The sequence below is a fragment of the Zootoca vivipara genome, chromosome 7 (genome assembly GCF_965207765.1).
Source record: "Zootoca vivipara chromosome 7, rZooViv2.hap1.1, whole genome shotgun sequence".
Classification (NCBI taxonomy): domain Eukaryota; kingdom Metazoa; phylum Chordata; class Lepidosauria; order Squamata; family Lacertidae; genus Zootoca; species Zootoca vivipara.
In genome coordinates this window covers 93,918,412-94,033,690 of record NC_142590.1, presented here as the reverse complement: position 1 = coordinate 94,033,690, position 115,279 = coordinate 93,918,412, and the positions used below count along the sequence as shown (strand labels likewise).

Below are 115,279 nucleotides of genomic sequence, written 5' to 3'. Positions count from 1 at the left end.
AGAGGGCGTCAAGAGTGGCTTGGCAGCCAGTGGATTTGTTTCCCAGGGAGGTGTGCACACAGATTCTTTTATGACTCCTTGGGCTTGTCCACATTGGAATGTTACTTCACTGTGAATCCGCATTTGAGCACTGCTTAGCTCTTAATCCCTTTCTGCCTCCCCGTTCGAATCAGACTGGAATAGTCCAGACCTGTGCGTATTAGAATTTGCATATGAGGAATTTGCAACTTTAGTCTTCCCCCATCAATACCAATAGGAGTTGCCTTTTGTGTTCCTCCCTGCCTTCTAATTTGTTGGTTCTATTATGCCAAATAAGCATTGGCAGTTTCTTTAAAAAAGAAATAAAAAACCACCTGCCCAAGAAGTGTGCAAAAGCAGTCGGGTGGCTAGAAATTTGCTCATGCAGATTTCTGGTTTTGTGCAAATTTGAGGGATCAAATCAATTAATCAAATACTGTATGTATGTATGTATGTATGTATGTATGTATGTATGTATGTATGTATTCACTGCCTGAAAAGGAGCAAAACTGCTTAGGAAGAAGCAGTGAGCATTGAAAGCGAAGTAGCAAAAAGTGGCCATTGATCTACCCATTCAAAAATAGCCAAACAAATTGCATGTGACCCTGAGTGGAGTTGGTCGAGAGCTTATCAGATTATTCCCACATCAGGCAAACCTAAATTCCTACCTAGGGGGGAAATGTCGAGATTTGTGTCATTTCCCTCATTGCAAGAAGTGAAGTTACAAGGAACCAGGCAGAGGGCCTTGTCTGATGTCCAAGAGATACTAAATAACTACTGTATAAGACTTTCCGTAGACGTCTGAAGGCAGCCCTGTACAGTATCTGCATTCCTTTAATATGTTCTGTTCTGTTGTGTTTTTCTATACCTTGTTGGAAGCTTCCCAGAGGAGCTGGGGCGGCCCAGTCAGATGGGTGGGGTACAAAATATTATTGTTATTATTAATATATATAATAAATGTAATAATATATGGAAATTAAATGGGAACTCTAATTAAATGGGAACCCAAACAGATGCAAGCACACAACAAGCTCCAGTGTGGACAAGCCCTTTGGTCACCTCTAGGAATATGGGATCGGGAGACTTTCAATACAGCGAAGGCCAGTTTGATGACCAAAGGCAAGGCTGGGATTGCATGCAAATTGCAAGCCATGGCCCTTCTTACAAACTTCCCTCTGCCTTCTCGGTGGCAAAAATGTCTACTTGTTTCCAGCCAAAGCAGATGCAGGAATCTCTGAAGAGAGAAAAGGGATCCTTCCTGGTTGCCACTTCGCTCTCTCGACAGCCTCCACCTGAGGGGGTACCTGCCATCCAAGGTGTGTTTGAAGGAGAACCCAGCGCCTTATGAGCTCATCCATCCCACTGTCAAACAGCTCTTACCCTCAGGAAGTTATTCCTAATGTTTAGTCGGAATCTCCCTTCTTGTCATTTGAATCCATTATTTTGGGTTCTGCCCTCTGGAGCAGCAGAAAACAAGCTTGCTCCATCTTCTGTGTGACAGCCTTTTAGATATTTCATAGTGGCTCTCATATCACCTCACCATCTTCTCTTCTCAGCCATTCTTCACAAGGCATTGTTTCCAGATACTTGATTGTCTTGGTCACCCTTCTTCTCAAGATTATTACTGAACTGTGTTGCCCAGAACTGGACACAGGACTCCAGGTGAGGTCTGACCAACTTTTGATGGTAAGAGCTGTTCAACAGGAGAACGGACTCCCTCGGAAGGTGGTGGCCTCTCCTTCCTTGGAGGTTTTTAAGCAGAGCTTGGGTGGCCACTCGTAAGGGATTCTTTAGCTGTGGTTCCTGCATTGGACCAGATGAGCCTACAATTCTATGCTTCTGTGAAATTAGAACAGCTTAAAGGCTTCAACCAATCTTAATCTGGCCTGGTTATTGCATGCTTTACACCCTTATATTCCAGTAAAAGGAAGGACAGCGAACACCCTCCTACTTTCCAATGTTTTGCACTGGAAATAAGAATGCCTAACCGAAGAAAATGTAAAGCTCACACTTAGTAATGAGTTTCATTGGGCATTTTGTGGACCTTCTAAGACCATGGCAGAACTCTCTCCTGACCTCTACACTCTGTACTTTAACATAGGATTGGACAAATTCACAGCAGATGTGGCTATCAGTGGCCACCAGCCACAATGGCTGTTCTCTGCCCTCCACTTTTGGAGACAGCAGTGCTTATGAATGTCAGTTGCTGGAGACAACAGGAGGAAGAGAGGGCTCTTGTGCTCAGATCCTGCTTGAGCAGGGCCAGCCATACGGCCAGGCTGGGTGGCGCAGGGCGCCAAGGCACAGGGCCGCCAGGGGGCGCTGTGCAGCTGCGCCTGCCCGCCCGCCATGCAGCAGCACTTGCGGCAGCCACGCTACGCGCTGAGCCCGCCCACCCGCCATGCTGGGAAAGGGGGGGGCGCCGGAGGGATCCGTTGCACCACGGCACCAGGGTGCCAGATATGCTGAAGTCGGCCCTGTGCTTGAGGGATCTTGTCGGCCACTGTGAGAACTGAATGGTGGACTAGATGAGCTATTGACCTGATCCCTTAGGCCCCTCTGATGTTCTTAGGAACGAAAAGAAGGAAAAATGAACCTAGCTGGGAAGCGAAATGGTCCACACTGTGAGAGGATTGAATTGGTTGTGTGAACCGCAGCTCAGAGAGAGCTTGCTTTCTGGAAGAGCCAGACTGTCTGTTTTCCTGGCGCTACTGGAAGGACTTTTTAAAATTTTGTTTTCCTGGAGTGAGAACTGAACTTCTCGGGCGCCTTGAGCCGCTTGGAAGTGGCAAGTTTCTTTTGCCAGCAGCCTGAGCGGTTGCTCTCCAGTGGAGCCATGAGCCCAGGGTGGCTGCCTCCTTCCCCTTTGTCCGCTTCTGGTTCAGCGTTGCCACCCGGGAAACTGCAAATGTGATAAAAACTCATGCATTTTAACAGGCTCTCGCTCGCGCTCCCCGCTCTGTGGAATAAAAGCTGACAGGTGCAGTTGAGTTAATCAGGGCGGATAATAGAGGGAAAGAAAGAAATCTCGGGCCAAATTGATGGAGGCAAAGAAAGAGAGAGAAAATCATGCGACCGAAGTTGAGAAAGATCCAGCTAAATTGTGATGGAACTTAAAAGGACAGCTCTCTCCTGCCAGGAAAAAAAAACCCAGCCAGGGCTGTGCCCTTCGGGAAGGAAAAGGAAGCTTGTCCCTGAAGCTGGGATCCTTTGAGAATATTGTCAGCGAGTGGTTGCAGCTGTCTATGCGTGACCTTAGCCACTGTTCTGTAGCTTCTTGAGAAATACTCCTGTTTGATGCTTCCCCCCCCCCAAAAAAAACCCACCCTCCGTCAGATTTGGAGAGGAAAGCCGTGGTCAAGCTGAAGTGTGCACAGTTCAGAAAGCCACTGCACATGTGCAGATTGCAGCTTCCCGGAATAGGCATTTAGGGGAATGGGGGGTGTAACAGGCGCTGGGAATCAAATCAAGTAATGTGCCTGGGGTGAAGACACCCCCTCCCCATCTCTGGGGTGCACCGCACTGCGCAAATGCAACTGGGAATGTTTGTGCAGTGTTGGACAGGTGACCTTGCTGTGTTTTAAGCTGCTAATGTGTACACATGGCCTCTCTCTCACTCCTCCTATCCGCTGCTCCTATCAACTAGACCCTTCCACTGAAAGAAATGCCTCACAGAAGACCAGGCCATCAGATATGCTAAAAAAAATTTAATTTTTTAAAAATGTGCATTTAATGCAGTCAAGGTCCATTACAGCGGCCGATGGGAAAATCTGCCGGCATTATTGCGGTTTTATCACGGATAAATCAAGGAGTCAGTTAGCATTCAGGTCTCCCCACGCCGACAGATTCATAACTCCAGCCTTCTATCTAATTGCACCCTGAAGTGTGGAAATTACTGAAGAGTAAAATGCAAATCGGTGGTAACCTTTCCGGAGTTCACTACTGGAACTGCCATCTGGGAGGGGGGGAGAAGGGGGCTCTCACACACAGGCCGGCACTGGGAGTTTTCGACTCCCCCCCCCCCAACACACACCCTCATTATTTTAATTGCTAATAGAGCTGAGAAGTGATCCCTTTCCAAGGTCCTCATTACAGGAGAGTTAAAAAGCTCCTCTGTTATTGCAGATTAACACTATTATATAGAAAAAGGGAGGGAGGGGAAAGAGAAAGAAACACAGCAGCGTTTTTATTGGGCAAACGAATGGTGAAAATATTGGAAAAGAGCTTTAGAAATGCAGCAAGAAAAGAAAATAAAACTTTGGGTTTAGCAGGTCAGTCTGAAGGACACCCTGAGTTGCTTGCAATTATTGGGGTCCTGTGCCAGGGAGGGTTAGAATCAAAGAAAAGAGGTCACTGAACCAGTCAGGCAAACAGTGGTGCCTCGCTTAACAAATGCCCTGCTTAACGAAATTTCCGCTTAACGAAAGGATTTTTTGAACGGAGGTTGCCTCGCAAGACGAATTCGTTTTATGAAAAATTCATCTAGCAAATCGCGGTTTCCCATAGGAATGCATTGAAATTCAATTAATGCGTTCTTATGGGCAAAAAAAAAAAAAAATCCAAAAAAAATCAATGCATTCCTTGGGGTTTGCTAGACGAATTTTTCGTTATAAGAAAAGACCCGTGGAACGAATTAAATTCGTCTAGCGAGGCACCACTGAATTTCTTTGTAAGACTATGGCCTTAAGCTGGCCATGTACATGCCCTCATCAGCACCCCAAAAGAATGAAGTCCCCTGCAAAAGCTCGTCCCTGAAGCTTTCTTCCGCCCAGGGCCCAACCCCCCAGCTCCGAGGTAGGAGGACAATGACCTGGGATGGATGTGTGAGCTCAGCTGAGCTGGAAGCTGGAGATACAGGGAGCTGCTTGCTCTGTGCTGGATCCAAAGCTTGGACTAATGGTGAAACAAGATAGGTGTTGTTGTTGTTGTTGTTGAGTCGTTTAGTCGTGTCCGACTCTTCATGACCCCATGGACCATAGCACGCCAGGCACTCCTGTCTTCCACTGCCTCCCGCAGTTTGGTCAAACCCATGTTGGTAGCTTCGAGAACACTGTCCAACCATCTCGTCCTCTGTCATCCCCTTCTCCTTGTGCCCTCCATCTTTCCCAACATCAGGGTCTTTTTCCAGGGAGTCTTCTCTTCTCATGAGGTGGCCAAAGTCTTGGAGCCTCAGCTTCAGGATCTGTCCTTCCAGTGAGCACTCAGGGCTGATTTCCTTCAGAATGGATAGGTTTGATCTTCTTGCAGTCCATGGGACTCTCAAGAGTCTCCTCCAGCACCAAAATTCAAAAGCCTCAATTCTTCGGCGATCAGCCTTCTTTATGGTCCAGCTCTCACTTCCATACATCACTACTGGGAAAACCATAACTTTAGCTATACGGACCTTTGTCGGCAAGGGGTGTTAGAGATGTGTAAATAAAACCGTATATCCTAAGGACACCACAGTCTCCCTTGACCTCCATTCCAAGGAAACCAAACTTGGGGGGGCTGTAACATTTGGAAGAAGAAGGATTGTCTTCCAGGCAGACTGAAATTGGGGGACCTCATTATGGACAATAGGTTGATGTTAATTCAGTAGAACTGAGGGTTCTTAAAACAACTGGCTGGGAGAACTTCAAGAGAGGGCTCTTGCAGTAAAATAGCCTGGCTTTTTTATATAGTGTGGCATGCAAGTCCCCAGAGAAAAAGAAAGGGCAACCGTCTGATAGCATTTTCATTATACTTGGGGGATGTTTTGTTTCTAGTTTAGTTGCTCTCAAGAGTCTATATATGTCTGGGAAAAGCTCCATAAAATAATGGGGTCTGCTGTTGTTATAATTATTTACCCCCCGCCAATCATTTTTAACAAAATGATTGTTAACCATGTTTATAAACATTGATAAAAATTAAACTAAATACAGAGATAAGATCTGCTTAAAATATACAAATAATTACGATAAAAAGAAGAATTGCACCAGCCATTTCATTAAAAGCAGTCAGTTCCCAAAAGCCAGTTGGAGAAAAAAGGTCTTCGCTTGCTAGTGGAAGGACCAGGAAGGAGCCATTAGAAACAACCAATAGTCAAAATTTCAGATTCCTCAGAATTAGGGATGGCTTTTTGTACTGAATATAATCTGTGTATGCTTATTGTTTTTATGGTTATGTGCTAGTATGCACCTAGGTTTATGATAAATGAACAACAACAAAAATAACAGAAATAGCAATGGTTCTCACCTCCCCTAATACCCCCTCCCCCCATTTTCCTGACTGTGGAATGCTCTGCCAAAAGAGTCCAGCAGTTGCTTTTGTTTTAAATCTTTAAATCAGGGGTCCCCCAAACTAAGGCCCGGGGGCTGGATGTGGCCCAATCACCTTCTCAATCCGGCCCATGGACGGTCCAAGAATCAGCATGTTTTTACATGAGTAGAATGTGTCCTTTTATTTAGAATGGATCTCCAGTGGCGGATCTTCATGCTGGCACCCATTCCAGGGCTGTGGCGTGCCTCCTGGAGGGGCAAAGCACGCATTCCGGGGGCGGGCCGCGCATTTTGGGGGCAGGGTGCCCGCAATGGCGCCCCTTGGAGGCTGCCACTCAGGGCGGCCCGCCCCTACCGCCCCTATTTTCCTTTGCCCCTGCTGGGTTATTTGTGGGGCATAGGAATTTGTTCATATTTTTTTTCAAAATATAGTCCGGCCGGCCCCCCACAAGGTTTGAGTGACAGTGGACCGGCCCCCTGCTGAAAAAGTTTGCTGGCCCCTGCTTTAAATGCCTGCTGAAAACTTTTCTCTTCTGCCAAGCCTGCGCAGGGAATGAAGAACACATTTCTCCACAATGCAGTAGTTATATTCCTCATCCCAATGCTAGCGATATCCAATGAGTTTGATGGAGATCTATCTCTGCATAAATGAAATCTGGGTTTGTTGGGCAGATGACAAGCGACTAGGAAACACTCTGGTTTCTAATTTTAACTCTTTGAATGTTCTGTGGCTTCCTACACCGCTCTGATATTTCCCCTCGCCCTCATGAATTAGTGGCCTAGAAATGTTTCTATTCTATAAATGAAATAAGTGCTTTAAAAGTCAACCTGCCTCCCCCCCGCTTCCTGCCCCCCCCTCCTGGTTCTTCTCTATGAACTCAGCCGTGCCAAGTCCTGGCAAAGGTCTCTGCCCCGTCCGTGGAGGGAGACCCTTGTTCTTTCTGCCGCAGCAGCAGCTGCTCTCCTCCGGCTGCCGTTCTGTTTTTCTGCTTCCTGAGCTGGCAGTTTTTATTTATGGCTCCGCTCCCTTTGATTTAAAACTCCGCAAAGTGTGACAATCAAAATTAAAGATTTCTCCAGAAAGCCAGCCTGGGGGGAAATCACCGCCGAAGCCATGGGAGATTTCCCAGCGGTGGCTTTCAAATTAAACGGGAAAAAGAATTTCTTTAATTTGGTGGCGACGCCGTTGCGATGCAGCTCAGTGGGCGCGTCATTACCAGCGCAGAAAAAGCGCCCGCGATCCGCTGCCTTTCAGAAATTACCATTTTAACTGCCGGCCGTCGCCCCTCTGGCCCACGGCATGGCGTGGGATTTCTGATGGGGAGTGTGGCCCCTCTCTCTGTGGGACGAGGGATGCAATCTCTGAGCTCTCCTAGGCTGTCCTCTCCATGCCTAAACTACTCTCTCCCTTTAGCCTTTGCCAACCTGGTGCTCTCGAAAACTTTTGGACTACAAGGCCCGTGAGCTCCAGGCGACTGATTCTGCAAAGTGGGAACTGATTTTGTATCTCTGCTATTTTCTGGGTTATATTTCATTGTATTATTTTTTAATATTTTTATTTATTGGTCACCATAGTTTAGAATAATACAATTGTAGAGTTGGAAGGGACCCCAAGGATCATGTAGTCCAGCCCCTCCAGTGTAGAATCACAGCTGAAGAATCCCTGACAGGTGGCCACCAAATCTCTGCTTAAAAACTTCTACAAAGGAGAGTCCACCACCTTCTGAGGGAGTCGTTTCCACTGTCAAAGAGCTCTTACTGTCAGAAAGTTCTTCCTAATCTTTGAATTATGGTGCTGGAGGAGACTCTTGAGAGTCCCATGGACTGCAAGAAGATCAAACCTATCCATTCTGAAGGAAATCAGCCCTGAGTGCTCCCTGGAAGGACAGGTCGTGAAGCTGAGGCTCCAATACTTTGGCCACCTCATGAGAAGAGAGAAATCCCTGGAAAAGACCCTGATGTTGGGAAAGATGGAGGGCACTAGGAGAAGGGGACGTCAGAGGACAAGATGGTTGGACAGTGTTCTCGAAGCTACAAACATGAGTTTGACCAAACTGCGGGAGGCAGCGGAAGACAGGAGTGCCTGGCGTGCTCTGGTCCATGGGGTCATGATGAGTCGGACACGACTAAACGACTAAACAACAACAACAATCTTCAGTCAGAATCTCCCTTCTTGTAACGTGAATCCATTGGCTCAGGTCCTCCTCTCTGGAGCAGCAGAAACCAAGCTTGCTTCGTCTTCCATGTTTGTGGCAGCCCTCCAGATATTAGATGAAAACTATACTATCGCCTGTCATTCTCTCTTCTCCAGCTAAACATAACCAGCTCCTTCAACCGTTCCTCACAAGGCTTGGTCTCCAAGGTTGCCCCCCTCTGCACACCTTCCAGCTTGCCAAAATCTCCCTGCCCTGAAATGGACACAGGACTCCAGGTGTGGTCTGAGCAAGGCAGAATAGAAGGATATTACAACTCTCCTTGATCTGGACACTAGACCTCTTCTGATGCTGCCATATTCGATAAGACTGTAGCCAAGCCTCTTACCCATAGCTAGGGGTGGGACAGAGTGTACAGGATTTAGGATCTGAGCCAGGGCAACTGCAACACACAAACATTCTCCAAATCTTAGTTCTATGCTCAAGGGTGGGGTGGGGGGTGGGGAACCCTGATCCTATTCTGCCCCCAAATCAGGGATCTTCCCTTCCTCTTCTTCCTCCTCCTGCCAAATTCTGTGCCTTGTGCTGCTGCATGGATATTCCCAAGATCTCCCTGGCCTCCCTCCAGCTGCCAGCTGCCCCAAAGCACCACCTGTCCCCACAGGCCTTTTGCCCTCTTCTCCTCCTCCTCCTCCTGGGCATGGCAGGATGAGGCCGGCCCGGTGCTGAGCTGTGGGACACTGCTGCTTGGCTGTGGTCTCTGCTTCTTCTCTGAGTGAGCCCAGAGCTGACACTTGCCTCCCCCCTTCACCTGCCCCCATCTCCCCCCCCACCCTCCTTTTAAGATGAAGCAATGAAATTATTTTTCTACTTGAGCAGTTTTCAATTTAGATTAAGAAAAATCTGTGCTCCGTTAGCGGCGCTGCAGTAAATCACGGGCAAGCGACACTCGGAGCCTGACAGGCCGATCGCTTATCGGATGCAAACCTTTTTTCAAGTTGACAGACTCCGAGTGTGACATTGAGCGAGGGCAGAGGCAGGCAGCAGGCGGGGTGGGGAGGGGGAGGGAGGGAGGGCAGGGGCATTTGGGGGAGATCAAGCGGGGGCCATGCAGGGTTTCCTGTACGAAACCCAGGGAAATGTGGTGTGGATGAAGAACGTCAGAAGAACTCAAGACTCGCTGGCTGAGGCTAAAGGAGGCTCATTCTGGCCTCTGGCCGTTAACTAATCTATGGCAGACTGTTATTATTATTTCATCATTATGCTATCTATTATTATTACTATTTTATTATGTTTGTATTACTGTATTATGCTCAGTAAAATATGTTCCTGCACCCTGGGATCTTTTGATAAAGGGCAGTGTCAGAGGTTATTACGGCTACTCCTGAGTAACGACTCTCCACAAACTTGTCTTTCAAAGTCTTTATTGGTGCACATTATTTACAGTGTGATGAGCTGTCGGTTTCATGTCCGCTATTCCGTGTCAGAATCCGGCACTGCCCCTTTCCGCCCCTTGGACCAACATAAGAGCCTGGGGACAGCGAATCTCCTCCCTTTTCTCCTCCTCCTTAATTCCGCTGCCGGGGGGGGGGGGAAAGGGTCTACACTCCGTCTTTTCCCTCTCCCCCCTTTCCGCCTCTCTCTCTTCCCGCCTGTGGAGCAGGAGCTCTTCCCTGCTGCCGGAGCCCTGGCTCTCCCTCTCTGCTTCCTGACTAGCCCCTTCAGACCCTGCGCTTCCATGGCTGCTTAGGGAGGAGCTGCTCCTGATAGGGGGAGGTTCTCTATACTCTCTCCCCCTTACAGGCAGTATATAAATCATCATCGTCATCGTCATCATAACTTCAGAAGAGTCCTGCTGGATGAGGCCAATGGCCCACCTAGTCCAGCGTCCTGCTCTCACAATGGTGGACCATTTGCCCCCATGGGAATCTCAGAAGCAGACTGGATTACTGCAATGCACTCTAGGTTGGGCGTCCCTTGCATTTGATTTGGAAACGGCAGTTAATGCAGAATGCTGCAGCACAATTGCTGACTGCAGTGAGACCTTGTCATCCTTCAACTCCTGGGCTCAGAAATCTGCCCTGGTTGCTGATTGGCCACTGGGCCAAGTTCAAGGTGTCGCTATTAGTGTATAAAGCCTTTAACAACTTGAGACCCGTTGACCTACGAAGTTGCCTTGGCGCCACGTGGGCCCACTCACTCAACCACTTCGATTGGTAGAATTTTACAAGTGCCACATAAATACCTGCTCCACATTTGTAAGAACTTGGCGCCTAAACTTTGGAGCTCCCTGCCTATTGAGATGAAGCAGGTGCCTTTACTATACTCTGTTCAGTACCTGCTGAAAACAAGACAAGATGCTTAGGAAGTTGAGGCCATTTTAAATCTTGTTTTTAGTATTTCAAGTTTTTGCATGTTTTTAAGTACGGTCGTGAATTTCCTCCCAGTCTTATTTTTTTATCTTCTTGTAAACCGCTTTGAGGCTATTTACAATCAAGCAGCGTATAATTTTTGTAAAATAAGTAAATAAAATAAATAGTGGCACCCAAAAACAAGAGCATCCTCCCCTCTTGTGCTTCCCATAAAACACCCCCACCCCCACCCCTGCTTAAATCATTGGTGCAATTAACCTTCTGCATTTGGATGGGTTAGGCCAGTGATTGGCAACCTTTTGAGCTTCGTGTGTCAAAATTCGCCAAAAAACTGAGCATAACTCGGGTGGTGTGTCACTTTGAGACAAAAACCATAATTTTGCGATATTCATAGTTTAAATACGGTACCAAAAATGTATAATTGTAATATATAACTGTATTTAATAAACCAAAAACTAATTATTTAAACAAAACAAAACAAAAACCCTTTATTTATCATAAAGTGCCCAGAGTTGTTGAGCTTTTTTGGGGGGGGGGGAGCTGCTGACCAAAGTTTTGGAGGTTTTTTTGGGGGGTGCAAAAGTTGCTTTGCTTTTTTGGGGGGGTGCCCCAAAGCTGCTGTGCTTTTTGGGGGGGGAAAGAGAACAGAAATAAATGACGAATAATACCTTCGCTGGAACTAACACGCAGCACCAACATAGTCTGCCAAAGCGCCAAAAAAAAACCCCAGCACAGAACGGGTTAAAAAACAAACACGGTTACACCCAATCATAGTCTGCCAAAGCGCCAGAAAAAACAGCAGAGAAAGGGTTTAAAAAACCAATCTCTGGCTACCAGCAGCAACAACAACAAAAGGATCCGGGTTTTAACAGCGGAGACAAGCTCTAGCGGAAACAAGCTGTAGGAGGAGTGGGGGAACAAATGGGGGGCGGAAACAACAGCAGCGTGAATGGGCCGATGGGGCGCGTGCCAGCAGTGAGGGCTCTGTGTGTCACATCTGACACGCGTGTCATAGGCTCGCCATTGCTGGGTTAGGCCAAGGGGGATAGTGCCAAGGAAATGAATGGATTTGCCTGCTATCAAAAGCTACCAGATGGTGGGAGCAATGAACCTCATCTCTCCCCCCACCTCCCCCTCTCCTCTCTCCCGTCTCTCGCACACAGATCTCCTCTCTTCTTGACCCCCTTGCAATCTCATCCACACCAATTAAGCGATGAACCCTAACAGGCTGTACCTTTTGGCAAGTTGAAGGCAGAAAAGCTGCAGCAACAGAGACACCTCCCTCCACCGTGGGGGGGGGGAGCATAGCAGGGATCACATTCACAGCAGAACAGCCAGAACCTAAGTAAACGCTGCAAGCCTAATATGTGTAAAAGGATTTCACAGCGTTAAACCTGGAATGCTTGTTCCCTACTTATAGGTCCGCAAGCAAAATGGCTAGAGAGGCTGGTTTTTAATTTTATTTGTCTTAAGAACAAAAGGTGTCAATCCAGGGAACTGATGCAGCCCTGGGGGGATCTGGCATGCAAAAAAAGAGAGAGCCCACTTCAAACTCAGAGGTTGCCAGAACTACTGAGCAGGCAAGTGTAGGAAGAGCCTTCCAGCAGCTCCTAAGCTGTTAGAGGTAATGTTGCAGGTAGAAGAGCAGAAGAGGGATTGCTGCCTGCGATGCTAAACGCTCTTTTCTTCATTTCCCCATCCAAACACAATTCAAAGTGCTGGTTATTATGGCTTTGTTTTCAGCTATTTTAGGTGTAAACCGCCTTGAGTCCCCGTCAGAGAAAAGAATAGATTCTGTGGTTTGCCCAAAGGTCTGAAATGTGTCCCTTCTGCAGCTTGGTCCAAACAGACAGATATTGGGAGAGCGCCAGCTGGAATACAGAAACATAGGATTGTATAGTTGGAAGGGATCATGGGGGAACATCTAGTCCAACCCCCTGCAATGCAGGATTTTTATGTCCAACGTGGGGCTTGAACCCACGACCCTGAGATGAAGAGTCTTATGCTCTGCTTAAGCAGGCCAACACTGACAGGTTGGGAGGCAAGAGCATGCAAAACCCATGAATGTGGATGCTTCAATACCAGTTGCTGGGAAGCACAAGAAGGGAGATTGCTGCTCTGTCTTGTTCGGCTTGCCGGTTTCCAAATGAGTCATCTGGGGAGAACAGGATGCTGGACTAGATGGGCCATTGGCCTCATCCAGAAGACTCTCCTTATATAGAATAGAATAGAATAGAATAGATCTTTATTGTCATTGTCCCCTTGTGGGAACAACAAAAAATTTCGGTTGCTATAAATTAAAATACTAATAAGCGCAATACAATACAGAACAATATAACAAAAAAATAAAATGACTTCAGAGTCCAGAGTTTCCATTTAAGGCCAAGATTGCTCTAGGATTGCTTATGAGGAACGGCTTAGGGAGCTGGGTATGTTTAGTCTGGAGAAGAGAAGGTTAAGGGGTGATATGATAGCCATGTTCAAATATATGAAAGGATGTCATATGGAGGAGGGAGAAAGATTGTTTTCTGCTGCTCCAGAGAAGCGGACACGGAGCAATGGATTCAAACTTCAAGAAAGAAGATTCCACCTAAACATTAGGAAGAACTTCCTGACAGTAAGAGCTGTTCGGCAGTGGACTTTGCTACCAAAGAGTGTGGTGGAGTCTCCTTCTTTGGAGGTCTTTAAGCAGAGGCTTGACAGCCATCTGTCAGGAATGCTTTGATGGTGTTTCCTGCTTGGCAGGGGGTTGGACTGGATGGCCCTTGTGGTCTCTTCCAACTCTATGATTCTATGATTCTAGGAAAGAAACATGTGTTGTTACATGGTGGGGTATCGCCGCGCCCCTGCGCCTCCAAAGCCGCGCGCCTCCAGCTACAAAATCCAGGTAGAGAGCCCGCTCAGCACAGGGGTGGGGGTGCCAAGTGCCCCCCAGAGTGGAACCCAGGGCGGACCACCCCCATCACCCCCCATTGCAATGCCCCTGCCTTTCCCAAGAAATGCAGCTTCCGTACCACACACATAAGCCATAAGTCAATGGCACAGCAATAGAAGGCAAGCAGCAACTTTTGTGGAAGACGATTTTCCCTTAAAATTCTCAAAAAATAATTTTTCTCATGTTCTTATGTCCTCCTCGGACGCCTGAGAACCGCTGTACAAAAGACTTGCATCCTTGCAGGACGAAGAGGCTACCAGGAAGAAGCCAAATTTGTTTTCTTTTGCTTTTGAAAGGCAAATGCCTGTGTCCAATGCCGTGCACTGCTGGTTCCTGGCCAGCGCTGAGCGCCTCTCTAAAGAGACCGAGCACTAGGCTCTCTACACATATGCACACAGACTCTTCGCCCCAAAGGCGATTTGCTGAGATCCTCCTTTGTGCGGCTCTTATCTGCTGCAAACCAGACTGGGTCATCAGCGCCATGTGCTCAGATGCAGAGCAAACCCGGTGGCTCGCCTGCCTTGGTGCGTGGCGCTTGCCCTCATTAATCCTATTGGGGCTTAGAGAGATCCCATTACTTCCAGTACTGAGGCTCGCAGGCTATGGAGAGATGCCCCCAAGGAGGCTTCACTTGCCCAAGGCTTGCCAGGAATGAGGGCACGCTGGGACAAAAGGAGGGTTAGAAGAATGAGGGGCTGCCTGATAGCAAGGCTTGTGAAACTTAGAGTGGTGTGGAGAGAGTAAATTCAGGGCCGGCTCTATGGCCAGGCTGGGTGGCACAGGGTGCCACGGCGCCGGCCCGCCAGGGGGGGGCACCACGCAGCCACGCCTGCCCGCCCGCCGCTCCACCGCACAGCAAGCCCGCCCGCCCGCCGCGCAGCAGCACCCTCAGCGACCGCGCTGCACGCTGAGCCCGCCACGCTGGAAAATGGGGCAGGGGGGGCAGGGGGGCGGAGGGATCCGTCGCACCACGGCGCCAGGGTGCCAAAGGTGCTTAAGACGGCCCTGAGTATATTGGACCAAGCAATGCTCTTGTTTGCTTTCCTTCCACCCGCCTCCCCCTTCCCAGATTTCCGGGAAGCTCTTGGGCTTTTGGCATGGCTGCTGAATGATCAGGCAATGGCCAAAGGTTCCCTTTCCCTTTCATAGGTTGGTGGACCATCAGCTCCCATCTTTTTTCTGGATAGGCCTGGTCTAGTCATGATGGCTATTATTGTTTATTAAATTTCATCCGAATATCACAAGGTGGTTTACTCAGCTTCGTGCCTGTGTAGCTTTGAAACTGATTCCTGTAATATGCTTTAGGTTGGGCTGCCTCTGGAAATTCCTGCAAGGCTGTAGCAGTAGTAGAAGGAGAACTCTTGGCTACAGGAGTTGAAGTTCAACAGGTGAAGTACTCACAGGCATACGGATGTATGCCTGCAGAAAGATCCTGCTATCGTCTTTATGGCTCTCAGGCACAGAAGAAAAGCAGTCAGTCTTGACTAACCTCCCTGGGCCTGCTCTATCTCCTAGAATCATCGAATCATAGAGTTGGAAGAGACCACAAGGGCCATCCAGTCCAACCCCCTGCCAAGCAGGAAACACCATCAAAGCATTCTTCACATATACCTGTCAAGTCTCCGCTTAAAGACCTCCAAAGAAGGAGACTCCACCACACTCCTTGGCAGCAAATTCCACTGTCAAACAGCTCTTACTGTCAGGAAGTTCTTCCTAATGTTTAGGTGGAAGCTTCTATCTTGTAGCTTGAATCCATTGCTCCATGTCCGCTTCTCTGGAGCAGCAGAAAACAACCTTTCTCCCTCCTCCATATGACATCCTTTTATATATTTGAACATGGCTATCATATCACCCCTTAACCTTCTCTTCTCCAGGCTAAACATACCCAGCTCCCTAAGCCGTTCCTCATAAGGCATCGTTTACAGGCCTTTGACCATCCTGGCTTGTAGCTATAGACACGCCTCTCCTTCTCCATGAATTAGTCCAATCCATTTTTAAAGTCATCCACCTTGGGGGCCATTGCCGCCTCCTGTGGGAAGGAGTTCCACAGTTCAACTATGCAGTGCGTTAAGAAGTACTTTATCTGTCCTGAATCTTCCAGCTTCATGAGATGGCCAGCCAACCAACCAACCAACTTGTCTGACTGTCTGTCTGTCCTGAAGATTCCTGCCCTGCCCTTCAACTAATCTCCCAGGGCAGCCATATTCATTTGCTCCAAGGAGTCTGGCTGCGAATTCTACCTCTGGAGCCACCAGCCTTTCTGCCTTGGAAATGCTGCCTCTGTGGCAGCACAAGGCGGGTGGGTGGGACTACGCAGCCCCTGCAATCTGGCAAAGCACCGCAGGTGGGAAGCGCTGGCGATGAAGGACCATTCCCCCCCCCTCCTCCCTCTTCCAGGCCTCCTTAGCTCATTTATTGTTGCAGCTCGGAAGCGGAGCTGTCACCGCCTAAACCTCACTCATCCATTTAACCTTGGAGGAAGAAACACATTTGTGCTGGATAACGCGCATCAGATGGTGGCAAAGGGAGAGGCGCGCCCCATGCCTGATGGATGGGCTACATGGGCCTCGGCTGACCTGAGCTTGTACATTGTTATCTGCGTTCTCCCAGGAAGCTTTTCATCATGCCCAAAGGGAGAGGCAGTGCGGCAGCCAGAAGCAGCTTTGTGGGGCAGCAGCTGCGAACTCAAGGTGTGTGCACTCAGGTGCATGTACCCACATGCGCTGGGCAGGGCAGCATTAGCCAAAAAGTGCCAGGGAGACAAAGAGTGCAAAGAGGAGGAAAGGTCCTCTGTAGGACTATTGATGTCGGTCCCCATTTTTTGCCCTGGAAGCTAAGTCCTGATAAAAAGGTCTAGAAACCAAGCTTTTATGGGGAACAGTTCGGGGAGCTGGGTCTGTTTAGCCTGGAGAGGAGGCAGCTAAACATTAGGAAGAACTTTCTGAAGGTTGAGACCTGTTGGACTGCAGAACGGACCACCTTGGGAAATGGTGGACTTTCCGTTGCTGGAGGTTTTAAAGCAGAGGTTGGATGGCCACCTGCCAGAGATTCTTTGTTGTGACTTCTGCATTGCAGGGGGTTGGACTAGATGCCATTTTGGGGTCCCTCCTAACTCTACAGTTCTAGGATTCTATATTCGTAATAGAGGCGCTCCCTCAGACTGCTGTGTTCTCTTCTGACCAGCTGAAGTTTTGTGCAAAATCAGTGCGGAAAGTTAACTAGTGTTTTTCAGGGCTGTGTGCTGGGGTGGCCTAATTGAGACAGTACAAAGGGTCCTGATTAGAGCAAAATGGGACTATTCTGGTCCTCCTCCTGAGCAGAAAAGTGCCCTTTTCCAAAGTTGGCCTTCTTCATGCTCCCTTTCTCAAAATAGTTGCTCAGTGCTCTTTTCCAAAGTGAGCATTCTCCATCCTCCTTTACTCAGAATATCTGGCCTGGGTGCTCTTTTCCAATTATTATGTTATGAGTTTGTGGGTTACCTGGACTCCTATTCTAATGCCTGGGTGCCAGACACTAGATTTGGCATGTTCAAATCAAGCCTGCCTGGCTTAGCTTGTTTAGGAGAATGCCTGGGGTGGGTCATTCAGAAGAACATTGCAAGGGGTTGGACTTGATGACCCTCAAGGCCCCTTCCAACTCTACAATTAGCGTATTATTATTTTAACAAAAGGAAAGTGATGAGCAATTAGGAATCTCATCAGAGAGGAGGGGAGGCTCCTTCAGCTCAGGGGTGGTGAGAAGACAAAAGGCCAGAGTTTCAGAGAGAGAGTTTAGGATTGAGTTGTTGCAGAAAGGTTGCAGTCTGTAAAAGTCAGCAAGCTGGAAAGAACGTCAGAGCCACATTCGATTTCCATTTGAATCTTAGGCTGTGTCTATGGGGAAAGGGAGACCCTTGTGGGTTGTCAATGCTGTGAGACCCTCTATGGGAGGCTCAGGTTGCATATATGCATAAATAAACCATATGCAGTGGTACTGAAAGGAGAGGTTTGCCAATTGTGTTATTGAGCTAGATCTGATCCTATAGTTTGCATTGCCTGCATTGTATAATTCTGAGTATATGGCTTAGCCACCCCTCCCCCCAAATATTGCTCTCTTTGCCTCTCTGTGTGCCAAAGTGTAATGTAACAGTGAAACAGCTTGCTATCAAGGGTAAGAGCTGGCCTTGTCTGGAACACAGAGAAAGGCTTATCAGCGGATGAGCTTGACGCTCATCTTACTCAAGGCTGAGTGAGGATGCTACTGGGGTAGCATGAGTCAGCATGTGTTTATGCACAGGACCGGACACGGATCTTCCTTATATGTACTTGTGACCCCCTTTGTGTTTATGAGAAGGACAGGATACGGATTTTCCTAATATGGATTTGTAACTTGTGACCCCCTTGCATGCGCACATTTACAGAGGAGGGGGAAAGGAGCCCAAGAAGTGTATAAGAAGCTTTGCAAATTTGTGTTTCTTTACTCTTGTCGTGGAGCTGACCACCAAGAGTCTCTTAAATTTAAGAATTAAATTCTTTCTCTGGATTCAACCCCCAGTGTCATTATTGGCTGTCTCTGTCCCTGCCTGGGCGCAACTTAAAGGACCCTTGGAAGCTAATAAGGCTACAGTACCTTGATTCTCAAACAATCTGTCCCAGAAGTCCGTTCCAAAACCAAAGTGTTCCAAAACCAAGGCACACTTTCCCATAGAAAGTAATGCAAAACAGATTAATCTGTTCCAGACTTTTAAAAACAACCCCTAAAACAGCAATTTAACATGAATTTTACTATCTAATGAGACCATTGATCCATCAAATGAAAGCAATAATCAATGTACTGTACTATAAAATAAATAAGACAGTATTGAAGATGATAAAAAGAACAATTACAATTTTTTCTTACCTGCACTGGTGATAGTCATTGTTTGGATGGGGAGGCTTTTATCCATTTCTTCAGTCACACAATCAATCAATCAATCAATCAATCATAAAACAAAAAACAAGCCACAGACAAAAAAAATGAAAAAGCCACACAAACAAAAATGCAAAAAAGAGCAAAAACAAAAGCGCCAATATCACCTCAGATAACTGCAATCAGAAATGGAAGGCTTTAATTATGGTGGACTTCTGAATGACCCACCCCAGGCATTCTCCTAAACAATTAAAGATGAGCAATTAAATAGTCCTGAGATGGTATGTTTGATGTTGTTGGGGCCAGTAATGGTGTCCGGGTGTATGTGGCAGCAAAGCTGGCATCTGGGTTTATTGTAGGCTCTGGTACCAGTGTCCATGTTAAGTCTGGTGGTTGTATTATTGTGGGTGAGGAGTTGTTTAAGATTGGGTGGCTGTCTGTAGGCAATAAAAGGTCTTCCTCCCAGAGCTTGAGAAAGAGAGCTGTCATTGTCCAGGAGAGGCTGTAGATCTCTGATGATGCGTTGTACTGTTTTAACTTGGGAGCTGTATGTGATAACTAGTGGTGTTCTGTTATTTTCTTTTTTGGGTCTGTCTTGCAGCAAGTTCTCTCTGGGTAACACTCTGGCTCTGTTGATCTGTTGTTTAACTTCATCGGGTGGATATTTTAGTTCTAAAAAGGTTTGCTGTAGATCTCTTAGATGAGATTCTCTGTCTGTAGAGTTGGAACAGATGTGGCTGTAATGTAGGGCCTGGGTATATACAATGGATTGTTTGGTATGTTTGGGATGGTAGCTAGAAGTATGTAGATATGTTTGTCCGTCTGTTGGTTTTCGGTATAGGGTGGTGCCGATATGCCCATCCTGTATTTTTATAGTAGTGTCCAAAAAATGTATTTCTTGCATAGATTGGTTCATTGTTAGGTTGATGGTGGGGTGAGATTCATTGAATGTCTGGTGGAAGGTGTCCAGGGTCTGTTGACCATGTGTCCAGATAATAAAAATATCGTCAATGTATCGCAGGTACAAGAGAGGTTTGATAAAGGTCAAAAGAGAGAGGACAGCACACGGAGGAATCTGTGCAAACAAACAGGAATTGAGTGGGGGTTGTTCCTGCCGGCGAGGAAGGCGCTGCCACGATTTGCTAAGGCGCCTGCCTGCCTCTCCGCTCTGCCGCACGTCTTTGCGCATAGGAGAAAATCCCTACCAAGGGACTTTTCCATCGAAGCGCAAAACCCGCCCGGTTTGTGCGCGCTGGGCAGGCGATGTCCAAACACACGGCGCGCCCGTGGCCTCTCCAAACATCGCTCCTGCTGCTGCTCCTGCTGCAGATCTGCTGCCTTTGCTCATGCTAATTTTACTCTTCAATTATAAGCGGCTCGCCTTTTCTCGTTTTAATAAAAACGAAAGCATCCGGAAACGCCGCTGCGCCCGGGAAAACGGCAGATCTGACATAATTAAAAAGTGGCTTCGATCAGGCTGTTTTCTTAATGGTTTGTCATATCAAGCTGCAGCTCCCAGAGAGAGAGAGAGTGCCCCCCCCCCGCCCCACTCCGACTCCCAGCCCCCTGAGGCATCATTTACATTTCTTAATAACCCCTCATTAATATTCATGACGTGGGGAGGGCCACGACGGCTGAGTGCACACCACTAATTCAATTTCGCCGAGCCTCCGTGTGTTTAGCTAATCACCGGGGGACCTGGGTGGCTCAGTTCAATTATTTATTCGGAATGAGATCTGGAGGCATCGGCATTGCAAAAGGACCCGAGGAATGCAATGCAGAAAAAAGGGGGATTCTCCCTCCGTCTCATCCCTGCCTTGGCTGTCCCTGCAGTTATCTCGTCTGGTCCCAGGAAGGGCTGGAGAGAAAAGCCTCTGTTTCCATGCCGGCAGTTTTGTGGTAAGAACTGGGGAGTCCTCTCCGACCGTCTCTACAGTCCTTTGGACGCAACTCGCAGCTGCAAGCTGTTGCCAATGTCCAGGTAACCAACAGCTGGCTATAGGGGGTGGCCAAGTGGCTTAGGATGGTGCACAGTCCTCCCCTTTGTGGGAATGTTAGGGATGTGGATTAGGATATATTCCTATCCAAGCTTGTATTATCAAACTTCCAATATCAGCAGAGTGACATTCCCCTTTTGTGCACGGCAAAACGTGAGCGTTTAGGTTTGTTAAAACCTCTACAACAATATTATACTTCCTGGTATATCCCCTTTATCCCTCTTAAAAGAAGTACACAACACAATAGTCTTAAAATAAGAGTTTACTCACATGACATCCTGAGTTGACAGCATAATCTCAGAAAGGCAGGCTTGCTTAGAAAAGTTACATTTATGTACATGTGGAGACTACTTAGTAAAGTAAGGCTCCATTTGGTCTCTCTCTTGGCAGGAAGCCGAGAGAGACTCTAACGCTAAGATGTTGCTTCTCTGAAGTGTGTGGTCCAAGAGAGGGAAATGGCTACTGGCCAGTGAATTTATCTGCCACCTTTCCCATCTCATTTGCATGTGTGGAGGAACAGGAAACTGACCTGGTCAGGTGTTCCTCCATGTGGTCCTCCATGTGGACACTCTGGGAACTGTTGTGACTTGTCTGCCCCAGTATTCCACCCCACACCCTTGAGGATGAGAAAAGGAAAACAAAAGGAGAGCCTGCTGGGTCAGGCCAATGGCTTGTCCAATCCAGCATCCTTCTGTTCTCACAGTGGCCAGCCTGATGCCTGTGGGAAACCAGCAAGCAGGATCGGAGCACAAGAGCAACACTCTCTCCCCTGTGGTTTCCAGCAACTGGCAATGCCTGCAAACATGACATGAAGGCTGGCAAAATCAACTTTGCCGTGTGGGAATGCCTTGCAGAGGACCACAGTGCCTGAAGACAGGCCCTGCTTCCATAGCAGTGACCAGAGGAGGAATGACCGCTGGGAGGAGCGCAGAGAGAAGAAGCGCCCTGGTGCATCTGCAGCAACAAAACCGGACACCTTCCTCTTCCCCAGCTGAAACTAAACATGTCTCTCCCATACCAGTCTCTACAGCCACAGCAGGCGATGCAACCTTACACCAATGTGACTTCTCCCTTGAAGGAGCACTCCTCCATTGTCTCCCGGGACAGATGGATGCCAGCTGTACAAGTCATCATCATCTTCATCATCATCATCATTTTATTTGTACTGGTATGCTGCCTTTCCATAGTTAAAACAATGCTCAAGGCGGCTTACAACATGACAAGATTTACATAATTACCAACATAACAGATGTCATAAACAATAAATAAAACACATCAAAAAGTACACAACCAAATGGAAAAACAATTTCCACATGAATCATAAAATCTAAAACTAAGAATACAGCATTAATATCAATCGAAATTTAAAATGACTTTGTTATCTTTTAATTTTTTATCTTTTTAAAATGACATAGATAAAAAATAAAAGCAATTTGAAAACAAGAAGAAAACAAAAATGGAGCTCTCTCTGCCCAGCAGCAACAGCAGCAGCAGTCCTTTCTGGAGCCAGCCAGGCCCCGCCCTAAGCAAGTGGAGACCCCTTTTGGGTCCTAGCAGATCAGAAGCATTGCTGCCTCCAGCTGTGGGAGCAGAGCAGAGCTATCCTGGCCAGTTGCCATTGACAGCCCTCTCCTCCTCCATGAATTCGTCCAATCCTCTTTGAAAGCCATCCAAGTTGGTGGTCATCACTGCCTCTTGTGGGAGGGAGTTCCATAGTTTAACTGCATGAAGGAGGACTTCCTTTTATCTGTTCTGAATCTCCCAGGCCCTAACCACTGCACCACACTGGCTTCCTCTCAAGCTCTAGAATATGGGTGATCCCAGAATATAGAAGCAGGATAAGCACCCCAGAAAATGGGGGTGGGGGAGTGAGACTGCTATAGGGCGATCCTGGGAGGGAATATATGCCTTTTGAGTTGCAAGGGCAGCTTTTGAATGATGTTCTGCTTCAATCCAGGCTAGCTAATTTTGGGCTTCATTGGAAGCTGTTTCCAGGCAGCTGTTTCTGGGCCTCTCTTTCCTGGCATGCATTTCAGCATTACATGGGGGGGAGCCTCTCAGTACCGAGCCCCCCCCCGCCAATTCCAGCGCCATGGCTGCCCCTGCACTGCTTCCACGCTCTCACTGGGGATTGTCAGAGGCCCTGACAAACAGCTTCGCGGCTGCTTCATAATGCCGTCAATGATGCCGTCAATGATGGAGTTGTGGAGGCAACGTCAGGGAGAGGAGCCAGGGGTTGGGGGCTCTTGTCATAACTTTATTTGTGGGAGACGAGCGCTTTGTCGGGGGTTTGATGGATGGGCCAGAAGCAGCCTGTGAGGCGCATCCCCTGCGTGGCTCGTCATCGGCACAGCGGAACAACCTTGCAGCTGAAAAATGAGCTGGGGGTGAGAGAGAAAGAAGACAATGGCGGCAGTTGCTGGTTTGTTTGCCCAAAGGAAAGCAGCGTTTGCACATCCAACTTATCTAAATTGGGATAACATGATCCTATCTCTATCGATCTATCGATCTATCGATCTATTGATCTAATCTATCTATATCTCTATCTATCATCTATACCAGTGGTTACCAAACTTTTTCAGGTCGATGGCCTCTCAGTTGCATAGACTCCCCCTTAGTGAGTCTCACCCCACCCTATAAAAAGAATAGTTAACAACCCACTCTGAGGAATAAAATTCAAAATGGCAACAATTGCACATTTATTCGAAATCCAATTAAAATGAGTTCAATTAATTCAACAAAACGGATGGACTCGATCCAGCGATACTAGCTTTTCAAAGTCTGTTGGTCATTTACAGCTTCAGTGCCCCTGGCCTCTTAGCATGCCCCCCCCAGGCACCCAACTGCCTCCCATCGGGTGTTATCACCCACTTTGGGAACCACGGGGCTAAACCAAAACCACCTCACATCCAACTGTAACCAAGCCCAAGTCCAAAGTGTTAAGGCCCCAGGAGATCTTGCTTCTGGGTCTCCAGCTTCCACCTTTGCTTCCAGCCCAACTCTCTCACACCTTTCGGGCTAGCTAGGGGAGGGGAGGAAAGGCCCACCCATGAGGGCCCCATCCCTTAGTTGTGGCTCCTGCAACCTTAGCTCATTATTTTGGGTTGCTGATGAGGACCCTAAAGTGGCCAGCTAAGGTCACTGCCTTAGAAAGAAATTTGTCTGACCAGTTCAGCAAAGTCCTCCATTAGATTCCCACCCCCACTGGGCATGGAACCCTAAGAACTGGAAGGAGCTCAGGGCACTATTCAGAATGACTGTTCTTACATTTGCACTTCCCTCTGTGCTATATCAGGCTCTAGGTGTTTAAAAAATGATTTAATGAGAGCAGACATGTGGTTGCTTGGTGCCCCCTCCCATCACCTCCTTTTTACCTGAGGCTCCAGTTCCACCCTAGCTACCAGCCAGCCTGCCTGCAACCTGCTCCCAGCCGCCCCTTCTGTTTTCTCCAGCTTCTCCTCGTCTTCGTTTGCTTTCTGTATTTGCCTTTGATTCAATATTTTGTCCCCATGCTCCATCTCCCTTTATTGGATAACACTGCTCTGTTATTGAATCCTCCCTCGCAATCGTGGGGGAGAGAATTTAGTTTCCCAGGCAGCAATAAAGCCGGATTGGAGTCTTCGGAGGCCAGGAAACGGCACCACGGTTCGGAGGTGTGCGAGAGAGGAGCCCCAGGGGCTTCTGGGAAAGCCAGACCTCAGCCAGGTCTTGTCTGTTTTCCTCAAGTTAGCAAATTGAGAGAGCACCAAAGAGCCATCGGAGACAGCCTCAGCGATAACTTGTTTGAGGATTCCAACCCACACCCAATCTATTGATTGTAGCCATCATCAAAAATATTTATATATCGCTTAATATGCAAAATCCCTAAGCGGTTTACATAAAACACAGCAAGATGATTTTTTTTAAAAAAATGCATATGCAACAATTAAAACCGGAAAGGCAAAGAAAAGCTGTCAATAAAAAAATCATTTAAATATCAATAAATAAAGCCGAACAATGTGGTGATTTGTGTATATTCAGGAGGTGTCAGAGTTCCCCACATTCCTTCCATGTGCTCAACACACACCAATATACCCCCCCCTCTGTGGCTGAAGATAACTGCAAATGCCCCCCCCCCCAAAAGCCTGGCTTGTGCGAAGCCTCCACCTAAAGAGGACCTGCAAGGGCCCAGGTGGGCTCCTGGTGATGAGATGCTGGGCAATGCTGTGCGTTGGGGTGGCTTTGCCCGGTCCAGGCAGCAGATTCGAGGCTAGATTCTGTAGACACAGCAGGCTGTTATCTGGCGCTGCCAATGGTTGCATACAAATTTAACAAATATAACACACGACTAAACAGCAAACAATAATAACAATGATAAAGGACTTCAGCCTTGATGGATCCATAGTAATGGTCTCCCTCGGGAGGTTCTCTCCTTCCTTGGAGGTTCTTAAGTGGAGGTTGGATGGCCATCTGTCATGGATGCTTTTGCTGAGATTCCTGCATTGCAGGGGGTTGGACTAGATGACCCTCGGGTCCCTTCCAACTCTAAGATTCTATGAACTAGAGGAGCTATCGCAGAAACATCCACTCAGGTGGGTCAATTGATTCTTTTGCTTGTGATGTTACATCTGCTGGGCTTTCAGTTCTGTTTGTGCAGTACAGCCTGGGACCTTGGTTCTCCAATGCCTTGGTACTCAACTTGGAACCCAAACACTGCAAACCCAGAAGTAAGTGTTCTGGTTTGTGAACTTTTTTCAGAAGCCAAACGTGCTCCGTTTTGAGTGCCACACTTCTTTTTTTATTGTTATGCTCAGCTCTGTCTCTTTTTGCTACTTATTTTGTCTTATATATGTGGCTTTTTGTTTTGTTTTTGTGACTGTGTGGAAGACAGTTCAGTTCAGCTAATGATTATGATTGTGTGACTGCAGTACATTGTTTATTGCTTTCATTTTATGGAGCAAGGGTCTCGTTAGATAGGAAAAAATCATGTTAAATTGCTGTTTTAGGGGTTGTTTTGAAAAGTCCGGAACAGATTAATCCGTTTTGCATTACCCATACCGTACTTTCCATGGGAAAGCGTGCCTTGGTTTTGGAACGCTTTGGTTTTGGAACGGACTTCTGGGACAGATTAATTTTGAGCACCAAGGTACCACTGGAACTCTTTCCCTTTTTACTCTTGTGCAATGACTAGGCGGCCATTCTAAGATAAGAAGAAGATAAGAAGAAGATCAGGGCCAAGGGCCCATCAAGTCCAGCCTCCTTTTCTCAAAAGTGGGCAACCAGATAGATGCCCATTGTGGGAAATCCGCAAGCAGGATCCGAGCACAAGAGCCCTCTTCCTTCCCGTGGTTTCCAGCAACTGGGACTTGGAAGCAATAGCCGTGAATAGGACTTGGGTCTGAGCGCATCATGCGTAGGCTTGTGCTGTCAAGTGTTTATTCTCTGTTTATTTATGCACAAATTATTGTGTCTTCTTGCTTAGCGCTAGTCATCACGCTTCCCAGTAACTCTTCAACATTCCCATGAATACACTGATTTCTGCAGCGCAACTGCACTCGCGTCCCTTGGTCACAGCTGGCTCTATCTGGATGCTCAATAAAAAGAAGGATGCAATAATTATGTGCCATTTATCTCTTCTTTAGAGCAGAGATTTGTGGAGTTAATTTCATCCTGACTGGTTCATCCTCAGCTACACTGAAACGACTGGGGTGCTGGCTGAAGGCTTCTGTCAAAAAATTATATATGTTTTTAATTTCGGGCCTATCTTTCAAGCAAACTCCCACAGAGATAACTGTGCACACTCTGCTGTTAATGATACAGGAGTTTGTTTGTTTGCTCGTTTTCCTAAAGGGGGTGGGAGAAAAAGACATACTACACTATGTTTTGCAGGATTCCGTGCAATTAGCTTTCCTTTCCAATTTGTGCTGGCAGTTTTTGCTTTTCACTACTTCAGATCTCCTGCAAATGAAACACATTGATCACATCTTTGGTTTAACCGAGGAGTTTTTCTCCTCTTTCCTTGAGCAATGAGGGGGCTCTCAGGGTATCGGTTTGCAGAATCATTTTCCAGCAGAGCAGAAAATACATAGCACACTTTTGCAAGAAATACCGGTAGTAGTGGGGTTTATTGGCAAATATGGAGAAGGTGGATAGGAAAAAGTTTTTCCTCCCTCTCTCATAACATTAGAACTTGTGGACATTCAGTGAAGCTGAATGTGGGAAGAGTCAGGTTGGATAAAACAATGACTTTCTTCACGCAGCATGTAGTTAAAACGGTGGAAATCACTCCAACAACACAGTTCTTTTTGAAAATTCAGGTAGGTAGCCGTGTTGGTCTGACGCAATCGAAATAAATTAAAAAATTATCCAGTAGCACCTTAAAAAGGTAAAGGGACCCCTGACCATTAGGTACAGTCATTTATTTGGATGCCGCCCTTCCATACTTAAAAACCACGCTGTAGGCAGCTGACAACATGAAAACACACACGCTTAATTACGCCCGTAAACAGAAGTAGCCATAAACAATAAATAAAACGCCAACAGGCACACAACAGATTTCCATATACATCATAAGAAGATCTAAAACAAGGATAGAAAAGATTAAAATCAACAGCAGCAGCCTCCCTCCACCCAACGAAACCACCTAAACAATACGCAGGCCAAGGAAATAATCATAATCTTAAGGATTGGGGCGAAAAAAAGCCTGGGAGCCTCCTCTCTAACCGCTGTGCCACATTGCCGCCCTCGAAAGAAGGGCGGGGGAAAGGAATGCCGCGAACCTCGAGCAAGCGCTCCGATTCCCAGCCCCGCCGCTAGGGGCGCTAGAGGCAATAGCCGCCGCCGCTGCAGCTGCAGCTCCTCCTTCGACCGAGCGAGGCCCCCACGTGCGGCGCGCGCGCTTTACGGCAGCGCCTCTTCCCCCTCCCCTTCCGGGCGCTTGACGGCAGCTTCGCGGCCTTTCGCGACAGTCCGGAAGAAGAAGCGGCCGCGCAGGGGGCCAGGAAGAGAAGCGCCGGTTCTGCCGCGGGGAAGGGGCGCCGCCGGCATGGACGTCGGGGAGCTGCTCAGCTACCAGGTCAGCGGGGGGGGGGGCGAGCCGGGGAGGGATCCCCACCACCTCCGTCACCTGGGGGAGGAGGCGCCTGAGGGGTCTCCATGGTTACCGGCGGCTGGGGGAGGGCGCTGCATCCTGTGTTGTTGTTGTTTGTTGTTGTTACGGGGTGCGGGAGGGGCCTTCAGCCCTCCAGATGTTTTGAGACTACAATTCCCATCATCCCTGACCACTGGTCCTGCTAGCTAGGGATCATGGGAGTTGTAGGCCAAAAAACATCTGGAGGGCCGAGTTTGAGGAAGCCTGCCTTTTAGAACAACCTCACGCAATGCAAAAATGTGATAATAATAAAGCACAACTTTAAAATAAGCAACCTACGTCAAGTAAAAAGTGACATTCAACTATCATTCAACTAGTATAAAATAATACTCTGTAAAAATACAGAGCAAGAAGCACAAAGCACATGATAAAAGGAAAGCGAGCCAGTCACCCCCTCCTTCCACAATCACATCTCACAGGTGAACTGTGGAGTCAGAAGGGGCCACGAGGGTCATCCAGCCCAGCCCCTGACAGCGCAGGAATCTTTCGCTTCAGGTGGGGCTCGAACCTGCGACCCTGAGATGAAGAGCCTCATTATTGGGTCTAGGGAAAATTCTTCGGTGGTTCATGTTTTTGTTTCTATTATGTATTTTGTGTTTTTATGTTGGAACCTCCCTGAGACCTCTTGGTATGGGGCAGTATACAAATTTAATTAATCATAAGAATAAGAATTCTCTGCCAGCTGAGCTATCGCCTAGAAAAATGCACAGACTGCAGCGAATATTTGACTATTTGGTTTCGGAAGTCAATGGACAGAGCTCTGCTGCTCAGAAAAGCTGCCCCTTCTCCCCTCTGTTGCCCTGTTTACTCTGCTTGATTAACTTTACATGATGTTCTTTTTATTTTCATCTCATTCTTCCAACGGTATATAAGTCTCTTAATAAGTAATAAACTTTGGAGAAAGAGAGACTATCTGTGGCTTGTTGTATAGAAGCACCAACTTTGTGTGCAGAAGTTCCTGGGTTCAGTGCTCAGCATCTCCCCGTTGAAAGGATCACAAGTGTCCTCAGGACTAGAATCATAGAATCATAGAGTTGGAAGAGACCACAAGGGCCATCCAGCCAAACCCCCTGCCAAGCAGGAAACACCATCAAAGCATTCCTGACAGATGGCTGTCAAGCCTCCGCTTGAAGACCTCCAAAGAAGGAGACTCCACCACACTCCTTGGTAGCAAATTCCACTGTCGAACAGCTCTTACTGTCAGGAAGTTCTTCCTGATGTTTAGGTGGAATCTTCTTTCTTGAAGTTTGAATCCATTGCTCCGTGTCCGCTGTCACCCCTTAACCTTCTCTTCTCCAGGCTAAACATACCCAGCTCCCTAAGCCATTCCTCATAAGGCATCGTTTCCAGGCCTTTGACCATTTTGGTTGCCCTCTTCTGGACACGTTCCAGCTTGTCAGTATCCTTCCTGAACTGTGGTGCCCAGAACTGGACACAGTACTCCAGGTGAGGTCTGACCAGAGCAGAATACAGTGGTACTATTACTTCCCTTGATCTAGATGCTATACTCCTATTGATGCAGCCCAGAATTGCATTGGCTTTTTTAGCTGCTGCATCACACTGCTGACTCATGTCAAGTTTGTGGTCTACCAAGACTCCTAGATCCTTTTCACATGTACTGCTCTCAAGCCAGGTGTCTCCCATCCTGTATTTGTGCCTTTCATTTTTTTATTTTTTTTGCCCAAGTGTAGTGACTAGGAAGGACTCACATGGGGCCTTGGGTTGCTGCTGCCAGTTTTTTCTTCCTGTCTCACCATAATACTAGAACCCAATGATGCCCTCCATCCATTGAATCCCATTGGCTGGGAAGTCGTAGTTGAGGAAGTACTGTTTCCTCCATGTGCCACTTGCCGTAGGAGCTTCTCAAGTGGCTTCTGGTTGGCCACACTGGGGAGCAGGATGGTGCTGCACTGAATGGCCTGCCTTCGTCTGATCCACCTTCAGGTCTTGTGTTCTGTGAGGAAGCCTCATGTGGCCTCTCTGGGTTCCAGTTCCAGCTTTGGGGAAGAAAATGGGGAAAGACAAGTAACTCGAGGGAGAAAGGGATCCACGAGTGGCTGAAGGTGGCTGGAGAAACAAAGTCTCCATGCTCCCTTGGGGAGCAGCGAGATGTTTCTCTTGCACCTGGATTGTACATGTTTTGATTGCAGGGACTTGGCCTCTGCCGCCTTTCCAGAGAGTGGCTTCACCATCACACAGGTGTGTGCTTGAATTCATATCTTGCACCAAGCTAAGCGACCTTCAGAAGTGATTTCTCTGTTTTTTGAAAATTCTATTTTTGGTTTCGTTGTTTGATTTTTAATAGTTACAGGACGTATTAAGATTTTTTTTTTCACTTCTGGGAAAAAAGGAAGCCGTTAGGGCTGCTGTAGCTGAGAATGATGATGCCTCTAGCTAACATTTTTAAAAATTCTTTCTAACACTTTGTCACTTTCGTGTTCTTGAAATGCGGGTGGTGGAAGGTGGCTGCACAATTGTTGGCAATCACATATTCTGTGTTGTTTGCCTAACACCTTTACTCGTGTGGCCTTTGTCTGGTGGTAGGCATGGGGCATTTTGCATTCATTCTAATGCCCACCTCATAAATATCAATCACTTAAGGTGCCATGGAGACCTGTGCTGGTGCGCGGTTCCCAGCATTCCTCACCAGGCTGGCTGGGGCTGGTGGGAGTTGGAGGTCCAAGACCCATCTGGAAGGCCTCCGGTTCCCTTGTTGAATGAAGCAGAACATGCAAAAGAGAGAAGGTTGTACCAGTATTGTAGCAGGAAAACTGTAGGAGGCAGACCTGGGAGGTGCATTTGAAATAAATAGCTCTGCAACAGTTTCTAGTCATGCTTGGAGATGCAATTATATCCATGGAAAGCTAAAAGGAGATGCAGCTTTGCTTCTATTTAACAGTTGAATAATTTCTCAAGACTGAAGGTATTTGAAATGGGTTAAATTAAAGTTGCACCTCATTTGCTTTTCCAGTTTCTGTGTAACAAAAATTGGTGATTTTGAGAACCAATTTGATGCTACGTCTCGCCCCTTTTATTTTTTTGATGTTCTTCCCCCACCTGGGTCCCTGCTAGGTGAGTTTTAGGGACTCTCCCTTCCTCTTCTCACAAGGACCACCTGCAGAGGTTCTCTATCTTTGCTTTATGCTGCCGCAAGGCCCATAACATTTGGGAACAGCTGAGCCTGCAGCATTTTGTCTTTCTTGGGATCCATGGAGTGCAGCACTATCCAGAACAGGTTGGCTCCTGTCCACCCACAGCCTGGCTTGGATTTAGCTGCAGTTTATCGGCTCTTGGGCAGCCCACTGCCAAAGCCAGACCCTGATCGCCACTTCCACTGCCAGACCTGTGGAGATACAAAGGAGAAATAGTGCTGTGTGTCATCAGCATATTGATGACATTGCAAAACAAATATTCAGGTGACCCTACTTAGCCGTTTCATATAGATCAGGGGTCCCCAGACTACGGCCTGGGGGCCGGATGCGGCCCAAATGGCCTGCCAATCCGGCCCGCGACGACGCCCGCCACTGCCGCTCGCTCTTATGGCACGCAGCGCGGCAGCGCTCTTCCGGGTCGGGAAAAAAGCGCCGAAAAACCTTTGTGCGCATGCGTATGGGCCTCTCCCGACCCGGAAGAGGTCATTTCTGGTGCACTTCCGGGTTGGGGGAGGCCCATACGCATGCGCACAATGGATTTTCGGCGCTTTTTCCACCCTGGAAGCGCGCCGCCGCGCCAGTAAGCGCCCGTGCGCATGCGCACGGGCGCGCACTCCCCCACCCGCCGGCCCGCACAGGCGCGCGCTGCCCCCGTCCTCCGGCCCGCCGTGCGATCGGCACGGTGGGAACCGGCCCAAACGCCGGTAAGTCTGGGGACCCCTGATATAGATGTTAAGTGGCTTGGGGAGTATGATCAGCTGCTGTAGAATTCCATATTGGAACACACACCCCCCCACAAGCACCACTTTCATCCAAATGCAATTAGAACCGCTCCAAAGTGGTCCCCTCACCCACAACTAAGGCAGCTGAGTTGATTCAGTAGTCCCAAGGCAACTTATATAAAAGAATGAAATCCATCTAATCTCTTCTAACAGAGCAATTAAATCCAGAGCAGCTGTCTGCCCTTTTTTTTGTATTGGGCCCAACACTTTTCAGGCTGTGGGGAGCAGCTGCTTGTGCTGCGAAAGAGGAAGCTCTGTTACCGAATCTTAAGTTGCCTCCAGCCCCCCCTTCTAAAAGCTCTCTTTGCTGCAGTACCCAGGGGGCCTAGCATTTCTGCTCTGCCAGCCTGAGCAGCCCCTAGAGGAAAAGTTCTTTGGGAGGTGCCCAGAAAATGACGCCTGATCCCAGTCGTTGCACCTTGAGGATGATGAGGAATAGCTCCTGGGGGCCCTGTAGTTGGAAGGGACTCTGTCTTACGACTCTTAGATCACATGCTGTTTTGCTGAAAAGTTGTTGTCCCCCTGTTGTGTGGCCTTGACCAATCTGATCATCTCGGTGTCCAGTCTGTAATGGGAATAACACTTATGATGTCAAGCAAATTAAGTTGCCCTGGAAAAGACCCTGATGTTGGGAAAGATTGAGGGCACTAGGAGAAGGGGACGACAGAGGACAAGATGGTTGGACAGTGTTCTCAATGCTACGAACATGAGTCTGACCAAACTGCGGGAGGCAGTGGAAGACAGGAGTGCCTGGCGTCACGAAGAGTCGGTCACGATTAAACAACAACAACAATTATTCCCTTCCTTCCCCAGTTCTAAAAATGCAGCCCTGTTATATCTGGGATGGGGAACCTGGAGCCCTCTAGATGTTTTTGGATTCCAAGTCCCAGCATGACAGGACGTTGGGAGTCCTAGTTCAGCGGCATCTGGACATCTCCCCCCCCCCTGCCCCCAGTGTTCCACACCCCTTTGCATTATAGCCATGCCTTTATAATGATTTCCTCTGTGTGTCACTTCACTACCACCCTTGATGAGGCATTTGTGGAACTAAAATCTGTATCTTAAGTGCATTTCACTGAGCTCTCTTCATGTGGCAAATGGAATTTATTTCCAGGCCGCCTGCATGGGTGTTTGAAATGTGAGAACAGTTATCAGAAAGGTTGGCTGTGCATGTGATATCCTCTAGAAACGTGGCAGTGGGTTGGTGCTTTCTGTTCCCGTTAATCGATAGGGTCTTAGTGACGCCCTTTCTTCTGTGGCAATCCGTAGTCTGCCTTCTGCTGTAGCCTTTTCAACTCTAGAGCTGGTGGCATTAAAAGGGTGCAAATATGAGCAGTGCTTATCGTCGTGATACCCACAAAAATGTGAAAAGCATTTTAAAGAGCCTTTTGGGGAAATGGCTCCATTGACGGGCAGCAGGCCAACAACTGCCCCATGGTGTGATTTTTTTTGCTGGCTGGCATCCTGGGCAACCTGTTCTATTGCTCAGGGATAGTTTTCTAGGAAGCTGTGGCCAACTGTTGGTTTTCCCTCCCCTTGCCAGAATAACCCCGCAAGGGCAGCCGAATGCAGACTCGCTAAATTTGACTGATGTTTTTATAACAGTGTTCTGATCCATTTATTTGCGCAGGGCCCAGAGTTTCATGCTCCAACAAGCCTATTCTTCATCTGACAATTCAGTGGGAAGCCAAAAAGCAGTTAAGGCATTAGCCGGAGTCATTACAGAGGGACATTCTCATTTAAGGGAGGTTCAGCTAGATTGATTTCCTCAGAGTCTAGCAGTTGGAGATGTCTTGGGAGCAGCTTCTGTTGGTAACCTTGCTGTTGTTTCGGCCGCAATCACACTCGTGAAGATGCTTTATCTTCTTCACAGCAGTGGCAGCGGCTGGGAGTAGATGGGTGTGAGTATGCTTTTAGAGTATAATGGGAAGTGCTCACCCTGTGTGGTTCCTTTTGCATAGGCTTGTTGGGGGCAATACCGTCTTTGCTTCAGAATCATAGAGTTGTACAGTTGGAGGAGACCCCAAAGGATTGTCTAGTGACTCTAGTCCAACCCCGTGCAATGCAGGATCACACCTAAAGATTCCCTGGCAGATGGCCACCCAGCATCTCTTTAAAAACCTTCAATGAAGGAGAGTCGATCACCTTCCAAGAGAGTCCATTCCACTGTCTAACAGCTCTTAACTATCATAAAATTCTTCCTGATGTTTAGTCCAGTTTCCTTTCTTGTAACTTGAATCTCTTGGTTCGACCCCTACCCTTCAAAGCAGGAGAAAACAAACTTGCTCCATCTTTCATGCAACAGCCCTTGAGATATTTGAAGATGGGGTTCATTCCACCTCTCAGTCTTCTCCTCTCCAGGCTAAACATGCCCAACTACTTCAGCCGAAAAGCCCTGGCACCTTCCTGATGTTTTGGGCTGCAGCTCTCACCAGTTCCAGCATTCTGTGGCCACACTGGCTGGGACCGACAGCAGTGTTAGTTCAAAACATCTGGGTGGCGCCAGGTAGGCAAAGGATGCTTTGGGGTTTCCCTCTAGGAACTGCAAGGACACTTCTCAATTCCTGGCAGCTTCACTTGTGAGTATACTTTGGATTTCCTAGAAACATTTCTGAGTTGCCTTTCTCTGGCTGATCTTTGCCACCATCCTTTCTCCCCCTGTCCAGTGTTTGGATCTTCACAGGTTCTTGATATAATTCCCTCTCCCCAACATCTCGGCGTCCCCAATCTGACTCCTGTACATCCCTCACGTTGTACAAATTCTTCATCTTGCTTCTAATCCCAAGTGAAAACATTCATTTTTCTCCTGTCGTTGTTTCTCCAGTTTTCATGGGTTTCGTTATTATTTATTACCCTCTTATTTAATTCTAAGTATTTTTGATGCAATTTGCATGTGGCACAGAAGACATTAGAAAATGTAATGCTGTGCTGTATTTCATCGAGCTCCGCTTGTTTCAACAGCTCGTCTGGAAAAGAAGATTGATTTTGCTCATATTTTTTCTTCCCGGTTTTAGAAATGAAAGGCTCCCGCAGTGAAAGGAGAGGGGGGCCTGCATCTATTCAGGCATATTTCAAATCCCTGCAACATTTCCCCCCTTATTTCCCCCCCACACCAAGCTTCACATTTCCCCGTGAGATGAGGCTTCTGCAAGCAAGGTTGGGGGAAATAAACATTCATTTCCTTATTTGTTTGCCTGTTTTCAAAGCAGAGTCTGGGTATTACTTAGGAGTCAGCCTCTGCCCATTTTCCTCTCCCTCCCGCTTCTCAGACCCCCTCAGGCATTGGCCTGCGCTTGGCTGACCCACCTGCCAGCCGCTTTCAATGAAATGGCCCCATCACATCAGAACGCTGTCATTCATCCCCCAGGGAGTTGTGTGAGGCTTGGTTTACTTGCCTGTTATCCCTTCTGAGGATGAATCCTGTTCACTCCCACTTGGTGCTGCTGCCATGCATGACCTGTGGGGATTACGGAAGCTGAGGCTGTGAGTAGGGAGGCTTGCGGCCACCTTCTTCGTACCAGACTCCGCAAGATATTTGATGATTCCAGGGAGGTGTAAAAACACGCCTGAAGGAAGAAGGTCTAAGAAGGCAGAGGTTCTCAAAGGGTGTGGCAGCAGAGGAAGGCATGGGGGGCAGGGAGATTCCAGGACAACCAAACATTTACACATCTCAGTGTAGTATAGTACAGTATAGTATTAAAATATTATTATTATTTTGCAGAATATAGATAGGTGCCTTTTCAAAATGAGAGCAAGAGCATCAAGTGATACCGAGGACAATCCTAGTTGCGTTTTCCAATGCATTTCTTACCAATAAAAAATTCGGTGTGGCGTAGGCAAATTTTTGTTCTGAAAGTGTGGCCCAGAGAAAAAAGTTTGAGGACCACTGGTCTAAGGTTTGGATTCTCCCCCTTCTGGTAAGATTCGTGGTCATTTATTTGTTTAGTGGAACAATTGTTTTTGAAGTGGGGTACAATAGAAAACAGAGTTTTTATGTATGCATGCCTTTCGGATGCTGCTGCTGCTGCTGTTTGTCTTGCATTTGGATGGCAAGGCCCCCTGGAGGGTTGAGTCACATAAATCAGTTTGAGCCCAGACCTCCAAGTGGGGATCCCGCAGCCCCGCCTCCATGGACTTCCGATGCCATTGAAAGAGTTCTTTGGAAACAAAGACTCTGGGCTATCTGTGTTGAGGCAATTGTTGAACACATTATCTTAAAGTGGCAGTTAATGGCGTGCATGCCCTTGTTTCCTCTGTTTTTCCGAGCTTGAGGCAATGTTTGCCTGCATTGAGTGTGCTTATGATCTTTATTCCATGGAGTCAAGGGAGAAGATGGAGATTTGTTTGCACTCTCTGGACCCGAGGACAGAATGCTGTGTCTGCACCACTGTCTGTAGCTGGCAGTGAGCTATTTGTTGGCACCAGGTGTGGGTCAGGGGAGGAGCCATGCGTGGTTTTGCTGACATTGCCAGTAGCCCGATTAAATGGAAGCCAGCTTTGTATTACTGTGTTCCCAGTCTGAGGCCAGTTAATTCTGGTGCAGAGGCTTGGAGAGTTTGCTTCCAGGTGTAATGTGCTTGCTCCAGGCAAGGCTTTTGGTCCCAACACGGAAATGGATTGGTGGTTGTGCAGAAGTGCCATTTGGACAGCTCCCTTGGCCTTTCGTGATTGTGTTGCAGAGGTCCTTAGGAACACGGCTCCCCCCCTTTTCTGATCCAGCTTGACTAATTGCTTTCCCATTTTGATTGTCCTGGATTTCTCTTCTCTAAACATTTAATCTATGTTGTGCTCCATCAAATAGTGGCTCTGCCTTCGTGCCAGGTTTGGCTTGGGCGATGCTGGGCACCGTGCCTCTTAATTTGGCACCAAACATTTGGTCAGGGGAGGGAGGGAAGGAGGGCCCCGCCTGCAACAATTGCACTGAGTACAGCACCTGTCGGTTTGCAAAGAGCTCAGGAACCCATAAACTTTTACACAGCGCAGCAAAACAGTTGCAGATGGCCTAAACTGATGATTAAATATTGCTGCTGTTTTGCCCAGAAAGGCTGTGCCCATACCCCATGTGTCTGGTTTCTGATTACTTCGGGTAATTAAGGGGTCGCAGCCAAGTCCAGCTATTTCCAAGGGTTCCTCTTCCAATCCATCTCGGGAGAGCAGAGGGGAAAGCAATTGTCACGATTGCCAAAAGCTGATTTGTGCTGCTGCAGTCAGTCGATTCCCAGTTGCCACTTTTGGGCCTTGGAACAGAATGCCTGCGTGATGCTTGAGGACAGCTGAGAGAGGCAAGACAAGGATGGATTGTGGGCTCTGCCTGCCGCTGCTGCTGCTGCCGCTGCTGCCACCGGTGCAAAAGCGATTGAGATTGCTCTGGTAGGCAACAGGCTATAAATCTACCTGTAGCGAACCCACTAGATGCCGGGGCAGCCTGTTTGACAAGGCTCAGCCTACTTGCAAGCCCCTTCCCTCACAGCCTTCCCGTGTTTCCCACAGTTGAGAGGCCATTTTCTAGTGGGATTCCTTGGGAGAGTCCTGCAGAAGCCACAGGACATTGAGTACTGGCTAGAAGATAAAAATGGACAACGGGGGACCAGTGTGAACTAACCAGCTTGAGACCCTGACAGAGTTACAGCTGATAGTGTCCTGCAGGATTATTAGTGGCAATATTTTGTTGCAGTTCCTACTTTAGTATATCAGGAACCCATAGATCTGCTCTGTATTTTAATTTCCTATTGTCTGTGTTCATCCTGGCAGCAGTGGTCTAGGCCATTTCCTAAACACCAACTTTTTTTTTTAACATTTCCATCAGCTGTGGGCTTCCATGAACGGTTATAGCAGGAACCCCCAAACTGCAGCCCTCCAGATGTTTTGGCCTACAGCTCCCAGGATCCCTAGCTAACAGGACCAGTAGTCAGGGAAGATGGGAATTGTAGTCCAAAACATCTGGAGGGCCCAAGTTTGGGGATGCCTGGGTTATAGTCTGTGGGTTATATAGTGACTCTGAGAAACATTCAGCTTAGTTGAGGCTCACCCTCCTAACCTGTAAAAAGGCCAACTGCAAGTGTGTGTTTTTGCCCCCACTGGAAGTGAGCGGTGCTGGAATAGGATCCGGTGGCTCTTGCAGCCGAAGGCATTTGTTGAGAGAGCTGCTGTCAAAAGCTCTCTTTTTGCTGTCTTGGCAAATAAAACAAGAATGGAGCACACATACTCACACACACCCCTTCAGCTTCCTGCAAAATGCCAGGCAGGGAGATCTTGAGAGTCGCCTGGTTCTTTAATGTGTTTCACATTCCGCAAAGTGGATGCTTGTCTGCTCTCTCATGTCTCCTGATGCAACAGGAAAAGCTGTCTTGACAGACGTTGATGTGGAGTGTCTGGTCTGTAGGAATTCTGGTGCTGCTGCTCTGCCAGTCTGCTTATTGCCTCCATTATGGCCCAGATGGCCAAAGCAGAACTTCCAAGCAGTGGTGCTGGGTGGACCAAAGGTGGCTGCTCCTGCTTCTCTGTGGCAGTTTGCTCCCTCTGCATTTGCTCCCTTGTTATTCTTCCTTGCGTTGCTTTCCAAAATGGAACAAATGGGAAGATGGCGTAATGAGGGACCACTTTTTTCAGCTGACCTTCTCACCTTTTCCTGTAGCTCCAAGGTTTGTCAGAAAGTTTGGGCTTGCTGGGCTTGCCAGAAGACAGTGGAACAGTTGCCACAGTAAACGCAGTGAGTCAAAGTGGAGAACCCTCATTGCGAAATGGCCTGGCCAGCATCCTGGCGGAGCTGCATCTTGGACTAGCTGCCATTTCCAATCTGCCCCACTAATAATAATAATAAAAATAATAATAATAATTTATTATTTATACCCCGAGAAGGGGACGACAGAGGACAAGATGGTTGGACAGTGTTCTCGAAGCTACGAACATGAGTTTGACCAAACTGCGGGAGGCAGTGCAAGACAGGAGTGCCTGGCGTCACGAAGAGTCGGTCATCTGGCTGGGTCTCCGCAGCCACTCTGGGTGGCTTCCAACAGAAGAATAAAACACAATAATATATTAAACATTAAAAGCCTCCCTGAACAGGGCTGCCTTCAGATGTCTTCTAAAAGTCTGGTAGTTGTTTTCCTCTTTGACATCTGTTGAGAGGGCGTTCCACAGGGCAGGTGCCACCACCAAGAAGGCCCTCTGCCTAGTTCCCTGCAATGGCTTCTCGCAACGAGGGAACCGCCAGAAGGCCCTTGTAATGCTTGTAAAGGGCATTGTAATGCTTTGTCCAGGGTACAACTACGGTAGTACAGGGGCAGGCGAGGCCAGATCTTCCTTCTGTAGGAGCCGGCTGAAGGGGCTCCTAGCTGCTTATACCATCTCCGCATCTAAAGTTAATCCTGGATCCAGGAGTACCCTCGAGCCGTGTATTTGTTCGTTCAGAATAAGTACAACCCCCTTCCAAATAGTTTGTGTCTCTTTCCCCAGATTAGTAGAATTTGCAACCGGTCTGGTCTGGTCTGGTCTGGTCAGGATTATGCATTTTATACTCTATTACACTGCCTATCAGCAAAGCAATCATTAAAAAAAGTCAATAAAATGGTCTAAAAGCAACAATTGGGGTGGGGGTGGGGTGGTTAAGAGGAAATGAGCAGTGCCTGATGGAACTTTATTTAAAAGCACAGAACCATAGAATTGTAGAGTTGGAAGGTACCCCAAAGGGTCATCTAGTCCAAGCCCTTGCAATGCGGAAATCACATCAGTTCCAGAATAAGCCTTCTGGAAAATGCTGAGCAGCACACTCCTATTTTATACCATTTTGCTGTATTTTTTATGAAAATGGCAGTCTATGCAGATTTATTTATATAGCTAAATATTATTATCTTGAATTGTGCTCATGGGGCAGTGGGGAGCCATTGCAGGCCCCGGGGCACCTTGAGGCTTTTGGCCCACACTCTTTCCGCCAGCCTGCCCTCATTCTGGAGAATGGGCAGGTTCGTCCCTTTGGCGTTTATGGCGGTGAGAATCCTAGTCGCTCCATGCAGAGCTGTATGCAATGCATGCAATTTCTTTTCTCTGTGCTCACTTGTTAGCTAGTATGAATGTACCCTTTAGAAATGCCCATGAATTTTCTTCTGCAAGGCAGCTTAATTTCCTAAAACGAAAGGGGGGGGATGTGTTTAGCTCTTGCTCTACCTGACACTGCTTATTGCTTTTGAGATGCACTAGAGAAAAGCAGGATTGAAAGCAGGCTGGCTTAACACAGGTGTTAGAAAAAAGATTAAGAGGTTGGAAAGATATCGCTGGAGATTTGAGGCTCGCTTCCTGAAGTCTCTCTAAATTGACAGCTAATAGGTAGTTCTTCTTGATGGCTCTTTCCAGCTATATTCAACAGGCGGAGATCCACGCACAAAGGGAGCCCTTTCACTTACAAAGATTCATTTCACCTTTCTTTTAACAAATGATTTCTGAGCTCCACGGTAACAAGGTTATTTTGCTTTTGCACCATGCAAAGCAGGCACTTTGCTTTTATTAAGCAGACTTTATTAATTCATTTCCAGATCCTTCTCTCCCCCCCCCCCAAACTTCTTATCCTCCATTTCTAATCACAGCAAGTTGCTGATGAAGGGCTGGCAGTCGCTAGAGCTAAGCTCCTCCATTCTCTCTTCTACTGGAAGGAGCTAGGGAAGACGGCCTTCTCCGAAAAGAACTGATTTGGGGAGCCAGTGCTGTCAACAGGCCCCCGCCTGGTCACCTGCTGCAAGTTGCAGCTGCAGCAGATCACCCAAAGAAGCATTTGTGAGGCTTTCAAAGAGCTTGCTTTTTCAAAAAGCCATTGAAATGCCACAGTATGTATAGATATGTTCTGCGTTGGTGCTGTGTCTAGGAGAGCACAACCCTTTCCTGGACACCCCCTCCCCAGCTGAAAAATTGGGTGGCTGTCCCAGGCTCTCACAGAATTGCCCGTCTCTAATAGCCTGCTGGGTGCTTTAAAAGTTTATTAATTAGAAATGTGCGGAACTTCTTTTGGGGGGAGCTAGAAACAGTCTGTTAAAGGGGTTTCCAGAAGAACCTCAACCTGTGATGCTCAGGATGAAAGCTCTCTTCCTCCTCTTTTTAAGAATATTAAAAGGAGGATTCCAGAGTCTGTTCTCCCCCCCTCCCCATGATCTCTCATAGCAACCAGCCGGGTGCTTCTGGGAGGCCCAGGGGGGGGCAGCACAGAGAAATAGCATCTTTCCCCCCCTGTTTCTCCCCAACATTCCCTGGCATTCAGAGGTGTATTGCCCTTGAATATGGAAGGTTTGTTCTTTGAGACAGTTTTGGTGACCTGATCACTCATCTCCCTGTTGCAGTATTGATGGCTGTTTTACTTTGACATGGTTTGGCTTCCTGTTGATGATCATTTGATCCTTCCTTGACCTGGTGCCCTTCAGAAGTTTCAGATTGCACCGCCACCCACATCACTCCCAACATGCACGGCCGTATGATGCGGAGTCTGATGGTAGTTGTAGGTCAAAACATCTGGAGGGCACCAGGTTGGGGAAGGTTGTCGTAGAGTTCTTGGAAGTGGAAGACTCCTCCCATGCGCCTTGGGATCTGGACATGGTAGTTTTTGTCTAGGAATCCAGTGACGTTTGGGTGCCAGTGGGTTGGCAGCGTTAATAATTACACTCGAGGCACTTTCATAATTTATCCTAATGACTCCGTTACTGCATATTAGAGGAGATTTCTCCCCCTGCCTTCCCCAATTGAGGTCGAAGCAGATCGTAACTGCCGATAATGACATCGATTGCAGGCTCAGAGGAAATGGAGTTGGCTTTGTAGTGGAGTTTTAATTTAGCAATTGTTCTGGTGATGTAGCCCTCTTCTATGGTACATTACTTTGTGTCCAACCAAACTGTGTGCTCCCCTAGCCCCTCATTACGGCTGCAGTCTCATTGCTTTTTAATTAAAAAAAAATGGAGGGAGAAAAACAAGAACCGGCAGCCTTAGATTGCACGCTGCCTTGATAGGCAGAGTCGAAAGCAAATGCTTGTAGCCATTTCAGAACTTTAAACTTGCAATTTCAAGCTGGGTGCGAGAGACGTTCCTTCTCAAGGAAACCGAACTTAGCGGGGCATTTTTCCTGCCAGAATGTTTCTTCGCCCCTTAAGTGGAGCTGAATGAGGGCGGAATTACATGTTGCTCCCATTAAGTGCATATTTCCAGACTTCTGTTTGCATGCAGGGGAAGAGAGGCGTTTAGCTGGCAGCAGGCGGTGCTTGCTTGCCCTTTCCTACACCTTCCTATTTTTGCTGCTAAGCCCCTCCTCCCTCCCACAGGACCTTTTGCTCTCCAGCTGGACTCTTCCTTCCCCTCTAGACCAGTGTTTCTCAACCAGTGTGCCTCCAGATGTTTTGGGACTACAACTCCCATCATTCCTGACCACTGGTCTTGCTAGCTAGGGATGATGGGAGTTGTAGTCCCAAAACATCTGGAGGCACACTGGTTGAGAAACACTGCTCTAGACTAATGTGCCCCTCCAGTCTTGGCACATCTCCTTTTTGGGCACCGTAAACTGAACCGTGTCTGTTTTCCTTGTAGGCCAAGAGCGTCTCTAATCATGAAGGCAGTGCTGGGTTGCAAGCAGTGCTTCCCCTCACTTCCAAACAGCTGTGGTTTCCGGGACTGAATGTGGGGTGTCCCCCCCCTGCAGCTGCAATGTATGTGCCTTGATCTGCTCTGCTTCATGCCAATCCCTGCCCCCGGCAGGGGGCCGGTCCACTGTCCCTCAGACCTTGTGGGGGGCTGGACTATATTTTGGGGGGGAAATAATCAACAAATTCCTATGCCCCACAAATAACCCAGAGATGCATTTTAAATAAAAGGACACATTCTACTCATGTGAAAACACGCTGATTCCTGGACCGTCCGCGGGCCGGATTGAGAAGGCGATTGGGCCGCATCCGGCCCCCGGGCCTCAGGTTGCCTACCCTTGGTCTAGTGGAAGGGCAGCTCATGTGAGAGTGCAGGAGAGAGTGGGATCAGCATATCATCATCATCATCATCATCATCATCATCCTTGTTTGTTTGTGCACTGCCTTTCCATAGTTAAACCATACTCGATGTGAAAAAAACCATAATTACAAAAATATAACGGAAGTAATCATAAGCAGTAAGTAAAATAAGCGCTCAATAAGCGCTCAGTAAAAAGACACAATCTCCACATGTCATGTTAAGGCCTAACAATAGAGATGCAAGAAATCAGTACCAATAGCAGCAAAGGGTAAGCATCTCCAAAATTAAATCTTGACCCCAACCAAAAACCCCTGAATGAAACCCCACCCCAAGAGTCTCTGGGCACCGTGAGCCAGGAGGTCCTGTGAGGCTCACAGCAAACATGGTCTCTGGCCTGTTCAGCAGCCTCAGCCTTTGTAGCTGGATTGCCCAGGCAACTCGACTTTTGTGTGTCAGTTCCATTTGATTCTCCAGTCCCAGCAATTCCCACCTCTACCTGTATGGAACTGCAACGGGTGCTTTTGTTGGTTACTTTTTAAATTACTTCTACAAATGTTCACATACATTTCTAAAATTGATTGTGATGACATTGCAGCAATATATAAATACTGTACATTTAAACATTAAGTAAACATTAAGAAATCTGGGTGCCTGCTTACTAGAGGAAGGAACTCTCGTATGTATCTGGACTTTAGAAAGCGTGCCAATGTGTCAAGAGCAACCCTTAAAAGAAATAACCATTTGTTTCTATTACTTTTGCCTGTGTGAGGGAAAGGGGTGGAGGTGGGGTCTCTTGGATCATTATATATATATATATTTCCCTGTCCGCAGCCAAACAGAGGGACAAAACGGCCTCGTGAAGATGAGGAAGATGACCTCAAAGTGCGGCACAAGCAGGGTGGTGCGCGGGAGCGTGGCCGTCACCGGGAAGAGGAGGCACCTGTGATGGAGGAGACAGAGGACGAGAGGAAGAAGGTCCTTCATATCATTGAGAAGGGCGAGGAGGAAGAGGAAGAGGTACTTTTCTCACGAGGGGGCTGTGCTGCACCTCTGCCTCTCTTGAATTCAGTGTACAATGGTTTGTGGTCTGCAGCAGCATGGGATGAATTTCCATGATAGCGGAGAGGGATCATTTTGTAGAATTGTAGAGTTGGAAGGAAACCCAATGCAGGAATTTGTGCCCTTCAGTTTTCAGCTTCGTAAATACCAACTGTTTTCGCGGATGCTGAATTTCCTCTTTGGTTGAACAGTGCTTTGTGCATATGTGGACAGAACAAGGCTTGGGGGTTGAGGAAAGACACATAGCTGCCAAGTTTTCCCTTTTCTCGCGAGGAAGCCTATTCAGCATAAGGGAAAATCCCTTAAAAAAAGGGATAACTTGGCAGCTATGGAAAGACATTTAGCAAGCTTGCTTCTGTGTAAGGGTGGGGGTGGGGAGACTGCACAACTTAGAACCAGTTCACAGCAGTTGGGTTGTGAGAGCCAAGGAAATCACACAGACTCGTACAATGCGTTAATTTGTGTGTTTGGCCAGGAGGAACCTCTGGACGAAAGCTCCGTGAAGAAGATGATCCTGACTTTTGAGAAGAGGTCTTACAAGAACCAGGAACTCCGGATCAAGTTCCCTGATAACCCAGAGAAGTAAGTCTTGTAATGATTTGGCTTTTTTTCTTTTTTTGCTTCATCCAACATGCTCAGGTTACTAACTCGAGTTCCCTGTTAACAAAAGGTCCGGCCGAGAGAGACTTCAGCTGGTGGATAAATCTTCGTTGCTTTTTAATGCAGAGAAACCTATTTTGCAGAATGAGAGCTGGGCAGTCACAGGCTTTAAACTGAGACCTCTTTATACTTTGGAAATAAGCCTTCAAAGTCAGGCAGCTCCTTGGTTCAGAAACAATGCTCTCAGCAATTTCACGCGGATCCAGTGGCTTGTGAATTCGATAGGTCAGCTTCTGTTCTTGCACATGATCTGGCAAGCTGTTATTCTGTGCAAATCTGTACAGCGAGGCTCTGCCCTGCTGTCGCTTGGTGTCAAGAAAACAGACCTGACCAGAGGGATGCGCTTTGCTTTACATTCTCATCATGCCAGATATAGCTCAGAAACAGCGTTTGAAAGTAGCAGGAGGGGCTTCACTGAAGCTCAAGTAGCATTTAAGAAAGCCATATAAGGCAGAAGGTGGCATGAGCTAGTACAGAAACCGGCTGAGCATCAGGGCAAAACATTATGGCTTTATTTTGAAGTATTGGTAGTTAGGCAGATGGCTGTACAACCTCCAAGGAAGGAGAGCCCACCACCTTCCGAGGGAGTCCGTTCCACTGTTGGAACAGCTCTTGCCATCAGGAATTTCTTCCTAAGGTTTAGTTGGAATCCCCTTTCCTGTATGCCATTTGAATCCAGTGGATTGGGTACCGAAAACAAGCTTGCTCCTTATTCCTCCTGGAATGCTTTTGAGCTCATGCTTGCTTACAGCTCAGTTTTCTCTCTGTCCATCTCCTCTCAGTCAATTATTCTTTTATTTCCCCTTTAAAGAATTTATGTAGTGTTTCTGAGCGTTCAAATATCTTTGCCTACTTCAATATCTTCTTGTAATCCTAAAACAACCTTAAATGGCAAGTCAATTATTATCACCCCCATATTAAGGATGGGAGAGGGGGAAACTGAGGCTGCAAGAGCTGTTTCCCCAAGCCCACCTACCTAGTGACCTAGCAGAGGTGAGATTTGAATCCGGGATTTCCTGATATGCAGCTTGGTCTCTTACCTACCCCTTAGATGCCCCAGCATCTCCTGTGCTCCAGGGTCCATGTCTTTTTGCATCCCGCATCTCCACTCCAGCCTCTGCCAAGCCTGCTACACTCCTCGTAAGCTCAGCTGAGGGTGACTTTTGCTGCCTGCCAGGTGTTCACCTGCACCAGGTTCCTGTCATTTTTAAAGAATGTACTCAGGACTTTCCAGGTTGCCTGAACGGCACTTCCAGCTGCAACTGACTATTAGCTCATGAAAGCCATTGGACGCTGCACCCAGGGAGCTTTGGGGTGAAGGAAGGAGGAGCTCTCCATGTTGGGCGGGGTGCATGTGGCAGGAATAGGTTTTGATGCTCTGCTGGAGACCTTTTTGAGTGGCAGTTTCTTTTGGACCAAGAGCTGTTTTCCCTTCTTCGGGGCTCTTGCATCGCTAGCTCTCCGTTCCCACAGCTGCTGTCACCGTTCATCAGCCCTGCCGGTTATCTTGGCCGTCTGCTACCCTGCTTAGCCTCTGCTGCCACTTGCTCTTTCTTAGTTCCAGAGCCCAGTGAAAATCTCTCGCGGCCCATCAGGCCGTGTTTGTGTCCCCCGAGAGCACTCAGGCGGCGGCAGGGGGCGCTGAGGCTGAGCTGCCGCTCCCTGCTTCGGCTGTTCCTCCCAGCTGGTGAATTGCAAGCAGTCGATCCATGCCGGATCCCCCAGGGCACCCTGAGCCTTTCTGGAGGGCAGAGTTTCCTTCAAGTGTGGAGAAAAAGCTGCTTAGCAGAACGCCTTGGACTGAATTGATAGGGTCCCAGTGGGCGAGTTAAAGGCAGTGTGGAAAAACAAAACGAAACCCCCCTTTGCTTCGTGGGCAGAATCACAATAATGTATCTGGTTCAAATTTAGTCTCTGCCAGCGGTGTGCTTGCAAGCCTTACTTGCTGAATTTCAAACAGCACTTTTTGTTTGGCGAGTATAATGGCACCAAAGCACACAGGGAAGATTGATGGGGTTTTTTCTGTTTTTGTTTTTTTAAAATGTTGTTGAAATACTACATGGAAAAATAATCACATTTTAACTGGACACTATGCAAGGCGGACACTATGCAAAGGACGCAGGTGATGCTGTGGGTTAAACCACTGAGCCTAGGGCTTGCTGATCAGAAGGTCGGCGGTTCGAATCCCCGTGACAGGGTGAGCTCCCGTTGCTTGGTCCCAGCTCCTGCCAACCTAGCAGTTCGAAAGCACGTCAAAATGCAAGTAGATAAATAGGTACCGCTCCTGCAGGAAGGTAAACGGCATTTCTGTGCGCTGCTCTGGTTCGCCAGAAACGGCTTAGTCATGCTGGCCACATGACCCAGAAGCTGTACGCCTGCTCCCTCAGCCAGTAGAGCTAGATGAGCGCCGCAACCCCAGAGTCAGTCACGACTGGACCTAATGGTCAGGGGTCCCTTTACCTTTTATGCAAGGGTGTCAGTGTCCCCAAAATAGCAGGCTTGGACTTCGCTGTCCTGTCTGTGGTAGAAGGCAGTTCTGAAGACATGCAGTGAGAGGAGGGCCCTTTCTCTTGTTTGTGCACAAACATCTCCTGCGGATCAATATCATAATAGCCCAAAGGGTTGGACCTGCCAGCATCCACACAAAAGAGCTGGGCTGAGCCATTCGGATTGCCAGTTCCCAACCCCATGGTATCTGAAGCCACTCTCTTAGGAATGCTCAGGATGAGCTGAATATGTACCATCATTTTTGGTGGGTGTTTTTACAGCTCTAAGTATGCAGTCTTGTGAAAGAACAACATAACATTTTTTCTAGGTCCCAGCAAAATGAAAACCCAGCAAAATCTTCCTCCAAACTCTGCTTTTTGCAATATTGAAATGGCCTTTGAGAAGTTCTGTGCCCTGTCTCCTTTACTTTCCAATTGAAGTTAATAGAACATGCACTGCATGTAGCTTACTGATCAGTCGTCGCCGCCGCCGCTGTCGTCAGCAGCAGTAGCACCAGTGTTCTCTGTTCAGCGCCCTGGCACCTGGCGCCCTGATATGGGCAGTTATGCTGATGTGCGCAGTTTTGGCTGATCAGGTCTTCGCCACAGTCCTGTAGCTTTCAATTTCACAAAATGCCTGGATCCTTCTTGCATGCTTTCTCTTCTAAATGACAGAGTTATAAATTAAATTTTGGGGATTGCTGGAACACAGAAGAGCCCACGAGGCATTCTGGTGGCTGTGGGGGTGGAGTGGGGGGGGGGGAGAATGCCAGGGTCTGCATAAACAGGATCTACTGGGTTTGGGATTTGGGGGGGGGTGTCTTTGGCCTTGATAGGAAGGGAACTCCTGCAGGCGAGATGGTGGCAGTGGGGGCGCCCGGCATACGTCTGGCTCCACTTGTCACTGCCTCGGTGAGAGCACCATTCAGCTGCTTACAGTCTAGAATGTAAGTCTGAGCAGGGTAAGGTCTGGAGAAATGAAGGAAGGCAAGGGTCAGGAAAATGGGTGAAGGTTGAGAGGGAGACAAGGAAAGCAAGGAAGCTGCAGAAGGGGAAAGGTGGAACAGGGAGGAGAAAAGCACCAGATATCTGCCAAGTTCTAATGTGCAAGAGTAGGGTCCGGCCACAAAACTAGTAAGAGCCAGTTAAGGAGTAACATAACAGCTAAATGCTAGAGTGAAAAAAACAATTCCAGATAAGGTACAAGGAGGGTTCTGATATGTACAGTAAGAGAAAAAAAAGGGTTGAGTAAGTGTTTCTAAGGATTGTGGTTGGGTGAGAGATGGGGCAATGGGCCTGGCAGAAGGTGTTTGGGACGAAGATGAAACTGGACTAGATGCACAATGGGTCGGCCTCCCCTCAGCCCCTTCCTGCTTCCTTCTTTGCTTTGGGGCTTCCTATGGCCAGTGAGATGGAGCGTGGACCTTTGGTGGCCCTGCTGAACGTTGCCCTGCTTCCTCCTGCAGGTTCATGGAGTCTGAGCTGGATCTCAACGACATCATCCAGGAGATGCACGTCATCGCGACCATGCCGGACCTGTACCACCTGCTGGTGGAGCTCAACGCCGTGCACTCCCTCCTTGGACTGCTTGGCCACGACAACACCGATATCCTTTCTGTGGTGGATGAGCCAGACTCCGCCATCAGTACCCCCCCCCCCCCGCAGTTCTGGTTTCTTGCCGCTGCCCCTCTCTGTATATTACCACTCACAGCACAGTTGGGATTTTTGTGAGAGTCTGAAGCCAGGCATGCATGCTTAGAGCAGCACACTGTGGCATTGTCACTCGGCTTCAAAGCCAGCAGGAGGGCCTTGGGCTAGAGGGGGCGTGAGCTGCGCTGATGGGATTGATGTTGCAGAGGTCAGTCTTGGCAGGGGAGGAACCCAGTTTGGGAAAAGCAACAGAAGTAAAAGCAGACCACGTCTACGGAGACCTGTACGCACGTGCAGGTGAGACTGGGAATAGTAGTTCAAGGCTGGAGAGAGCACAGTGTTTCCCAGAAGGTGCAGACACATGCTGGCAGCTACTAGGAGCCACGGGAGAGAGTTGAGTGCAAGGCGGGGACCAAAGGTGGACAAAGGACCCCAGAAGGAGAACGGTGTGTCCCTCACCAGAAGTACTTACCCCCCCATCCCACACCAAATGAAAGCATACCTGTTTTAGAGCTTGGTCTGCTAGACACAGAAGTACCGTGGCAAAATGACTGCAAATGAGCAGGCAGGCTAAACACACACACACACACACACCTTGTTTATAAGGATTTTCCAAAGTCCTGAATCATTTAAGGATGACCCTGTTGCAGTGGGAATGTTTTAATCGCAAGTTGGGCAGTGTGTGTCCAAAAGGTACAGACCAGATTCCTCCGTGAAAATGTATGTGCTTTTGTGGAAAGCATTTCCCATGAACTGCAGCTTTCCAGCCTGTGACTGTTTCTCACCTGGCATTCAGAGCAATACAAACTTTTTGCTCCTGGGTTTAATGGGATTCTGTATTAGGCTTTTTGCTGCTTGCTTACCTCTACAGAGAACAAAGTTCTGTAGATCAAACCCCGCTGCTCATCTTCTCCCTGGTCTGGAGTGGAAAAATTGCGAAGTCAATTGTCTTTGGTCCCGCTGGCTAGAGTGGCGAGTAGGCCAGTCACAGGAGACGGGGCATTCTTGGTGGTGGTGCCTGTGCTCAAAGAACTCCCCTTTCCCCGTTGCTTAACAATAACATCAAATCACCCCACAGGATAAACGTGTAGGTAAAGGCTAAATACATCTTTATTTGTCCAGACTTACGGATTTTGGAGGAAAATGCTTTTTCGGTGGCGCTAGAGATGTTTGTGTCAGTTGCACTCTGTTCAGACTTGTGGGTTTGTGGTTTTAATTGTGTCTTACTGTTGTGCTGCTTCACTTGATTCAGTTTACGTTAGCCACCCTGTGCTCCAGTTGCAGGAAGAGCAGGTTACCAAAACAACGATGAGTCTTAAAGCCCAATGAGTGCAGGAAAGCAGGAAAGGCCTGCTGTGCCTAGCCATCTCTGTCACCTTAGTGGATAAATGGACATAAATCTGACATCAGGAACCACAAGACAGAGAAACCAGTAGGAGAACACTTCAATCTCCCAGGATATTCTATACAAGATCTCAAAGCAGCTGTTTTATTACAGAAAAATTTCAGGCCACCTGGGATGAACAAAGACATTGGATTCTTATCTCATTATGCATGATCAAGCTTTCTTTAGCACCTCAGCCCTTGCTTTTCCCCCGCAGGACCAATTGCAGTCATCATCAGTCGTTAACAGCCATCTACAGGTTTACCACTCCCACCAGCCCATCACCCATTCCCACCCACCACCCACCCTCTGTATATACATAAGGGTCTGACTTCTGTTTCAAGTGTATCTGAAGAAGTGTGCATGCACACGAAAGCTCATACCAAAATAAAAACTTAGTTGGTCTTTAAGGTGCTACTGAAGGAATTTTTTTATTTTGCTTCGACTCAGACCAACACGGCTACCTACCTGTCACCTTAGTTCGTGGCAGTGCAAAGCTTTGGCCAGAGATGGGCAGCTTGAGAGTGGCATTTTGTACCCAAAGGTCAGCATGGATTTGTCATTCTCGGGGGGAAACACCAAGAGTGGGGGGTTTGGCTGGGACTTGGTGGTCTTGCTTGCAGTGACCTTTAAGAGGAAGGAATGCAGAGTGTTGTGTCTCTCCAGCCCTGAGAAGCTAACGCCTGGGAGTGACGGCCACTGCTGACGACTTGTCAGAATATCCATCGCTCATCCCTGCATTGAACAAAGTGGGGTCATCCTGTATCTGTCATTTAGATTGGGGGCAGAGGCTCGGCTGGTGACCTGCAGCCCCCCTGGGGAAGGCGCAGTTGCCAAGAGCTGCTGGAGCTTCTCTGAAATGTTGGAATGCAAAGCAGTAGAGGGCAAACCGAATCCTTAGACTTGAAATGCTGCTTTTTAGCAGAAAGGAGAATGCAAGGATCATTTGAAGAGACGTACCTGGGCAAATGCGCCTTTGTGTAAAGCGAGACCAGAGAGATGTTTTGAAGGCCTCTCCCCCCCCCCCCCGCCACTAAAGGAGTGCTAAACTGAGCTGGCTCTTCACACTTGATTTAAGGTTGGTGCTTTGGCAGGAGGAGGACGGAGAGGCGAGGTGGATAAAATCCCCAGCGATAAAATTAATTTGTGGACAAGGCAGCTCCTCTGCTGAACCAGAGCCAGGGATGCGAGGAAGCGGTAATGCTCAGGTGGTGGCTTAAATTAGCAAAGGCTGAGAGCCTCCTGGGAAGAGAAGCTGCTTCCTTCTCCAGACCTCTTCAGCCCAGCTGGCAACATCTGCAGCAAGTTGATTCTGAAAAAGCTGCCTCTTAGTGGAGAGGGATTGCAGACTTGAAACAGGCCTTGTGTGAGCTGGAAATTTTATTTTGCAGCGATGGCAACTGGAATGCAGAAGAGAGCTCTCTCTCTCTCTGTGTGTGTGTGTGTGTGTGTAGCCAAGCTGAGGCATGGCTGACAGAGACAAATCCTGCTTTCCTTATCCCCTCCTTTTCTCCCCCTTTGGCCTTTCCAAGATGAATTAACGGCACAGGGACTTCAGCTTCTTCTTGATTCTCTACCTGCAGAGCTGTGCACAGAGATATTTATCCTGCTGCATCCCTCAAGGGCCGCAGTTTACAATGATAAGTTAAGCCCGCACCTTGATAAATCTTGACACTAAGCCGCACTCTCTGATCCACCCAGATAAGGACTGCAAGCTAAATATCCCTTCTCCCCTCGTACTTGCCCCCATTCACTAGAAAGCCAGCTTTCAGATGCTTGTCTTAACAAAAGTGAGGGAGGTGTGCAAGAGTGGAAGAGAGTTTGTTACATTATGGAACAAGTTTCAGGATACACACATAAACCCATGACTTGCATGTTTGGTATGCTGTTGATTTGATCGTAGAACCCTCCTGGTGATCCCAGTGGGACCTTTGAGTGGGCTGGGAGGCTGTTGGCAGAGCCATCACTCCAGCTTATTTATGCATATAATATATTTTATTTGTTTATTGCATTTCTATCACACCTTTTGTCTTGGAATTTCTGCCTCCCTCTGCCCCAGAAAGCACATCCAGGGTGTTCTCTGTGGCAGCCTCTAAACTCCTCACAAATTTGCTTCTGACACCTAATTGATTTAACTGATTTACATTGTACTTTTACATAGTTGAAGCCTTCTGTGGGACCCCATTGTAGAGGGCCAACAACAACAGAAACAATGAATCTAATGAATAACATTAGATTCCTCACTGGAGGGACAGATGCTCACTGGAAGGACAGATCCTGAAGCTGAGGCTCCAAGACTTTGGCCACCTCATGAGAAGAGAAGGCTCGCTGGAAAAGACCCTGATGTTGGGAAAGATGGAGGGTACTAGGAGAAGGGGACGACAGAGGACGAGATGGTTGGACAGTGTTCTCAAAGCTACGAACATGAGTTTGACCAAACTGCGGGAGGCAGTGCAAGACAGGAGTGCCTGGCGTGCTATGGTCCATGGGGTCACGAAGAGTCGGACACGACTAAACGATTAAACAACAACAAAGCCCTCTCTTGGACCCCATTGTAGAGGGACAACATCAACAACAACAACAAGAGCAGTAACAACTAATCTAATGAATAACAGCCACATCTCCTCTTTCCTGGTGGGCCAGAGAAAGTTTTCAACATTCATGAAATAGGCTTTGTGGGCTTGGCATTCAGCGGGCATTTTCTTTCTGCTGCAAGCAGCTTCAGTCTTCTATGGCAGGCATCCCCAAATGGTGGCCCTCCAGATGTTTTGGCCTACAACTCCCATGATCCCTAGCTAAGAGGACCAGTGGTCAGGGATGATGGGAATTGTAGTCCAAAACATCTGGAGGGCCGAAGTTTGGGGGTGCCTGTTCTACGAAGAAGCAACAATTCTGATGCTGCGTTATGTTGGGGAGCCTGGCCTTGGAGTTCCAACTATGCATTCCAGAAGGAGGGAAAGGAGGAGCATGAGATGAAGGCAGTGCGCTTTCTCTGCTGCCCTAGGAAGTTACTTCAGGAGGCCTCTATGTAGGACACCTCGAAATGTGGGTTGCCTTTTGTGACGTGCAGAGAATAGGTCAGGATTGATTGCCGCGTGCCAGAGAATAGCCAAGTAGGCCTAATGAGTGGGAATGTTTCTGACGGAGCTGCACTTTGGCTTAAAGGATCTATCTGTTACATAATCCCTGAGTTACAGGTTTGGGAACAAGAAACCAGAAGTTTTTGTGGGCAACAGCATCCTGGCCCAGTTGAGCATGGCAGCCGCATTAGGAGTCTGCTGGCTTTCAAGTTCGCAATGGCAGCATGACATCCACAGATTGGATTTTTGAAGTGTGCTGTTTTCTGTGGACCTTCCCACAAAGTTTTTGAAAGTATTCCCATGTAAGATAGCAAACAACAGGGAAACAGGAATGGGTTGGCCCCAGAAGCTGTGAATTTTGTAGGATGCCTTGGCTGTCAGATCACCTCGCTTCCTTGTCAATAAAAATAGGGCTGCTGTCCATACTAAATTCTGTGATTCTACTCTGCATGTGTGACATGCCCTGGGGGGCTGCAGGGATACCCAAATGGTCTAGCTTGCTGTCAGCTAATTCAAGCATGGGTCCTGGTGCCTCGGTCCCCTGCTGCTCCATGGGCTGGTGTTGAAGATAAATGGGGCTATCAAGTCTAGGGCAGGTGAGGTCGTAGCCCCAGGAGCAGCCGAGTGGTGTTGCGTAGAGCCATAGGTGTCATGGGCCTTGCAGAGAATCTGGGCTGCCTCCTGAGAAAAGGGGGAGTCAAAGAAATGAGAGGGCCAGGTGGGGTTGCAGATAAACTCTAGCCACAACCAAAATGTTCAGCCATTGCTTCCAAGCCACAGCTAAAAAGATAAATCTAAATTGGCTGATGACCACTTTCAGATGCAATCCCAGGCTCCCCAGCTCCACTTCCTAGCCAGGTGTCGCCCTTGACAGCACTCCTTTAATCATCGCCAGCACCTTTGATTTGTATGCCGCCTTTCCATCGTTAAAACCCTGTTTGAGGCAGCTTACGACATGAAAAGATTTGCCTAATTACAAAAATATAACAAAAGCAATCGCAGGCAATGAATAAAAAGCATGTCAAAACATACACCACCAAATAAAGCAGTTGCCACGTAGGCTACTGATTAACTTAATTACCAGAATCCCGTTTTGCAAGGGATCCTGTTGTTGTTGCGGTTGCAGTGGCTGTGTGTGCACAGCGGGAAAGGGGTGCCTCCATTGCTGCTGCAAGCAGCCTTGCCTACTTGAAAAACCTTAACGTTCTGTACATGTGTCTATAGCTGTGGTGGATCTTCTGCAGGAGCTTACAGACATCGACACCCTCCATGAAAGTGAGGAAGGAGCTGAGGTCCTCATAGACGCGCTGGTGAGTAGCCCCTTCTGGCCAGACCACCTGTGGTCGGCTCTTGGCTTGCATTTCCTTGTAACACCAAGCCAGGATTTTCTTACCCTGGCCATGCACAATCATCTGTTTGGCGGAGGTTGTGACTATTGAGAGATGAGCAGTGCTTTCAAAGGCAAGCACTTGGCTTGAAAGAAGAGGGTCAGGGCCAGTGTGTATTGTCATTTGCTGTTCTCGTGAGAGCATGCAAAAGGCCTCGCAGGGTGAGGCCAAGAACCCGCCTAGTCCAGCATCCTGTTCTCACAGCTGAATCTCATGGGCCCTGAGTGCAACACCCCTCTCCTCACTCATGAAACCAAGCAACCTGCTGAGCTCCCCTTCCATCTCTCTCTTGCAGCCCCTCGGTAGGCAAAGCGGCTGACATAGTTGAAGGGCGCTCCTCCTTGACTGTGGGGAATGCATCCATGCTCTAACCAGAAGCTCGCCTTTCCCGGGTGCTTTTCCTGGGGGGGATTCTTGAGTTCTAGCTGTCCAGAACTGCTGAGCTGAGCGGGCTCTATGGGGCTGTGAGGAAGGGACGCCAGGCCGGCTGTCAGTGCTAGTGCGAACATCTCAATGTGAGCATTTCCACCCTCCGTTTCGAGGGGAAGGGGTTGCTGCGCTGGTGAAACACCTGGGCTGCTCTGCGGCCTTTTGGCTGCTCTGCGGGGGTGGAGAGGGCAGGGAGCTGTCAGTCTGGAGGAGAAGAGCAGCGGCTGCAACCTTCTCCCTGGCAATCTCTCCTGTCTCTCCGTTTGTGATGTTACCTTCCAGAGGTTAATTACCGTTGCCCCAAACGAGTTCTCCTGGCTGGCCTCTGAGCTTTTTTAATCACCGGCTCTTCGTTACAAGAGCGGGCCGAATGAATGAGATGGCGAGGCTGAGTGGGTGGGGGGAAAACTAGAAGTGGGTGTCGAGGCTGTGTTCTGAATCTGTTGCGCAGAGAAGCAATAAACCTGGACAAAAGCTCCTTTTGTGCCTGCTCCTTTCTTCCAAGCTTGCTGACAATAGCTGGGTTTCGAGAGTGCTTTATTGTCTACCTTGAGCGAAATGGGTCACGGTTGACTTCTGAACGGCTCCCCTTTATTTTACGGGAATAATTACCTTCTGGACATTCGAGCCAAGGTCACTGGAGTGCCTGCTAACATGATTTCACACCCCACGAGGTGTGAGGACTCTCTGGTCTGTGGAACTGGGTAGGGTGTCTTAACGGATCAAGTTTGCAGATGACACCAAATTGGGAGGGGTGGCTAATACCCCAGAGGACAGGATCACACTTCAACATGACCTTAACAGATTAGACAACTGGGCCAAAGCAAACAAGATGAATTTTAACAGCGAGAAATGTAAAGTACTACACTTGGGCAAAAAAAAGGGAAGGCACAAATACAGGATGGGAGACACCTGGCTTGAGAGCAGTACATGTGAAAAGGATCTAGGAGTCTTGGTAGACCACAAACTTGACATGAGTCAACAGTGTGATGCAGCAGCTAAAAAAGCCAATGCAATTCTGGGCTGCATCAATAGGAGTATAGCGTCTAGATCAAGGGAAGTAATAGTACCATTGTATTCTGCTCTGTATTCTTTAGGGACCCAGGTGGCGCTGTGGTTAAACCACTGAGCCTAGGGCTTGCTGATCAGAAGGTCGGCGGTTCGAATCCTTGTGACGGAGTGAGCTCCCGTTGCTTGGTCCCAGCTCCTGCCAACCTAGCAGTTCAAAAGCACGTTAAAATGCCCAGGTGGCGCTGTGGTTAAACCACAGAGCCTAGAGCTTGCTGATCAGAAGGTCGGCGGTTCGAATCCCTGTGGCAGGGTGAGCTCCCGTTGCTTGGTCCCAGCTCCTGCCAACCTAGCAGTTCGAAAGCACGTCAAAATGCAAGTAGATAAATAGGAACCGCTACAGCGGGAAGGTAAACGGCGTTTCCATGTGCTGCTCTGGTTTGCCAGAAGCGGCTTTGTCATGCTGGCCACATGACCTGGAAGCTATACGCCGGCTCCCTCGGCCAATAATGCGAGATGAGCGTGCAACCCCAGAGTCGGTCACGACTGGACCTAATGGTCAGGGGTCCCTTTACCTTTACAGCGGGAAGGTAAACGGCGTTTCCATGTGCTGCTCTGGTTTGCCAGAAGCGGCTTTGTCATGCTGTCCACATGACCTGGAAGCTATACGCCGGCTCCCTCGGCCAATAATGCGAGATGAGTGCGCAACCCCAGAGTCGCTCACAACTGGACCTAATGCTCAGGGGTCCCTTTACCTTTACCTTTTATTCTGCTCTGGTCAAACCTCACCTGTAGTACTGTGTCCAGTTCTGGGCACCACAGTTCAAGAAGGATACAGACAAGCTGGAACGTGTCCTGAAGAGGGCAACCAAAATGGTCAAAGGCCTGGAAACAATGCCTTATGCGGAACGGCTTAGGGAGCTGGGTATGTTCAGCCTGGAGAAGAGAAGGTTAAGGGGTGATATGATAGCCATGTTCAAATATATAAAAGGATGCCATATGGAGGAGGGAGAAAGGTTGTTTTCTGCTGCTCCAGAGAAGCGGACACGGAGCAATGGAATGGAATTTACTGCCAAGAAGTGTGGTGGAGTCTCCTTCTTTGGAGGTCTTTAAGCAGAGGCTTGACAGTCATATGTCAAGAATGCTTTGATGGTGTTTCCTGCTTGGCAGCGGGTTGGACTGGATGGCCTTTGTGGTCTCTTCCAACTCTATGATTCTATCTAGTCAGATCTGCTGGAAGGGCAGGAGTGAGTCATGTTCAGCTCTGTCCACATGGGTAGTTTCCAGGGGATGCTTTCTTGAACAATTCTTGTGCCAGCAAATCTTTAGGATGGAGCATCAAGGAAACTTATAACTTACTGCACTTATTTATTCCATTTATACCCCACCTTTTCCTCCAAGGAGCTCAAGGGAGGGAACCATGTTCACCCGCCCTTCATTTAATCCCCACAACAACCCTGTGAGGTAGGTTAGACTGAGAGGCAGCGACTGGGCGAAGGTCACACCCGGGGAGCTTCATGGCTGAGTGGGGATTTGAACCCTGGTCTCCCAGGTCTTAGTCCGACACGAACCCCCCACACCATCACTGACTCTCCTTGCTTCAGGTTCATCCTGTGGACTCCTACCCACCCAAGAACTCAGGGTCCTGTGGATCATCCTTGCATAGCCTAAACACATTGCTCTTAGGTTTTCCCACCCTAAGGTTCACCCGCAGTGCTGTCGATGTCTCCTTGCCACAAGGGCTCTGCTCTGCAGTGCATCTCAGTACCAGTTGTTGGAACTGCAGGAGGGGAGAGGGCACTTGCTTTTGAATCCTGCCTGTGGGTTTCCCATTGGGGCATCTGGTCGCCCCCTGTGAGAACAGGATGCTGGGTAGATGGGCCCCTTTTGTTCCGCCCCAGCCGGCTCTTCTTGCATTCTTAAATTCAGTAAATAATAAAAATAAAAAACGAGAACCAGCTCAGTGAAATCGGCTGCAGCATAATAGCAGATGTCTTGGCTTGCTAAATTGTGCTCAGAGTGAATGTTGTTCGTGTCCAAAGATAATTTTAATCAGATAAAGTTGCCTTCAGCTGCATTCGTTGTGTAGGCTACATCATAAAAGGCAGGGAATGATCGCTTGGTGTGTGTGTATCCCCCCCTCCCCCTTTTGAAAAGGCGACATTTCTTCCCTAAGGCTTTCATTATGCGTAATTGCTGGCCCTTGGATTCTGCTCCCTCCGCAACTGGCAATTGCTTTCAAGGCTGACAGGCAGCTGATGCCCAGTTGGGTTGTTCCGCTTGGCACTTTGGAATTCAGGGAGATTATAAGTCAATCAAGGCATGATTTAGGGAATAGCAGACTTGTGACAAGGTTCACATTCTTCAGGTGTTTTTCTGTTGTGTCTGACATAGGAAAGTTGTCCAATTAATTAAGGGGGAAGCACTGCAATGGAGTTTGCTGGGGTGGGTGTGAAGCTTTGAGAGCCAGCTTGTTCCCTTATCAGAGCACATCTCACTGCAGTGTTGGTTGTTGTTGTTATAATTATTATTATGTTTTGACTTCTGACTTCCCACCAACTCCTCTGCTTTGCACTGATTTCTGCCACTCCCCCTCCCTTAGGACCCCCTCTCCTAACCTTTAAATCTCTCTCTTTTGTGGCTCAGGTTGACGGGCAGGTGGTTGCCTTGCTGGTCCAGAATCTGGAGCGCTTGGATGAAAGTGTCAAGGAGGAGGCAGATGGTGTCCATAACACTCTGGGTAAGGAGGGCTTGAGGGACATCATCATGGACCCAGTCGGCAAGGACACGGATGTGTGTCACTGTTTTATAATGTTTATAGAGCTCCATGTGGTGAATCCCATTTGAGAGCAGATGTGCCTGCTGGTCTAGGGGTCTGGGAGCAGGTCTTAGAGTGCAGCCAGGCCTTTAAAATGTCACCTGTGCTATCTCTTAGCAGTATATTTGAAGGCAACCAGCTGACTAAGAACTCCACCGCTCACCTTGTTCCATAGCGAGGACTTTCACGTAACATTAGGAATGTAGGGACATACTTTCAGCCATCCATTATTGAGTGGAAATAATGAGTGGAGGTATACCTGCAACTACCCTGCTTTCATTCATACTGATGTTTCCCTTGCAGCCGGGTGCTGGAATCAGATGACAATCCACCTAAGCGCCCTGTTTCCTTGGAGCAATCGGTTAAATTGGCTCCACCACAATATAATGGCCAGCAGCCCCTCTGAATCTGTCATCTTCTGCTCTCTTTTTTTTAAAAAAAAAAAGGTTGATATTTTGCTGACTAGATATACCTGTGAAGGAGATAAGAGGGAAGGAAAATGCCTGAAGACTTGGTGCTGGAGTCTGGGAATCTGCAATTCCTTCTGGGTGCAATAGCTATATTGAGGTGTAGATGTGGATAGACGAAAATGGAATTTTGCAGCTGGGGGAGTGGCGGGGGATGCAGGAACTTGAGGTTCTCTCTCTCTCTCTCCATGTATGGAGAGTTCTTCACTTTATTTGGATGCTGGAAAAGGAGGTTGCTTCTCCCCATAAACAGAGCAAGCAGCAACCAAGAAATGCCTTTTCCAGACACAGAATCGCGCTTCCTGGGTGATTTTTGCAAAGACTGATCCCCAAGCAATGGCATTTGTGTCAGAGTTGGTTGGTTTGTCAACAGAGAAAAAAATGCCACAAAAACAAAAGACCCTCTTCTATGTAAGGCTTTTTACCAATTCAAGAAGAGCAGCTGGTGGGTTTTTTTGGGGGGGGGGGTAGGGTGTGTGTGTTCATAATTATGAATCCTGGTTTAAACCTGGATATTTATTTTCTTTTTAATTTTTTATTGACTTATTAACTACCCCAAAAGTGCAATCTTAACAAGATGAAACCCCTCCTCACACCAAGAATCAAAAGTTTAAACCATAAAGTGTCCCAGCTCCGGAGGCAATAGTTCAAATATAAAGAGCAACTCCAAAGAGGGATAGTAAAATATTAATTCATACAAAGATTCCCTTTGCAAATAATAAAGATTTATAAAATATGAAAGTATTCTTCATCTGTGAGTTCCATCCTAATCGAGAATAAAGTTTCTATATAGTATTAAATGAGCCAGAAATTTGCATGTACTGTGATAGCACTGAGTCACCATGTGCCTTAATATCTGTAAAGGAAATAAAACCGTGCCATATCTTTCTCTTTCTTACCTGTTCCTTCCCCACTCTTCCTTCCCAAGCTATCATTGAGAACATGGCAGAGTTCCGGCCAGAGATGTGCTCAGACGCTGCCCAGCAAGGCCTCATGCAGTGGCTCCTCAAGAGGCTGAAGGCAAGTCAGACACTGATTTTAGCACCTCTTGCCCTCCCTTTTTATTGCTCCCCCTGGTTAGCTCTCAGTCTGTGGTGCAAGGAGGGAGCTGCAGCCCAAGATAGGAGTTTCCTTACCAGCTCTTCTCTCACCTCCTTTAAATGACCTCAGATCTCCAGGGCCTGATGATCTGCACCCAAGGGTACTAAAGGAGCTTGCAGATTTATTCTCAGAGTCAATCATCTTTGAGAATTCTTGGAGAACAGGCGGAGTCCCTGCAGACTGGAGGCAGGCAAATGTTGTCCCCATCTTTAAAAAGGGGGGAAGACTTAGGTTCTACCAACTGACCAGTCAACTTCACATCAATACCAGGAGAGGTCCTAGAAGTTAGGTGTATTCCGAAGCAATGCTGCCTCCAACTGTGGAGGGCAGAGCTGAACCAGCATGGCTAGAAGCCATCGGCAGCCCTCTCTGATTCCCTGAACTTGTCCAGTCCTCTTTGAAAGCCATCCAAGTTGGTGCTCATCCTTGCCTCCTGTGGGAGGGAGTTCCATAGTTTAACTCTGTGCTGTGTGAAGAAGTGCTTTCTTTTAGGATGAGGAGGCAAATGAAGACAGTGTGCCCCCAGTCTGCGCTATCCTTGTCCTTCACCCCTTTTCTTTCAGAGAAGCTGGCTGAACCAGGAATGCTCAAGGGCTCAGTTTTACATTTGAACAGAGCCATTGTCCTTCCATCTTCTCCTGCTCTCTGGCTGCCACAAGTCCCCTTGCACACTCCTATAAGGAGTATGCCGCCTGCTGCAGAAACCCAGAAATGTTCCTCTGTGACCCTATGCACTTGTTAGCAGAAGCCATTTGTAATTGTCTGGTTGCAGGTGATAACAGAACTATGATTTCTGCTCTTCTTTTTTTCAACCCACTATTCTAATTTTATTCTACGCAAGTCTGTCTTGAGCACAAAACTGGTCTCTGCTTTGTAATTATCCTGCTAGCTAAATGTCTTAGAAACTGGGGCATCTGGAAATAGCAATGCAGCTCCTCCATTTTGAGGCACCATCGCCTTGCCACCTTTAAAATTCCCAGTCCTCGATGCAGGATCCATTCCTTTCCCCTCTTACTTCCCACACTGGAGGGTTCCGCTGGGTTTGATGAAATGTGACCAGGTGGCAGAGACATCCCAGTATAGAGGAGGATCATTAATGGGGCAGAGATCTGGTGACCTTCCTAGGGTTCTCCTCCCTGTTTGGAGAAAGGGAGAGTAAGAGGTGCCATGATAGAATTTGATAAAAGCACACATGGCATGGAGAAAGTGGCTCGGGAAAGGTTTTCCTCCCTCTCCCATGGCACAAGAACTCCTGGAAATCCAGTGAAGCTGAATTTTGGAAGGTTTAGGACCGACAAAAAAAAGTCCTCCTTCACGCAGCCCATAGTTCAGCTGTAGAACTCCCTCCCACAGGAGTCAGTGATGGCCACCAACCTGGAAGGGTTTAAAAGAGGATTAGACAAATTCACAGAGGAAATTCCTGGAAGCCACAGGGAGGCTGAGTGCCCTCATGCTCGGATCCTGCTTGCTGGTTTCCCGCAGGCACCTAGTTGGCCTCCGTGAGAAAGCAGGATGCTGGACCTGCTGGGCCACTGGCCTGATCTAGCAGATGCTCTCCTGATGCTCTTACCTGACGGGCTTCTCTGCTCTGACTGTTCCAACAGGCCAAGATGCCGTTTGACGCCAACAAGCTCTACTGCAGCGAGGTCCTGGCCATCCTCCTCCAGAATAAGGACGGTGAGAGAGCTGACCTCCGTGGACTGATATTCTGCTGGGCTGTGCCTCTGGCTTGTTTCAGATTATGACAGCTTCCCCCCCCCCTCTCTCTCTCTCCCTCCCTCCCTCCCTCCCTCCCTCCCTCCCTCCCTCCCCATCGGCGTCTCACCCCTCCTGCCTTTGGCTTCCCCTTCCTTCTGCTCACTCTCTGTCTCCTTCCCTCCTCTTGCTCTCTGCAGCTTCTGTACTCTGTCAAGCCATATTGATTTTGTTTGCTGATATATCGGTGTTAGATGGCTGTAAAATCTGACAGTTGGCTTCATTCCCCCCCTCCCTCTCTTCCTGTAGACAACAGGGAATTGCTCGGGGAACTGGATGGAATCGATGTGCTGCTTCAGCAGTTATCTGTGAGTAATTCGCTGCCATCTTCTCTGCCATTGGGAGCCCCAGAGCCAGGCTTTTAGAACTGGGGAGGAAGGGCAGGAGCAGAGAGCCGGTCCCAGCGGAGGCAGGTGCTTCGCAGCATCAATGCGCTTTGAGGCGTGTGCCTGCCATCCTGAGAGGCGGCACTGCCCATTTGCTTGCTGCCAGCTTGGATGACTTTAAAAGAATCATAGAATTGTAGAGTTGGAAGGAATCTAGGCCAGCTTCTTGGGGCATTCATGGAGAATTTGGTTGTCATTACTTGCTTTATTTATTTCATTGCATTTATAGCCCCCCCCTCCTTTCTCCAAGGAGTTCAAGGTGGTGCACACATGGTCCTCCCCCTCTTCATTTAATCCCCACAACGACCCTGGGAGGTAGGCTAGGCTGAGAGAGGCAGTGAGTAGCCCCCAAGGTCACAGCTAGGAAGCTTTATGGCCGAGGGTGGGGATTTGAACCCTGGTCTCCCAGGTCCTAGTCTGACACTATTACACCACCTTCACTACCCCGCCCCCCCACGGCTGCTCCAGGAAGCCTCCATAATCCCTTGTTTCAGCCACCGTGTCAGCACAGAATGGCTTTTTTTAAAAAAAGCTTCCAGCATGCAGGTTGTTAAGGGACCTCCTTGCATTGCTGGCAAAGAGCAGACCAGCCCCACCTCCCAGTGCGAGCCGGATATGGCCTTGTGGGTCCCCTGCCAATGTCTTCCTGTGCTGCTCTAGTTTATTTTCCTCACTGCACTTGGATGTCAGTAATTAGGGGGCGCACACGTGCAACTGATATTTATGATATTTTTTTGGGGGGGGGATTGTTGCTTTTTCGGGGAGGGACGAGACAGACAATAAAGCCTTCCGGCTTCCTCCCCACGCAGGTGTTCAAGCGCCACAACCCCGGTGCAGCAGAAGAGCAGGAGATGATGGAGAACCTCTTTGACTCCCTTTGCTCCTCACTGATGCTGAGCTCCAACCGGGACCGTTTCCTGAAGGGGGAGGGGCTGCAGCTGATGAACCTCATGCTCAGGTGAAAACCGGCGGACGTGAGACACCGTGCTTGGCGCCTTGTGGCAGCGAGACCTTCCTCCCCACAACTCCCACCACCACCAATATATCTAGGGCAGGCACCCCCAAACTTCGGCCCTCCAGATGCTGTGGACTACAATTCCCATCATCCCTGACCACTGGTCCTGTTAGCTAGGGATCATGGGAGTTGTAGGCCAAAACATCTGGAGGGCTGCAGTTTGGGCATGCCTGATCTAGGGGTTGGGTATTAGTACTATTACTAATACTAGTATTAGTATTAGTAATAGAAGGGGACGACAGAGGACGAGATGGCTGAACAGTGTTCTCGAAGCTACGAACATGAGTTTGACCAAACTGCGGGAGGCAGTGCAAGACAGTGCCTGGCGTGCTCTGGTCCATGGGGTCACGAAGAGTCAGACACGACTAAACGACTAAACAACAACAACAACAACAACATTAGTACTAGTATTATATTCATTTCGATCCCACCTTTTTCCCTGACCAGGGACTCAAGGCTGCTCACAGCTAAAATTGAAACAGATAAAAACATAGCGGCCAGAAAACAATCATTTAAAAGCAATTATTAACAGTATGTGCACGTGTAGGTATGCCCTATTAGAATATACAGACCGTTACAATAAAAACAACATAGGACCAGGCCTTTTGCTAAAAACAGTCAGTTCCCCAAAGTCTGTTGGAACAAGAAAGCCTTCAGCTCCCAGCAAGAGGGAGTTCCAAAGTTGCCTGGGAGCAGCCACCACCCAGAAGGCCCCCTTCCGCATCCCCACCAAGGACTGAGAGAAGGGCCTCTGCCAAAGATCTCAAAACCTGAGCAGATTCATATGGAATAATACGGTTCTTCAGATAGCCTGGACCTACGCCATATAGGGCTTTATAGGTCAGAACCAGCACTTTGAATTGTGCCTGGAAACTGACCGATAGCCGGTGGCGCTGTTGTGACAAGGGGATTGCTTCCTGCCCCAGGAGGATGTCTTGAAAAGAGGATTAGGCCGATGCATGGAGGAGAGGGCGATGGAGAGGCCGACTAGCCAGGGTGGGAGGCTGCAATGCTTCTGAATACCAGCTGCCAGAAACCACAGGAAGGCAGAGTTGCTTTTGAGCTCTGATCCTACTTGTGCATTTCGCATTGGGGCATCTGGTTGTCCACTGTGAGGACAGGATGCTGGACTAGGTGGGCCATTGGCCTCATCCAGCAGATGTTCTTCTTATGTTCTTATCACAAAGTGCTAGACTGAAGGCCTGTATGGCACCCTGAGATGTTGATGATGGTCATTAAGGCTGCAGGCCCGTTTGGAGACGCCTCCCTCTACCGCCAGCTCCTGCCCTCCCAGAGATGTTGGCATCTACAGCGGCAAAGGCATCTGTGCAAACTGCTCACGCTTTGGGGCGGCGGGGGTGGTGGTGGTGTACTGGGCTGAAGGCACCCAGCCTGTGCCCATATTTGGAGCCTTACGGTGTCTGTGAGGGTGGTGGGTCTGAATGGCAGCAGCCCTCCTACCCACTTCCTCTCAGCGTACACGAGGCACACACTTGTCACGTTAGACTTCTTTGTCTTTTGCATGCCCAAAATTCACAGCTGGAATCAAAGTGCTGCCAACCAGGCTTTGTGCTGGAGGCTTTTGCTGGCCGCTCAATCATTGTTTCTTGCGAGTCCCACGAGTGGCTATGGACAGACATTCTGTGGAGGTAGATAAAAAGCTCTGCCTCCCTTTTCCTCTCCCCTCCCCCCTTCTGTTAACCCTGCGAAGAGTGAGCTTTTTTTAATGAAGCAGCTTCCGTACCCTCCCATTTTTTTGTTCCCCCTTGGCGTGCCCGAGTCCCACCCTCGATGCCTTCCTTGCCCCCTCTGGAATCCAGGTCTCCTTGCCCCTGCCCAGGGCTTCCTGCCTGCCTGCCTGCCTGCCCACTCACTCGCTCACTCGCTTTCCCTGGGTGGGCTGAGCGGCGCAGAGAGGTGGCTGGCAAGTGCTGGCTGGCAAGAAATGATCTATTCCTGCAGACTAAGGCTGGTAATGTGCAACGGCAGCAGCAGCAGGGAACTGAATAAATAACCAGGAACGTGGATTATTATTCAGACCGGAGTGCTGAGTTTTCTTAAGGCTAATTAAAGCAAAGCTGCAAAGCTCTGAAACCCTGAACAAGAGGGAAGCTTCTCTTCTCTCTCTCTCTCTCTCTCCCCCCCCCCCCCCGCCTCCTGGATTTCCTGTCCTTTTCTCCTCTGAACGCTAAGCTTGCACGGCTAGCCTTGCAGAACTAATCACCTGGAGTCCTTGAGCCCTATGGGTGGGACCTTGCATTTTAATTTTTAATTTTTTTTAATGGCTTCCCTTCCTTTTTGGGTGGAGTGGGGAGGGGGGGCTGTGCTGTTCACCACCCGTCTCTTCCCTGCCACTAGCTGGCAAATAACAACAAGGAGAAAATCTCTCCCTGGACACAGCTGCATTTAAAAGGAGCTCTGAAGGGCAAAGCGTAAATAAACCAGCAGCTCCATCTGTTGCTGCTGCTGCTGTAGCACCTCTACCTCCACCATAGAATGGGGTGGGACGTCTCTTTCCCTGATAGGGATGGCTAGGCATTGGGGGGGGGGAGTTGTGCACAGCCCAAAATGCACAGCCATTTCCCATTGCTGTATTCGTGAGTCTTCAGATGGCACAGCATCGCGGCCTCCAAATATTACAGGCCAGGGCATAGTGCCTCCATATGCTATGGATTGCAGCTGCATCATACTTGGCCGTTGGTTGGGACTGACTGCAGTTGTAGCCCACAGAATCTGGACCAAATTATTACAGTGTGACATACTTGGGGTTGCCCTTGAAGACGACTCTTGGAACTTCCAGCTGGTCCGAGATGCAGTGGTCCGATTACTGGCTGGGTTGCCTTCAGAACCCCTACAGCTCCAGTTCTAAGACAGCAGCATTGGCTGCCACTTCCTTGCCCCATTCAATTCAAGGCACTCACGCTAGCGTTCGAAGCCCCTAAACGGCTAGGCCCCAGGTACCCTAGAGACTGCCTCCTTCCCTACAAACCTTCTCGGGTGTTGAGATCAGCAGAGAGAGCCCCATTGCTAGTTCCAGCTCCCTCCGAATTTTGGGGAGGGTTTAGTCTTGGAGAGGCATTCTCTGCAGCAGTCCCTAAGTTGCGGCGTTCCCTTCCCACAGAGGTGCATCTGGATTCTTCACTCTGCAGCTTTGGGTGACTGCTGAAGAGGCACCTCTACCCCTGCCTTGGACACCTGAGATGCGTGTTTTCAGGAACCTACCCTTTCCCTGTCATCTTTTTCATTTTAAATCTGAATTTTAAATAGTTGTGACCTGTCCTGGACCTGGTGGTGAAGGGCAGATCATCACCATCATCATTGCCTCCTCCTCAGATTCCACTAGCTTCAATGAGAGGCTTTGCCACTGGCTAGAGGCGAACCTGGTGCAGCAAGTTGTGAGAATCTGCACTCTAAATCTTCCATGTTCTAGAGGGGAAGGAATTAAACTCCAGCATATATCCTTCCCTTCATGCCAGAGGAATGGTTCATAGGTTAGTGGTGAAATGCATGCTTTGCACCCAGAAGGGCTCAGGATAAATTGCTGGCGTCTCCAGCAGAAAGCATCTTCGGCAGCTGGTCATGGGCTGGAACCATTTCTAGATGGCCTAGGAGAGCTCCTCTCGCTTGGAGAAGACAGCTTGATGAGTCTGACTCTGCACAAGAACATGAGAGCCCTGCTGGATCAGGCTGTGGCATCCTGTTCTCACAGTGGCTAACCAGAGGCTTGTGGGAAGTTCCCACAGGCAGGATCCAAGCACAAGGACACTCCCCTCCCCCAAGTGGCTTCCAGCAGCTGGTATTGCTGGAATATCAGTTCTTCCGCTGGTTTTACTTACATCTAGAGTGCACTGAGGTTGCTTGTTTCAGTAGCAAGAAAGTGAATGTGAATTTCTGGAGTGAATGTGGATCATGAAGGCGGGCGGGGCAGTTAGGAGCGCCTCATCCGTATGGAGATGGGGCATGTTCTCTCTGTGAAGGGCAAGGGGAGGCTGCTGGAAGGAGCTGCATCACTTTTGGTCCAAATGTGAAGAGTCTGCATCGGTGGGATTCCTGTTTGCTTATTCAAGACAGGACGCGGGGAGGGCCTTTGCCCTCGGACCACCTTCCTGTAAATTGGATGGCGTCCCACGTGAGGAGGAGAGAAGGCCAGGCCAGGGAGGAGGCGAGATTGCTTGCCTGCCTGTGCGCACTCCATTCCATCAGTGGGGAGCGTATTTGCCTTGGCTGCAAATGAGCAAATGCAGTTTGCAAGTTGGTGGCCTCCAACTGGAGGTTTAGAAATGTCACATCCAATTAAGGTCTCTCCCCAAGCACAATTCAATTTCTTTCTCCAGATTGGGAGCTGCCTGAGGCTTCCAGGAGAGAAAGTGAGGTGTCCTTCTGAGGCTTGCAGAGAGAGAGAGAGAGAATCACATTGTCAAGCGCCTTGGGAGCATTGGCACGACTTTTTCCACCCCTTGTGTGGAAGAGAAACCTTCCTTCTCTCAAGCAGCTGCCTGGGAAGGCCTCACCCTGTATTTATAGCAAGCAGGGAATGAGCTTGTCTTGACTTTAAAGTGCCAGGAAGCACATAGGGGAAATGGAGAAACTTATTGAGTGTGGGGGGGAAGAAGGCTCATAAAGCTTTTCTTGGCCGGGGGGGGGGGGTCCTTTTGCAAAGCCATTTGTGGTGGCTTCCTTTGACCACCTTTGCTGGCTGCAGCGTACATGCGAAGAGGGTTGTGGGCCCAGTCAGGAAGAATGCAGGAAAGTCAGGAGTGCGTTTGCATGCAGAACGCACTGCAGCAGCCCCTGCAAAAATATTTCATTACGTCTCTTGTTTTCATGTCACATCAGCTCCTTGGAAACCTGAAAATTAATGTGTATCTACTGAAATTTCCTTTCAGCACAGCCTCACGCTGTGTTTATCTAGCGGAATCAGAGCCTCGTGCCACTGTTTCCTAATGCGCACCCTTCTGCAAACATCCTGCGATAACAGCCCTTTGGGGGAGTTTCCTTGGGGCCTTTTGTCCTCCTTCATGACAGGGACAAGGAAAGGAGTTGCCTGATGGGCAGGGTTTGACAGCAGTGCTTCTGAAGACTAGTTGCTGGGAGGCCACAGGAGGGGAGAGGGCTGCTCTTGTGCTCGAATCCTGCTTGCGGGTTTCCCATAATGGGCACCTGGTCGGCCCCTGGGAGAACAGGAGGCTGCATGAGAGAGGCCACTGGCTTGACTTAGCAAGCTCTTCGTATGTTCTTGGTCATTTGGCACCAATGCCCTGTGGGTGCTTCTGAAGGCATTCTTGCATAGATTGCCAGGATTTCAAGGTACCTGGGGAGGGAAGGAGAGGCTGGACCCAGCCGCTGCAGTTCCCACCTCTCTAATTCTGGAGGTTAGACTGCCACACAGGGGCTGCCCTTGACTCCTAACAGCTGCAGAGCATGTAGCAAACAGTCTGCCAAGAGTGGTTTCTGGGTGCTTTTTGAAGCACTCTTCGGACGGCCTCGTTCCTGGAACCCTCCGCCACCATCGCCATCCCTGTGGCTGTCCTCTTGTCTATCTTGGAGGCTGATCCACCTTCACTCCACTGTCTGCTTGCTCAACTTGTGACTCACAAAGCCAAAGGCAGCGCACTAGCTGTGCATGGGGACCTGCTGAGTGCTTAATAAATCACCATGCCCATTTCTTTCAGTTTTGGACATGTAGGAAAGCCAGGAGGTTTTTTGAGCCTCCGCATGAGTTGTGCTTGGCCTGGTGGGTTTCCAGTGCCAGGGAGTTGTCGGTGCAATGAGTTTGTTCCTGGTCTTTTTAAGGTCCAGGCCAGTCGCTCGTTTGGTGAGGCTCCCAGGCTGTGGTGTCTGAATTAGTTCTCACCCAAGAGAGATTTCAATAAGCCCAAGATGAGACTAAGATAAACTGCTTGCCCTCTAGTAGAATAAATATTTCAAATAAAATCAACCTGAGACAGTCCAGTCAAACAGCTATTGATCTCTACAAGCCTGAACTTAAACCCAATGAATATTCCAGAGATCAACTCCCTGCAACCTGCCTAAATGCTGATCAATATGCAATTACTTCCCCCGAAAAAGGAGTCCTGAAGTTCTCCAGCCAAAACCCGAACTTTTTTTTTAGCCTTTTATTATTGCTTGCAAGGTGAAGAAGGAGAGCTGGAAGTGGCAAGGGCAGGAGGGAGAGGGAGGAGGAGGTGAGTGGATTACTTTCCCCAGCAGGCTCCTTCCTGTAAACGCTCTGTGCTGCCCTGCTGAGTACCCAAAAGGGTAGCCTGTGAAATGGGTTCGTCTTACAATGATGTTCTATCCAAGCATCAACTCACTTGGCCTGCTCCACCATACAAGGTTCGGATTTCTTGGGTAGCTTTCTGTATTGCTTTACATTGTGCACCCCTTCGAGGCATCTTGTGAGAAATATTTTAAACAGATGAATAAGAGCAGGCTTCTATTAAAGCAGCTGGCAATATGGTTGCACATTTAAGTTGGAGTTGCAATAATTTACCTCTCAGTGTTAAGATCTCAGAAGTGGCTTCACCTACATCGAAGAATTTTTGTTGGGATAAAATGGAGTCACAGAGTGTGACATGCATGTGCTGCCTTGAGCTCCTTCTCTGGGGTCCAATTGTGATTAGTTGTTTGGATGGATGGCCGTCTGCCAGGGATTCTTTAGCTGTGATTCCTGCGTTGCAGGGGGTTGGACTAGATGGCCTTTCGGTGCCTTCCAACTCTACGATCATATGATTCCACAGACCTGCAGTCTAACGCATACCCCATGTGCCATCGTATTTTGCATTTCCCAGCCCCTCTTTTGCATCATTGGCTGTGAAACACGCGGCATGGTCAAGTTGGACAGCGCATTATGGAAGGGCAGTGGTGGTGGAATTAATCCTGACGCCACTGCTCTTTGCCACTGCCATGTGTTGTTTGACAGTGTGCAATCTTGATCCTGCTCCTCTTCCTCCTTATTCCTTCTTGGCTTCCCTGGAGGCTTCCCTGCACAGCATAGGGCAAACCAGATGTCTGCCTCTGCCTTTGGCAACGCAGCCCTGAGTTCTGGAATCAAGGAGGCAGGTGAAGGAATGGACCCTCCTTGGCTGGGCTCGGTGAGGCTGTGCTGGCCTTTTTAGCATCGTGTTGGAAGGAGTTGGCTTTGACTTAGAAGAAGCTGCCAAGATTTGTTCATCCTCTTTCTTCCCTTCCTCTCATCTGCTCATGTTCCAATTTAAGCATCTTGGTGGCTGTTCTTCTCTTTTGGTTTTGCTTTAGGATTTTTGTTTCTCCAAATCGGACGGCCGCCCCCGAACAAATTGGGAGTTACGCTTTGCTGAATGGAGCTGTGTCGGCAATCAAACACCCGCTTTCTTGCATTCTCTTTGTTGGCATGAATTTCAAACATACGTCCGCAGTGGCATTTTGCAGCAGCATTTTGCGAAGTGCCTGTTTCATTCCCTGCTGCTGGCAACAGCCATGGAAAAAAGCAGAAAATCCTGGCTGATCTGCTTACTGGTGTTCTGCATTCACAGGCCAAAGTGGGGGTTGAGTTCCAGCTTTGCTTGAACACAGGGAAGAAAAACACACATTCACCTAAAACAATTAAGTTGGTTGCTGGTAAACCCTTGTGGATTGCTGGGTTCTGGGGGTTTGAGACGCTGGCATACTAGAAAGGCCCATTTCACATATTGCATGCTTTAAGTGTATGTTCGAAATGAAAATTTGAAACGGAATTGAGCAGGTGTAAGAGCCTGAATGCAGCTTCTTCTTCCTTTCCTCTATTCCCCGTTTCTGCTTCCTTGCACACACATGTAGCTGCCATACAAGAAATATGAAACATTATTAGCGGATCAATATGGCTATGAGTAGGGAGCGCTTCCTCCCCGCTTGACATATCCATTGCGCCTCATCCCTCTTGCTAGTTACAGCTGTAAGAGGGGAGACCCAGTCCCTGTGTACGAAAGGTCAATAAAACAAGAAGAACACCTTGTGCGAAATAAATTTGCACTCTGTTTCAAGTTTGAGAATTAGACTCTGTAATCGTGGCTGACTTCCACCCTCCCCTGTACTGGGGATACAGCTTCCAGGAATCTCTCTTGGCTTCAGAAAGGGAGGCCGTGTGCAGTTGGTAATCCAGGTTCTCTCGAAAGGTTAGCCTAGCCTTCCCCCCCCCCCGACCTTGTGCTAGGGCAGATGGGAGTTGTAGCCCAAGCCTTCTGGATCGGGTAGCAGGTTGAGGAAAGCTGGAGTAGTGTACAAAACTGAGCTTTGAAATTGAAAGGGGTTTCAACTCAGGCACTGAGATGGTTGTGGGCTGTTCTGGTTCCCCATAGAGACAGTTAGACTTGGAACTGGGAGACGTGGGCCTCATCTCCATCATGTGGTTGTTGTGTGCAGGCTTGGTCTAGTCACTCTCCCAGCTTCTGTTTCCACATCTGTGAAATGGGAAGAGCCTTGATCCACCCTATGGTCGCAAGCACAATGAAGACTGTAAAGCACTAAGTAGCATATTGGAAGTGCCAAATGATGATCGGTAGTGTTTTTAAGCAGAGGTTGGATGGCCATCTGTCAGGGATTCTTTAGCTGGGGGTTGAACTTGGTTGCTCTTGGACAAAAATACTGAAATGGTGACAGAACTGATTATTAAGATAGAACCAGTGACAAGGAAAACAGAAGCGGTGAAGGTCTTGATGCAAGGGCTGGAGGAATTTTTTTTAGAAAAATGGAAATTGTGATTGATATGAGGAAATACCAGGAGACACTCAGGGCAGATATGAATGGCATAGGTGGTTGGCAGAAAATATGGCTGAAATGAGGCAGAAATTACAGCCTTTGAGACTAAGAGGAGACTGTGAGGAAGGTGAGCAGGATTTTAAATCGGACTTAACTGATAGTCGCCTTCCAGTGAAATTTCAATATGCCAAAGTTAGGAATAAGAATGGGAAATACTTATTGTATATGTGCAAAGTAATGTAAATAAATTGATACATTGGCAGGCTCAGATTACACACTTGCAATCAGCAAAATTTGGATAAAATTAGAAGAAAAAGAATTGGTGAAGTATGCGTAAGGAAATGCAGAAGAATTTTGTTAGAATCAGAAGAAGAATAACTGATGGAAGTATGTGTATGAAAATGCAGAATTTTGTTAATATAAGGAACCAGAAGAGGGAATGGAGGGATGTCATGAAGTCTAAAGAACCTCAAAGATAAGGTTTTGAAACGTTTTTGTGGATGGGGATGGGGACGGGGGACGGGGTTGTAGTTAATTGTGGAAATTACCGGTAACTGGGGAAAAACCAATAAAAATTATTTACCAAAAAACAAACAAACCAAAAACTTGATTGCTCTTGGGGGTCTCTTCCAACTTACAGATTTCTGTTTCTAACTGTGTGAAAGGCTTTTGACTGGATTGGTTTCTTGCCTACTGATGTGCAAGCAAGTTTCTCATTCATTGGTGCTTACTTAGGCGGTGGACCTAAATGTGCAAGTGTGCCCTTTTAGCAGTTGGTGCCAGAGGAAAGGAGACAGAGAAGCTCAGTGTGTCTCAGTGCTCCGATCCTCTCTCTTCTGCGGACTTAGACTGAAATTTGCTGCTTGTTCATCAGCGTGTGCAGCCTCATCCTACTGGCGGAGGAAAATCTTCTGTATCTTGTGGCAAAGTGCATTGCCCAGTTCACTGACAAAACCCATTCTGCTTCTACAGAGAGAAGAAAATCTCCAGGAGCAGTGCCCTGAAGGTTTTGGACCATGCTATGATTGGGCCCGAGGGAGCAGACAACTGCCACAAGTTTGTTGACATCCTCGGCCTTCGGACCATCTTTCCGCTCTTCATGAAGTCCCCCAAGAAAATAAAGAAGGTTGGGACCTCCGAGAAGGAGCACGAAGGTAGGGCTTAATCCCACACAGGCTGCCTTGCTGACCACGAACCCTTCGCCAGCCTCATAGTTCGAAGTGCAGCCTCAATAGACTTGCGCAGCCAGGAAGCGCTTGTAAGGCTGAGTCGGTTGCCAGCGTCTCCTCCTCTCTGGCTGCTACCAGCATGGTGGTTAATTAGCTCCTGCATATGTGCATGTGAGCCTGCCGTTTGAAGCTGTCTCTTTGATGCCAGGCTCTTTTGAAAAGAGTAATGAGCCAACTGCAAATGTCACCTCCAAAGCCGTGTTTTTTCCTGGCTCCGCGCACTGAAGTGTGACGTGAACATCAGGCGTCGCAGGCACAAACTGCTTGCGACTCTCCTGTGTTTCCCCCTCCATGCCTATCTCGGTTTCCTTCCACCACCCAGCCGCCCGCTCCCTGGAGGAGATCCAGAATCCCCACCAGCCTGATCTGCTGCTGGTCTCGGCGTGGTCGCTGCCGCTACTGCCAAGGGGTGGAGATGCTGGCAGGAAAGGCCGACCCTCCCGTGGCAGGCAATGGTGAACGAAAATGACTCACCACTGACTAGTGAGGATTGTCTATTAAACACACAACCACACAAACCAGGTGGACAGTATTATTTGTTGCACTGAAAAAACGAGTGCCATGAAAACCGCAGCGGGATGCACATTCCAAATGGAGAGATGGGGTGTCTTCCCGCCACCCTCCTTACTTCTCCAGAACAAAACATAAGCTGAGAGACGTGTTTTTCTTCTGCCTGCTGGAAAAGGAGAGGGCAGAAGCCTGTGCTGTGCTGTTGACAAGATTGCACTTGGGGGCGAGAGGCGGTGTGTGTGTGTGACTGGTTCAGCGAGCAGCTGTTTCCCTGCTGAAAAATGTGCCAGTGGGTGAGCTGGTAACAGAACATTTGCTTTAGAGCACCAGCATTAGGAACACGATAACATTATATTAATGAAGGCAATGGATTGGCAAGACACGTTTTTACAGGGCTATAATAGCTGCCCAGTCGAGCTTCTGCGCCTTGGATTCTGTGCTGGGAACTGGTGCAGAGAGGACTCCAGACAGAGCCCCAGGAGGCTTTGAAAAGCTGCCATCGTGGATGGATGGTAGCTTTTGGGGTGGGAAGGGGAGGCCTGCTTTCCACACAGAGGCAGCCAGTTCTGTAGGGCAAAGTGGAGTTTTCACTTTCTTCTGAGATGCGGTTGGTGAAAGAGGGCGTCTAATGGGTGAAGGTTGTTACAGGGGAGAATGGGTTATTTTGTTTTCCAGGCCCTGCCTGTCTCTTAAGATTCCCAGGAAATAAGCAGGGCAGGATTCACAGAATCAAGGAGTGGACTTGATAGACTTAAAATAGTGGATTTTTTTTTTAGTGAGTTCAATTTTCTTTGTTTTGCATCACTGGGCAGGTGAGTTGTTGAGATTGTAGCAATTCCAGTTAATAGAGATGTTTAACTGGTCTCCCTAGAGCTTGGCTGGCCATTATACTGATGAAGGAGTGTGTGTCTGTGTACATGTGTGTGTGTTTGTGTGTGGTGTAGCAGTTTCACACCCTTCCCAAGCCATGCTAGATTTCTCGTTGTGCTCAGACAACCCAGCAGGGCTATAGGCATGGATGGCTTGAGGGTGTCTCTAGGTCCAGCCATTTCTGAATCCCCTGTGCCACACACAAGCCACTGCTGGGCCATCATTTTCACCTGGCCTTATATTTACAGCTTTGGGTTGACTAGACCATCTTCAACTCAGTTGATGTAAGCAATGGATGCAAAGCTTGTCCCTTGCTTTGTATGCAATCGTGTCGTGTCCGCAAAATGAAGGGCATCTTTTAGTCTTTCAGAGTTACAGAACTTACGCTGGGTGTTAGGGGCCACCCCGGCTTAATGGTTGAGAAAGAGCGATCTCTCAGAACAATGCCAATTTTGGAAAGGCAAAACTCTGAATTCTATGGAGTTGTTAACCCCAGTTGACCTGGTTTGGGAGTTGCTTTCTCTCCAGTGCTCAGATGTGACCCTCTTGTACACTGCAAAAGTGAATGGAATGGCCCTAGTGAAATCGGGGGGGGGGGGCATGAAAAGGAAGGCTAATTGTGCTACAGTGCAAGCATATTTACAAGCTCAGCTGGCCATCGAGCCCAGTGTTATCCTGCCTCAAACAGGTGTCACTCCGAAAGCCCTCCGTGCTGATTAGAGACCTCTGGGCTCAGTTTGTCCCTTGCTTGTCCATCACCTTAACCGCTTTGGTCTGCTCTCACCTGTCCTCGTCAGAGTTACTGTATGGGGCAGCCCACCAACTCTCCCTCCCTCACCCTCCCGGGCAGCATCTTCAAAAGACCAGCTGCAGGATTATTGCATGCGAGATCTCATGCCACTGTCTCCTCCGCTCCCGAAGATCCACCAGGACCTTCCTTTTGCATTCTTGACGGTATTTGCTTGCAAAGGCAGGTGTCCTGGATTACCCAGGGATTCCTGCTGGGTTCCATGCTATAATGAACCTCAGTCTCATTGTGCCTAGTAGATGTTCTTTGCTGACCTCATGGGTGTCAGGAAACACCCAAAATTCAGAGGACATTGCTAAAGAACAGAATGCAGCACCTTTTCCCTCTTCAATGCCTCCTTCCTCCTGTGTTGTCTTTCTGCTGTTCTTGTACGGAATTTAAGATCTTAAGTCACCCTGAGTCATGCTCAAACTGTGCTTTTGGCACCACCCTTGTCTGAAAAGTTGGTAAACGGCTGCTGACGGAGACAGAGACATGGTTCACGTATGGTAAAGGGTACTCAGAGTCAGCACTTGCTCTTATTGTTATAGCCTCAGTCTTGGAAAGGAATTGGTCTGCGTTGCTGGTCCTTGATGAAGGAATGGCAGCTTGATAGGATTTTGTGTCTATAAAATCGGCTAGCAACACCGCCCACTTGTAAGTTTAGGGAAGGCCATTATTATGAGGATTTCTCACCTGTCCTTCACTCTAAGGCCCTAGAGCAGATAGCAGCAATTAAAAACAACCACCATATTAAAAACAGTTCCAAACTAATTACAGTCACAGGAATAGGGTGGCTCCTAAAAACACAACTCCTCGGGTGTCAAGCCATTGCAAAGAGGCGCATCCTCAGCATCCCCCGGGAATTTATATGATGACCTCTGTGGGGAGGGGGCTCTGGTCTTTCAGGTATATTTGAGCCTGAGCTGTTTAGGGCTTTAAACCCCAGCGTGGGCATCTTGACTCTGGCATCGCTCCTTACAGCTCTTCCTCTTCAGAGTCAGCTTAATCGGAGCCTTTGGGATAGTACCTGCATGAAACACCTCGCTGGACCCCGAGAGGTGCAAAATCCCCTGTGTGTTAGGCATGTGTTTGTGCATGTGTGCATGCCACCTACCCTTCTGAGCTGGAAATCTCCAAAGAGGTTTTTTCCCCCCTGCCAGACTATAAAGCCTTAAACAGTCAATGCCATTTAAATTAAAGAATGGCATTAAGCTGTTCACTAACAGGCACTTTGTGTTAAACAAGGATTAAAATGTGTGTCTTGATGGTTTTTGGTGGTGTTTACAAAATCTCACCACTGAGCTTGGATCTACTTCGCTTTGGAATTCCTCCAGCCTCCCTGCCAGCTCTGAGCACCTCTCCCCACCCCTCTACGGGCCCAGTACTCATCCAGCCCCTGTGCCCGCATCCTCCTCGCTTGGGGACCTGCGTGGTACGATTCTGCAAAATGCAGAATTTGAAAGCGGACCCAGAAATCGGCACCCGAAAGAAAACTCTGCTTCAGAACAGCCGCTTGATGTTTTTGAAAGCCTGTTCCCAGGAGCTGCGACAAAGTGCAGGCAGAGAATACCTTGCAGAAATCAGAGCATGATGGGGAAGAGGGGGCAGGTGAGGAAAGGAATAGAGAAGAAATGAGCTAGGTTAGCTGAGCAGCAAGATCTGGCATGAGCAGGGGGAGGGGTGTATCTCCCCCCCCCCCCCGGACCAGTAGAAGCAGAAACTATTCTTTCAAACGAACAAAAAAAATATGCCTGTGTTTGCTTCAAGGCGCATGCTTTCTACAATTTACAGAAAGCCGGCTTTCTTGGTGCATAATTTGAGCACTGCAAGGGAATACTGACCAGGCCAGGCCCTTGGCCCATCTATTTGTGTCTGTTCTCACCATCAGCAGCTCTCCAGGATCTGAGGCTCAGGTGGGCTTGTCTATCCCTGCTCACTGGTGATGCTTGAGATTGTGGACTTAAGACAATAAGGCAAGACCTTCAGCCACCGACCTCTGGCTCTTGCATACTTCCTTAAAATACATTTCAACGTGGAGCGAGAACATCAGAAGTGCCTCCTGACTCAAGCCAGTGGCCCATCTAGTCCAGCATCTTGTTCTCGCAGTGGCCAAATAGTTGTCTGTGGGAAACCAGCAAGCAGGATCAGAACACAAGAGCAGCCCTCTCCCCTCCTGTGGTTTCCATCAACTGGGATTCGGAAGCCCTGCTGGCTCCAACTGGGGAGGCAGAGCAGAGCCACCAGGGTTAGTAGCCTTCCATAGCCTTCTCCTCCTCCATGAATTTGTCTAATCTTCTTTTAAAGCCATCCATAGTTTTATCTATGCAATGTGTGAAGAAGGACCTTCATTTCTCTGCCTTGAATTTTCCAACATTCAGCTTCATTGGATGCCCATGAGTTAGGAGAGGGGAAGAAAATATTTTCCCTATCCAGTTTCTCCAGGCTATGCAGTAATGTCACCTTTCCTCTAAACTGAAAAGTCACAAACTTTCTCCATCCCCTTGATCATTTTGTTTTCTCTTTTCTGAACCTTTCCCAACTCTGCATCTCCTTTGTATTGCTTTCTGCATCTGGCTATGCTTCAGAGATTGCTTCTGTTTCTTTCCCTCCTTTTTTACCTTCTGCTCAGGTTTGGGTCTCACTTCCTCAAGGGCTGGGATTTGGAGTTTGGGAAGTACCTGAAATGCCAGACCATAGTAGCAGCAGCAGTGCATGTGTCTCAAAGAGCATTTTCTTAAGCTTGCCTTGGATAGCGATGCACCTTGAGTCTTGTTCAGGTTCAGTGTCTGGCTGGCCCAAGCACTGGAGGGAAAGAGCGGCCAATTGTTGAAGATGGCCCACCAGCTCCAGCCTTTTTCAGTGCACGAGAGAGAGAGAGAGAAGCAGTTGCAGTTCTATACCCTGGTGGGATTTCACAAAGTCATCATCAACCATGGTGATTTCCATTAGGCTCTTGGAAACTGTAATATTTGCTGCTGCAAACTTCATAAAAATAGCGCCACTGGGAACTGAAGTCTGGAACTAGCTTTACTTTCTTATTAGTGGCGTTTGTGTTTGTTTCTGAGATAGTAAGTGCAGCACGGAGATCAGACTCTGTCTGGTTCAAATTGCTGCTACCCCAGAGCTGAGTTTTGCATCTGGGAGACCAAGGTTCAAATCCCCACTCACACACTGGGGTGCCTTGGGCCAGTCACTGCCACTCAGCATAACCTGCCTCGCAGGATTGTTGTGGGGATTAAGTAAAGAGGGGAACCACTGTGCACCACGTTGAGCTTAGGTGGAAAGGTGGGGTGTCAAGGCAATACATAATTTGAGTGTGGAAATGTGTCTGTTTGGGGCAGTTCCTGGTGTTCTTTCTGTGTGGGTTAGTGCTTTGGGATTTGCTTTGGGGTCTGTACAGAGTTTTGAACTTCGAAAGCTCACGTCCTTGGGAGAAGGGGCACAAAACACAGCGGGCAGAATCCATTGGGTGTTTGTGTGTACGTGTGGAGAGAGCTAGTTGCATTTCCTGGCCCCTCCAGCTGAAAGGATCCAATTCAGCTAGGACTGAACAAGACCATGTAAAACCGCTTCATTCAGAAAAGGCAGAAGAGGAATAGACGGGAAGAGTCGTCCAGATCCTGGAGTGGCTCCTTCAGCTTCACCTCCATTGTTTTCTGGGCCCAGGGAGGTCATGGTTATCTCTCAGGAGCGTCTCTTTCCCCCAAATGAAAAACAGTAGCCTCCCTTTGCAGAGCTGCTTTGAGGTTGCAAACATCCGACTCTGCAGCAGCCTTCAGGTCTAAAGGCACAGCCTCATGAAAGGCCAATGCAGAAGCAAACTTGGAACTTCTTTTGTCAATGGTCTTGAGATCCTGAAACAGCCACTTCTTGTTTCTGCTCCGGAAAATTGGTAGCTGCCGTGTGCCAGGTCAGACTATTTCTGCATCCACTCCTGTCTTGTCTACTCTTGCCGGGGCTCTCTTTGCCTCTCTTTCCCATCGCCTGTTTTCCAATCCTTTTAGCAGCAGACACTGCCGGGGAACGAACCAGGGACCCCCCTGCATGCAAAGCTCTGCTTCAGCGCCACCCCCCCAGGGTCAAATGGGGTGTGAGCCCTGCTGTAGGGAACGGGAGGCGCCTGCAGGCTGTGCCCGACTCTTTGCCTGCCCTTCCCTGGCAGATGGTGCCCAGAGCGGATACCTGGGCGGGGCGGGGCTTGCCTGGGGCGGGAAGGAGGACACGTCCTTGGGCCGAAGCGGCAGCCAGCCAGACGTTTTGCAAGCCCTGCGTGTGGCGCACGTCTCCTTGTCCGCCTTTATGGCCCATTAACTCGGAAGTCTAATTACGCCAGCTGAGATGACAACCTCCCTGAAACGCTTTGCCAGTGAAAAATGTGTTGGTTGCATCTGCTTGTGACGCACACGCTCCCAGGGCAAATTTTCCTAGAAGGGGGGGAGCACCTTAAGCGCTAAGCAGAGAATGATGTCCTACAAAAGCAGGTCTGCTGCCTGCAGCTCACCAGGGGGCGCTTTCCTGGATGTTGCTGCAAATAATCAGCTGTTCCTGTGATGAGCCCTTAGTTCTTTCTCTCTCTCCGAGTCAGATGCAATGCGCACAGAGGAGCCCACCTGTCCAGCGGGCAGATCAAATCCAAACATGGTTTGCCTGCCAAGGTAACAGAATTGTAGAGCTGGGAGAAACCCCAAGGGTCATCTAGTCCAACCCCCTGAAACACAGGAACCACAGCGAAAGACTCTGTGACCGATAGCCACCCAGCCTCTGTTTAACAAACCCCTATGAAGAAGAGCCTACCAACGTCTCCGTTCCACAGTCAAAGGCTCTTACTGTCAGAAAGCTCTCCTTGAGGTTTAATCGGAATCTCCTTTCTTGTAACTTGAAGCCATTGGTCTGGATCCCACCCTGTGGAGCAGCAGAAGACACTCTTGCTCCACAGAGGACTCCTGGAGCCCCTTCCAACCCTACCATTCTGTGATCGCTCAAGGGCAGAGAGGTGGTGTTGCCTTTAAGGGATGGGGCGGCTTTTTCACCCGCCCCAGTTTTATGAAGGCGATGCAGCTCCTATGGCAGATGGCTCCATGGGCAGAGAGGAGCCCCACTTGGAAGGCGGGCGTTTTCCTCCCTATCCTGGAGCTCCCACAAGGGGTGCCCACCCTGGCACCACACTCGAGGAGATGGAACGCAACTGAGCCCTCCTGCATTTCATGTCGGATTATGTGTAGAATAACGTTTATCCTCTTAGCCAAAGCTCTTCCCCCAACTGCCGGCATGTATTATTTCATCAAGGTGGCTTGGGCAGCTTTCCTTTTGTTACGGAATTCCATGGGTCCTCATTAAAGTATATTACATGGGAGAAATTTTAAAGCTATTTATCTCTGGGAAGTTTATGGTGCGGTATCAATGCCTCACAATGGAACAATTTCTGAGGAACTCTTTAATTCTCCTATTTGCCGCCATACCACTTAGATTTTTAGTGTTAAGCATTTTAGAGATACTTTTCTGTAACTGGCAGGGAATAGATAAAACTGTGGAACTCCCTCCCACAGGAAGCAGTGATGGCCGCCAACCTAGAAGGCTTTTAAAGAGGATTAGACAAATTCCAGCAGGAGAGGGCTATTAATGTCACCTAGCTATGATGGCCTGTTGTCTTTTCCATGGACAGAAAGTGAGGAGGAATTAAAGTGGCAGAAAGTGAGGAGGAATTAAAGAACCTTTTAATGAGGGTGAAAGAGGAGAGCGCAAAATATGGTCTGAAGCTCAACATCAAAAAAACCAAGATCATGGCCACTGGTCCCATCACCTCCTGGCAAATAGAAGGGGAAGAAATGGAGGCAGTGAGAGATTTTACTTTCTTGGGCTCCTTGTTCACTGCAGATGGTGACAGCAGTCACGAAATTAAAAGACACCTGCTTCTTGGGAGAAAAGCAATGACAAACCTAGACAGCATCTTAAAAAGCAGAGACATCACCTTGCCGACAAAGGTCCGTATAGTTAAAGCTATGGTTTTCCCAGTAGTGATGTATGGAAGTGAGAGCTGGACCATAAAGAAGGCTGATCGCCGAAGAATTGATGCTTTTGAATTGTGGTGCTGGAGGAGACTCTTGAGAGTCCCATGGACTGCAAGAAGATCAAACCTATCCATTCTTAAGGAAATCAGCCCTGAGTGCTCACTGGAAGGACAGATCGTGAAGCTGAGGCTCCAATACTTTGGCCACCTCATGAGAAGAGAAAACTCCCTGGAAAAGACCTTGATGTTGGGAAAGATTGAGGGCACTAGGAGAAGGGGACGACAGAGGACGAGATGGTTGGACAGTGTTCTCAAAGTTACCAACATGAGTTTGACCAAACTGCGGGGGGGGGGGGGCAGTGGAAGACAGGAATGCCTGGCATGCTATGGTCCATGGGGTCACGAAGAGTCGGACACGACTAAACGACTAAACAACAACAACAAGAAGCTATGATGGCTATGCTCTGACTCCACTGTCAGAGGGAGTGATGCGGAGACCCTACTTGAGGGTTTCCCATATAGGCATCTGGTTGGCCACTTTGAGAACAGAATGCTGGCCTAGAAGAGCCATTGGCCTCATCCAGCAGATGCTCTTCACATGTTCTTATGCAATTCCTCCTGGAGAGGTTTTGTGGAGAAAGGGGACGGCTGACACCTCGAGACTCCTAGTGCCCCTCAGGCCGATCTGGGATTGGCTGAAAGTGTTCAAGGTTTTCACCAAGTCTGGTTTCTTCTATAGATTTTTAAAAAATAAAAATAAAAATTGTGATACATTATCGAAGGCCTTCTCCGCATCTATTATGACCTAGTTGAGATTCCTGCGTTGCAGAGGGTTGGGCTAGATGACCCTCGGGGTCCCTTGTTCTCTGATTCAGCAGGTCTGAGCCAGGGCTTCTGACACCCAGAACTCACTCGACTGCCTCTTTTCCAGCCTCTGGGTTACAAGTGAGCACACCGGCATGGGAAGGATCTCGCCTAGGATCCCTCCCCCCCACCTGCTCCATCCAGACAAAGCAGCCAATTTTTCCTCCTATAAATTTTTAATTATTGCTCTTATCTGCTCCTGCGATATCGCTGCAGCTTGGAGAGCCTGCCTGTTGTTTATGCCCCCTTCTGATCTTGTATGTACAAACAAAACTTCTTTTGATAGGAGAGATTATTTGCTTGCCTTTGCTGCCTCAGCCCGGAGGCCGCAGCATGCGCCCTAATCTCCTGGCTGCGCGGCAGAGATAGGGAGTATAAATTTAATCGAGGTGAACTTGGGAGTGTTTGAAGATTGCAACAAAGCCTCATGAATCCTGCCCCCTTTTGCAGTCCCGATGAGCTGGATTTCTGTACCCAGAACCTCCGAGGTTATGGAGGGCAGCAAAGATTGGCAGCCGACAAAATCTAGAATTTAATTGCTATTCATGAGGTCCGCAGGTGGCACTAAAATCTTGATAACTAAGTGGCTTGGAGCTGCAGCTGCCCAGGCCTTTTCAAATGTCAAAAAGGGAGAGCTGCTGTTTTCCTTTGCCTGTCCCTGTAGAGACTGCCGTATAGTTTTGAGGGTAGTCATGTATCTGGAAACACATCCAGGAGAAACCAGTGGTGCCTTCCAGTGTCTCCTTGTGTCGTGACAGCCTTCATGTTGGTAGAAAATGTGCTTGACTCTGCTCACTTTGCTCAGTTGGGGGGCGGCGGGGGGAATCTGCCTGCAGGGTGAAGGTGAGCTATGGGATCAAATCAAACTTTGGTCAAGAGAGGCTGGGTCATGGTTTTAGCAGGCCTGAAATATCTCCGTTCCCCTGGAAATACCGTCCTTTCTAGGCGAGAAGATGCTGCAAGCGGTGGACAATCTGGCAAATGTTTTCACAGGGGTGGGCAGATTGCAGGTGTCTGCTAAAGTTACTATTTTGTCTAGTGGACTCCTCCAAACCAGGTTGCTCTAAAACACTGCGTTTGTACATGCACCTTCCAGTAGATGTAGACCTAGGCTGTGACCCTAAACTGCCAGCCTCAGTTTTGTGTTCTTTGCCAAGGCTGTTGCAAACTGCTTCTGATCTCCACTGACCTTGCACTCAATGTGAAACACGCCTTGCCCTGTTTCAAGTGCTCTTCTTAGCGCCATTTCACTCCACTTCTTGACAGAATCACACATGGGCAGCCAAGGTAAGCTGGGCCAGGAGGAGGAGAAGGAGGAGTTTGGATTTGATATCCCGCTTTATCACTACCCTAAGGAGTCGCAAAGCGCTAACAAGCTCCTTTCCTTCCTCTCCCACAACTAACACTCTGTGAAGCGGGTGAGGCTGAGAGACTTCAAAGAAGTGTGACTACCGCAAAGTCACCCAGCAGCTGCATGTGGAAGAGTGGAGACACGAACCCTATTCCCCAGATCACGAATCCACCACTCTTAACCACTACACCACACTGGCTCTCAAGAGGGAGGAAGAGGAGGGTGAAAATCACACCAGGGCGAAACAGACGCCACCGCCAGAACAGAAACCCAACCAATAGCCTCAGCTCAGTGTGATCATTTGGTGGTGAAGATCTCTCTTGGCTCCATATACTTTTGAAGTGCCTATCACAATCGGAGAGCCTCTTTCGCGGCTCTCTGCAACCTGTATCACACGATACAGGTATGCTCAGCTGGGATCCAAGATCTACTGGCACAGCAGCAAATCCAGGTTTGCCCTGTATCATACATTAAAAGCAGCCTTTAGCGTTAATGAAACCCGTTAGCCACCCCCCCCCAACATGTTACCCGGAGGGAGGAGGGGGCCGCACAGGGAATTGCTTCCAGTGATGTCACATTAATGACTGAAATTAGTGTCGACCAAAAAGTTTAATTCTGCCTGGCGCTGGGGCTGTTTGTTTTGGGATTAGCTGCTTGTTGTAATCTTCTTGATTAAGGATTATGATCCCTTTAGAAGCATAAGCCAGGCAAGCCTCCCAGGAGCTGGTGGAGCGCCGCGCACAATGTGCATTGCAGCGCCGCACTTGGAGGGAGTGACCTTTCCCAGGCAGGCAGCTAATCCAGATAGCTCCGCAGAAGTTTTGTGGCTGAGGGCAGCAGCCCTTGCTCTTGGCTCTGTTGGCACAGGGCACAGCTGGCCTCTGACAGGAAGGCATCGATGGTGGGCATTTCCTCCTCAGCAACAGGAGAGGCCAACTGTGCCCAGGGGGCCAACCAAAGCCTGCTTCTTCAGCATCTGAAACTTTTCCCTAGAAAAATGCTTGACAAACCAGTGGCTGCTGGAGGCTCTCCTGAAGCCAAATGGTGCGCTGTATTTCGTATACAGGCTGGAGGTGTCTTCGATGGGCAGCTGCTTGGACCAGCCAAGAAAGAGAGCCCTTTGTTGCTACTAAGAGCAGAGGCTCTTGCGCCTCTGCTCTTACGCTGGGAGCAGAGGCTCTTGCGCCTTCTCTTTCCTGTTGATGGGAGACATCTGCCCCTGCAAAGAGTACACCTGTGCCCTGATCTTAGGCATGGCATCCTGCGTGAACTGCTGCCTACATCTGAAGAAGTGTGCATGCACACGAAAGCTCATACCAAAATATAAACTTAGTTGGTCTTTAAGGTGCTACTGAAGGAATTTTTTTATTTTGCTTCAACTCAGACCAACACGGCTACCTACCTGTGCCTACATCTTGTGACTCTTGAGAAATAGTTGCACCTGAGATCTGTGGATCAGCAGCAGATACACAAGAATGACCAGAGTCATGGATGTGGCAAGAAGCAGCCCCATCCTGAGTTGAGGCCTCGTTCTTGGAGCAAGTGACTTCCATTGTCAAGAGGAAGCCTTTGGCTCTTGATGAGGATAAGACTCTCTTATCTTGGAGGTTATTTCAGCAGAGGTTGGGTGGCCACCTAGTTGAGATTCCTGCATTGCAGGGGATTGGACTAGAAGAACTAGATGAACCTTGGCATCCCTTCCAACTCTACAATTCTATGATTCTATGAAGCAGCACTTTCATTCTCACAGGTGGTGGAGTTTGAAGGCTGGTTCACTCAGAATTTGCAATCACGGGTAAAAGGAAGAGTTGACAAGCAACTGCACTGCATGCAAAAAGATATTTCAGGCACCCACCTAGGCCATTCATAGAGCTCTTTGTGTGGTATCTGCAGAACAGATGAAAGAGGAGCTAGTGGGAAAAAATCCTTTTTGAGCTTTCTAGTGGCCATGGATTGCTTTTGATCTCACTTCATGCATGGATATGTTTGGGGGGACGTGGAAACACAATCGAAGTTGATATGCCTCCAGTTCTGGGCGGTCCAATTTTAGAAGGATGTTGACAAGCTGGAACCATGTGCAGAGGACAGCAACCAGCTGAACAAGGGTCTGGAAACCAAGCCTGATGAGAAACAGTTGAGGGAATTGGTTATGTTTCACCTAGAGAAAAGAAGACTGAGAGGTGATCTTCAAATATCTGAAGGACTGCCCCCTGGAAGAGCGAGCAGACTTGTTTTCTGCTGCTGCAGAGGACAAGAAAGGAGATTCCAATTAAACTATAGGATGTTCTTTCTGACAGTAGGAGCTATTTGTTTTTTTTTTAAATATTTTTATTAATTTTCCAATTAAAACCAATTATATCACATTCAATATTTCAAATTATACACATATATATATCAATCAAACCGAATGTTATGCCAAATCATCTAAAGAATTTTTTATTTGGGTTCCCATGCTTCAAGAAATTGGGAATTCCTCGCAACTGTCCACTGCCGTCTTTTTTCTAAAGTTCAAATCGTCCTCCAAGTTCATAATAATCCAGATCTTCCCCTTACAGTCACATAGATGTATTCCACTTTCATCCGATTGTTTCCCAGCTGCTGAGATAAATATCAAACAAAGTTTCACAGATGTTCTTTCTCCTGTGTGAGTTAATCAGTCCAGCCTCCCCATAAATCTTCTTAATGGAGCTCCCTGTTGCGTCGAAGCAGCTCGAAGTAGCGCCATCTTAAAAAGCTCAAATCACTTTCGTTTTCTCTCATAGCCATGAAGATTTACGATCATTATAGAATTTACAGCTTTTTCAGGCAGGAGACCCAAACATCAAACCATAAACTCTTGGTAAATTAATGGATCTCCTTGCCCTATAGCTGAACTTAGCTTCAGGTCGCTGCTCCAATTTAAAGTGCGTCACAGCTCATAAATCCTCCGAACGCGTCCAGAACTTCTTCCGTCCGACTAGGGGGGGGCTTTTCTCATCGGCAACTCCACATCTTTAAAAAATATGCTCAGTAACAACAATTATAAAGTTCAACTCACACAGTCTTTTGCTTCTCTTTCACTCCAAACAAGCCAGGACATCGCGTCCGGGAAGGTACGAGGCAACAATATGAAGAAAAAAAAATAAAAACTCACTTCCCTTATCGCTCCGTCCCCATCAATCCTTCTTCCAGATGCAGTACAGTCTTTTGACTCCTCTCCCTCAGCAGCATAAATTTCTCAGCAGTAAACAGCGCTTCTTCCCCTCCTTCTGAAGTATGTCCATAGATTTAAGCCTAATTATCTTCTTTAACCATGGAAATCCCCGCCATGCAGATTAGCGTCCGGGAGTCCTGGCCCTCGTAAGTGCTCAGCCCAAGCTCCCCCCACTCCAAAAACAGTCGGAGTGGGTCTGGGGGCATCGCGGGCCAGCGGCCCCTCTCCGTAACCCCCGGAGAGGGTAGGGGGTTGCCATTTACTCCCCTAGCAACCGCCAAATTCCTTACGAAGGTCAGAGAGATGGAAAACAGGTCCGCCATTCCTGCAGGCGGAAACCGGAACCGACAGTAGGAGCTATTTGAAAGTGGAATGTACCACCTTAGGAGATGGTGAACTCTCCTTTTGGAGGTTTTTAAACAGGTTGGGTGGCTAGATGTCAGGGATTTGTTGGTTGTAATGCCTGCATTGCCGTGTGTGTGTGTGTGTGTGTGTGTGTGTGTGTGGACGGACTAGATGGCCCTTGTGGTCCCTTCCAACTCTACAATTCATTGGTTCTCTACGTGTGGAGAGATTTGTCCCAGGATAACAAAAATGGTCAAAGGCCTGGAAGCAATGCCTTATGAGGAACAGCTTAGGGAGCTGGGTATGTTTAGAATGGAGAAGAGAAGGTTAAGGGGTGATATGATAGCCATGTTCAAATATATGAAAGGATGTCATATGGGGGAGGGTGAAAGATTGTTTTCTGCTGCTCCAGAGAAGCGGACACGGAGCAATGGATTCAAACTACAAGAAAGAAGATTCCACCTAAACATTAGGAAGAACTTCCTGACAGTAAGAGCTGTCCGGCAGTGGAATTTGCTACCAAGGAGTGTGGTGGAGTCTCCTTCTTTGTAAGCAGAGGCTTGACAGGCATATGTCAAGAATGCTTTGGTGGTGTTTCCTGCTCAGCAGGGGGTTGGACTGGATGGCCCTTGGGGTCTCTTCCAACTCTAGGATTCTATGATTCTAATCGGTGGCATAAACCAGTCCTGCTTCTGAATCCTCCTTTCTCAGAGCCTGGCCATGCCAGATGTCCTTGGGCCACAGAGCTGCAGTGCTTCTGAGCTTCAATCAGCTGCCTGTTTAACTTTCCTTGTGACAAGCTAAGCTGACATCCAGCGTCAAATGTGTAAATCGCCTCACCACCAAAACATGCATCTCACTTGCAGCACCAGGAAAGTAATGAATCAAAGTGTCAAGTAGCTTGAAGAAAATGAATTTGTTAATTGCCTGCATACTCAGACTCTGGGTAATATAAAAAGGGAAGACTTGGAAACGCTCAAGTAGGAGGCAAACTGTAACCTCATTGCTGTTACTGAGCCCTGGCAGGAGGAGGGAAGTGGAGGCGGCTGTGTGATCAGAATAATAAAACCCCCCACCTTGGAAGAGGCTTGGGTGGGTGCCCCTCCAAGCAGCCAGCACAAGATTGCAGGTTAGGGAATTGTTCTGGGTCTGAGCAGTGTCCATAACAAGCCAGCAGCTGGGCATAAACAAAGTTGGCCATTCTGGTGCCAGGTTAAACCCTGGAACTCGCTCCCACAGGAGGCTGTGATGTCCATCAACCTGGATTGCTTTAAAAGTGGATTAAACAAATTCATGGAAGAGAGGACTATTGATGGCTCCTAGCCAGGATGGCTCTGCTCTGTCTCCACAGTTGGAGGCAGCAGAGCTTCTGAATCCCAGTTGCTGAAAACCATAGGAGGGGGAGAGTTACTCTTGTCCTTGGATCCTGCTTTACAGGTTTCCCATAATGGGCGTCTGGGTGGCTACTGTGAGAACAGGATGCTGGACTGAGTGGGCCACTGGTCTGATCCAGAAGGCTCTATTTATTCCAGGAAGTGGGGAAGCATAGCAGGATATAAATGTAGCAAATGCATTTCCTAGCAAGCGAGCTGTGGTGGAATGCCTCGATATCCGCTTCTTTCACTCCACGGATATTGGGTGTGTCTCCTGTCTTTGCAGGTGTGTGTCAGATCCACGGGTGAATGGTTGATGCTCCGGGAGTTGGCACCATGTTGGGGTTGCCGACAGGCTTTCTCAAATGCACATTTCCAAGCTAGGCTGAAGAGCTCACTAGTCCATCAGCGAGTCAGACCCCCTCTCTGCACCTGCCTCCTTCTCTGTATCCCACCAAGATGTATTCGGACAATTGAGGGGCTTCCCTAGGGGGTGCCCTTCCATACACAAAATTTGCAAAGTCACACAACAAGGCATTCCTGGCGGCTGCTCCCTAGTTTTCACATTCCTTTCCTGCACAGCCTGAAATGGTTCCCTAAGCAGATGCAAAATATTGCTTATTTGGGGCTGGAGATGAGCCTTCTTTTGGGCAGACGCTGCATTTATTACATGCTCCGAGGTGTTGCCTGCCCTGAGCCTTTGGGGAAATATGGAAGGATCTCTTTCAAATAAGTGCATCAGCTGAATCCCAAACACTCCCTGGCATGTTTTCAGATAGGGGTGGATCTTATTAGGGAGCCAGATCCTAAATCCACAGTTGAGTTTCATGTGGTCCTTTGGAAACAGTTTTGCTTGTGCCTCAGTGGCAGCCTGGGGGCGGAAAGCACAGCTGAGCTCTGCTTCAGCTCCCGTTTGTTTCAGTGAGTCTTACATGAAAGCTCTTTCCCCTCCCACACTGCACCATGGTTAATTGACAGCGCAAATATTTTCAGTCTCTTCAGCTTCATAATACCTTAACAAGATCCCTTTAGCACATCTACGGCTGTTGACAATAATGCTCTGAGAACCAAGAGGGGGGCTTTGTTTTGTTTTGTTTTTTTGCACACAGAGGCAATGTGCAACATGTTTCAAGGCTGCAATCACACCGGCTCCCTCTCAGTCCAGCACGGCTCCACATTCTAGCCTGTTGCCAGGATGCTGTGTTTCCTTACAGTCACATCTATCTGCGTACACACACACACACACGCCTGCCTATGATTTTTGAGTCTTACAGTGTCATTATCCTCTTGGAATCTGGTAACTTCTTCAGAGAGAGAAGCACTCCTGACTGAAGTCCCCCCCAGTTGTGAAAACGGCAATCAGGGCCTTGAAATGCTTTTAAGGCGTTATCATCCGAGGGAGATATTCCAGACAGGACCTTATCTGGAAGCCTGTCTGTTGTCAGCTGCGAGAAGCATTCTTCGCTATAATAATTATTTTTGTGTTGTATGGTTCTCAGTGAACCTTGCTGAAATGTGCACTTTGCAGCTGTAATGATACTTTTATTGAAAACTATGGCCTCATTATCAATATATTGCTGCAACCATGTGTGCCTTGCAGCACTTTTATAGAACGGTGATCTTGCAAATGAGTCAGCGTGCCAGGGTTTGGTAGCCAAGCCCAAGGAGCAGCCACACCCGAGGGTGGGACACTTGACAGCCTCAGATTCAGGACCACCATGACTTTGCTTACCCCAGAGATCATCCTCACCTGTAGGCGATGAGTGGAGACTTTGTCTGTTTTGCATTGTAAGTCATCCCATAATTCCTTTGCCCCTGCATTGCAGGGGGTTGGACTAGATAACCGTTGGGGTCCCTTCCCAACTTCACAATTCTGTGATTCCTTCAGTACCTCACAAAGGCATCTGTTGAGAGTGTTGATATTGTGCAAATGCATTTTAAAAGTAGCGGATTGTTTGAGACGGTGCAACATGCAGTGGTTTGAGTGCCCACTGGGGTAGGATATCCCCAACATGCCACCCCACTGTGGAAAGAATTGCCCTGGCGTCCAGTTGGCTACTGGGCCAAGTTCAAGGTAGCAACGTTGGTGTACAAAGTCCTATACATCTTGGGACCAGGATACCTGAAAGAATGTATCACACCCCTTGCGTACCCAACAGATCACTGTGCTCTGCAGATACCTTTTCAGGAGGTTCATTCCCCACAAAATAGGGACCAGGTCTTCAATGCTGTGGCACCTCCTGCCTTTGGAATGCCCTCTTTTCAAATATCAGACAGACACTCTCTCTGCTCTCTTTATAAGTAAATATAAAGAAGGCAGACGTTCTTGCTGGCCTGGCTTTGATTTCCAACACTTGGGGTGAAGTGTGGGCTGCAGTGAGCTTTTCCTTTAAGGCAGCATTCCATGTCCTTGTCCAAAGCTGCTCTCATCTCTGTGTCTACATGGCAAAGCCAGTGATCTGACCATTGCTTTTCAAGGCAAACTCATGCCTGGGGCACAGAGGGAGCCTCTGCCTGTTGTGGAGATGGGGGCGGGGGTGGCTTGGGACGACAGGCCAGGGCAGGGGGACAGTCTCTGGTGAATGCAAAGCACCTTTGTGTGGGGCTCCTTCCATTTTAGCAGCTCAGCTGTGGATCCGGGAAGCACTTTGTCCAAAAGAGGCAGCCCGCCCCTCGGAGCAGCTCTCCGGAGCTTCTTGCAAACACCTTGTACCTTGTTCCATCCTGGCAAAGGGACAAAGCCGATTGGCATGGAGGGCACGAAGCCCAGCTCCTCTCCTCCCTTTCTGCTCCTCATCAGAAATCAAGCCAGGATCTGGAGAGGGTCTTCAGGCGGCTCCCCTTCCTGAGCTTGTTAGCAAGGAAACTGTCCTCCCAGCTCCCTCCACCCTCTATCTTGCTGCGTTTTATCTAGGATCTGCTCTAAGAAGTCCACAACACCCTCCCTTTGCGAGGATCCGCAAGGCTTTGTGTGTTGCCGTGTTGGTTTTTCCGAGGGGGCTGTGTGTTTTCTTCCGAGCCGGCATCAGTATTCTGCCCGAGTGCACAGACTTCCACTCGGCCTGCTGGCTTTCGCCTCCCCTGCTGGGCAGGTGTCCATTATAACACAGTGCAAAAGGGGGGTGGGAAGGAGGGAAAACAACAACAACAAAGGCAGAACACTGCTGACGGGTTGAGGCACGGTTTGATGGGACCTCCTGCAGCTGCCATCAATCTCATTAGGATGTTTTCGACACTCCCTGCATCCCAAAGTCTCCCCCCTCCCTGTCCACTTGCCTAGGGGTGGATGGCTGGGAACTGGCCTGAGCACAATCTCCACAGAACAGAGCAGGGCAAGACATCCAGCGCCCTGGTTCAAATGGCAAAGCAGGGCAGCCGGCTTCCTGGCACCTGATCCACAGTTGCAGAACATCCCTCTTACCTGCAGAGAACAGGGGTCATTGGGGAGATAATGCCGGCATTTTGCTGCAGATTTTGTTCATGGGGCTGCGGATCTGCTTGGGGTTTGGTTTTGTTCTTTCATTGGTGGAAGGGGCAGAGCACGTGTTTTGGAGTGCAGAAGGTCTCGGGTTCAATCCCAGGCAGCATCTCCAGGTAGGGCTGCAAAACACTCCTTGCCTGGAAACCCTCGAGACCTGCTGCCAGTCAGAGCTAGGTGGAGCCCAGTGGTCTGGCACAGTATAAGGCAGCTCCCTGTGTTCCTAGGGGGACCCTGCCAAAAAGGCGGACCCAGGCTGAAGACAGAGATCAGGGCTCCACGGGGAATTATCGACTGCCCTTCTGTTAAGTGGAGGCCTATGGCAGCCCACTTAGCTGGCTCAGAACTCTTGTCTCCTCCATCCCGCCCTGGGACTTTTGAGGCTGGGAAAGTTCACTTTATTGTTTGTGCTGCTGCCGCTGTCTGGGAGCTTCCTTTGCAAAACTGCAGGCTCTCAATTGCGATGCCTGGAGTGTCGCCCCAAGGCCTGTCAGCAGTCTGCAGAATGCTGAAACTGGCCCCGCAGTGGAGGGGGGGAGAGATCAAATGCGATCTGCTGCAGGCACCTCGCTTTGTACTGAGCTCAAAGTGTGTGCTGGCGCCTTCGGCCCCTCGGATCCAGCTGAGAGCCGAGCCTGGTGCTTGGTGCGTTTGTTTTGAGTGTGCTTAGTTTGGTGACGGTACCAAAACGGCAGGAGCACCCCTCTGGTTGTGTCCCTTTCCCCTGCGGCTGGCGCTGCTAACACAAAGCAAACCAAATGTGCAGCAGATTGGCCAGGCATGGAGTAAGGAGAGAGAGCTGAGGCTCCGTCTCCCCCTTTCTCCCTCCCCACAGATGCTGCAAAAACAGCAGGATCTCAGGTTTGGCTAGGAGGGAGCCTTGCTTAGGGAAGGTGGGCCGATTCTTGAGCCACGTCATCTCCCGGCATTTGGTGCTGCCTCAGCATTTCACCCCAAGCTTCTTTTTCCTAGGCTGTCGGTCTCTGTGCTTTAAAAAGAAAGTGCAAAATTCCCTCTTGCTGTTGTTTTTCAAGGGGAAAGGGGATTATCTTCAGTTTTTTGGCATGAGCCAAAGTCACGTTGGCAATGAACCCTTGCATCTCTCCAGATAAAGGCAAGAACTCCCGGGACTGGTATTCTTTGCAAATAGCCTTGCTGGGGTTCTGAATTTCTCTCCCCATACTCCTTTAGAGCCCATGGTACTGGTTTGATAGAGAGGCTGTGTGTGTGCGCGCGCATGTGTTACAATGTGGTTGCTTGCCACTGCATGCTTTGCTCAAGCAGGTTGCGCATGGTGTCTCCCCAGCTCACCTCCATCTTGCTCCACCAGAGTAATGGAGCCACTGAGCCGGGCTGCCCACCAGATAACAGGTTTATCGCCTCTCCTGTTCCTGCTGTCAGCTCCTCTCTCCTGTCTCCCCTCCACCAATCTCCTTGGTGCATGAAAAATTGACACCCCCTGAAGTTGAAATCTGTTGCTGATGGAGGAACATTTATTAGTGGCTAACAAAACCTGTTCGCCCGGCAGGCTCTCCTTTTGCTTGTCGCCCTGCGCTGCCCAGGTGCAGAGTGTGGGGTCCCCGGGGATGGGAGAGGGGCTCTGGCACTTGGGATGCCGCATGCCTGTTGCAGAGCCCTTCTGGCGAAAAGGCCGAGACACTGGTTTATTGAAAGCCCCTTGCAAAGAGGTGCCTGTCGCTCCTGTTCCATGAGCAATTGATCGCGGCTTCTCTCAGGCCCCCGGGCTAAGGCAGAGCTGTGGAAACTCATGTTAATCTGTCTTGACAGCAATGAGGAGATGATCCCTCTTCTCCGTACATTGCATTTTCCTCTCTGAAAAATAACAGATTCTGACACCCCTCTCCTCCGGCAAGCCAATAGAGGCAAATTTTATGGCCCCCCTTGCCTCATCAATCTTAATCGGAGGGATTAAAGCAAAGGTGGCGTGGAGAGGTTGGAATTGCATTTGCTCTGAAACGCCTGCAAGGCAAGGCCAGCTCTGAGCGCAGGAGGGAGCAGCAGCGCGAGGATTTGCACTTGGTCTCCCTAGGTGCAAAAGTGGACTGATCTGCTTCTCTTTTACAGACACAAGGTGTTCAGAGCAGTGAGCGCCGCCCTGGAAGCCCCGTCCCTGCATTCAGTTGGGAATGTTCCTTTTTAGGGTCTAGCAAACCAATCCGCAGGCTTGAAACAGTAGGCGACTGGGCCCTTGTTGTCATGCAAAACCTGGAACAATTTTGCGCCCTGGTGTTGCTTGTTCTGTTGACTCTGTTCAATGCCTGCTAAACCCAACCTGGGGCCTCTAGACCACGGCTGCCTGTCATTGCCAACAGCAGTGCTGTCTGGGGATGTGAGCAGGCACCCCAAGAGGGCACCAGGTGGGCAGAGGCTGCTGCTGCTGGTGCCATATAAGCAACTGCTAGCAGTAGCTGCTGGCCCCACCGCTTCCACCTGAACCCAAGGAAGCAAATTGTTGTTGGAAGATTCAGGGCAGATAAAAGAAAGGACTTCTTCCCACAGCACATGGGTAACATGTGGAACTCCGACCTGCAGGAGGCAGTGGTGGCCAGTAGCCCGCCTGGCTTTAAAAGTTGTTGTTGTTGTTTAGTCGTTTAGTCGTGTCCGACTCTTCGTGACCCCATGGACCATAGCATGCCAGGCACTCCTGTCTTGCACTGCCTCCCGCAGTTTGGACAAACTCATGTTCGTAGCTTCGAGAACACTGTCCAACCATCTCGTCCTCTGTCGTCCCCTTCTCCTAGTGCCCTCAGGGTCTTTTCCAAGGATTCTTCTCTTCTCATGAGGTGGCCAAAGTATTGGAGCCTCAGCTTCACGATCTGTCCTTCCAGTGAGCACTCAGGGCTGATTTCCTTAAGAATGGATAGGTTTGATCTTCTTGCAGTCCATGGGACTCTCAAGAGTCTCCTCCAGCACCACAATTCAAAAGCATCAATTCTTCGGCGATCAGCCTTCTTTATGGTCCAGCTCTCACTTCCATACATCACTACTGGGAAAACCATAGCTTTAACTATACGGACCTTTGTCGGCAAGGTGATGTCTCTGCTTTTTAAGATGCTGTCTAGGTTTGTCATTGCTTTTCTCCCAAGAAGCAGGCGTCTTTTAATTTCGTGACTGCTGTCACCATCTGCAGTGATCAAGGAGCCCAAGAAGGTGAAATCTCTCACTGCCTCCATTTCTTCCCCTTCTATTTGCCAGGAGGTGATGGGACCAGTGGCCATGATCTTGGTTTTTTTGATGTTGAGCTTCAGACCATATTTTGCGCTCTCCTCTTTCACCCTCATTAAAAGGTTCTTTAATTCCTCCTCGCTTTCTGCCATCAAGGTTGTGTCATCTGCATATCTGAGGTTGTTGATATTTCTTCCGGCAATCTTAATTCCGGCTAGGGATTCATCTAGTCCAGCCTTTCGCATGATGAATTCTGCATATAAGTTAAATAAGCAGGGAGACAATATACAACCTTGTCGTACTCCTTTCCCAATTTTGAACCACTCAGTTGTTCCATATCCAGTTCTAACTGTAGCTTCTTGTCCCACATAGAGATTTCTCAGGAGACAGATGAGGTGATCAGGCACTCCCATTTCTTTAAGAACTTGCCATAGTTTGCTGTGGTCGACACAGTCAAAGGCTTTTGCATAGTCAATGAAGCAGAAGTAGACGTTTTTCTGGAACTCTCTAGCTTTCTCCATAATCCAACGCATGTTTGCTATTTGGTCTCTGGTTCCTCTGCCCTTTCGAAATCCAGCTTGCACTTCTGGGAGTTCTCGATCCACATACTGCCTAAGCCTGCCTTGTAGAATTTTAAGCATAACCTTGCTAGCGTGTGAAATGAGCGCAATTGTGCGGTAGTTGGAGCATTCTTTGGCACTGCCCTTCTTTGGAATTGGGATGTAGACTGATCTTCTCCAATCCTCTGGCCATTGCTGAGTTTTCCAAACTTGCTGGCATATTGGGTGTAGCACCTTAACAGCATCATCTTTTAAAATTTTAAATAGTTCAGCTGGAATATCATCACTTCCACTGGCCTTGTTATTAGCAGTGCTTTCTAAGGCCCATTTGACTTCACTCTCCAAGATGTATTCTTGCCACCTCTTCTTGATGTCTTCTGCTTCTGTTAGGTCCTTACCACTTTTGTCCTTGATTATGGTAATCTTTGTATGAAATGTTCCTTTCATGTCTCCAATTTTCTTGAACAGATCTCTGGTTTTCCCCATTCTATTGTTTTCCTCTACTGTATTTCTTTGCATTGCTCATTTAAGAAGACCCTCTTGTCTCTCCTTGCTGTTTTTTGGAAATCTGCATTCAGTTTCCTGTATCTTTCCCTTTCTCCCTTGCATTTTGCTTGCCTCCTCTCCTCCGCTATTTGTAAGGCCTCGTTGGACAGCCATTTTGCTTTCTTGCATTTCCTTTTCCTTGGGATGGTTTTCGTTGCTGCCTCCTGTATAATGTTACGAGCCTCCATCCATAGTTCTTCAGGCACTCTGTCCACCAAATCTAAATCCTTAAACCTGTTCCTCACTTCCACTGTGTATTCATAAGGGATTTGATTCAGATTGTATCTTACTGGCCCAGTGGTTTTTCCTACTTTCTTCAGTTTAAGCTGGAATTTTGCTATAAGAAGCTGATGATCTGAGTTACAGTCAGCTCCAGGTCTTGTTTTTGCTGACTGTATAGAGCTTCTCCATCTTTGGCTGCAGAGAATATAATCAATCTGATTTCGATGCTGCCCATTTGGTGATATCCATGTGTAGAGTCGTCTCTTGTGTTGTTGGAAAAGAGTGTTTGTGATGACCAGCTTGTTCTCTTGACAGAACTCTATTAGCCTTTGCCCTGCTTCATTTTGAACTCCAAGGCCAAACTTGCCAGTTGTTCCTTTTATCTCTTGATTCCCTACTTTAGCATTCCAATCCCCTGTAATGAGAAGAACATCCTTCTTTGGTGTCATTTCTAGAAGTTGTTGTAGGTCTTCATAGAATTGGTCAATTTCACTTTCTTCAGCACCGGTAGTTGGTGCATAAACTTGGATTACTGTGATGTTAAGAGGTCTGCCTTGGATTCGTATCGAGATCATTCTGTCATTTTTGAGATTGCATCCCATTACAGCTTTTGCCACTCTTTTGTTGACTATGAGAGCCACTCCATTTTTTCTACGGGATTCTTGCCCACAGTAGTAGATATGATAGTCACCCGGACTGAATTCACCCATTCCCTTCCATTTTAGTTCACTGATGCCCAGGATGTCAATATTTATTCTTGCCATCTCATTTTTCACCACATCCAGCTTACCAGGGCTCATCGTTCTTACATTCCAGGTTCCTATGCAATATTTTTCTTTACAGCATCAGACTTTCCTTTCGCTTCCAGGCATATCCGCAACTGAGCGACCTTTCGGCTTTGGCCCAACCGCTTCATCAGCTCTGAATCTACTTGTACTTGTCCTCCGCTCTTCCTCAGTAGCATGTTGGACGCCTTCCGACCTGAGGGGCTCATCTTCCAGCGTCATAACTTTTATATGCCTATTGTCTTTGTCCATGGAGTTTTCTTGGCAGGGATACTGGAGTGGCTTGCCAGTTCCTTCTCCAGGTGGATCACGTTTAGTCAAAACTCTCCACTATGACCTGTCCATCTTGGGTGGCCCTGCATGGCATAGCTCATAGCTTCTCTGAGTTATTCAAGCCCCTTCGCCACGACAAGGCATTGATCCATGAAGGGGGGCTTTAAAAGAGGATTAGGCAAATTCATGGAGGAGGAGAGGCGGCTATTGGGGCTATTGGGGACTCTGCTCTGCTTTCAGGCTCAGAGGCAGCAATGCTTCTGAATACCAGTTGCAGGAGACCACAGGAGGGCAGAGGACTCGCATGCTCAAATCCTGCTTGCTGGTTTCCCACAAGCGGCATCTGGTTGGCCACTGTGAGAGCAGGATGTCGGCCTGATCCATCAGGGCTCTTCTTACTTTTCTAAATTCACATTTCCCTGAAGGATGCCCTCACCTTGGTCCCTTCAGGATCAGGCCTGTGAAGGTGCAGGATGAAGATTTGAACTGTTGGTCTTGATGCTGCCAGCAAGAGCCCAGAGGAGGCAGCAGCAGCAGAAGAAGAAAAGCACCGGTAGTTTCCTTTTGAGACTTCTGCTCTCCCTCTTTTTCCAAGGCTTGTGCTGCCTTGAACTTGACCCGTCAGCAAAATCTGAGAGGCTGCAAAGCAGGCAAGAGAAAGCTCATTATTTTGGGCAGCCTTTGTGCCTAACTCTGTGTTTGGCACAATGGCCTTTCTGTGAATAGACTCGAGCCTAGTTGCAGAATCCGCTCCTGCTGCAGTTAAATCAGGCTCTGCGGTCAGGAGCCGTTTGTTCCTGTCATGTCCCATTGCCATCCCCTCAATGGGAACTTGTTCAGGAGAAGGGGCAAGCCTCTCTTGAGTTGCTTCTCTTTGTACTGCATTGCAGGGTGTTGAACTAGATGACTCCTGGGGGGCCCTTTCAACTCTATGATTCCGTCACACTCAGCTACGCAGGAAGCAACCAACTCCTCTGCCCCTTGGCAAAGGGATTGGGGGGCAGCCTTAGCTACCCGACCTGAGTGTGTGCATCTATTTCTCTCCCCCCAGAGCACATCTGCTCCATCTTAGCCTCCCTCCTGAGGAATCTGAGGGGACAGCAGAGAACTCGGCTGCTCAACAAGTTCACGGAGAACGACAGCGAGAAGGTGAGAGATTGGGGGGCAGTGTTGGGGAGCTGGGAACAGGAGGAGGGTTCAGAGCCTGCTGGGGGCGAGAGAAATGGGGCACTGTCTCAGGGATACTGTCCAAATGGTACCCAGGGTGGTGAGAGCCAGTGTGGTGTAGTGGTTAGAGTGTTGGACTACCAGGACCTGGGAGACCTGGGTTCAAATCCCCCACTCAGCCATAAGAAGCTCACCAGGCGAGCGGGCAATCACTGCCTCTCAGGCTGGGATTAAATGTGGAGACCATCTTGCATGCCACCTTTAGTTCAACCAGTTCATTTTTTCCCCCTGCCCGCACAAGTTCTACTATTGAACATTTGGCCCAATGTTCCACCTGCCATCGATGCTTGAGTTGGGATTTCTGCATTGCAGGGGGATTGGACTAGATGACCCATGAGGCACCCTTCCAGCTCCTCAATTCTGTGATTCTATGGGAATCCTCCAAAGGAGTTCCCTTGCGCAAGACCCACCGTGCTGTTGCCCATTTCTTATTTCAGTGGGGCTTGTGCTGCTGCCCTTAACAGGGCACCCAGACATCCTGCCAACCCCTCCTCCGGCTTCATGGCTCCCCCTCACAGCCAGGTGTGGGCTGTGTGGGTGTCTTCCTGTGGCATGAAATGAGCCCAGCAGGAGTAGTGGCATAGGCTTCCTGCAGGGGCCCTTCTTGAGACCACCAACCCCCTGGAGCGCAGCCTACCCCTGCTGCGTGGATAGGGTGGGCCGGAATCCTTAACCCCCCGGCTTCTCTGCAGTTTCAACCACCAGCATTTCAAGCTAAGTAAATGGTTAGTGCTCTCAGTGCTCCTGAAAAGTAATATTGGCTCTGAGGACCTGTATCTTCTCTGGAAATCAGTTAGAGGAGCGGAGAGGGAACCAGGGATGTCTCGCTAGAGGGGAGGTCCTGTGCAAGCCTGCACTTCTGGCGGGACTTGCAAAGTGGGTCCCCAGGGGCTGCTGTTGGTTTTGTTCTGCAAAGAGCAGCCACTAAGGCATCCTGAGAGCTTCGAACGTCTGCCGTTGGAACTTCCTTGAATAAAACCTGCCGTCTACACACACACACACACACACACACACACACACACACACACACAAAATATATGTGGGAGAGCAGGTCTGGCAACGGCTGCTGGCCAAGGTAGCTGTCAACGAGGGGCAGAGGCAGGGAGGTTGCTCCCGTGCCCTCTTTGTGGGTTACCTGGCAGCACCTGCCTGGGAGCCTAGTGCAGATTTATCCCGTTTTGCCTTTGGAAATCTTGCATCTCAGGAGACGCGAATGCAGCTGCTTTGGCAAGACGGAGAACAGTGTCAAGGGAGCCCCTAGGTCAGGCCAGCTTGGAGGAGCAATGATCAAGGGGGCAGGAAGGGAATTGGGTGCTGAGGGGGGAGGGAAGCAGAATTGGTGCGATTTCAGAGCACCTGGGGCTGTTGGGTGCCGGGCATTCTGTGAGCAGGGAATCAGCAGGACAGGCATATGTCAAGAATGCTTTGATGGTGTTTCCTGCTTGGCAGGGGGTTGGACTGGATGACCCTTGTGGTCTCTTCCAACTCTATGATTCTATGATGATTCTAGGACCTTCCAGGCTGTTTGCTTTCCAGTGTCCCGTTCAGTACGGATGTGGCACCCTGGCCTTAGAAGCCCAACTTGTTAAATGCAGAGCCGCCTCGCTGTCCATGGGCCCCTTCATCTTGCTAGGGTGGGGTGGCTGTGTGACGAGTTCAAACCTTTTCCACTCCTCTTCTCTCTCCCCCCCCCCCCCCCCGCAGGTTGACAGACTGATGGAGTTATATTTCAAGTACCTGGATGCAATGCAAGCAGCTGATAAGAAGATTGAAGGAGAAAAGCATGTAGGTGTCATCATCCCCCCCACCCCACCGCACCCCCTCCTGTCAATTCATTAAGAGATGGTGCCTGCCAGTTCCCTGAAAGGCTAAAAGCTCCCCATATGAACCAACCCAGGCCCTGCGGCCATTATCCGAGGCCCTTCTTTGTGCGTCCAGAGGACGCCAACACGAGAACAGGACCTCTTCTGCGTTGGCTTCCCCTTCATGGAATGCTTTCCCAGGGAGGCTTGCTGGGTGCCTTCATTACACTTTAGGCACTAGCTTAAACTTTGCTCTGTAACCAGACCTTCAGCCTTTAACTCTCAGTGGCCTTTTAGAAGTGGGCGGGATGTATTTGAGGCATATGTCAGGTTTCCTTTTACCTTTTTGTGCTTTTAGTGCCTAACACATTTAATTAATATTATTAATAATAAATAATAGTATTGATAATTTTTTGGTTCTTAACGAGGCACCTGCAGTTTGCACAAGGGTTCACTTGCTTCCTGCCACACTGCCTGCGAGCTCACCGAAAGCGTCCTCCAGACACAAAGGCCTGCTGCCCAGCTTAAGGGAGGGGGCATGCATGTGTTGTTCTCCATTCAGTTAAGTACTGGAGAATAATTTGCAAAAAAAAAAACCTGCAGTTATAGGGTGGTTTGTAAATTCAATTAATAATACAGTAGACCCTCTGGTTATGTACTCTCAAGTAATGTAAACTTCGGGTTGCGAACGCGGCAAACCTGGAAGTATTTTTCCAGGTTTCGCTGCTTTTGCATGCGCAGAAGTGGCGCCTCTAGGTACGAATTTTTCAGGGTGCACACGGACCCCTGGAACGGATTAAATTCATATCCAGAGGGTCTACTATACTACTACTACTACAACTAATAATAATAATAATTAATAATACCTACCATGAGTTTGGTTTTTAAAGCTTTTTAAAAATATTTTATCGAAGTCTTATCAAATCCATTCAAAAATAATAGCAAAAAAGCAGCACAGTGTATCCAAGAGTGACTTTATATTTGGTTTGGTAGAGTACTTAGGGAAGCCAGATTTCACAGTGTCCCATGGGGAGGGCAGCCGTTTCTGTGCATAGGAGCCCTGAAATGCAGCAGAGGGTCACGGAGAGGGAGCAGGTGTCCCCCCAGGTAGGACATGGCAGGAACCCCAAGGAATGCTGCCGCCTAGAAAGAAGCGTGTCAGCTTGCAGTGAAAAAGTCTCCCCTCTTCCCCAGTCCTTTTCATGTTTTATTTGAGAAAAAGGTGGCAAGCCACCACAGCTCTTTAACTCCCTCAGAGACGAGGTGCAATTATAGAGCCTCCGCAGCGATCTCTGCAGAAAGGGAGGCAAAGGCAGGTGATGACTTAATGCAATTCTTCTTAGTGCGAGGAAATTATGCTCAGCAGGTTTATTCAATAAAAGCGCTCTCGCCGGATACTTTGCGCCATAACGACTTACAAATTAGATGCTAATTGTGCCACTGTTATGTCATTCCATCCTTGAAAGGGAGAATCTGGATTCCGTGGGCTTTGATAGCCTAAATTGGGTTTTTGAATTAACCTGGCCCTTGAGTGGGGCAGCAAATGGCTTGAATTGCATGGAAGTGCTTTGCCAGAGGGTGATAATGAAAGGGGTTAATGCAGAGCGTGAGGAACAGCAGCGTTTGCTAGAGGGCAAGGAGGCTTCTCCTCACCTGGGCTCTGAGCTGAAGCCCATTACTGTACATCCATTGCCGGCTGAGAGCACAGCTGCTGATCCTAAAAGCCCCAGGGTGTCTCATCCCAAACAGAGTGAAAGAACTTGCAAGGCCTGCACCTGTTTCTATATAGGGAGCTGGGTAGGTTTAGCCTGGAGAAGAGAAGGTTAAGGGGTGATATGATAGCCATGCTCAAATATATAAAAGGATGTCATATAGAGGAGGGAGAAAGGTTGTTTTCTGCTGCTCCAGAGAAGCGGACACGGAACAATGGATTCAAGCTCTACAAGAAAGAAGATTCCACCTCAACATTAGGAAGAATTTCCTGACAGTAAGAGCTGTTCGGCAGTGGAATCTGCTACCAAGGAGTGTGGTGGAGTCTCCTTTGGAGGTCTTTAAGCAGAGGCTTGACAGGCATATGTCAATAATGCTTTGATGGCGTTTCCTGCTTGGCAGGGGGTTGGACTGGATGGCCCTTGTGGTCTCTTCCAACTCTATGATTCTATGATTCTATGTTCATAGCTTCGAGGACATTGTCCAACCATCTCTTCATATCTGTCGTCCCCTTCTCCTTGTGCCCTCCATCTTTCCCAACATCGGGGTCTTTTCCAGGGAGTCTTCTCTTCTCATGAGGTGGCCAAAGTACTGGAGCCTCAGCTTCAGGACCTGTCCTTCCACTCAGGGCTGATTTCCTTCAGAATGGATAGGTTTGATCTTCTTGCAGTCCATGGGACTCTCAAGAGTCTCCTCCAGCACCAGAATTCAAAAGCACCAATTCTTTGGTGATCAGCCTTCTTGATGGTCCAGCTCTCACGTCCATACATCACTACTGGGGAAACCATAGCTTGTGACTAGCAACAAGCAAAAGTTGTCCCTCCATCAGCCAACGCTGACTCCTCCTGCAGGGGTTCTACATTCAGCTTCCAGCCAGCCAGTTTGTGTGCGTTTTGCGTTGCTTATAATTTTGCCCTGCAAGTGTTGGGTCTCACATCTGGTGCCAAACTTGCAGCTCTCCCTCACACTTCAGCCTCTAGTCTAAAGGAAGTTTTGAGCCTTTCTTCTTGAGGCTGCAGCTGTTCCATAAATGCCCCTTCAGTGCCAACTCTGCCTGCTGGAACACAGAAAGCTGGAGAGAGAAATCAGGCCTTCAGTCCAGTGTTTTCTCCTCCCTTGGTTTGAGCTCCCCTATATGGGGCCGTGTGTGTGTTTACTAGACTTCAAGGATCAATTCTCCCTCCCCACCTGGCATAGATTTGAGTTGGCCCCCTTGACCTCTTCCCCTCTGCCAGCAGCCCCAACTGGTGGAAGCAGGAAGATCTTGCTTCTGCCCGCCTCCTTCACCAGCCTTTGCTCAGCTTCCCCGCAGCTGCTCCTCACGCCCCAGCTAGCCTGATGGGCTGTCCCAACCTGTCTGTCACCCTGACAGCTGGTTTTAATTGGGGAAGTGGGAAGAGATAATCTAGCCTGACACTCGTGCTGACCTTGCATGGAGCAGCCTGAGCGGTCTGCACTGCTGTGCCCCCTGGCCGTGAAAAGGTGTGCCACAGGGCATGGGCCACCAAGCCACATCCTGCAGAAGTTGCTCCCCCAGGAGGCAGTGACAGCCACTAACTTGAGCTTTAAAAGGGGACGAGACAAATTCGTGGAGGAGGAGAGGACTATTGACAGTTGGAGACAGCAATGCTTTTGAATACCAGTTGCTGGAAACTGCAGGTGAAGGGAAGGCTCTTGTGCTTGTATCCTGCTTGTGGGTTTCCCACAGACACTGGGAGAACAAGATGCTGGACTAGATGGGCCACAGGGCTGATCTAGCAGGCTCCTCTTTCGTTCTTAAGCAGTGGAAGAAGCAGCAGAGTAGCCTTCCTGGACCCCCTGGCAGAGGACAAGGAGGAAGCTCCTTCCTAAGCCCCAATAAAGCAGCCATCCACTTCCTGTTCCCTGGCACACCCGCGAAGTACCCAAGGGAAATGGCGTTGATGCTTGGTTTTCCAGCTCCCAGGATCCTGCCACCCATTGTGGCAGGCCCTGGGGGGCTGAGAGGAGAGGAGCAGGGGCAGAATTTCAGCTGGGATCAGGACGTCTCCCTGCTTGAATCTGCAGCAGGCCCCGCTGGGCTCTGGGAATCGTCATTTGCCACTCCGCGACTGTCAGTCCAGCCTCATTACTGTGAGAGGAGCTTGCTTCAGTTTCGCAGAAGCCCATCTTATTGCTGTCTTCTCCCATCAGCACGGGGCATCTCGCGGCAGATAAGGAATGGCACCTGAGCACTCATTTGGAGGTTAGCATCTTGACGGCTGGAGAGGGTTTGGGGTGGGGGAGAGAGAGGCAGAGTGGCTGGTTGGTGTTTGCACGGGGAAAAGATTAACAGCAGTTTGAAGGGGGAGGAATGGTGGTTGTGAACAGGGCTTAAAGCGACGACATGGTTGTGTCGCAGCCATCAACGCACCGGCTCCCTGCACACCGGCAAGCAGCTTTGGCTAAATTTCCCGGCGCTCGCAGTGTTTTTTGTCTTGCTGCCAGCCCCGCAGTGAGAGGCTCCCACCTTGCACGAGAGAAGAGCCGTCCCGGTTTCCGCCTGCACAATCAGCGGATCCGGCCTCCAAATCACTTCGTTATCCTGGATTGCAGGTGTCGTGTGCCTTGCGCCTCAGATGTCAGTTTGAGCTGCCACAGCTGACGGCTTCGGAAACACTTGCCATTCGCATTTTCAAAAAATAAAAATCAGGAGCTGTCAAGGCAGAAGGGCAGAAATTAGGAGCTGGAGAGGCAAGGGGGGGGAGAGCCTCCTGCCATGGCTTGTAGATTGCCAGTGACATTCCTGCTAATCCTGAGCCAGGATTTTAAGGGTCTCTTGAGGCTCCAGCGCATTCCCCGAGAGGCAGCCGCCACAAGCCAGGTCAGAAGAGGGCAGATCCTGGTTGTAGCAAAGGGTCTGGGACATAGAACCATAGAACTGTGGAGGTGCAAGGGGCACCAGGGATCATCTAGCCCAACCCCCTGCCATGCAGGAGCCACAGCTAAAGAGTTCCTGACAGATGGCGACCCAACCTCTCCTTAAAACTATCAGACCAGAAAAGGGTGTGGTGGTTTGCCAAAAGGCTGCGGGTTTTGAGCATCCCAAATCCAGACTGCAATCCGCAGCCAGAAAGATTGCTTCGGGGGGGGGGGGAGTGGTGGAGGGATCTGGCCCTGGGGGTAACAAAGGGAGGTCCAGGGGTTGCCGGAGGTAGGCAGAAGCAAGGTGTGGTCCTGCAAAAGCTGGAGTAGGGAAGCGGAAGAAATGAAAATGGAGCTGAACAGGGTGATCCCTTTTAGAGTTTCAAACTCTCAGGGGAAGGGGAGCACACCTGTTTTGTCACCTGCCTCGGCAAAGGGGGTGTTATCAAGGCCCCGGCACACCACAAGATGAAGCTGGGCCAGCCCTACACTGTGCTGCTTGGCTTTCAGTTTTGGTCAGGTGGGCAAAAGAAGCCCGTCGGGTGGAAGTCGGAGGACAGTATGGGAATAGGAGCGCTCCAGAGGGCAACAACATGAGAACAGGGCCTTTTCTGTTGTGGCTCCCTGTTTGTGGGAGACTCTCCCCAGGGAGGCTCACCTCGCGCCTTCATTACATATCTGTAGGTGCCAGGCAAAAACGTTTCTCTCTCACCAGGCCTTTGACTGATTCACATTCTGTGTCCTTTTCAGTGTGTTTGGCTGGGGGGGTGTGTGTGTTATTGGTTTGTTTTTGTTTTTATTATGTGTTTTGTGTTCTCATTTTGTATTTTTCTGTTGCGAACCACCCTGTGATCTTCGGGTGAAAGTTAATAACTAAATAACTAAACAGAAGCCGTTCTCTCATGATGATACCCTTAGTTAAACTCTGGAACTCACTCCCACGGGATGGATGGCTTTAAAAGAGGTTGAGACAGTTTCACATAGGAGGGAGAGGGCTGTCAGTGAATAACTAGCCATCCTGACTGTGCTCTCCCTCCAAGGTCAGAGGCGGTGGTGCTTCTGAATCCCCGTTGCTGGAAAGCGCAGGAAGGCAGAAGGTTTTGTTTTGTTGCTTTGCATGGTTTCCCAAAGACATCTAGTTGGCCATTGTGAGAGCAGGATGCTCTGGATGTGGTCATGGGCCAGATCCAGCAGGCTGTTCTTAGAGCCTTATCCCTTGTCTCCTCCTGTGGGCTACTGCTTTGTTCAGCATTTTGCTTGCAGACCTTCCTCAGTCTGGGACCTCTGTTGCTTCATGTGGGCTCTGAGGAAGGAAGGTCTGGGGCTGGGCAGCTGGCTGGGGAACCAGAGGAGCTTGCCACTGCCGTGCAGCCTTGCCTTTCCCCTATTTTTGCCTGCCACACACACACACACACACACACACACACACACAGGAGGGGGGTCCCTCCTTGCCAAGTCTTGCAGGTACAGCGGGCGCTCGCTCTAATGAGGAGACATTGCTCCGGCGGACTGCCACGCACCTGCTGGGCCGCCGTATAATAAATCACAGAAGCAGCAGGGAGCTCACGGGTTGGCATAACAAAATTCCAGCGTGAGGATAGCAAAAGGTCACGTGTGGCATGCCTTACTGCTGGCGTAGGGCCAGCAGGAAGCGAAGGGTGGGCTGGCAGGCTTGTGCCGGGGAGTGGGGGGCCTGCAAGGGCATGTTTTGCCTGGGAACAAATGGCTCTTTCACTGCGCGAGGGATTTCTGCGGACTTTGCCATCAGAGCTCCTCCTGGTGCTTCTCTTCCGGGACTTGCCATGCAAGCGAAGGTTGGGTGGCTTATCTGTTCGCGATGCTTTGGTTGAGACTCCTGAATTGCGGGGGGCTGGACTAGGGGACCCTTTCCAATTCTTGTGATTCTGTGATTCCAGGACATGGTCCGCCGGGGAGAGATCATTGATGACGACATGGAGGATGAGTTCTACCTCCGCCGCCTGGACGCCGGCCTCTTTGTCCTCCAGCTCATCTGCTACATCATGGCAGAGATCTGCAATGCCAGCATTCCCCAGGTGAGGGCAGCACGCCTGCCGCATTACCCCCCACCCCCAGTACTCTTGGTCTTTGGGCCCCCACTGGACTGTGCCTCCCTATCAGGGAGGACCCAGAACTCAGCCCATCTGCATCGGGGCGGGGGGGCTTGGTGCACACATTTTATGAGTTTTCCCAGATGTGGGACCTTGACTAGGGATGGAGGTGCCAGCCTTCCTAGAATGTGGGTGGCCCTGTTTCCCCTCCCCTCCTTGGGCTAACACACCTGGGTGGGGGGAGGGAGGGAGGGAGGGATTTGGCAAGGTTTCCCTTTGCCCACCTGGGCTACTTCCTGCCATATGCAGAATCATGGAATTGGAAGGCCTCAAAAGGGTCTTCTAGTCCGACCCCCTGCAATGCCCCGATCCCAAGCCCAGCGTATGCAGGGCTGCTCATTCCTGCTTCCACAGATAAAGGCACTTTCCTTTCTGGCCATTTTGGGGCCGTGGGAGTGTGCTGTGTCAAGATCCTGGCACAGTTCAACCAAGCTGCCTCAATGGAAAAAAACCCAACTCTTTCCTGTGGGTTTTTTGTTCTCTGTTTCCATTACTGTACAATTACTGCAGCTTTCTCTCCCTCCCCCTTCCCTGTTTTTCATTCCCTGGCCAGATTCGTCAGCGAGTCCATCAGATCCTAAACATGAGGGGAAGCTCCATCAAAATAGTTCGGCACATCATTAAAGGTGAGTCCTTGAGCCCTGGAGTGGGGGAACGGCTTCTGTTTGGCCAGCACAGGCTCCTGTTTGGCCAGCAGCCCCAGCAGAAAGCAGGGAGCCAGCCTTGCAGCCTCAGGCATGTGGAGCTGGGCAAGAGACCGCCTCTCTGCCTATTCATCTGGCCTCCGCGACCTCTTTTGGCAAACCCTGCCTTCCAGCCCCATTGTGCTGCCTGTGAGATTGTTGAAAGTAAGTGCTCCATGCAAAGCCCTCGCCAGCAGCAAGGTCTAGGCTGGGCTCTGTGGCTCCTGGCCTGTGGGCTTCTGCACTGAAGAGGCGGGGCGGCATTTAGGAGACCCCCTTTGCAAATTTAGATACGGGATGCTTTGATGGCAGGCCTGCTAGGCCAGGCTTGGGGAGAGAATGAGTGTGGTGTAGTGGTTAGAGGGTCGGACCATTAATGCAATAAATAACTAAAAACAAAACAAATAAAATTGCTGCTGACCTCCTCTTCCACCACCTCTAGCCACCCAGACCTAGATCGCTCACTGCCGGGTCCCCAGTCTCCCTGAGAAATTCACAGTTCACCTTCTGACCTGAACTGGCCCACGTGTGGTTACAACAGCACCCAGGTGGTTTGACCCACCCTAGAAGGGTCCGGGGCTAGGGGGGCTTCCTCAAGTCCTCCATCAGGCTCCAGGTAGCCCCCCCCTCCCCCTGTGTAGGGTGGGCAGAGCTGGATTCCTGCCTTTCTCCACCGGTGTGGGATTCTGCTCACCTGGAGCCTCGCACAGCTGGAGTCGTAAGCCATTCTTGCTGCAGGAAGAAAGCGGGTTCTTCTTGAGGGAGGGGGTTTCTCTGGGGCTTGGAGCCAGGTGGTGGTGGGGAGTGGCAGGAGCACCCAAGCAGCAGCAGAAGCCGCTCCAGTGCCCCCGCCCCGTCCCGTCCCCCGTCCCCCCCTCCCGCCAGCGGAGGTTCAGCTAATTCAGCATCTTCTGCCTTCTTCCCTTTTCCCGCTTTGCATGTAGGGCTCTTGTCCCCTTCTCCATCCTGCTTTTTTGCATGCTAATTGGAAGCCTGTTTCTTAGTTTGGTTTTTATGGCCTACATATTTTCCCTGTTTCTCTGGCAGCCTGACAGCTGATGGGTCCCTGGGGAGGGCCAAGAATTGCTTTGGATGCAAAGGGAGAGAGAAATTGGGCTCTCCATTTATTTTAAGTGGGGGTGGAGGCAAGCAGGGAGGTGCAACAGCCTCATTAAGGCTCCTCTCTGATGGCTGACCAGGCTGGGCTTTGGGGAGAAATTTGGGAGGTGGGGGGTACAGATGCCTTGTTGTGGGAACCAACAGCGTCCAGGAGAGGTGGACCATTCTAGGCACCCCACTGAGGCAGGGGGCTGTGGGGTGTGACAGATCCAATAACTGTTGAAGCAAGTGTTGGTGATGGATTTCGCTCCTTCTCCCTCTCTCTGAGCGCCATGTATGTGGTCATGTTTCTTGGGATTTGTTAAAGCTATATTGATGGGAGTGGTGGCCACCAAGCTAGATAACATCATTATTAGCATTAGCATTATCTATACCACTTTATATCAAAGCAGTCTGCTACACATTAAAACAATCTACAGCGAAACATTACTGAATAAAGTATACATTCAGAGCAGGAATTAACAGGAAACTTAAAATGCTTTCTTAAAATTTCCAAAATAAAACATTGCAAAAGAGGTCAACTACAAAATGCACATTTAATGCAGCAGAGTTAACAAAAAAGTAGACATTTTAAAAGAAAACATTGCTAAAGGAAGTAAGATATAACACCCACATTGAAAGCAGCATAGCTAGCAAGAGCCTAGAACATCATCTGAAGCATAGAACATATCTGCTGGTGTTGCTGGCAGTTCTTCCATGGTGGTTTGTGGCAGATGGTGGCTGTGGAAGCTCAGGCTCCATGACCTGGGTCTGCACTTAAAGATGAGCAGCTCTTTCGAGCAGAGGGAGCCTGGGGGAGCCCTGTTGGTGACACAACAGAATCATGGAGGAGGAGGAGGAGGAGGAGGAGGAGGAGGAGGAGGAGGTTATCAAGGACTCCTCGTCAGGATGGCTCTGCTCTGCCTCCACAGTCAGAACTTCTCAATGCCGGTTGCTGGAGGCAGCAAGAGGGGAGAGGGCTCTTGGGCTTGGATTCTGCTCATGGGCTTTCCAGAAGAGGCACCTGGTTGGCCACTGTGAGAACAGGATGGTGGACTGGATGGACCATCAGCCTGATCCAGCAGACTCTGGTGATGTTCTTACATGGGGTATAATAGTGGTCCCTTGGGTTAAGTACACAATTGGTTCCGGAAGTCCGTCCTTAACCTGAATCGAACTTTCCCATTGAATGTAATGGAAAGTGGATTAATCCGTTCCAGACAGGTCCGCAGAGTACTTAAAGTACTCAAACTGAAGCATACTTAAACCAAGGTATGACTGTAATGAGAAAGAGAGAGCCAGGTGAAATTGCCGTCACCATCTCTTTGGGTAGTTTGGTTGAGTGCTGTGAGAAGAGGATGCTGGGCTAGATGGGCCCAGGGCTTGATCCAGGAGGCTTTTCTCGGGTTCTTGTATATTTTTCTCCAAGTGACCTCTGCTTATTTGCTTGAACTTGAATGCATTAAATTGCTCCTTGCCTGCAGATACTTCCTGCCTCTTCTGTGTCTGGGACACATAGTCATTTGAACACTGCAGATTAATCAGTTTGGCTGTGTGTGGACCCTGCCCTTAGATCAAAGTGTGGGAGCAGATTTCCTTTTGGGTGCCTCGGTGTGTGGGGAAACATGGGAGGGGCACATCCCGCCAGGCAGAGCAATTGGGAACTTCCCTGTGCATCAGAAGCCCACAGGCCTTCCCGCCTTCTTCAGAAGAATGCTTGACTTGCTGCTTCTGCTGAATTTGCCACCCCAAAACAGTGACCTCCTGGCGGCTGGGTGTTGGAGAAGGGTGTTGGCTCGCTTGTCTGCTTCTCCCAGTTTAGCCTCCTTAGAAGGCTAATGGCATCTCGACAGCCCAGCGCTGAAGATGCAGGGGAGAGCAGTGACCTTGAGGTGCCTTCGCAAGTGATGCGGAGAAGCCATTTCTCTCTCTAATGGGGCTGCCGGGTGATGCCTTGTGCTCAGGACTCGTGGATATGGTTCGTGGGGCGTGTAAGGCCAGAATGGGCTCTCCGGGAGTTGAGTGATGGGCCTGCAGTTTGACGCGTCTTGCCAGGTGTGCTCTCTGCCGCTTTTGTTTGGCACAGAGCAGCACTGTGTGGAGGCCTTTCTCTGGCCGAATGGGAAGGGGGATGAGATTCACACCTTAGGAAATGGTGAGTGTAGCATTTCTTCTGAGCGTGAGAGGAGAGCCTCCTTTTCTTAGGTCCAAGCAGAGAAAGAGAAAGGCCAGAATAATAACGTCTCTTGTGCCTGTTGTGGGCAAAATGCTTTGAAGTTCTTATTTACCCATGCAACAGCCCTGTGTGGTAGGATAAGGCAGACAGAGAGGGAGAAAGAATGGCAAAGGAGCAGATTTAAGCCCAGGCTTCTTCAGACCAAGCCTCTGCCCCACGTCCCATTGGCACCCCACAACCCACATCAGCATGAAAAGAAATACACAATTACAAACATAGCCAAAAGCGGAAACAATAAATAAAACATCAAGAAGTATGCAACCAAACTGAACGATTTCCACATACAGCATAATAAAATCTAAAGTAAAGAGACAACAAATTAATACTGATAGCAGCAGCAGCCTGAAACAAAAAAACCCAAACAAGACCCCATCCCAAGAGTCTGTTCGGTAGCTTCAGCTTCTGCAGCTGGAGTCAGTCCAGATGGAAAAGGCCCGCAAGGCAGGGAGCAGGTCTCCCAGGACTCCCAGCCAAGAACAGCCTTTCCTGGCCTGGTGTCTTGCTGACCTTTTGGACTCCAGCCCTGCTGGCCGGGGCCGACTGGAGTGGTCGTTCAAAACATCTGCAGGGCGTCAAGCTGGGGGAGGCTGTGGTGGAACATGACCAGAGAAGAGAAGGCGCTGTTTGGAGAAGCAGGGATGAGTAAGCCTAGATTAGGGGGCTGGTTTGTAGAATTGATACCCCCACTTAATAGCGTGCTTGTGGTTCTTGCCCCTTTTGTGCTTCCAGTGGCCCAGTTACTGGGGGGAGGGGAGAGAGAGAGAGAGAGACGTGCAAATGGTCCAGGGATTTAAGCCCAGCTTTGAGGCCATCGCTTTGCCCACCGCCCATGCAAATGTGTCCAGGGCTGCCTGGGCAGGCAGGTCTCTCCTCTCTTTCACATCAGCCCAAAGGGGGCAGCTGGTGTTTGCTACTGTGACTTTTCCCGACCAGTTCCCCTCCTCCCCGCAATCTCTGGAAGTGAGGAGCAGAGCCTGCCCTGCCTGTTGGAGCAAGTCGAGCCATGGAGGGCAAAGCCCCCATTGCAGCAGCTGCTGCCAGGCTTAAGCTTCATGCATATTCAAGGCCCTCCTCCTCCTCCCAGGAGCCCAGGCAGAGGCGGCAGCAGAGCAGCGCTGTTTGTGTGTGCTGCTTGAGATGAGGGGGGAGCAGCGTCCCCATGCATTAGGGGGCTCATGGATCCCCCCCCTGCCCTGTAGCAGGGCCCACTTCTCTTGTATTAACAGGAGCCCTTCGCCCTGCAAGCTGCTATGGCTCCGTTTTGGAGACTGGGTGGCACCTTGCACAGGAACGGAGAATGCTGCTCCTTTTCCCTCTCAGGCACCTCTGGAATTACTGGGAAATTGCGGGTTTTCCACAGGCACCAAGGGTGGCTACTGTGAGAACAGGATGCTGGACTAGATGGGCCACTGGCCTGATCCAGCAGAATCTCCTTGAGTTCATATGTGGTCACAGGGTGGGCCGCTTTCCCATGCCCTGCTCAGCTCCTGGCTCTGGGCCCGGCTGCCTCCCTCCTCTGCTTTCCCTCAGCTGCCCTCTTTTCCCCACCCCACCCCCATGACTAGCCCCCAAACATGGCACCAAGTATATCTGCTGATTTCAAGAGGGGGGTGGCAGGCATTGCTTAATAGGGCCCCTCACCTCCTAATTGAAGCTTAGAAGACAAAGCTGCTCCCTTTCTGTTCCCGTATTACCAGGGTTTCAGTTGTGGGGGGAGGGGGTGTTGCCCCAGATGTGGAGCTGCAGGGGGTGTTGCCCCAGATGTTGGAGCTGCAGGGGGTGTTGCCCCAGATGTGGAGCTGCAGCTGCTTGTTCTTTTGCTGAGAGTGCCTCTTGTCTTCCTGCAGAGTATGCGGAGAACATCGGGGATGGGAAGAACCCCGAATTCCGGGAGAGCGAGCAGAAGCGGATTGTGGAGCTGCTGGAGAATTTCTGAGGGTCCCACACTCAGCTGCAAGACCACCCCTTTCAGGACCCCGTGACCTTGTGCTGCAACTCTGGAACCACAAAAAGGACTTGCTGTGGAGGAAAGAAGCCTCCGGGCGGCTTTTTGAGATATTAAAGATATTTTGTTTGGGTTTTTTTCTTAACGTTTCCCGACTGATTCTCTGTTGTGGGAGCACAGGATGAGGCCCGCCTCCTTGAAGTGGAATGGATTGGTTTGGGCCGTGGTGAACCATGTCTGCACCCATCATGTCCCACTTTCTTTCCAGGAAGTATTCTGTGGTTTGGGGCAGGCTAAAAGTTGAGGGTGATGCTTGATGCTATTTGATGGTCCTTTGCGGCATCCATTAGATATTGTGGTGGTGGCTGCTCTGCATTCCCAGCTTCCTTACCCCAGGATGGAGCCCAGGAGGCCTTTGGGCTGACTGATTCCCTTTTATACACTCCTTCCTCCCACGGCAGCTCAGAGCTGTGAACAGAGCCGGTGTGGTGCAGTGGTTAGAGCATTGGACTAGGGCCTGGGACGGAGACCAGCGTTCAAATCTCTACTCAGCCATGATGTTCACTGGGGGTGGCCATGGGGCCCAGCCACTGCCTCTCAGCTTAGCCTACCTCGCAGGGCCGTTGTGGGGATTAAGTGGGGAGGAAAAGAACCATGTGCTATGCCACTCTGAGGCCCTGGGGGGGGGGGGGAAGCGGAATATAAATGAAATAAATAAATGAATGATGCATTTCTAAAATCAAAACTGCACAAAGCAAAACCAGCTGCTAAACCATCAGTAAACAATATTCGTTTCATAAAATTTATTCACTGTTTACAAAAGAGAAAACAGTAAAATTGAAAATGTACAACCCTTTGAAGCATACAAAATAGGAAATACTAAAACATATCAAAATTACCTAAACTTTCTAAGCATTTGAGTAGGCTTGTGTAAACGAGAGTGTTTATAGCAGGCGCCAAAATGTGCGCTTATTTCAATAGGCAGGGAGTTCCAAAGTGCAAGCGCTGCCACACTAAGCGATTGAGTTTGTACAAAAGCGAAATACGTGTTGTGTGGCCTCTGTAGCAGCTCCAGTTCTGCTGGCTGGAGTGTCCAGTGGAGCACAGAAAGTGCTTTTAAGCTCTCTGCCCTCCTGGTGGGGGCAAGGGCTGCCCTGGGATGCTCTCCCGGAAGTTGGATGGCCCTGGCAAGGTCCTGCGAAAGCATCGCCCAGCCACCATGCGGAGCGAGCCTTGCCCACCCCCCTCCCCGGAAAGCAAAGAGCTTTAAAGCTCTTTATGTGCTGGGTAACCCCAGCCAGACCTGGCGAAAAGAGCTGTTAAGACTTCCTTTAAAGGGACAAGACCTGCTTGGTACGTGGACTCCTGAAGTATGGAGGTTTCTCTCCCCCCACACTTGCTAGCCATGGGGACAGCTCCAAGGGTCTTGGCATACAAACTTTTCATGCATACGCTGAACTCTTGGAACAGAGTCCTACATAAGATGTGATTGTGCTATACGGTCTGTTGCTCCTTTGGTTATAGCAGCTTGGACTAGGATGTTCCTTGGGGTCCCTTCTGACTCCATGATTCAAATTTCATTGAGGACCAGAGCCCAAACCAACTTTTGGATTTGGATTTGGCATTCCCCAACTTGGTGCCCTCGAGATGCTTTGGACTACAACTCCCATCAGTGCCAGCCAGTAGGACCTTGCTAGCTGGGTTTCAGCTCCTGCAGGCTAGCTTGTTCTTTGGGGATGCTGATGAGGACACTTAAGCGGCCAGCTAAGGCCATTGTCTTACAAAGAGAGACTTGCCTGACCAGCTCAGCAACAGAACTCTGCATTGGATTCTAACCCTCAGTGGGTACAGGAGCCCGAGAACTGGAAGAGACTCAGGGCATCATGTAGCCTGACACCCCCACCCTCCGAAAAAAAAACCACCCACATGCATGTGTTGCTTGCTGCTCGCTCAA

The 115,279-nt window shown here is 49.1% G+C and overlaps 1 protein-coding gene across 1 annotated transcript; it reads left to right on the top strand.

The window, feature by feature from the left end:
- Positions 1 to 27,543: 27,543 nt before the first annotated feature.
- Positions 27,544 to 113,465, top strand: CTNNBL1 (catenin beta like 1). Its single transcript, XM_060277412.2, has 16 exons — positions 27,544 to 27,652; positions 43,461 to 43,646; positions 44,164 to 44,270; positions 48,301 to 48,442; positions 54,163 to 54,258; positions 58,420 to 58,513; positions 59,987 to 60,078; positions 61,764 to 61,836; positions 62,164 to 62,222; positions 63,110 to 63,258; positions 73,003 to 73,184; positions 98,664 to 98,761; positions 100,544 to 100,624; positions 107,151 to 107,288; positions 107,917 to 107,989; positions 113,228 to 113,465. Exons 1-16 carry the CDS (start codon positions 27,623 to 27,625, stop codon positions 113,314 to 113,316), a joined length of 1,689 nt encoding a protein of 562 aa, XP_060133395.1. The 5' UTR covers positions 27,544 to 27,622; the 3' UTR covers positions 113,317 to 113,465.
- Positions 113,466 to 115,279: the final 1,814 nt, after the last annotated feature.

What these genes read in the sequence shown, in the direction of transcription:
- CTNNBL1 (XM_060277412.2), top strand. Translation starts at nt 27,623, where the DNA reads ATGGACGTCGGGGAGCTGCTCAGCTACCAG. An exon ending in GGGAGCTGCTCAGCTACCAG is followed by an intron (nt 27,653 to 43,460) that starts GTCAGCGGGGGG and finishes CCCTGTCCGCAG; the next exon opens with CCAAACAGAGGGACAAAACG. An exon ending in GCAATGCCAGCATTCCCCAG is followed by an intron (nt 107,289 to 107,916) that starts GTGAGGGCAGCA and finishes TTCCCTGGCCAG; the next exon opens with ATTCGTCAGCGAGTCCATCA.